This window comes from Phyllobates terribilis, unplaced genomic scaffold (assembly GCF_046119375.1).
Source record: "Phyllobates terribilis strain yellow unplaced genomic scaffold, ASM4611937v1 Scaffold_9__5_contigs__length_417890890, whole genome shotgun sequence".
Taxonomy (NCBI): Eukaryota; Metazoa; Chordata; class Amphibia; order Anura; family Dendrobatidae; genus Phyllobates; species Phyllobates terribilis.
Genome location: NW_027362769.1, coordinates 142,908,539 through 143,052,717, shown reverse-complemented (window position 1 = coordinate 143,052,717; position 144,179 = coordinate 142,908,539). Strand labels below are relative to the sequence as shown.

At 43.6% G+C, this 144,179-nt stretch overlaps 1 protein-coding gene across 4 annotated transcripts; it reads right to left on the bottom strand.

Annotated features, from left to right (window-relative positions):
• Window positions 1–41,427: 41,427 nt before the first annotated feature.
• ACVR1 (activin A receptor type 1) lies at window positions 41,428–136,592 on the bottom strand. Of its 4 annotated transcripts, XM_073647145.1 has the most exons (11): window positions 136,201–136,592; window positions 105,308–105,418; window positions 83,325–83,400; window positions 70,337–70,600; window positions 65,982–66,199; window positions 63,141–63,240; window positions 58,691–58,837; window positions 53,325–53,600; window positions 51,692–51,889; window positions 43,560–43,690; window positions 41,428–42,276 (listed from the first exon to the last, which is right to left on the bottom strand). In XM_073647145.1, the coding sequence occupies exons 3-11, from the start codon at window positions 83,392–83,394 to the stop codon at window positions 42,142–42,144; spliced, it is 1,539 nt and encodes a 512-aa protein (XP_073503246.1). In that variant the 5' UTR covers window positions 83,395–83,400; window positions 105,308–105,418; window positions 136,201–136,592; the 3' UTR covers window positions 41,428–42,141. The 4 variants fall into 4 exon arrangements, with proteins under 4 accessions (XP_073503246.1, XP_073503244.1, XP_073503248.1 ...); XM_073647143.1 differs by lacking the exon at window positions 105,308–105,418; XM_073647147.1 differs by lacking the exon at window positions 105,308–105,418 and having other exon boundaries at window positions 70,343–70,600.
• Window positions 136,593–144,179: the final 7,587 nt, after the last annotated feature.

Here is a 144,179-nt window from a genome sequence, read left to right as displayed (position 1 = left end):
GGTGCTACAATTGCATCTATGCTTGTTGCTATCAATGTTGTATCGTTTGTGTAAAGATTGTTGATGATTCATCTAGCAATTTTGATTCCTTTTTATTTTTCGGCAAGTCCAGACTTCCTGAAAATAGCTGCTGCATATAAATTGAAGAAAAATGGTGACAGTTGGATTGACCTTGAATTTTCAATCGATAACAACCCCCCCCCCACACACACACACACGAGATTTACTCTACATACATTTATTTAAAAAAACGTACCACTTTCCAACTCATCCAATCTTTCAGGCTGCTATATTTGCCTGGAAAAAACTATCAAAACAAAAACAAACACACAAAAAAGGTTTCAACAAATTTATCTACTTAAAGAATTTTTCGCTTTCTTTCATAGCCTCTCTCTACAAAACATGAATTCCTACCTTCTGGGAAAGTCAGGGGTTAAAGAAAATAAAAGACTTACACGATGGAACAAATTTTGTTCCATTTAAAACCGTCAAAAACAAATTTAATTTAACATCATCAGACTTTTTCCAATATTCAAGTGACGCGCCCCCTGGGCCGTGGGGTACTCGGTGCCGGGACGGTCGTAGGTAGGGGAGATGTCACAGTGGCGGTGACCCGGTCCGTGACCCAGGGCGGTCATTCAATAAGAGGAATATTTACTGGGGATTTATGTACAAAGTTCGTGATGCCACCTGTGGTATGCGGCTATGTGGAGCCGCCGCTGCTGTGCAGAACCTCTGGAGCTGCTATTAGTGCTGCAGGGTTGGTTCAGCTCTCCACAGGTAGAGCTTAGCTCCAGGGCAGTGTAGATGTTATAGGTTGTGCTGGGCGTTCTAGTGCAGGGGTGATGGCACAGATAATAATCACAGAGACGGTGGGTGCAGTCTTCCGAGTTTACTCACAGTTCTTAAGTTCCTCAGGTTACAGGTTCCGGACTACAACCTCCCACGTCATGCTGCGCTCACTCAGGGAGGGGTTCATTCCACCCCCAGATATCTCTGGAGTACTTATCAGGACCCCCTTCTATGTCCTCTCTCTGGCCGTATCCCTGCACCTCATACCAAGTGTCCCAATCCGGTACCTGCGGGCCTTGTCGGGCGACGTCTGTTCCGTCCCCTGTGTCCTCTATAGCTACCTTCTTGGTGAGACTGATATGGACTGTTGGCTGCAGGACTTGAAAAACTGCAGCCTCCGGTTTCTAGTTGAGACATACAGTCTTCCGCTAGTTGAGGGACCGGTCCCCTTTGTGTGGCCTGACCCCTCCATCTCCTGGTAGATTCGGGTGTACTGGTGGCCTCCAGCACTGCCCGTACCCCTGGGGTACCTTCCTTCGTTCCTGGAGCCCTTCCTGCTCCCTCTCCTCTTTCTTCAGTCCTGGGCCTCTCCTCAGGCCCTCTGCCTGAGCACAGCTCCTGCAGAGCCCTGCTCCACTCCTCTCACTGTAGACTGTTCTCACTCACTGCTCACTGTTCTGATCTCACTAAACAAGATGGCTTCTCTATTTATACCTTCCTCCCATGTGCTCCCCCAAGCTACTTCCTCCACCCACACCCACTACATAGCACCTCTCCTCAGCTAGGGACCCGGGACTGTGCTCTCCCTTAGGAGCAATCTCGCCCTACCCCCACTGCGGGTATGTGTTGGATGCAGGTGTTAGGGTCCCAAGCTGTACTCCTTCCTTAACTGAGAGTGAGATACCACACCCCTGGGTGAGATGCAGTACCTCTGTGGCGACCGAACCTTCAGGGGTGCCACATACCCCCCTGGTAAAACACAGCACATCCGCGGGCTGGAATAGAGTAAAACACAGGGTATTTCAGACATGCAAATTTTACATACATAACATATAAGATCATAAACATAACATCTTTTCTTCCCTTTATGGGAGGCACTTTTTCTTGAACGTTACTGGTTTCTTTATCAAAACATTATGAGACTTTTTAAAGAACATTTTTCTTTTCACTTATAAAACATTTCTTCACATAAAACATTTTTCATATAAAACATTTTTCAACAGGTCACACCACGATCTGCAACCGGGTGTCCATTCTTTTTAACAAGGTGCTACTTGGTGAACATGAGGGACCCACCCGAAAACCCTCAATGTAGGCCCTGGGCGTGGCTGCAGGGCATGGATGATCCAGGTGTTGGACCACGTCTTCGGCCACGTCAAAAGGGTTTTTGTTCTGAGGTCAGCTTTGTATATATAAAACCAATAAGGGGCACTTAAGAAGTGCAACTATTTACAATGGAGAGTTTTTGGCTGCTCACAGTCCTCAGCCTACAAGTTCTGGTACCCTTACCGGGTAATCAAATAAACACACACATAAATTAGTCAAACTTGCAGTGTCCCTGCCATACCTTTCCAGGTAACTATATACAAGCAGCTTTTAGAGCAAACAGTTTAGCAACGAGGTTCCCTCCGGGGAGGAAATTCCTGATTTTTGCAGGCTGACCCAGCCGGGTCTTCAGCCTGGGGCTGCAGGGGCATGTCTCTTTTGTTTGCCACTCGATATACTTGAAGGGCATACCATCCGCGCTCACCCTTGTGATGGGTAAATGTGACGTAGTCACCTGGATAGAGGTTTCGGCCGGGATGCCCCTGTTGGAGGTTGGATTCTACAACCCGCCGGTTCACGAACACATCTCTGTCGGTGTGCGGTTCCCTCACAAAGCCCCACCCCAAGTCTAGATCAAACTTGACTACGATCCCCTCCAGACAGGGACTAGAGGTGGTAGCTCTTGCTTGGTGGGCCCGGGTTTTGGCCGCCACGTTCCGGGCCTCCATCCATTCCCACCGCACCTGTCGGTCATGACGTTCCCGCTGCAGCTGCAGGAGCTCCCTCCTGCAGTGCTCTTCCCTCCGGAGGGCCTGGGCCTGTGTCTCCCACGGGAACCCCATGAGGCTCCCTTCCCGGTTATCCCACCGTAACTCTTCTCCTCCTGGGCAGGTAACCGGGGGTGCAGGCACAGGTGCTTGCGGGGGTCCTTGCTGGTCCTCATATCGGGCGGACCAGTCGTAGGTGGTATTTCCATAGACCCACTCGGGTGCGGGGGCAGGTGGCTCCGGTAGGGGGCCCAGGAGCAGGTCGGCGGAGCAAGCGCCCGGGTACGGGGTTTCCATCAGGGGGTCTGGGAGACAGTCAGTAACGCAGGTGCCTGGGATGGGAGATTCCGCCTGGAGACCGGGGAGCAGATGGGCAGAGCAGGCGCCGGGGGTTGGAGGTTCCGCCAGGGGGCCCAGGGGTAGGTCGGTGGAGCAGGCACCCGTGATTGGAGGTTCCGCCGGGGAGCCCAGGAGCAGGCTAGCACTCTCAGCGCCCGGGACAGGGAGTCTCTCCTTACCTGCTCCCGCGGCCGCGCTTGTGCTGTCCTCTGCTTCCTGGCTCCGTTCAGGTTCCTCCGGGGCTGGGGCGCTGCTTGTGGAGTGCAGCGCTGGCTGCTGCCGGATCATCAGCTTCTCCAGCAGCTCCTTTTTCCAGCCGGCGATGGCGTTCTGCTGGGCCCTCTCCATCCTCCGGCCCAGCTCCTGGATTTCCACCTGGAGGAATTCAGTATCCTCCAGGGATTGCTCTGCCATGGCCTCCTCCAAGGTAAGAGGCCTTGCCGCCTGTTGCAGACCACGGATGGGAGCTGGCTCCTGACTCTCCATCTTGCCCTCCGGGTGCGGTCTGTCTGGACTCCTGGAGACTCCGCCCTGTCTCCCAGGTTTCTTCTCTCCTCTCCCCTTTCGGGGGCGGTTCCATGGCAACTTGCTGTCGGCCACACCTTGGGGAGGTCCCCCCAGCTTGATAGACACATCCACATACATGGTCACTGTTGCTCGGGGCGGGCCTCGCTTTTGGCGCCACTCTGGAACCCGGCCCATGATGGGAGGCAGTTTCTGGTTGTCTTTTGGCTCGCACATAATGGCGCCCGTTCTTCTGGGGCGGGCGCCACATTCAGTATAAAACACAGTCTCTAGGCGCACAATACCCGGTGATAACGGGTGGGCTCATATCCTGTTCGTGACGCCAAAGATGACGCGCCCCCTGGGCCGTGGGGTACTCGGTGCCGGGCCGGTCGTCGGTAGGGGAGATGTCACAGTGGCGGTGACTTGGTCCGTGACCCAGGGCGGTCATTGAATAAGGGGAATATTTACTGGGGATTTATGTACAAAGTTCGTGACGCCACCTGTGGTATGCAGCTATGTGGAGCCGCCGCTGCTGTGCAGAACCTCTGGAGCTGCTATTAGTGCAACAGGGTTGGTTCAGCTCTTCACAGGTAGAGCTTAGCTCCAGGGCAGTGTAGATGTTAGTGGTTGTGCTGAGCGTTGTAGTGCAGGGGTGATGGCACAGATAATAATCACAGAGACGGTGGGGTGCAGTCTTCCAAGTTTACTCACAGTTCTTAAGTTCCTCAGGTTACAGGTTCCGGACTACAACCTCCCACGTCGTGCTGCACTCACTCAGGGAGGGGTTCAGTCCACCCCCAGATATCTCCGGAGTACTTAACGGGACCCCCTTCTGTGTCCTCTCTCTGGCCGTCTCCCTGCACCTCATACCAAGTGTCCCAATCCGGTACCTGTGGGCCTTGTCGGGCGACGTCTGTTCCATCCCCTGGGTCCTCTATAGATACCTTCTTGGTGAGACTGATATGGACTGTTGGCTGCAGGACTTGAAATACTGCAGCCTCCGGTTTCTAGTCAAGACATACAGTCTTCCGCTAGTTGAGGGACCGGTCCCCTTTGTGTGGCCTGACCCCTCCACCTGCTGGTAGATTCGGGCATACGGGTGGCCTCCAGCACTGCCTGTACCCCTGGAGTCCCTTCCTCCGTTCCTGGAGCCCTTCCTGCTCCCTCTCCTCTTTCATCAGTCCTGGGCCTCTCCTCAGGCCCTCTGCCTGAGCACAGCTCCTGCAGAGCCCTGCTCCCCTCCTCTCACTGTAGACTGTTCTCACTCACTGCTCACTGTTCTGATCTCACTAAACAAGATGGCTTCTCTATTTATACCTTCCTCCCATGTTCTCCCCCAAGCTACTTCCTCCACCCACACCCACTACATAGCACCTCCCCTCAGCTAGGGACCCTGGACTGTGCTCTCCCTTAGGAGCAATCTCGCCCTACCCCCACTGCGGGTATGTGTTGGATGCAGGTGTTAGGGTCCCAAGCTGTACTCCTTTCTTAACGGAGAGTGAGATACCACACACCTGGGTGAGATGCAGTACCTCTGTGGCGACCGACCCCTCAGGGGCGCCACACAAGCATGAAAGAATTTATCCACAAATTTCTCATAAATAAACCGTCAATTTCAGAATCAGCATCAAACCTTATCTGCAATTATAACCATACAATTTTCTGGAGTTTAAAAAATATATACAATGGGTTTAACAACGACTCACAATTTACAAAAAACTCATTATGATAAAGTGGGAAACTGACCTAAAGGACTCCTTTCATATTGAACAATGGGAGAATGCATTAGCATTTACATACACGTCTAATATTTCGATGCCTCTTCAGGAATCGTATTATAAACTGCTATCAAGGTGGTACTATACGTCAACTAGGCTTTTTCACATTAACCCCAATAACTCCCCCTTGTACTGCAGAAATTGTGGCCAAAGGGATAACATTTTACATTTATTTTGGAGCTGTCCCAAGATTCAAAAATTATTGGCAGAAACATTCAATCTAGTTAACAGCTTTATGAGCAAGTCTATAGTCATTTCTCCTCGAATGGCCCTCCTCTCAATTGGTATGGAAGCTTTTAGCTCATCAGAAAGACTCATCTTAATTCATATTTTTTTAGTCGTTAAAAACGCAATAGCATTTCACTGGAAAAATCCGGCTATACCTTTATCAACAGATATTTTAGAAAGAATAAATCTACATAGGTCATACGAAAAAAGATTCGCTACTATTAATAATTGCTTTGACAACATTTTCAAAAAAATGGGACAAATGTTAAATTTCCATATTAGAGGTGTGAGCTTAGAATAACCACATTCTGTACTCTATAAAAGCTAATACCTGCAACATGTCAATGAATGTTTTGTTTGTTATATTAAGTGTAACATTATATTGTTATATTTTTGCTTGTTTCAAGTTCTTCCCCCTGATTTCCTTCCCCCCCTATTGTCCCACCTCATACCACTTTGATTTCCCTATACCCTTACTCTCCTTCCTTCCCCCTTATTCTGATTAAAAATGTTTCAATAAAAATTATTGAAAAAGAAAAATGGTGACAGGATGCCGCCTTGTCTGATGCCTCGCTCTACTTTGTACCATGCCGTGTCACTGTCTTCCGTTTGGACTGTTGCTTCTTGGTAGATATAAAGGTTCGTAATGAGGCTGATCAGGTGGTTTGACAGTCATATCTTTAATTTTATTCCAAATTTTCTGGTGATCAACAAAGTCGAAGGCTTTGATGTAGTTTATGAAGCAAAAACAGATCTCTTTGTTGTATTTCTTGGCCTTTTTTCCGATTATCCATCTAATGTTAGCAATTACATCTCTTGTTCCTTTGCCTTTTCAGAATCCTGCTTGGTCCTCTAGCAGCGCTTTTTCAAAGCAAGCCGTCTTTGTAGCATCTTCAGTGGTATTTTGCTGGCATGAGGTATGAGCGCAATTGTGCGATAGTTTCCACAGTCGGTAGCATCTCCCTTCTTCGGAATAGGAATAAACACCGATCTTTTCCAGTCCTTAGGCCATTTACCAGTTGTCTTTATCTGTTGACATAGGGGTGTGATGACATCAACTGCTGCTTCAGAAGATTTTATTAGCTCTATTGGAATATTGTCACATCCAGAAGCTTTATCGCAGCAACGACTTTGTCTTTCAAGATGTTCGGTTTGCTATCATTTCCAGTCTCAGTTTCTTCCAGTATCAGGCTGCGTGCCCACGTTGCGGATTACAAGCGTTTTTGATGCGGATTTTCTGCAGCGTATACGCTTGTAAAACGCTTGTTAATCCGCACCCCATGGTCCCCAATGAGAATCCGCAAGTTCTATGCCCATGCTGCGGATTTTTCCGCAGCGTTAATGCTGCGTTCAAAAATCCGCAGCATGTTCATTAATTTTGCGTTTCCGCATGCGGAATTGCCTTATTCAATGCATGAAAAAACGCAAGCCAATTCCGCATGTCGAAAACGCGCGATAAACGCGTGCGGAATTCCGCATGCGTTTTTCCGGGAGAGGACATGCGGAAATGAAGCAGAAATTTTCTGCTTCATTTACGCAACGTGGGCACATAGCCTCACTGAGTCTTTCTTGTAAAGGTGATCCGTGTATTCTTTCCCTCTTTCCTTAATCTGTTCTGGCTCAGGTTAGTTTGTTCCCGTTGACGTTTTTCATCATTGCCACTCTTGGTTGAAACTTTTGTGGTATCTCTTTGATCTTTTGGTATGCCTTCCTGATCCTGCTCTTCAGATGTTCATTTTCTATCTCTATACATATATTTTGGTAATAAAGTTCTTTGTCTGCTCGATTAGCTCTCTTTAGTCTTTTACTGTTGTTTGCTTCCTGCTTGTTACCTTTTGCCATTCGTCTTTCTTCAATGATCTTTAGGATCTCTTCTGTTAACCATTGTTGCAGGGGGTCACTTTTGCCTCTTGTTTATTGTCTTTCTGGCTTCATTACTAATAATAGTCTTTATATGTGTCCATAATTCCTCAGACTTTCTTTCATCCATGTCCAGAAATATAAATCAGTTGTGCAGCCAGTTCCAAAAAATTTCAGGTATGTTGGTCAAATCGAAGTTGGAAATGGCCTGTTGTCTAGTCCGTTTGCGCACCTTGACTAATATTTGCTGTCAAAAGTTCATCAACAGTTCCACGGTCAGCTCCTTGCCTTGTTTTCGTGGTAATGGTCGACGACCTACATCTTTAGCAAACACATATGTAGTCAATCTGATTCTTATAGGACCCATTCGATGATGACCATGTGTACAGTCTCTATTTGTGATTTTGGAAGAAGCTGTTCTTGATGGACAGTTGAATTGTCGTTAGCTTGATGATAATTCAGAGTTGGGGCCAGTCAATAGCGCAAAGGAGAAAGAGAGAGGGGAATGCAGCACTGAGGAGAAGCAAGTGCTTCTGGGAAATGTAATTTTAACAGATAAGAATAGGACTGCCTATTCACATAAAAAAGACAAACATGTACAAGAAAGAAAGTGTGTTAGTCTGTATATTAAAAATAAGTATGCATTGACTGTGCCTTACACAAAAAAATAAAGATATTCTGGGATTAGCCATTTAACTCAAAAATAGCAGAATCAAATCACGCTGCTATCATTTTCAGGGAGAAATTACATAAAGTTATTTTTCTGGATCAGAGTGGGGTATTAGGGATATTTTTGTTTCTTTGTTTTTCAGTCTCTATTATGTATTTTACATCATGCTTTCATAGTTCTTGCCTCAGAAACTTGTTTTCTACTTTCAGTCTAATCAGACAAAATGAAAACTTTGAAAACCTTGTTAAAAAGTTCCCTGAGCATTAAAAACAGTCTTTTGTCAGAGGTTGGAGACCGGAAGAAGAGTATATTGGATGTGTATGAAATGGCGTATCTTTTTATCTTTGGTAGAAAAATATATTGATCTATCCTTGGTGCACCTTCCTACTCATATCTTTTGCTAATTTGGACCTGTATTTTACATGCTTTGTGCATTGCACTTTTAAGTCATTGGTTCTTTTAGAGGGAAAAACAGGCTTCTTAGTTTGTTTTTTTGCAATTTACACATATTAGGAGAAGGTTGTTTCCCTGGTAACTATTAGCTTCATGGAAAAGCTTTTACTTCATTTGTTAAGATAAATTACCTGTGTTATTCCAAAACACCAAAAGTTCCCGGAATATACTTTTAGATCAATATTGCAGTTAAAAAGATATTTGTTTTGCAAAGCTTAACGGCAGTAGATACGCATTCTAGATACTTTATATGGACAAAAGAATTGGGACACACACATTAATCACTGAATGCAGGTTTTTCATTCAGTCCCTTTTCCACAAGTGTATGAAATCCATGCCATGCCGTCCACCTTTATTAATATTTATGAAAGAAGTCTTTTTCCAAAAGAGCTCACCGATACAAGTGCAGTCCTGTACTAGCAGCCATCATTGCAACAAGTCAATTTGTGAACTTTATTCCCTTCTAAATATTCCCCCATGACCTGTTAGTAGTGATGGGCAAACCCCTGACTGTTTGGGTCCGGCAGGATCAGCCGAACAGTTACCGTATTTTTCGGACTATTAGACACACCTTTTTCCTCCAAAATTTTGGAGGAACGTAGGGGGTGCGTCTTATAGTCCGACCCAATATACACTGTGTGCAGAATTATTAGGCAAGTTGTATTTTAGAGGATTATTTTTATTATTGATCAACAACTATGTTCTCAATCAACCCAAAAGACTCAAAAATATCCAAGCTTAATATTTTTGGAAGTTGGAGTGGTTTTTTTTTTAGATTTGTCTATCTTAGGAGGATATCTGTTTGTGCAGGTAACTATTACTGTGCCGAATTATTAGGCAACTTAATAAAAACCAAATATAATCCCATCTCACTTGCTTATTTTCACCAGGTAAACCAATATCAGTGCACAAAATATAGAAATAAACATTTCTGACATGTAAAAAAAAAAAAAAAAATAGTGATCAGTATAGCCACCTTTCTTTATGATGAAACTCAACAGCCTTCCATCCATAGATTCTCTCAGTTGCTTGATCTGTTTTCGATCAACATTGCGTGCAGCAGCCACCACAGCCTCTCAGACACTGTTCCGAGAGGTGTACTGTTTTCCCTCCCTGTAGAACTCACATTTTATGATGGACCACAGGTTCTCTATGGGGTTCAGATCAGGTGAACAAGGGGGCCATGTCATTATTTTTTCTTCTTTTAGACCTTTACTGGCCAGCCACGCTGTGGAGTAGTTGGATGCATGTGATGGCGCATTGTCCTGCATGAAAATCATGTTTTTCTTGAACGATACCAACTTCTTCCTGTACCACTGCTTGACGAAGTTGTCTTCCAGAAACTGGCAGTAGGTCTGGGAGTTGAGCTTCACTCCATCCTCAACCTGAAAAGGTCCCACAAGTTCATCTTTGATGATACCAGCCCATACCAGTACCCCACCTCCACCTTTCTGGCGTCTGAGTCGGAGTGGAGCTCTCTGCCCTTTCCAGATCCAGCCTCTGGCCCATCCATCTGGCCCATCAAGAGTCACTCTCATTTTATCAGTCTATAAAACCTTTGAAAAATCAGTCTTAAGATATTTCTTGGCCCATTCTTGACGTTTTATCTTATGTTTCTTGTTCAAAGGTGGTCGTTTTTCAGCCTTCCTTACCTTGGCCATGTCCCTGAGTATCGCACACCTTGTGCTTTTTGATACTCCAGTAACGTTGCAGCTCTGAAATATGGCAAAACTGGTGGCGAATGGCATCTTGGCAGCTTCATGCTTGATTATCCTCAATTCATGGGCAGTTATTTTGCGCCTTTTTTGGCCAACACGCTTCTTGCGACCCTGTTGGCTATTTGCCATGAAACGCTTGATTGTTCGGTGATCACGCTTCAAAAGTTTGGAAATTTCCAGACTGCTGCATCCCTCTGCAAGACATCTCACAATTTTGGACTTTTCAGAGCCCGTCAAATCTCTCTTCTGACCCATTTTGCCAAAGGAAAGTAAGTTGCCTAATAATTAAGCACACCTTATATAGGGTGTTGATGTCATTAGTCAACACCCCTCCTCATTACAGAGATGCACATCACCAGATTTACTTAATTGGTAGTTGGCTCTCAAGCCTATGCAGCTTGGAGTAGGACAACATGTATAAAAAGTATCATGTGATCAAAATACTCATTTGCCTAATAATTCAGCACACAGTGTACATACTGTGGCTGTGGATGGTGGGAGGCGCTGGGAGGGGCAGCAGCGGGGGATGAGCGGGACACAGGAGGCGGCAGCCGCCTGCTGCAGCCTACGCTGTGTCCGCTGCTAAAGAAAATGAATATTCCCTGCTCCCCACGCCCATGGGCGTGGAGAGCAATGAATATTCATTTTCCTTAATAGCGCGCATGCTGTAAAGCATCACGGCTACTGCTGCGGTTGGTGGTCTGTGTGCCCGCTATTACAGCTCATGAATATTCACCACAACCCACTCCCATGGGGTTGTAGTAAATATTCATGATCTTTAATAGCGGGCACACTGACCTCCGAGCGCAGCAGGAGCCTCACTGCAGGTACAGTGTGCGCGCTATTGAAAAGAGTGAATGTGCATGGGGAGCAGTGACTGTTCCGGCACAGCACTTCACTGTGTGAGGGTGCATGGCAGGGATGCCATGCGGGGCTCACACAGTGAGTGTCGGCAGCAGAGTGGGACGCAGCGCTGGAGGAGAGAGGAGACGAGTATGATTGTTTATTTTTTTGTGGGCAGCGTGATGGGAATCAGGGGTGCCATACATACCAGGATGGAGGGGTGCCAAGCATACCAACTGTAACGGGTCTGGAAGGCGGAACCTCTGGGCTACAATACAAGGGGGCGGTCCTTGTAAAGGAGCGGGTGGCGACCAGGCAGGTAGTCACAGGAGGTGACCAGGACAGTCTCTGGGTGTACGGGCAGGAGGACACGGCAAGTGATCGGGGCAGTCTCTGGATAAAGGGTAGGTACGACCTGTGATGGCTGAACCTCCAGGTAGGCTAGCAAGGCAGATGAAGAATGTGTGCTCCCAGGTGAGCAAGCGAGAGTCTCTGGAATAGCAGGTGGTCACAGCACGAGACAGCGGAGCCTCCGGGCAGGCAAGCAGGCAGGTAGCGGAGAAGCGCTCCCAGGTGAGCGGGCAAGAGTCTGGAGTAGCTGGTGGTCACAGCACGTGACAGCGGAGCCTCCGGGCTGGCAAGCAGGCTGGTAACGGAGAAGCGCTCCCAGGTGAGCGGGCAAGCTGGTCCATAGACAGACTGACCGGAGTTGTAAGGCAGACCGTCGGACCTCAGGCAAGCAGGCAGGTAGCTGAGGTGCGCTCCCAGGTGAGCGGGCAGGCTGGTCCTTAGACAGACTGACAGGAGTAGTAAGGCAGACCGTCGGACCTCAGGCTAGCAGACAGGTAGCAAGTAATCAGGCAGGAATCTGACAGGTAACTGGCAGGTAACTGGCAACGGGACCTGAGGGCTGAAGCACAGGTGAGACACAGGTGCAAACAACATTGCTCGGGCACCTCCATTTTGGAGGAGGTGCCTTATATATGATGAAGTCCTCCGGCCATTGGCCGGGGACTCCTTAGGACGGCGCGCGCGGCCCCTTTAAGAGGAGGGGAGCGCGCGCGCGCCCTAAGCACCGGGGCCGGGAAGGAGCGCGCGCTGAGAGCAGAGCGGGAGGAGGACGCCGGGAAGGAGCGCGCGCTGACAGCAGAGCGGGAGAGGGACGCCGGGCACGGGGCAGAGCGGTGAGGGGAGCAGCGTCCCTGCCTAACAGAGGGCAGGGACGCCGGCACTACACCAGGAACAGGGGTGCCATGCATACCAGGATGGGGGAATCAAGGGGTGCCATGCATACCAGGATGGAGGATATTAGCAGAATTGGGGGACATTACCTCAATACCAGTGTCAGCAGCAGACCCCCCTCCCCCATAACAGTGCATCATGACCACATTTTTTGCTTACATTTTTTTTTTCTATTTTCCTCCTCTCAAACCTAGGTGCGTCTTATGGTTCGGTGTGTCTTAAAGTCCAAAAAATACAGTAATTAAAAGTTCATGTTCAGGTACCAGAACAGTACCCGAACCCAAACACGGACCCCCATTCACATAAATGGGGGGCCTGAACATCCAGTGTTTGCCACGCTGTCATGTGCATGACAGAGTGGCAAACACTGCCTCTAATCGGCGATAAGATCATTACCACTGATCAGAGAGCTGCGGTTCCCAAGCTGTCATCTGACAGCGTGGGAATGAGGGGCCCGAACATCGGGTGTTTGCTACGCTGTCATTTGCATGACAGTGCGGCAAACACTGCCTCTGACCGGTGATAAGATTAAAACCAACGGTCAGAGCGCTGCGATTCCCACACTGTCAGATGACGCAGTGAGCCCGCAGCTGTGACCGGAGGTAAAAATTTTACCTCCAGTCATAGGCGTCGGCAGATGGGACTACTACACTCATTGGCCTATGCCTGCTGTCGCAGATAACAGTGAGAGTTGGCCTGACTGATAGGAGTATTCATCTGTCGGCGCCTGTGCTATAAATATATATATTTTTTTTAAATGACGTGGCTTCCTCTGCACTTTTGATAACCAGCCAGGCAAAACTGATAGCTGCGGACTGCAACCTTCGGCTGTCAGCTTTAGCAAGACTGGTTATCAAGAAGTGAGAAATAAATAATTTAAAAAAACAGCGTGGCGTCCCCCCCCTTTTTTGACAACCAGCCAAGCTAAAGCAGACAGCTGGGGGCTGGTATTCTCAGGCAGGTAAGAAGCCATGGATATTGCCCCCAGCCTCAAAATAGCAGCCTGCAGCCGCCCCAGAAAAGACATTTATTAGATGGGCCAATTCTGGATCTTTACCCAGCTCTTCCCAGTGCCCTGTGGCGGTGGCGAATGGGGTTTGTGGGGATGATGCCACTTTTGTATTATCTGGTGACATCAAGCCCATGGGTTACTAATGGAGAGGTGTGTGAAGAAAATGCAAGGTAATCCCATGTCAATCCCTGTGCATTGCTGGCATGGGGGGTTTTACAGAGCACTACATATGTAAATCCGACACCACTGCAGCTCAAGCAGAGATCCTTCACAGCAGCTGTAAGTGGCACCGGACGGCTCATCCCCAGACCATGTGCTTTCTTTATTCAAGAATCATAATTCAACAGTAGTTATGGGAAAACGATATATCCGAGTGATACACAAGATACATTTTTGGAAACTGGAAGGAAGGGAGAATCCCACCAGCCCTTTGTCCACCGCCCAGCTAGCAAGGATAGGGAGATATGCAGCACAACCTTTCAGAAGCCCCTAGGGCTGCTGTGTTTGGGCTCCATGCATAACAGGGGCCCGGCTGGGTCCATTGACACCAGAACCGGTTCCCTGGGACCATCCAGTAAGAAGGTATAGCCCATTTTAGTTTTGGAGACTCTTAGCTAAGAGGGAACAGGGGTGGAGACTTGGACTTGAGTAGGGGGGAGTAACCCAGAGTGTTTAAAAACTCCTGCAGGTCTCCTCCCACCTGTCTTTGTCCTGGGGAGCCCGTGCCATCAAGACGTGTGGGACAAGTCCAGCAACCGAGTGAGGGCCTACATCCTCCCCATGTGGCCAGCCCTCCCCCACAAGCCAGGCTTTCCATCTAACTGGTAACTGACTTTAAGATCTGCTTAGCTTGATGTACCATGCTTTTGTATTTGTAACTCTGACCACTGTATATGTATAACCCTTATGTATATAGTAGATTGTTTAGTGACCCCTTATGGCGATTAAATATATAATTTAATCTTGGGTTGTTCTTTTATCTTGACCCCCGAACCTTACGTCTGTTTGGGCCAACAAACAAGCTACCAGGCTGGTTTCTAGCCTGTGTGGTGCAGCGGCATTGCTATAATGATCTAGTATGTCTAGTAGTAGTTTATGCTATTTTCTTCCCCCTCAGGTGACTGGTCCTGTGCGCACAGAATGGCTGTCTGATTACATGACTGTGACATCAGCACGGTCCTGTCTGTGTGTGTGTTTGCTACAGGATATATAAACCCTGGGTGATTTGAGACAGGTGTGTTCCTGTGTTGGGAGTTCCTGGGTGTTGGGAGTTCCTGTGTGAGGTGTTCCCGTGTGGACACCGGGTGAGAGGCATGAGGCTGTTCCCTGTGTGTGGAGGGAACACCGCTCGTGTGAGGCCTGGTGAGGCCTTGTGGACTCCTGGAGGGTGAAGCCTGGATCGCTGAGAGTGTGAACGTGATGCCAGTAAGCCTTGGAGTGCCAGAGGCTTGCTAAAGATAAGCGTCCTGGAGGGCAGAGCCTGGATCTAAGAAAGTGAGAGATGCCAGTGGCCTTGGACGGGATAAGGACTTGATACCACTTGTGGTAAAGCTTTAGAGCCACAGGGGCGGCGGACTGAAGCAGCTAAAACCGACAAAGGTAATACTCTTTGTGTTATGGACATTTACATGGACATTGTTTTATTATTACCTTGCGGAAGGCTGTAACTAGAGCCAGGTGGGCCGGTCTGCCACTTGATGTGGACATTGTATATATGTGTGTCGGCGTGCCACTGAGTTGGACCCGGTCATATGCGGTTTATGATGAGATAATAAACCCACAAATTGAGAAATACCAGAAGGACATTGCTGGTGTGCATTATTTGACGCAGCGAAGCGAGTATCCCCCAGGATGATGACTAGTGCAGCCTTACACCTGATATAAGTCTGTTATATCAAATAGGAACTGGTGGCTGCTCTATACAGGCCGACCAGGCCCTGCTTCACTGGAGTAGTGAAAGAGCCTGTCAGGGGTGTGAGTGTGTGTGTGGACCACCTTTTCTCACTCTCTGGTGCCTCTCTGTACCCATGTGAACAGGAGGTGACGGTGTAGAACTGTACCAATCTGACCTAACACGTCCTTAAGGGGGGTGCGGAACGTCACGCTGGTGCAAAGGGTAGAGCCCTATCACGTGCTCCGTCTGGCGTAGTGTGACGTCAGATGGTTGGCAGGGTGTGGATCCACCGCAAGAAGCAGCAATAGGGGGACTCTGCAGGGCCCCCCTGGTGCCATTCCTTCACAGTGGTGGCAAGCGGTGTGGGATCGAGATAATAATGTGTATGAGTTTGTTATGCATACTCACAGACACTAAGGACTGCCAGTAGTAGCTTTTGCTGCTGGGATCCTAAGATCAGCTCAGCACTAGACAGTCAGAGTGCAAATACTGTAAGGTGTTTGGGTGCATCAGGTTGCAGTTCGATGTCAGTGACCGTAGCATGCAAGGATGGCCATTGGCACCAGAAGCAGAACCAATGAGATGTCCAATGCTCCAGATGGTAGGGAGGAGGTGGAAGTCGATGTTGCTCCAGAAGGACGGGAGTTCCACCCAGGCACCCCAGGGAGAAAGTCGCTAGCGGTTGGTCCTGCAGTAGACCACCCACCACCTGCCCATCCCCCCGGCCAGGCAGGCTGTGACCCCCTCATGCAAGTTGCCCTTGCGAGTCTCCAGGCTGGGGACAGGGCCATCTTAGAGACCCTCATGGCGGAACATCGCGAGGCACGCAAGCACCAGGAACGTCGCGAGGCAACAGCTGCAGCAGAATGCCAGTGGGAGTGCGAGCACCAGGAAAATATGCTTCGGCTCTAGCTCCAGCGGCCGGTCCCAGGCAGTCTCCTGAGCTTCGTGTCCCAAAGATACGGATGGAGGACTTCCCCCTGCTGGACAAAGGAGGGGACTTGGACACTTTCTTGCTGGCATTTGAAAAAACCTGCTGTCAGTACCATCTGCCTGAGGACCAGTGTGTCCGGTTCTTAACCCCTCGCCTTAGGGGTAAGGCCCAGGAAATCTTTGGGTACCTGCCCAGTGAGATCACCCTGAGCTATGAGGACATCAAGCAGGCTTTGGTCCGGCAGTACAACCTGACCCCTGAGACGTACCGGAAGAAGCTCTGGAGTCTGCAGCGGGGTCCTGCAGACAGCTGGGACGATCACATGCAGGCCCTACTGAGAACCATTGACCAATGGACCGCAGGACTGGAGCTCACAACCATCCAGCAGCTGAAGGAGCTCATCGCGACTGAGCAGGGTCTGTGGAACTGCCCAGAGGACCGCCAACAGTACCTCCGTGACCGGAAGCCCCAGGGGGCCTGTGCAACAGCTACACTTGCCAACGAGTATTCCAACAACCGGGCTCCAGAGGCCAAGAAACTTGCTGGCTGGAGAGGCAGTAAGTCGAACGCGGTGCCTGCTGTCCCTGCCCCCAAGCCCAAGGGGGCATCTACCCATGCTTCCCTCTCCACGCCGGTAGGTGAACCCCGACTGTGTCACCTTTGCTGACAGCCGGGCCACTTCAAAGCCATGTGTCCCCAGGGCCAGAAGGGCCCGTCCCAGAGACCGGCCACTGTTTTGTGTGTGGGTGGGAGGTTCCTTGATAACCTGCAAACTGTCACCATAGGCCAGGCCAGGACCGTTGGACTATGAGACACCGGCACTGAGATGACTCGGGTGTGGCCTGAACTGGTGTCGTCCCAGGATTTGATACCTGGAAAAATTCTTGCCGTCTCCGGGATTGGAGGCATCGAGCCGGAGCTGCCCTTCTCCAATGTGTATTTGGACTGGGGCACCGGGAGGGGAGTGCAAGAGGTGGGGGTAACTCAGAACATTCCCGCAAGTGTTTTACGTGGGAGGGATTTGGGGCAGCTAGTGTCCCACTATGTGGCCAATGAACCCTCAAGGCCTGACTCCGGACATCATGTCTACTCCTATTGATTCCAATGTTATTAACATGCCTACTGATGGAGATGCGGGGGTGGGTGATGTACTGTGTCCCTCTCCCCTAGGAGGGGAGGGGATTTATCAAGTTGGCTGTGATAAAGCCTTAGAGTGCAGCCAGCTGGCAAGCTGGAACAGTTCATCCTGTGAGGGTGTCACAGAGGTGACCAACAGGGGGGCAAACATCTGTGGAGGAGGAGCAGGCCATGGAGGGCGGGGCAGTCCTAGGAGAGGTAGGGCTCCCAGGTAAAGCCGCATGGCCGGGTTCCCCCACAACCGGAATGTCAGAGGGCCAGAGTAGTCCGTTTAGACCGGAGGCTTGATCAGAAGCAGAGGAGAAGCTGGCGCTACCCGCGGGCACAGCGGCCGATGTGACGTGCAGTGGTGGCACCCGGGCCCCAGGGGCCCCTCGGGAGTCCGACGGCTTCTCCCCTTTCAACCAAGTGGCTGCCGGGTCAGCAGGAGGCCAGGAGACAGGTCCCGAGGAGCTGACAGAAGACTTGGCAGTTTCGTCTATTCTGGCCACGTCCAGTCAGGGGTTTCAGGCGACGTTAGAGACTGATGACAGCCTGAAAGCTCTTAAGGAGCAGGTGGCACAGCCTCCCTCGGACTCAGACCTCGAGCAGGTGGTCTGGGACCAAGGACGGCTGTACCAGGTAACGGTCCAGCGAGGTTCACCGGAGGTGTGGCCCAGGGACCGACAGTTAGTGGTACCCTATCCATTCAGGGCAGAGTTGTTGCAGATGGTGCATAAGATTCCAATGGCCGGACATTTAAGGATCAATAAGACCAAGGCCAGGTTAGCCCAACATTTCTACTGGCCAAGGATGAGGGCAGAGGTGGCTACCTACTGCCTGTCGTGTGACACCTGTCAGAGGGTGGAGAAGGGGGGGCGGCACCCCCAAAGCCCCACTGGTAACTCTGTCCATCATTAAAGAGCCTTTCAGGAAAGTAGCTGTGTATTTGATTGACCCAATGACCACTTCCAGCAGCTCCAGGAAACGCTTCATACTGACTGTAGTAGACTATGCCACCCGGTACCCGGAAGCGGTAGCCTTTTTGTCCATTCGGGCCGACAAGGTGGCCACCGCCTTACTGGAGATTTTCTCCAGAGTTGTTTTTCCCCAGGAAATGCTCACCGACCAGGGGACCCAGTTCATGTCACAGCTAATGGAGTACCTCTGTAAGCAAACACAGGTACAACATCTGTTGACGGTTCAATGGCACCCTGAAGCAGATGCTTAAAATGTTGGTCAACTCCCACACCTGCTATTTGCCTACCGGAAGGTTCCACAGGCCTCAATGGAGTTCTCCCCCTTTGAGCTCCTGTACGGCCGGTGTGAGCGGGGCCCTCTGGCTCTGGTGAAGGAGGTCTTGGTAGGGGACTTAGCCACCCCTGGAGTGTCAGTTATCGAATATGTTGTGCGCTTCCATGACAAAATGCAGGCCTTGGTGCAGCTGGTGCACGACAATACGACGCTGGCCCAGGCCGAGCAGAAGCAATGGTACGACCAGAATGCTTGTGAGAGGACTTACTAGGTGGGTCAAAAGGTGTGGGTACTGGTCCCCATACACCAGGACTAGCTTCAGCTGGCCTGGGAAGGCCCATACCTCGTGCACCAGCAGCTCAATACCGCGACGTACCTGGTCACCGTAGACCACGCCTGGGGAAGGCGGGAGGCCTTCCACGTGAACATGATAAAGGCACATCATGAACGGGAGGCCTGCGCCCTTCCCGTGTGCAATCTACTAGAGGAGGGAGAGGTGGAGACCCTCCCAGACATGCTCGCCCAGGCCAGTGTGGGTAGGACCATCGAGGACGTGGAGGTTTGCCATCAGCTGTTGTCGGACCAACGGTTCCAGCTGTGGGCAACCCTGCACCCCTTCCCGGGATTTGTTCAGCAACAAGCCCAGAAGAACAGAGTCGGCTGTCCATCACGTGGACACCGGGGATCACCCCCCAATCCAGCATTCAGCATATCGGGTCTCCCTGGAAGTGCGGCAGCACATGCGCCAGGAGATTGACGAGATGCTGAAGCTGGGGGTCATCCAAACCTCCAGCGGTGCTTGAGCCTCACCTGTGGTCCTCGTCCCGAGAAAGGACCGGACAACCCGGTTCTGTGTAGACTACAGGGGGCTCAATGCTGTCAAGATAACCGATGTGTACCCAATGCCGAGCATCGATGACGTGCTCAATCAGCTGGCCGGGGCTAAGTAGCCTGACTCCCGAGGCACGGGAACGCTCTGCCTTTATCACCCCATTCGGATTGTTCGAGTCCACGGTGATGCCCTTCGGCATGAAGAATGCCCCTGCCAGTTATCAGCGAATGGCCAACATGCTGCTCAAGGGACTCGAGGGGTACGCGGCCACGTACCTGTATGACATTGCCATCTTCAGTCCCACTTGGGAGGATCACCTAGAGCATCTGGCGCAGGTGCTCGGGCGTTTCCAACGGGCAGGCTTGACCATTAAGCCGGAAAAGTGCCAGCTGGGTATGAGTGAGGTCCACTACCTGGGACACCCGGTAGGTTGGGGAGCTCTGAAGCCAGAGCCCGGGAATGTGGATGCCATCGCATCCTAGCCCACCCTCAGGACCAAGAAACAGGTGATGTCCTTCCTGAGCACCGCTGGGTGTTATAAGAGGTTCGTCCCTCACTATAGTAGCCTGGTGAAGCCCCTGACGGACCTCACCAAAAAGAAGCTGCCCTCCTCAGTCGATTGGACAAACAACTGTGAGACGGCCTTCCGGGCGCTGAAGACCGCCCTGTCTAGCTCCCCTGTACTACGGGCAGCCGACTTCACACAGCCGTTTGTAGTGCAGACAGACGCCAGCGACTTTGACCACCCCGTTTTGTACCTGAGCCGGAAGCTCCTGCCGAGGGAGGTGGCCTATTCCACAGTGGAAAAGGAATGTCTGGCAACTGTATGGACCCTGTAGCCATACTTGTACGGACACCAATTAACCGTGAAAACAGACCACAACCCCCTCAGCTGGTTACACACCTTATCCGGGACGAATGGGAGGCTGCTATGCTGGAGCCTTGCACTCCAGCAGTACCACTTCGCCATTCACCACAAAAAGGGCCGCGAGCATGGCAATGCCGACGGCTTATCCCGACGAGGGGAGGTTGTGGATGGGCGCATGGGGGAGCACCGAGTGATGCTGAACCCTAGTGCCCTCTAAAAGGTGAGAGGTGTGAAGAAAATGCAAGGTAATCCCATGTCAATCCCTGTGCACTGCTGGCGGGGGATGGGGGGGGGGTTTTACAGAGCACTACATATTTAAATCAGACACCACTGCAGCTCAAGCAGAGAGGAGGGGGGGCTGAGAAGCAGGAGTTAGATCCCTCACAGCCAGCAGCTGAGAGTGGCACTGGACGGCCCATCTCCCGACCATGTGCTTTCTTTGTTCAAGAAACATAAATCAACTGGGGCCCGGTATAGCCCATTTTAGTTTTGGAGACTCTTAGCTAAGAGGGAACAGGGGTGGAGACTTGGACTTGAGTAGGGGGAGTAACCCAGAAAGTTTAAAAACTCCTGCAGGTCTCCTCCCACCTGTCTTTGTCCTGGGGAGCCCGTGCCATCAAGACGTGTGGGACAAGTCCAGCAACCGAGTGAGGGCCTACATCCTCCCCATGTGGCCAGCCCTCCCCCACAAGCCAGGCTTTCCATCTAACTGGTAACTGACTTTAAGATCTGCTTAGCTTGATGTACCATGCTTTTGTATTTATAACTCTGACCACTGTATATGTATAACCCTTATGTATATAGTAGATTGTTTAGTGAGCCCTTATGGCGATTAAATATAGAATTTAATCTTGGGTTATTCTTTTATCTCAACCCCCGAATCTTACGTATGTTGTTCGGTCCAATGAACATGCTACCAGGCTGGTTTCTAGCCCGATATAAGTCTGTTATATCAAATAGGAACCGGTGGCAGATCTATCCAGGCCAACAAGGCTCTGCTTCACTGGAGTAGTGAAAGAGCCTCTCAGCCTGTCAGGGGGCCACGTCAGTGTCTATGTGGACCACCTTTTCTCACTCCCTGGTGCCTCTCTGTACTCGTGTGAACAGGAGGTGACGGTGTAGTACTGTACCAATCTTACCTTACACATCCTTAAGGGGGGTACAGAACGTCACGTTGGTGCAAAGGGTAGAACCATATCACGTGCTCCGTCTGGCGCAGTGTGACGTCAGATGGGTGGCGGGGTGTGGATCCACCACAAGAAGCGGCAATAATGGGACTCTGCAGGACCCCCTGGTGCCATTCCTTTACAAGGTGTCTATAAGACGCCCCCATTACTAACCCCAAAGTGTAGACCCTTATTCTCATTTGCAGATGGAAACACAAGAAGCAATGGAATGAAATTGAAAGGGAGAAGATGCAGATTAGATATTAGAAAAATCTTTGACAGTGAGGGTGATCAATGAGTGGAACAGGCTGCCATGAGAAGTGGTGAGCTCTCCTTCAGTGGAAGTCTTCAACCAGACGCTGGACAGACATCTGACTGAAATGGTTTAGTGAATCCTGCATTGAGCAGGGGGTTGGACACGATGACCCTGGAGGTCCCTTTCAACTCTAATATTCTATGCTTATGAATTCAGAATTGAATGTCATAAAATAGGTGTACATATCCGCTTACTCTTGTAATGTATATATAGTGATCAGGAAAAAAATTAATTCATGGTATTGTTGTAGACAAGCAATTTTATATCAACACAGTAGAAAAATAAAACCATAATCGTCTGACCACTTACTAATCAGAGTAGTGCTTCCCCTGCGATCACATGCCACCTCAAACCACATACACATCATCATCCATACCATTCCTCATGGAGGTGATGACTCCTTCCGGCTTTGGAACATATGACTCTCCCCCTAGGCCGTGTGGGGAACCTGGAACCAGGCCTTTTGTGGGATGCTGGGGGTTGTAGTCACCGTGGCGATGACCCGGTCCCATGGCTCAGGGTGGTCAAACCAATGGCAGTCTATTGAGGTGGTTTTCATTATTTTCAAACGTCCGACCCGTGGATTGCGGTCAGAGTGGACCGCCGCTGCAGTACAGACCGCCGGGGCTGGTGTTGGTGAGCAGCACAGGAATGGTATAACCCCCACGGGAGGAGTGTAGCCCCAGGGCAGTGTAGGTGGATGATGGGGGTGATGGTGCGTGGGAATGATGACTCGGAGTCTTTGTAATGCAGTCCAGGATCTTTACTCACAGTTCGTTATTCCACATTACTCCGGCCGGCTGTAACTTCCCGCGTCGCACCATGTTCACCAGGTGAGGGGGCTCGGCCAACTCCCAGATGATTTTGGAGCGCTTTGCAGGACCCCCTTTGTGTATCCTTCCTCTGGCCTGTCATACCCCACCAGTGACCACGCTTCTGTCCGGCTGCCTCGGGCCTTCTCTGGGTAAACCTCGGCGCCAATTTCCCTGACCCTATATGGTGCCTTCCTAGCGGGTGTAGTGAGGGTCTGCGCCACATGAAATGTCACAGCCTCTGGTTTCTAGCTGAGGGTAGTTCCCCGCCTCCACTAGTTGCGGGGACCGGTCTCCCCCTTTGCCCCTTGGCCTGACCCCTCTACTCAGGTAGATGCGGGCGTATGGTGGCTACCAGTCGGTCCACACCCCTGGGGCCCCTTCTTTCCTCTATGTTCCTGGAGCCTGCTCCGCTCCTCTTCATTTCTCTTCTTCCCCAACTCTCTCCCTCTCTTCCTTCAGTGCTGACTGGGCCTCACAGGCTAGACCCGCGTCCGGAGCAGAGCTCCACAGAGTCCTGCTCTGTCACATCTTCTCTCAATGAACTCAACTCTGATCTAAGATGGTGCCCACCTTTTGTATCTCCCTCTCGGTGCACCCAGGAACTGCTTTCATAGTTTCATAGTTTATAAGGCCGAAAAAAGACAATCGTCCATCCAGTTCAGCCTATTTCTTGTGCACTGCAGCTATTCCGCAGCGTTGATCCAGGGGAAGGCAACAAAAAAACATGCGGTATAGGCCAATTTACATCATTGAGGAAAAATTCACTTCCCGACACCAATCTGGCAGTCAGATTAAATCCCTGGATTAATTAACTAAGCATAAGATGTAATTTTATTGTTCTCAAGAAAGGCGTCCAGGCCTCTCTTGAACTCGTTAAGTGAGTTGGACATCACCACTTCCTCTCCCAGAGAGTTCCAGAGTCTCACGGCTCTGACCGTAAAGAATCCCCTTCTATGCTGGTGCAGGAACCTCCTTTCCTCCAGACGCATAGTGTGCCCTCTCGTCTTTGTCACCATCCTTGGTATAAACAGGTCATGGGAGAGATCTCTGTACTGCCCCCTGATGTATTTATACATGTTTATGAGGTCTCCCCTAAGCCTTCTCTTTTCCAACGTAAATAGGCCTAATTTTGACAACCTCTCTGGGTATTCTAGTCCCTCCATTCCCTTTATTACCTTAGTCGCCCTCCTTTGTACCCTCTCTAGCTCCAATATGTCTTTCCTGAGCACCGGAGCCCAGAACTGTGCACAATATTCTAAGTGCGGCCTTACCAGCGCTTTATACAGAGGAAGAACAATGTTCTCATCACATGCTCCTATTCCTCTTCTGATGCATGCCATGACTCTATTTGCCTTCGCAGCTGCTGCCTGACACTGGGCACTCCAATTTAATTTGCTATTAACCAAGACGCCCAGATCCTTCTCCATGTCAGATTTCCCCAACGGTTTCCCATTTAATATGTATGGGTGACTGCTGTTTTTCTTTCCCATGTGCATGACCTTACATTTATCGGCATTGAACCCCATTTGCCATTTTTTGGCCCAACTCCCCAATTTATCTAAATCCTCCTGTAGCTGTGCCCTATCCTCATCTGTATTAACTACTTTACAAAGTTTAGTATCATCTGCAAATATTGCTATTTTACTATGCAACCCTTCCACTAGATCATTAATAAATATATTAAATAATATAGGGCCCAAGACAGACCCTTGAGGCACCCCGCTAGTAACCCTGACACCCCCTGAGCTTACTCCATTGATAACCACCCTCTGCTTTCTATCACTCAGCCAGCTATTTACCCACTTGCACACATTATCCCCCAGACCAAGCATTCTCATTTTATATACCAACCTTTTGTGTGGCACGATATCAAACGCTTTGGAGAAGTCAAGGTATACAACATCCACTGACTCTCCCCGGTCCAGCTGTGAGCTCACCTCCTCGTAGAAGGCGATCAGGTTTGTTTGGCAGGAGCGATCCCTCATGAATCCATGTTGATATGGAGTTAGACAGTTATTATCATTAAGATATTCTACAATAGCATCTCTAAGAAATCCTTCAAACAATTTACCCACAACAGACGTTAAGCTGACTGCTCTATAGTTCCCAGGGTCACTTTTAGACCCCTTTTTGAATATTGGTACCACATTTGCTTGGCGCCAGTCTAGTGGGACAGTCCCTGTCCATAAAGAGTGCTTGAATATAAGATACAGCGGTCTGTCTATCACATTACTTAATTCTTTTAGTACCCGGGGGTGTATGCCATCTGGGCCTGGTGACTTGTCTATTTTGATATTATTTAGGCGTTTCTGAACTTCCTCCTGGGTTAGGTGGGTGATATTTAGCGGAGGGTTTACTTTATCACTCTGCATTTCCTCCGATAAATTGTTTTCTTTTGTGAAAACAGTGGAGAAGAAGCTATTGAGTAGGTTTGCTTTACCCTCATCGCCCTCTATGATTTTACCCAGGTTATTTTTCAATAATGCTTCCTCCCTGCTCCTGCACTACAGGGTTCCCCTTTCCTAGGTGTTCCCTCCCCCCACTCCAGCCAGGGACAGGGACTGTCGTGCTCTACTTGGAGCATATCGGTCGCCCTGCCCCCCGGAAATGTGGTGTAATGCATGCAATGTCGGGGTCCTGATCCACACTCCATCCTTACCTGAGAGTGAGAAATCACACCTCTGGATGAGGTGCAATACCTCTGTAGCAACCGAGCCCCCAGGGTGCTACACATACTGTTCCTCAGAATAAGGGACATGTTGTGAGTATATCTCACTTTTTTTAAGGAAACTTTCTTAGCTCCAGATCTGTATGAGTGAAGTTGGAGTCAGCCCCTCTATTGCCTAACTTTAAAAACCCAGGCACTGTTAAGGTTCATGAAATGATCTCTCAGATGAGAAAGCCAATGCAACCTATTATAACTTAATAAGAGCCTCTCATATTTCATTCACTCAAATTATCTTTTTCCGACATTGTTGGGACCACCAAGTCTATGCCTCTTCTAAGTCCATTCAATAGCAGAGGAAAAAAAAACAACCCAAAGCAATCCATCCCTTGCACATCGTGAGCCCTCGCGGGCAGGGTCCTCTCTCCTCCTGTACCAGTCGGTGACTTCTATTGTCTAAGATTATTGTACTTGTTTTTTTATTATGTATACCCCTTTTCACATGTAAAGCGCATTGGAATAAATAGTGCTATAATAATAAATAATAATAGAGTACCAAAAGGCTTTTTACACAGCGCCAGGTGCCACGTAATAGACTTACCTATTCAAGATATGATTCGAACAGGCACATCTCTGTCTGAAGGCGAATAGCTATAAGCAACGTGTCTCAGCTGCAGCCGTCCCTCCTTTCGGATGGAAGCAAATTCCTCCCTCTGAGGCTATGTGCCCACGATGCAGAAATGCTCAGGATTTTTTCCTAAGCGTTTCTGCATCTCCCTGGCAGAAAAAAAACGCATGCGGATTGTACATGTGTTTTTCCTGCCAGGGACATGCGGATGTGAAGCGTTCTTCACTTGCATTTTCGCATGCGGGTTGACAAGCACTTTCCAAGCGATTTTAGCATCACTTGGAAAGTGCTTGACAACTAGGTCACACTATATAAATCCATGCAAACAGCATGGATTTATATAGTGTGACCGTAAAAGAATGTTTAAAAATAAAAAACTAAATATATACTTACCCTCCGATGGCCCTCGCTGTCTTGCTTCGCTCGGTCCCGGCTGCCGGCAGCGGTAGAGTGAAGGACCTGCCGACGTCAGCGTCGCGTGACCAGTCACATGACTGACGTCAGCGCAGGTCCTTCATTCCATCGCGAAGTGCCGGGAAGCAAGGAGGAGCGCACCGCGGGCCGCCAGAAGGTAAGTATACATTTATTTTATTTTTTTATTCTTTTTTTACAGCTTTTTTAATGGTACCTGGGTGTGGATGAGACTCTCCTCTCCTCCACACCCGGGTACCATCCGCACATTAGAACGCGACAATTACGCAAGTACAGATGCAGTCTTGCGGAATTGGGGCGTTCTAATGCAAGTCAATGGCGACGAAAACGCAGCACTTCCGCAAAATAATTGGTAGTGCTGCGTTTTTTTCCGCAATGATAATCCGCACCGGAAATTTCCGCAGCATGTGCACAGCACATGCGGATTATCATTGGGGGACATGGCAGACCTTCTACCATGCATTTTTTAAGCGTTTCTGCCGCTGCGGAAACGCTTAAAAAACGTATTGTGAGCACACAGCCTGAGAGTAATGGAACAGTGAAAAAAATGGAGGAGATGACAGCAGGTGCTGCTTTGTGTTTGGGTTCACTCATCTCTGCTCTCTATGGGTTAGAAATATCAACTCTGTGTATGAATAGTGGTGCGATGACACTACTCGCCATTGTACACATTTGGTCAAAATTGTTGGTACCCCTCGTTTAATGAAAGAAAAACCCACAATGGTCACAGAAATAACTTGAATCAGACAAAACTAATAATAGATTTTTAATTTATGAAAATGAACAAATGAAAGTCAGACATTGCTTTTCAACCCTGCTTCCACAGAATTAAAAAAAAAAAATAACTCCTGAAATAGGCCTGGACAGAAATGATGGTTCTCTTAACTTAAAAGGTTGTTCAACAAAATATTGAGGTAATCACTGCAATCAAATGATTCTTGTAACTGTCAATGAGACTTCTGCACCTCTCGACAGGTATTTTGGCCACTCCTCCTGAGCAAACTGCTCCAGTTGTCTCGTGTTTGAAGGTTGCCTTTTCCAGACGGCATGTTTCAGCTCTTTCCAAAGATGCTCAATAGGATTTAGGTCAGGGCTCATAGAAGGCCACTTCAGAATAGTCCAATGTTTTCCTCTTAGCCATTCTTGGGTGTTTTTAGCTGTGTGTTTTGGGTCATTATCCTGTTCCAAGACCCATGACCTGCGACTGAGATCAAGCTTTTTGACACTGGGCAGCACATTTCTCTTTAGAATCCCTTGATAGTCTTGAGATTTCATTGTACCCTGCACAGAATCAAGACACCCTGTGCCCAATGCAGCAAAGCAGCCCCAGAACATAACAGAGCCTCCTCCATGTTTCACAGTAGGGACAGTGTTCTTTTCTTGATATGCTTAATTTTTTAGTCTGTGAACATAGAGCTGATGTGCCTTGCCAAAAACTTCCATTTTTGTCTCATCTGTCCATAGGACATTCTCACAGAAGCTTTGTGGCTTGACAACATGTAGTTTGGCAAATTCCAGTCCCGCTTTTTTATGATTTTTTTTCAACAATGGTGTTCTCCTTGGTTTTCTCCCATGAAGTCCACTTTGGATCAAACAATGACGGATGGTGCGATCTGACACTGATGTTCCTTGAGCTTGAAGTTCACCTTTAATCTCTTTAGAAGTTATCCTGGGCTCTCTTGTTACCATTCGTATTATCCATCTCTTTGATTTGTATTTAATTTTCCTCCTGCGGCCACGTCCAGGGAGGTTGACTGCAGTCCATGGATCTTAAATTTCTTAATAATATGTGCAACCGTTGTCACAGGAACATCAAGCTGCTTGGAGATGGTCTTATAACCTTTACCTTTAACATGCTCGTCTATAATTTTGTAAGCAATGTCTGACTTTCATTTGTTCATTTTCATAGATTTTTAATTTATTATTAGTTTTGTCAGATTCAAGTTATTTCTGTGACCACTGTGGGTTTTTCTTTCATTAAACGAGGGGTACCAACAATTTTGACCATGTGTGTATATGCCCACTTATGGTTCTCTCCCCTAAGACAGGCCAGCACCATCTTTTTAATCCTCCATTCTGCTACCCTATAATCATTTTCCAATCCATTCTTAAAGCCCCTCCTTAAAGGGGTTGTCAACTACTATGATATTTGTGACCTGTCACTAAAATAGACCCCTACTAATCTGATATGGATGACCTCATACTTTGCAACTCGACTGATATGGGTACTGCAGATCTGCTCCTATTCACATGAACATGGTCTTGACCTGGCCGCTGGCAACAGCTGATCGATCGGGGTGTCAGGTCTTCACCAATCTGATATTAATGACCAATCCTATGTATCCGTCCTCAGTATGATAGTAGTGGGTATCCCTTTTAGGTTTCAAAGGCATTAGAGCCAACTCGTCACACTAAATCCTTTCCCAAACTGTGAACTATATCTTGAATAGGTACGAAAGTTTACTATCCTTGATCTGTTTCCTATCATTTCTCAAAATATCTATTTTCCTGGCAGTATGTGGTATTCTCCATGTCCTTATTATACCTTTTTTTTTTCAGACTCTACACTTTTTACTGTTGTTTTTGTCTCTTTATACCTTAATTGAACCTGCTGAAGAGCGTTTCTCAAAAATCTGTTTGCCATCTTGATGTTCTTTCTCTAAATTGGCATTTGTTATATTCCATTGTTAGAGTCAACCTGTAGCTAATGTGCATCGGATATAACTCAGGATGATAACTATGATATTATGAGTAATGCACATTCCAATTAAGAGCAATATAGACTTGTTACTTTATGTACTTGTTGACTTGAACAAGATGAGATAGCCGTACTGTCATTATGCTATTTTATATAGGGAACCTAACTAAAATGGAATTCTGATTTTTCTTGAGACATGAATACCCAAGCGTTTAAAGGGAATCTGTCACATTGTATAACAATATTAACCTGCAGATATAGGGTTAATCTGCAGGTTAATAGCGTTAGAAAGGTGCCCAGCTGCTGTACTGATAGTGCGGGGCCCCGGGATAAAATTAACTTTATTCCACCCGTGAGCTGCCGGCTTTCAGTTATAAAGGTGTGCCGACATGGCTATAGTCACGGTTGACTATACTATAAATGGCATGTGTAAGCATGCCCCAGCATTGTGACTGACAGCCGGCTCTGCACTGATGCACTGTAGAGTTAGCTGTCAATGCAAGTGCGGGAGCGTGGTTACAGCCAGTGCTCTCATTGCTGTGAAAGGTGACTGCAGCCATGCCAACACGCCTGTATGACTGAAAGCCGGCAGCTCCCGGGAGGAATATAGTTAATTTTCTCTTGGAAGCCGCACTTTCAGTACGGCAGCCGGGCACCCTCCTGATGCTATGGATCAGTTAAAAACACATGGAAAAATGTTGGTAAATCAGTTTTTCACAGATCTACTAAGAGTTAAATGGTCGAGTCTGATCTGCAAAGACAACCTACTGAACGGACACATAAATCATATTAAAATTTAAAAAAAATGATGTTTGAATGGCTCCATTAAACTTTGTATCAGTGTGCACATGAGAAAAATGGATGTGCGAATGTATCATTCTACCGTTGCCTTACTGCATACTTAAAGGGATTTTCCCCTTTCAGAAAAGTAGACAGACAGTAGTCAACCTCCCTCCAGCTTATGTGTTTGTGGCAGCAGCGGTGACGTCACATCAACAGCGCATATCACCGCTGTAGCCAATCATTGAACTCAGCAGTTCTGCTGATGTAGATGGCACAAGCTGAGGGGCTGAGTGATTGACTGCAGCAGTTATGAGCTGTTGATGTGATGTCACCACTGCAGACAGAACACAGAGGGCAGAAATCCAGAGGAATGGCGAGTACTGTCTGTGTTTGCTATTTTGCACTACATTACTCCCATAGAAGTGAAGGTAGGGAGTTGAGCACCAGCATGGGCACCTCTTATCCTGCCCGGATGCAGCACCAGGTGAGTTGTGGGCCCCCTTGTTCCCCACAGACCTCACAGACATTAAAAAAAAATGTTATAATGTTAAAATTGTTAAAAAGGATACTAATATTGTATTATATAATTTTCAACAAGGAAAACAAACTTGTCCTATTTATATTACTAGTAAAAAAAATTGAATATAAAAGAAAAATATATTTGGAATCTAAGCAGTCTGAACAGGAAGAAATGTTGCATTTCGTTATATTTCTCAAATTAACATTGCAAAATAAAAATTGTAAAATATTAAAAATACATTTTGAACAAAGTTGCTTGTAATTTTGTTATTAATCCTCAACTTAGAGGAAGTAAAAAAAAAAAGGATCAAAATTAATTAATTATTTTGCAGCTACATTTTGCAATGAAGGAAGACAAGCCAGCAATATTTACAAGCGGTCTAAATAAAAGTCTGAGTTTCTCAATGCACAAGGACATAACATTAGTTTATTTTGCAACAACCTAGAAAAGTATCTTTGTCTGCACTATTAATAATTTGCTGTCTGCCAAGATGCTGGGCTCTGTTCAATTCTATCTTGACCTGACCTTTATGAAGCAGCCAATAAAAAAGTATGGCAATGCAATGTAGCAGCTTTAAGGAAAACAGTGAAGGGTGAAAAGCAAATCGCCAAGTAAATAGCGCGCTAAATTTATTATCCAACATATTAAAAATATCAGGTTCAGGTCAAGATGGTAAACGGTCTGTTTTTTTTAATTCTGCAAAAGGAAAAAAACAAAAAAAAGACATATACACAGCCGCCAAACATGCACCTCTCGTGATTCAACTTGGGGTTTTAGGGTAAAGTTAGTTTGGTCCACGTGATCCACAGGCCATAATAAAAAATCTAAAACATATCTATTTCAATAGCAGTCGGAATATGGCGATGTTCACACTTGCGTTTTGACATTTTGTAGGTCAGTTCCATTTTAAGGAACAGAAAAGGAATTAATCTCCATAACGGATCAGTGGCACAATGTATGCAAACAGAAGCATAGACACTAAACAGGTGAACAGAATGCAACAGCGGAGACATAGGCAGAACAACCATTTCTCTCATTTAACAAGTTAATATTCATTATGGTGATTAGGAAGCATGGATAATACAGTAACAATATTCACAATGTTTATTCTATTGCCAAACAGGAATCAAAATAAAAGGAAAAACTATAAGAACATACTTTAATTCAGGGGTCGGCAGTCCAAGGTGATTTGCCCGAGGGCAGGTGCTAAATTGTCATTGACTATACCAGGCGAAGGGCAGTCCTTGAAAACCCGGACAGTACTCTGATTGTCACAAATCGCTGCCCGGTCCCCCACTGACATTTATCCACTCTCGCTGTGCCACTCTGGCCTCTGCAGGTCCATGTCCGACTATTGGCCTCCCCTCTTTTTGTGCCCGGTACAATATGTCCCTGCCTGAGGTAATGGCCTGTCTCACGCGTCCACTCTGGTCGCCGACCCGAACAAGAGTCCCCGATCTGGCGCCTCAAGCACTTCTGTGATGTCCTGCTGCTGACGTGCACGTCCAAGAACCTTGTCATTGTAGTCTTCTTCCATCCTGCTGACCGATGTCACTCAGGTAAGGAACCTTGACAATCGACTTCTGGGCTAGAAAGTTTGACTGGCATCGTACGAGTCTTTGGTGCTTGACCGTTGAGGTCTAGGCTGGGCAGAGGCACGGCATTTCTGCTCCTGAAAATTGCTCCAGACACTGCTGCGGCTTTAGTCTTCTTCTTGGCTCTTCTCTCGGAAGTTGCACATGCGCCTTTTGTCTCCTGAGCTGTTCTCTGACATCACTTGACTCAGAGTCCTGATTAATCCCATCCCCTCTGCAATGTTTCTTCTCTGTCTTGGTTCCGCGGTGTTTTGTCTCCTTACATTCCTCCCTTCTTTTATCTCGCCAGTCCCTGGGAGAGGGAAGTTTACAAGTGTGTGCGGTTTCTTTAAAGGTAGTCCAACTTCTGCCAAGAGTCACATACATTCTTGAGTTTTTTGTTGGTTTTGTGTCCAGATGAACTCATCTTGTGCGTACCGCCTAGGAGGAATGCCTGCATTGGCCCGTTCTGTCCTGCACGGTCCCTCTGATAGGGATTCTTCCGAGAGATCCCGGATTCCAGTTATTCCACTGGGCGTCAGTTCGGGTAGTTCCATAAGCACATTGATCCATCCCTCTTCATGATCGGCTGCCTGTTAAGTGACTGATTCTGATGAGGCCTTCAGGGGTGGCACCTTCTCATGCTTTTCCACCTCGGAAAGGCATGGTCAAAGCATATTCCTGTGTAACACTCGTGTTGGGGCATTCTCTTCACCTTCAGGTCGGACCTCATGAACCGGGCTATTTGGGTGAACTCTCTTCACTATTTGATAGATAACTGGTGGGAAGAGGTGCCCTAACTTATTCCTGGGTTGCTTTGCCCGTATCAACATTCGCTCTCCTGGCCGAAGGTGTTCGTCCTGCATTGATGAGCTTTGATGGGGTATTCTATCTCCTTAAATTTCTGTTCCAACAAGCGCCTCATCGTTTGAAGTCTATGATGATGGCCCCAAACCCAGGTAGTTGGGTGACTTCCCGGATATTCACCCTCTAGCTTTAGTCCTAATTCGGTAATTTCCCAACCACCTCGACTCAACAATAATGTGTAGGGTGTGTATCCAGTGGTCGCATAAACCCGATTGTTATACATCCACACCAGCTTGGAGACAATCTCAGGCCACCTCATCTTCTGATCTTCTTCCAGTGTCCGTAGCATTTGTAACAGTTATTTTGTAGCGTTCTAAAGTTCCATTCCATGGGTGGTATGGCATGGTCTGGGATTTGTCTATACTGTAGAGAGTGCACTTCCTCCATTACCCTCCCTTGGAAGCAGACCCCTTGATCTGAAAGAATTCTCTTCGGACACCAATACACTCTGATGAAATCCGGGCAAATTGCTTTGGCCGCCGTTTCTGCCATCTGATCTCGGGTCGGGGTGACCACAGCGAACTTTGTGAAGTGTTCGATTAATACCAAATAATGCTCATTACTGTTGTAGGATGTTTCGATTAAGTAATCTACCATCAATATTTCGAATGGGACATACGTCTTTATAGTTTGGACTAGTGACCTTTGTTCTGGAGATTTGGTTAACTCACACCGACGGCACCTTTGACAGGCTTCTTCCACCGTCTGGCAAAGCTGAGGCCAGCCCACTAATCATTGCAGCCACCAGAAAGTCTTTTTAGTGCCAAAATGGGCCACTCGATCATAAGCTTGCCTAACCAGACTCACCACCATTTGTTCAGAGAGCACCACTTGCCAGGTGACGTTCATTTCCCGAGGCAGCTGAATCCTTCGGCACATCAGACCATGCTTTATGACAAGTCTTTCCCATTGGCCCAAGATCTGCAATGTACTAGCTGACAGAGACGCTCTTAACTCCTGATCAGGTTACTGCCCCAAAGTGACCCACTTTCTCAGCTCCACAAGTTCAGGATTGGACTGCTGGAGATAAAGCCACTCATCCCTTGGGCATCCCAGAACCTTAGCAGGTTTACGTTTTCCCTCTCTTCCTTGGGCTGCCGCCACGGCGGCTGCGAAACAGGTGAAATCTGGGATCTCGTAGCCTTCTAGATCTTCATCGGTGTTTCCCTTCGGACTTATTAGAGTGACTCGAGACAATGCATCTGCATGGGTATTCTGAGCTTTTGACCGATACGCGATTCTGTACTGGTACTTGGCTATTCTTGCAACCCACCTTTGCTCCACCGCTCCCAACTTTGCATTTTCGAGATGAGCAAGGGGATTGTTATTGGTTCGCAACTGAACCTCCGACAGATACTCACAAAACTTCTCAGTCATGGCCCAGACTAGCGCCAGCATCTCTAACTTGAATGAACTATAGTTATCCGTGTTCCTTTCGGTTTCTCTCCATGGCCGACTAGCATATGCAATCATCCGTTCTGTGCCTTCGTGAATTTGCGCTAATACTGCTCCTAGGCCTTTGGGAGATGTGGGCATAGGCCAATATGGGGGCATTGGTTAATGCCATCTTCAGTGCACAAAAGGCTTCTTCCTGTCGGGGCCCCCACTGAATGGCCCGTTGTTTATGTCCCTCAGCTAATCCCCTCAAAAGCTCGTGGAGCGGAATCACTATTTTGGCAAAATCTTTGATGAATATTCAATGGTAACTTGCCAGGCCTAGAATGCTCTTCGTTCTCTTATATTAATTGGAATAGGCCACTTCTGTAAAGCCGACACTTTTTCGGAGGTGGGGTAGACCTCAGTCTCCCTCTGGAACAAGTGACATTTCCGAGGTTTAATCTTCAGCCCATGTGTTTGGAGCCTCTCTAGTATTTGCTCTAACCGACTGAAACGTTCCTCGAAAGTGGAAGAGAATACTACAATGTCATCTAGATAAATCAAGATCGCTTTGAAATTTAGATCCCCAAGGCATCTCTCCATCAACCGATGAAACATTCCAGGTGCGTTAGTTAGGCCAAAGGGCATCCGGATGAACTCGAATAAACCCATGGGGAGGATGAAGGCAGTCTTCGACCGATCCGATCCTGCTAGTAGCCACTGGCCAGATCGAGGGAGGAGAAATATTTAGCTTTTCCTAAAGCAGACAGGGACTCTTCAATCTGTGGCAGGGGATAGGAATCCTGCACTGTGCAAGCGTTCAACAACCGATAATCTACGCAGAACCTCAAGGTCCCATCCTTATTCTGAACTAGTACAATGGGTGCGGCCAAAGGTCTCTGACTTTCTCAAATTACTCCATTTCGTAACATATGGGACAAGAGCTCTTTCACTTCTTGATACATCTGTGGCGGAATCTGACGGTATGTCTCCCTAATGGGAGCGGTGTCCCCTGTAGGGATCTCATGCTGGATAACCTCAGTGCACCCAAAAACATCTTCATGACAAGCGAACACCCCATTTGTTCTCCTTGCTCTGGGGAAAATTCTGTAAGGTAAGCCTTCATCTATAACAGGAGAGAGCAACCAACCCGTGCTCCCCACTCTTTCACTCCCATATCGAGAGACACAGATAGAGTCCTTGGACCGCCTTCCAGGGGTGTTAACTCAATGGAGTTGGGTTTGGGAAGATTCTCTAGCATTACGTTCACCTGGGTGATTTGTTTCCGAGGGATCAACTATAAATTTATTTCACTCAAGATGATGCAGCATACCGGCACACATCCGTGCAGCAAGTTCGGGCAACCAGGAGCCCAGGGTTTGTTTTGTCTCCTTCTATGAGCTCAATTTGCACCTCCACCCCCTCAATTGGTACGTACTCCCTTACTTGGAGGGCGAGTATGATTTGTCCGGGGTTATAATCACTTTGCCAAGAAGCTGAGAGGTGTCCAGTAACTTCTGGACTTGACTCACCCAAATGAGTTGTTGAAAAATCCTACCCCCCCCTCCTCCCGAGCTAGCCCAGATTGCCTTGAATACAGTCTAGGCCTGGATGTGGGATGTAAGAAATTTCCTTGTGTTTGATACCCTGCTCTAGACAATCTTAGTAGCGTGTACTCTTCAAGGCTGGTGTATAAAATGCCAGTCTTGATGATTCTGGGTTTAAAGAGAATGTCCACGTTGAGTAAAGTGGTTCCCAAAATGTGTAAAGTACATAAAATAAAGTAATCAGGTACTCACCCTCGAGGGGTCCCGATGCCGGCTTCCTGCCGCTGCTGCATTCCCAGTGTGGTGACTTCACGTCAACAGCGAGCATCACTCTCAAGAAGAGGTTGATGACAATGCTGAGATCAGTGACTGCCTAGAGTGGTGACATGCACAGATGAAGTGACGTCACTGCTCAAGTAACACCAGGACTGCAGCAGCGGTGGGAAGCCAGTACTGGACCCAGGAAGGGTAAAGGACTACTTTTACAGAAAGTTGACATCCTCTAAGACTTTTTTCCCCTACTCTTTTTTTTATCGAAATAAGACCTGTTCTAATGACCGGTGGAGCTTTACACCTACAAAGTGAACGCAGATTCCAGCAAAAATACATGAAATCAATGACAACATATGAAATGTTGGCAACTGCATGCTTAGGTGTTAATTTAAAGTTTACCAGTTTCCAGAGGAGCTTGCTTCTTGGAAAATATTACTGCATACTGTGTAATAGGATAAAGTCATAATTATGTAGTATATTCATTTCTGACTGTTCTTAGGACTCTAATGTTGACTTTAAAGGAAGTCAAATTTAATTATCTTATTACTAAAAAAAAATATTCTGCACATTATTTTTTGCAACTGAAATATAAGTGAAGAACTTTTGCATTGCAGGGTTGATTGTCGCCACTTTGCTATGCTATGTTTTAACATGCCCGATCCTAATACTCCCCCACTGCCATTTTCTTCTCGTTTTTATCCTTGCTTCGGGACCAGGAGTTGAGAAGGTAGTGGTCAAAACATTATACATACAGTGGTGTGAAAAAGTGTTTGCCCCCTTCCTGATTTCTTATTCTTTTGCATGTTTGTCACACTTAAATGTTTCAGATCACAAAACAAATGTAAATATTAGACAAAGATAACACAAGTAAACACAAAATGCAGTTTTTAAGTGAAGGTCTTTATTATTAATGGGAAAAAAATCCATACCTACAGGGCCCTGTGTGAAAAAGTGATTTCCACCCCCCACCCTTAAAACATAGCTTTCCAAATATGTGATAAACCAGTTGAGTTCAATTTCCATAGCCACACACAGGACTGATTGCTGCCACACTTAAGCTCAATCAATAAATCACTTAAATAGGACCTGCCTGACAAAGTGAAGTACACAAAAACATCCTCAAAAGCTAGAAATCATGCTGAGATCCAAAGAAATTCAGGAACAAATGAGAAACAAAGTAATTGAAATTTATCAACCTGGAAAACGTTATAAAGCCATTTCTAAGCTTTGGGACTCCAGTGAACCACAGTGAGAGATATTATCCAAAAATGGTGAAAACATGGAACAGTGGTGAACCTTCCCAGTAGTGGCTGGCCAGCTGACCAAAAAAAACTCAACAGCGCAGAGACGACTCATCCAAGAGGTCACAAAAAAAACCCACAACAACATCCAAAGAACTGTAGGCCTCACTTTCCTCAGTTAAGGTCAGTGTTCATGACTCCACCATAAGAAAGAGACTGGGTAAAAATGTCATGCATGGCAGAGTTCCAAGACGAAAACCACTGCTGAGCAAAAAGAATATAAAAGGCTTGCCTCAGTTTTGCCAGACAACATCTTGAGGATCGCAAAGACTTTTGGGAGAATACACTGTGGACAGACGAGCCAAAAGTTGAACTTTTTGGAAGGTGTATGTCCCATTACATCTGGCGTAGAAGTAACATTTCAAAAAAGGAACATCATACCGACAATAAAATATGGTAGTGGTGGTGTGATGGTCTGGGGCTGTTTTGCTACTTCAGGACCTGGAAGACTTGTGGTGAGGAATAGACCCACGAATTCTGCTGTCTAAAAAAAAATCTTGAAAGAGAATGTCCGGCCATTTGTTTGGGACCTCAAGCTGAGTGCACTTGGGTTATGCAGCAGGACAATGATCCAAAACACACCAGAAAGTCCACCTCTGAATGGTTTAAAAAAAAACAAAATTAAGACTTTGGAGTGGCCTAGTCAAAGTCTTGACCTTAATCCGATTGAGATGCTGTGGCATGACCTTAAAAAGGCTGTTCATGCTCGGAAACCCTCCAATGTGGCTGAATTACAACAATTTTGCAAAGATGAGTGGCCAAAATTCCTCCAGAGCGTTGTAAAAGACTCATTGCCAGTTATTGCAAAAGCTTGACAGCTGCGGTTGCTGCTAAGGGCTGCCCAACCAGTTATTAGGTTTAGGGGGAAGTCACTTTTTCACACAGGGCCCTGTAGGTTTGGATTTATTTTTCCCCAATAACAAATACCTAAATTTAAAAACTGCATTTTATGTTTATTTGTGTTATCTTTGTCTAATATTTAAATTTGTTTTGTGATCTGAAACATTTAAGTGTGACAAACATGCAAAAGAATAAGAAATCAGGAAGGGGGAAAACACTTTCACACCACTATATATACAAAAGTTTGAAGTAAGAAAAATAAAAATAAATAAATAGCTATACACATATTTAATTCCACTTCTGAGTAAAGGAATGGTGTGTAAATGTGGATATCTTCATTCCCCACCATTTTTGTATTGATTCAGCCCCACTGCGGTCCTGTATACAATAATTGCCATACTGCTCTGTTTTGCATAGAGTAGATGTCCAAACATCAGGAAACAATGGCTGTTAGCTCGTAGCAGAGAGATGCAGAATGTCCGTACAGCCCTTGCAGAACCAGATTCTAAAGGTGCAAACACGAAGCGTAGCGTTTCACTGCGACATTATGAGAAGGGGCCAGAAGAGATCTTGAAAGGTCCGGTGCTGGAGAGATGTGTAGCACACTGTGTGATCATCACATGTAGTTCCAGAGATGAAAAGTCCTCCAGCCGTGTTCCAAGTAAGAAGAGAAACTTTATTCAAACATGTTAAAAAGGATGAAAGTATATTCCAGTGTAATAATTCTTCCCTTTCCTACGCATTTCAGAATGTGACTCATTCCTTATTCATGGATACACTGGAATATACTTAAAGATGTTACATCCTTTTAAACATGTTGGAATAAAGTTTCCCTTCTTACTTGGAACACGGCTGGAGGACTTTTCTTCCTTAGATCTGCACTGTGCCATACTGGGCAGGAATGGTTTCCTCCGTGCCAAGACTCTTACAATAACTGCAACTAGGGAGAGCTGGATTTCTCTGTACTACTGGCCACATGTAGTGCCTGAGAGCCTTGCTGTGAGTGCCATAGGGTGGCAGGCTCATGTGCCATTATGGTGAGATTACCCAGTAGGCCATAAGAAAATGGAAAGAAGGAACGCTGCTGCATTAATCGGGACTGAAACGGTTTGCCACCCTACGGTTTTGGCCTCTACATCTGTGTTGTACAGATTTATGTAAGGTGCATGTTCTGCGTCTGCAGTGGAAAGTAGAAAGGGTTTCATGACAGGAGACCCACGAAGCACATGGCAGCACGAAGTGGTTAGTTACATACAGATGGCCAAGCTGTAAATAACAGCTTAGAAACCCACAGTGGCAAAGTAGGACAACAGTCCCTCTGGTGCACCAGACTTGGAAGGATCTCTGGCAAAAGGAAAGATCCCCACCCTGCTTCTGTAAAGCTATGTTCAAACTACAAAAGTCTGCATCTTTTACAGACCATAAAACCTCTTTGGCTATGTTCACACTGAGGTTTTTTTTTTTTTTGAGGTTGACAAATCAGACGAGTTTTTCAAGTGGAAACCGATAGGAATCGCTCCATTTTTGTGAAGTTTTGCTCTTAAAAAGGTTGTCCACTACTTTAGCATTGATGGCCTATCCTTAACATAGGGCATCAATGTCTGATCGGTCAGGATCCGACACTAGGCACCCCCACCGATCAGCTGTTATCGGTGTCGGCAGCCACTGGAAATACTCACTTGCGGATCTGGCAGACTTCTGATAGCAGCCGCCGCAGGGTACTGCACATCCGCTTCCTATTGATTTGAATAGTAGGCGGATGTACAGTACCAAGCCAGGGCCACTATCAGAAGACAGAGCAGCTCCGTAAGCAAGTACTTCCGGCTGGCCGCCACCGATAGCAGCTTAGGGGCGGGGGTGTCGGGTGTAGGACCCTGACCGATCAGACATTGATGACCCATCAAAAGGATCATTAATGCTAAAGTAGTGGACAACCTCTTCAAAGAGGTTTAAAGGTTTTTATTCCTAAGTGGGTTTTAGCCTTTGGATTTGACGTGTCTAGCTGGGGACAGATTCCTTCAGGATCCACTTCAAAGTAACATGCATTTTTTTTTTTCACCACGCGTTTGGAAATCTGGAACAAAAATGCTCAAAAACTCGTTATATGAACAGCAAACTGGATTTTCCATAAAATGAATAGGAAGTTTTCAAATCATTTTTGAAGTGTATTTTGAGAAGGATTCACTCTAGAAAACTGTGTGAACAAAGCCTTTGGGTGTCATTTTGCATAGAAACAGATTTGGGGCTGTCTGACAATTGGGAGCAGGAACAGAGAACAAACATCTTACAGTCATAACAGCGGCAGGCTTTCAGTTTAGGGCTGGCAGCCATTGGACAATGGCTAGTGCAATGCATATTGGACAATAAGAGAAAGGAAGTTCCAGTTCCTATAGTGCTGGCAAAACACTTATTAGAAAAAAAATGAAAAAAAGGAGTTAATGGTAAGTTGCAATGTATGATAATTAAGGCAGTTGCTCGATCTTTTAGATTTGTATGTGCATCGAAAGCAGTTTTAAATTTATTATGAGGCAAGCCAAGACCAAGCTTATCTATAAGTTGTATGTGACATTTTAATGTACGTACAGTATGCAACAGTCCAGCTGGCCGTAATGCTGATCTGAACCTTGCCTTAGCTGGACAATCGAAGGGATTTCAGAAAATGATTTGGAAACCTACTAAACCTTTTCATTATGGTGGCACAAAAGCAACTTAATAAATGTATATAATATTCTTATTTAATACAGTAAAATAAAAAAGTAAATAAAACAGATTTAGTTTTCAAAACGTTCTATTTAATTTATACAAATAACTACTAAATACAAAAAGTAGATTAAAACAAAATAGTAATTTTCCGGCAGCGTTTACAATGCGACATATTATATCGCTTAAAACAAAAAGGCATCTCGCCCTCCTCCCCTCCTATTCCCGTCTCCAGAATTTCGCTACGGAAACTTAAAAAAAAAAACACAATGTTGTTTTATTTCCTATGTCAGTAAAATATGAGCGGGAACGAGGAGAGCGACAGCAGATTCCAAATAAGAGTTCGAAACTCAAGAGCACGCGCTTCTCGAGATGGAGAAGAAATAATAATAATAGTGTGAAATCGCAATGTGATCGTACAGGAAACAAAAGTCTATTCCTCATCATCAAAGTGACACAAAAGGGGTTGTGAAAAGCTGGAAGAAAACATAATAGAGCGCGAACCATTTGCACTGTTCAGTTTTTCTTTTGGAAACTTAAGTGCACCAATAATAAATAAAATTTTGAAATTCTTTTTTTTATAGATTACAAAAAAAAAAAAAAATTCTTATGTTCAGCATTATTGTAAACATCGGTACACGTGTAAAATCCAGCTAATGCTGACGACTTGTATTTCAGGCTTTTTTTTTTTAAAAAAAAAAAAGATCATTCCCCAGAAGTGAATTGGAGTAAGTCATAACACAGATCCGTACACGGCCAACCATATATTTGGCATCGGTCATTAAATTAAACCGTTACAGTGCAAGCAAGGAATGCAAAGAATTTCTAGTGCAATAGAACGGAGACGCACACGAAATATTGCTAAGTAAAATCCGCCAAGATCCATGTGAAATCCTTAGGAACGGAGAGGGTTGTCACGGTGAAAACAGTTTCTTCCACTTCCAAAAATTTAGCTTTTAATGCCCAGAGCGGTCCAAAAATACGTAGCCCCCTATTCCTCACACTCATTTATATGGGTCTAAATCTTTGCAAGGGTTTTTTTTTTTTTAAGGGAGTTGTTGTAATGAACTTGAAAGCCAAGATCCTGCCAGGTCACCGATGCAGGAACCTTAGGCCGTATCCCGAAGGGCAATAGCAGGATTGTCTTTAAAAGGTGGCAGAAGTTCGACTTTTGTAGTTACAATTAAAAAAAAAAAAAAAAAGTCTACACCTCGGCAAGCAAGCACTGTATCCGAATCTGTTTTTTTCCATTATATATACTGGTATTCAGCAGTCAGATTTCAATTTATCTAGGGAATTGTCAATTTTGGTTAAAGTCTTTTTGATGCGCAAGGCTGTGAGTCTCGCCGATGGGTTTTGATACCAGCACTCCTTCATCAATTTAGCCAGCGATGTTAGCGTCTGAGTGGGAAAAAATAATAATTTAGTAATATTATATTTTACACAGGCCTGAAACAATGTAATATTGCACTTTTTTTTTTTTTTTTTACCAAGTTACATTATAGAATTAAAAGCGTTTTCCCCATCTCTGACATCATTGGCATATCCACAGGATCGGCATCTACCTCGAAAACAGAGGGATTAGAGAGGTGAGGGGTCTAGTGGTGGGTTACACGTCCATCTCAACAACATCGCCCCATCTGGGGCTACCAGGAAAGGAGAGGAGGCAACTAGTGATGAGCACAAGTGCTCGTTACTCAAGTTTACCTATGCACAGAGTATCGCGGGTGCTCGAGTGACATGTTCGCGTCTCTGCGGACTCATGGTTCGCGGTTGTTAGACAGCCACAAAACATGCGGGGACTGCCTGACAAACAAGGGCAACTCTGCATTTTTTGTAGCTGTCTAACAGCTGCGACCCAAGAGTCCGCAGGGACTCGAACATCTACCTTGAGCACCCGCGATACTCTGCATACCCAAGCACCCTAGGCAAATTCTAGTAACGAGCACTTGTGCTCATCAATAGTGGCAACGCATGTATAGTTCTCTCCATTTAACTCTATCGGAGTACTGAAAATTTTTGTGCGAGCATGCTAAACAATTTTGGGAACTTCAACAGAAGCCATGTGCGGCCGTTGGCCACCTCTCCATTCCTGGTGACCTCATTGTCAAGAGAGCCAACAATCCAACCTCTGAGACCCTCACCTACAGATACTTATATCTTACGGATATGCCATAGATAGCCAAGATAAGAATACCTATTTATCCAAATGCACCTAAAAAGATTAAAAAAAAACCCACTCTGCAACAGACCTTACTTTGAACATTTCATTTATTTAATTCGCCTTTAAAAATTAAATAAGCTTTGCTTCAACTATGGAAAGGAATTTGTCATTTAGAACTTTGCACATTCCCCTCCAATTTGTTCTAAAGTAATGCAATAAATTTAACATGCATCTAGGGCAGGGGTGGGCAACGGCAGATGAAGGCCCGGTGCAGCCCATGGGCCACTGTTTCAGCCCTCCGGCTGTCTTGGTTCGCGGCCCAGTCTGGAACAGGCAGAAAACCAGATGTGGCCAACGGACCGCAGTTTGCCCAGGTCTGATCAAGGCTGAGCCATAAATTGCCCCGGTGTGTACCAAAAATACCTGTAAATTTGCTTATTTTATCAATTTTGGCATATGAAAAATGTCTAATTCCTCATACACTATGCAAAAAAAAAAAAAAAATGGGGCAAATACTTACTGGGTCAGAAAACCATCTATTGGGAATGTTTGGTCTTTGTTGATCCACACAGACAAGTTTCTTCATATCCTCGAAGCTAGGATCATTAGGAACAACGTCATAAAAAGGAGGTTTGTAATCTTCAACGATACCTGGAAATTAGGAGAGATGTCGGGTTAATAAAATAATCACAGACTGTATAACTGTGGTGGCCCTGCAGAGTTACTGAGCGCCATCTCTGCCAATTGTTGGAGATCTCAGGCGTTGAACAGTGTTTTGTAGGGGACCCCTCACCCCAAGAAAAGCAGACAACCGCTCTAAAGAGCTCGCCACACACATTGGTTAACGGTTGGCCAAAATTGGCAATTTCGATAGGACCAGTCAAATGTGAATCAGGTGTCGTGACATTCCAGATGCCTAAAGACTATGTTCACATGCAGCAGATTTTTTTTTTTTTCAACAGCCAAAACCTGCTCTCTTGGCAGTAAAAACTCTGGGTAAAAAAAAGTGTGTTTCTTGGTGTGGATTATATGTGTGATTTATCTATAGTCCATGTTCAATAAAATTTGTTTTATTCAACAAAAATACAGCAAAATTTTTCTCATTGCTTTCTATGGGTGAAAAAATACTGCAAAAATGCTGAAAAAAATTGACAAGCTGCAAACTAAAAAAAAAAAAACACTGCAGTTCTCAAATTCAGACAGGAAAATAAAAGCATGTGCATGAGATTTCTGAAAACATATAGCTTTTGCTGGTTCTGCATAACAAAAACGCTGCGTGTGAACATGGCCTTATTCTTACTGGAGATCAGCTACCACCAAAGATCGGGCAGTGACTAACCCCATTGACGCTTTCTTGTACAGGTATAGTCTATGATGTTCCCATCACCAGGACAATCAGACTACAGCGTCAGGTCCCACTTCTGGAAAAAGCCGGATTCAGATGAAGGACTATCCTAATAGTGCAACTAATGCAAGAGTGCGAGACTAGCGAGAACGGGAACAGCGTTATATTCATGTATATACAAGAGGGTCCTGAGCAGAGGACCTCCGTCTGTGATGTCCATATGCCAAATAAGACCACCCCTTTAAAGACCAGATAGTTTTACATTAGCCGCCACAGAGAATGACCCCTTTAATGTACAAAAACTGACTTCTCAAGGACGTACATAATGTGAGGCAGATAAGCAGAAGTCCTATCAGCGATATGGAGGATTCTCATTAATGACACAGCGCAGGGATTACACATTGTGGATTTACTGTTACTTATTAGCCAGAGTCCTTTAAAGTTGTAAGAACAAGAAAGTTTCTTATACTGTACATTACTAGATGAAATCCATGTAAAATGTGAAGTCCTTTCCAGCTGTATTACCGCTCCGTAATACAGTCACGTGCATACGAGGCTGAACTGGCAATTATAAGTTCAGTGAATATAGAATGTCAAATTACTTGATTTTTTAAGTTCCTAAAAAGTTTCATACACTGGGAACAACTATAGTAAGGCGTATGGGATCAACCATAGGAATCTCATATGGGATCACATATGCCAAATTCAGCCTGAAGGCCTCGTTATAAGCAGAAGGAAGGAAATCAGCACATGTTCTCACCAAAAAGGGAAACAAAAGTAAATCAATGAGTTGGTTATATCCAAACATTTTTATTTTTTCTTCTAGAAACTTTACCTATATGTCACATATTATACAAGGGGAAATTTATATACCAGGTTTCACAGTCTGTAACTACCAGCCGAGGGTCTCCTGACCCAAACTCAGCAGCCTCATAGAGGCCGGTCCATACTCAAAACACATGTGTGAATTCAAACTAACTAAATTAAAGTATATGGACAAATTCAGGGAATTTTTTTTTTAATTTTATTTATTTATTTTTTTTTACACTTAAACCTTTCATGACCTTGCAATTTTTATTTACCATGTTCACTATATGGTAAAACCGACCATGCAATATGATTCTTTAGGTCAGTATGAACATGCTGATACCAAAACATAAGGGTGAAAAAAAAAAAAATGGAATTTTAGTAAGAAAAAAAATAATTTAGCATGTGTCACCATTTTTCGACTTTTAACGACCTGTAACGTTTTAATTTTTTGGGATCTGGGGCTGGGTGGGGACATATTTTTTGCTGATACCATTTTGGTGTAGATACAATGCTTTGACCGTCTTATTGCAATGTTGTGCCGGCCAAAACAAAAACACAATTCTGGCGTTTTGATTTGTTTTTTTGTTACGTTGTTTACGGATTGGATTAATTGATTTTATACTTTGATAGACCGGACTTTTATGAATGAGGTGATCCCAAATAGGTCATTTGAACTTTAGGTTTTTTTTTCCATATTTTTTCCATATTTTTTAAAAAAAACACAGTAAAAAGTGAAAAAAAAAGTATTTAAATAGTCCCCTTAGGGGACTTGAAGCTTTGATCATCCGATCGCTTGTGCTAGACAGAAGCCATGTTACGGGCAGGCATTCACAAGAGGATTGTAATAACAGGCATGGGGATAATCAGCAGACCCCCGACTGTCATGCAGCCCATCAGCGGCCTGCAATCACATCACGGGCACACTGATTGTAGCGTGGAATGACGCGCCCCTCTGCTGGTGCGGGTTAAATGCCATCGTCAGAGATTGACAGTGGATTTTAACACCCGTGGGCGGAGATCCGATCCACCAGCAGCTGTTAGAAGCACATGATGGCTGATTAAATCACCCATCATGTTCAGGGAAAGATGTGGGCTCGGTGTGCTAACACGCATCAAAGACAACACGACTTTTGACATATAAGAACATGAAAGGTCATGAAGGGGTTAAATTATGAAAATAATTTTTGCGATAGGATTTAATTCAAAATTTTGCACAGTTCTGGCTTTTAAAGGCTTTTTTTTTTCCCTTGCACAAGGCTGACTGCAGAAGGAGTTGACTGAAAATCCGGCAGTGAGCTTTTTCTGACAGCAAGTTTGCACCTCTTGTCTGCCTTTTCAGAGCGCCTCTCAACTGATTTAAGACAACAAAGTTCAAATTAACTTTAATGTGGTCTGTGCTCATAAATTGGGGGAGAACAAAAACCAAAACAAAAAAAAAAAAAAACCACGACAGATAAAAGTTACAATCTCCCTGTCAGAAAGAGCTCACTGCCGGATTCTCAGTTCAAGGGGTTGTCTCAAGTTTATAAATAGGTAAAGTTGTAAAATGATTGTAAAATAAAAAGTATTAATTTCAAAAGTTAATATTTATTACAAATCATCTATGTTCTCCAGAATGGAGGTAGTCTTTACAGTAATTGTATAGTGCACTACTCACTGCCTAGACTCCAGCATGGCCGGTTACCTAGACAAGGAGCGGGAGCAGTTTGCAGGCACTTTGCGCTACAGCCGGCTCACACTGCTCTGAATCTGGCCGGATCCAGCAATTCAGTTTCCCTCCACTATTTCCATGTTGCAGAGGAATAACTACACTGCTAAAAAAAAATAAAGGGAACACTTAAACAACAGAATATAACTCCAAGTAAATCAAACTTCTGTGAAATCAAACTGTCCACTTAGGAAGCAACACTGATTGACAATCAATTTCACATGCTGTTGTGCAAATGGAATAGACAATAGATGGAAATTATTGGCAATTATCAAGACACCCTCAATAAAGGAGTGGTTCTGCAGGTGGGGACCACAGACCACATCTCAGTACCAATGCTTTCTGGCTGATGTTTTGGTTACTTTTGAATGTTGGTTGTGCTTTCACACTCGTGGTAGCATGAGACGGACTCTACAACCCACAGAAGTTGCTCAGGTAGTGCAGCTCATCCAGGATGGCACATCAATGAGAGCTGTGGCAAGAAGGTTTGCTGTGTCAGCGTAGTGTCCAGAGGGGCTGGAGTTACCAGGAGACAGGCCAGTACACCAGGAGACGTGGAGGGGGCCGTAGGAGGGCAACAACCCAGCAGCAGGACCGCTACCTCCGCCTTTGTGCAAGGAGGAACAGGAGGAGCACTGCCAGAGCCCTGCAAAATGACCTCCAGCAGGCCACAAATGTGCATGTGTCTGCACAAACGGTTAGAAACCGACTCCATGAGGGTGGTATGAGGGCCCGACGTCCACAGATGGGGGTTGTGCTCTCAGCCCAACACCGTGCAGGACGCTTGGCATTTGCCACAGAACACCAGGATTTTTCAAAGTCGCCACTGGCACCCTGTGCTCTTCACAGATGAAAGCAGGTTCACACTGAGCACATGTGACAGACGTGACAGAGTCTGGAGACGCCGTGGAGAGCGATCTGCTGCCTGCAACACATCCTTCAGCATGACCGGTTTGGCAGTGGGTCAGTAATGGTGTGGGGTGGCATTTCTTTGGAGGGCCGCACAGCCCTCTATGTGCTCGCCAGAGGTAGCCTGACTGCCATTAGGTTCCCGAGATGAGATCCTCAGACCCCTTGTGAGACCATATTCTGATGCGGTTGGCCCTGGGTTCCTCCTAATGCAGGACAATGCCAGACCTCATGTGGCTGGAGTGTGTCAGCAGTTCCTGCAAGATGAAGGCATTGAGGCTATGGACTGGCCCGCCCGTTCCCTAGACCTGAATCCGATTGAGCACATCTGGGACATCATGTCTCGCTCCATCCACCAACGTCATGTTGCACCACAGACTGTCCAGGAGTTGGCGGATGCTTTATTCCAGGTCTGGGAGGAGATCCCACAGGAAACCATCCACAACCCCATCAGGAGCATGCCCAAGCGTTGTAGGGAGGTCATACAGGCACGTGGAGGCCACACACAATACTGAGCCTCATTTTGACTTGTTTTAAGGACATTACATCAAAGTTGGATCAGCCTGTAGTGTGTTTTTCCACTTTAATTTTGGGGGTGACTCCAAATCCAGGCCTCCATTGGTTAATAAATTTGATTTCCATTGATGATTTTTGTGTGATTTTGTTGTCAGCACATTCAACTTTGTACAGAACAAAGTATTCAATGAGAATATTTCATTCATTCAGATCTAGGATGTGTTATTTGAGTGTTCCCTTTATTTTTTTTTGAGCAGTGTATTTCAGTTAGCATCCTAGGAGAAAGCACAGTTCAGACCAGTAGCGTAACGCGCCGCTGGTCTGAGCCGTCAGTTTTCAGGTGCACACCACCCCAGGCAAAGCAGGAAACCCATGCGTCGAGAGTGTTGCGCTCCTGAAGATTCATCTTGAGAACCTCATTGAACTCATTCTATGATAACAAATTTGAAACCCAATTGCAAAAATTATTTTTAGGCCAAAACACATGCATTTAAGAAAAAATTAAAATAAATTCCAACCCACCGGCCCCTCAAAGATGTCCATTTCCTTTAGTCCATTTACCTACCTGCACTCTCTGTAAACATTCACAAACCTACTTGATCACCTAAAAAGTCTATCCAGTGTGCTCCAATGAATAGTAGACACGGGTAGGAGGGATAGGAGGGGGATGCTGCAGCAGTATTTCTTCCATAAGTGTGAGATGCAATAAATGGGGAGGGGAGAAAAGGCTAGAGATCTGATTGGCTCAGAGCATACAGCACACCAGGAAGTACCCGCCTACTCTAGAAGTATGGAAGAAGAAAATGTAAATTACGGAAACCAGCAGAGGGGTTAAAAAAATTCCTAAAAAGGTCACACACATTGGCTTTAACGAGGCCAAGACTTAGAAAAGTAGTTGTTTTTTAGTTTTACAAAGCTATACAAGAGATCATTCCTATCCTATACCATCAGAGACAAAGTTCATCTCTACTATCAAGTCTGAAAAAACACCGTTCGATACAGATAACACTATTGATTTACAATAGACTCCGCACTTTCCTAATGACAGACTAATACTGAGCCAGAACATTGTCAACTTAAGTACTTCTGACTGTCCTATACTTACAAAGAGTATCACAACTGGGGAGACGGGGGGAATTTATGTTAACTGTATCTCTAAAAAATATTCGGAATTTTTTTTTTGTTTTATATCGCTATATATATATATATATATATATATATATATATATATATATATATATATATATATATATATATATATATATATATATATATATATATATATATATATATATATATATATATATATATAATAAAAAATTTGCAATTCTCAAGTTGGCCACTAGACCCAATATTAGACTCCTCCCTCCTGTTGAGGACACGAATATTAGCAGCAATAGACTTACTCAAACCATACTGGGAAGTAATTAATGCGCAGACTCATCAGGGCAAAGCTCATTGTGCAGCGAGGGGGAGGAGGTGAGCTGTGAGATTATTTGTTGTGAAGGGTAGATCCAGTGTTATCTACTTTATACAAAGGCGTGATCAAAAATTGCAGTGCTGTCTGTGATGGTAAAGAGATTGCTGAAAAGTCATTTGTACAGGACAGGAAGCACGGGTCTAATATGAGGCCAAGTTGACAGTATGAAATTTGTAAGATGCAAAATAAATGATCTACTGAAAAATCTGTAATGCAGTGAAATGGAAAAAAAACAAAAACTAATTCCACTGTTGCTTTTTTGGGTTTCATGTTGACGGTCTTCATTGTACAGTAAAAATGACCCAGTAATAGGAATCTTAAGGTCAATATGATTACGATGATACCAAACTTAGTTTTGCTATTTTTTTTTTACATTTTAGTAATTAAAAAATTTCTGAACTTAGTAAAAAAAAAAAACAACAAAAAACCCATTATATAAAATATATATATATGCATATATCTATCTCTATCTTGCCAATGATGGAGCTCTGTGAGGGCTTGTTTTTTTCGTGGAAATTTATGGCATATCCTGAGAATGTGGTGTAAAGCTTGAAATTACTTGTTTCCTTTCAATGCAGTTATCAGAAAATGACTTTTAGAAAATTAATAATAATAATATTATTAATAATTCACAAAAAAACAGGTTTTGGTGTTAAATGTATTTTGTCATATCACAATCTGTATTAAAGGGAACCTGTCATGTCGTATTTACTATCTAAACTGCCCCCATTACTTTCTTAGTGATGCAATGGGCATCACTAACCAGCTTTTTTTTTTATTAAAATTGGTGCAAATATAATGATTCTTTAACATTTTATTACATTATATTACTTCACTGCGCATGCGCTGTGACGAGTGGCTCCGGCTGGGAACTTCACTGCGCACGCGCAGGGAGCAGCGGGTCATAGTGCATGAGCAGTGAAGCTACGAACTACACAGCCTCACTGCGCACGTGCAGGGACCCGAGGCTGGCCTTGTAAAACTGCGCATGCGCCCCACTAATACCAGCGCCAGCCAGGAGCAAATTTCAAATAAGTGGGCGGCGCCAGCAGTGACTAAATGTGGCACCTGCCCCTGACTGAATATGAGGATCACTAAAAACGAGCAGGTAGGATACAAGTACATAAAATGTTATAGATTCATTATCACACCACCAATTTTTATGAAAAAAAAAGCTGGTTAGTGATGCACATTGCTTCCCTAACAACGCTATGGGGGCAGTGTAGATAGTAAATTCGACATGACCGGTTCCCTTTAAAATTAAAAATTTCAAACCTTGCAATTTTCACACTGGGGATTTTTTTAAATTCCGACTTCTTGTAATTTCAGGAAATCCACATGTACAATGAACAGACTCTGACTCCATCTTTTGCTTTGAAGCATCTAATGAGCGAGTGCAAATGGCATAGTGAAGGGAGGGAGAGCTGGGACATTGTGACCGGTGGATCCTGTATTTTCTCCGGTGTATGGAGGTGCCATCTGTCACTGTAAAGATTGATTTTTAATAAGGACAGACAGACTTTTAAGCCTAAACCTAAATAGGTCGTTTTCTGATGATCGCTGCCCTTTAAAGAAAATACATTTTCTAAGCTCACTTCATATAATGCATGCCAGCTACATCTAAAATAATAATTTCATTCCTACCTTCTACAAGTTGGCAGGATCAAGGCGCCAGACAGACACTACACAACAAAACACAAACAGTAACACAATCCCTAAAACTGGGTGACAGTTCGACCCCAAATAAAACACAAGGAACATTTTATAAGTTCAAAATAGCCGTCTGAGCCAGCGCTTCTGAGAATGTCTGAGCCAGCAGAGGGGAAAAAAATAAAAAAATAAGTGTCAACACGTGGTATGAGAACGGAAACACAAACAGCTTACCGTTGCTAACCATGCGTCTGGCAACTTCCCAGAGGACCAAGCCAAAAGCCCAAATATCAACTCTTTTGTAAGAGTCAAAACAATCTACTTGGATCGTCTCATCCAGGACTTCAGGAGCCATGTACCTCTTGGTTCCTACTCGGGGATTATTCCCAACGTCCAGCTGATTGGTTGATTGCGAGTGCATGACAGCCAATCCTGAAAGAGAAGAGCCCGGAGTCAGAGCCGCGCAATGAGACGGTAGGTGCGGATTAGCAAATAATTTGGATTACATGGAAAGTAGGAGGGAGAGAACAGAATGGTACAGATATTCGATAAATCAATTGTTTTCTGAAATTTCATATTACATTCATTATACTGCAAGTCTTTGCTGGAAACAAGTGCCAAACTTTCAAGCCTTCTAAACTTTACATTGAATTAAAGGAATTTTCACAGTATAATAAAACTCAGCCGCGCAAGTCTAGTAGGCACGTGACCATGTGTGCAAATCGCATACTTGCAGTTATGCACCCGCTGCTCCCAGCGTCGGAAAATCCTCACAGTGGGCAGTGTGCGCGATGTGAGGATTCACAAGACTGCAGTCACAGAGTGACTGCAGACTTGTACCCCAAGGCTGGACAGCCCCTTTAAAAGCAGGGTAAAACAAAAAAAAAAAAAAGTGTAAATTTTTGTATTTTTGTGCAAAACACATGCAGCACAGTTTGCTATGTGAACGACTTAATAAATGTCCCGCCCCCTGCCCCCTTTTTTTTGTGTCTTCGTCAGATGTGCTGTAATATAGATCACAATCTCTAGATCCTTCAAGACATCAGAAGTGGAGTGACTCTGGGGGGTAACCTTGCCGCCCCAGATTATTTTCGTGCCTTTTTTTTTTTTTTTTGGAGTAAAAGTTTTGATTTCAGGCACTTTTTTTTTTTTCCTTCAACAAATTATGTAGTATTGTTACATAATAATAATAATAATAAAAAATAATATTATTATTAATAATAATAATACCCATCAATTAGGTTTTAGCCAGATGTTTTTGACCAATTCATCATTTTCCACTTTTCCAAATATTGAAACATTTTTTGCACCATGGTACTCCCATATTCTAGTGAAGTAGAAAGTATTTTTTTTTTTTTTTTTTTATATATGCGCAGTGGAAGACTTGAAACATTTTACAGCACATTGAATGTATAGTGAACATTTGCAAAAAAAAAAAAAAAAAACTCTTTTTCCTTTACTCCAAATTCATAAATAAATGCGCTATTTTGATGATTATGGTGCAAAGTCCACTAGTGAAAGCAGAAAGAGGACTTAAAAATACCAGCAATTAATGAATCCGGGTTTATTTGAACCAACTGGGTTTTTATTTTTAGGTCTTCTATATCAAATCGCAAGGAACCATAACAGGAATAAATACTGCCATCTAGTGGCCATTCATATTAAAACTAGAGAATAGATATGAAAATAAAAGTTTTTCCCAGCTGCCTTGGTCACTTAATTGACAATATCATGGGAGATTGACCATCTTTCCTGAGCCAAACTATTCTAGGTACTATCCCAAGTAAATTATGGAGCTGGTATCCATACAGTAAAATGGATAAAGAACACTTTGAAAAACATTTGGCGACGCTCCTGGGAAGGTTACCTAGATCAGCTATGCAGCACTGTCCGTTCTTCTTAACTAGAATATTCTTGCTTTTTAAATCGCGGTGAGCGATGGCTGGCTTCCCCTGTGTACCGAATATCTCCACATGTAAATGTGCTAATCCGCTGGCTATGGAAAGGACGACTCGGAGACAGGTCACCGTGTCCAATGTGGTCACTTGCAAGTAATCGTAGAGGGATCCCATTTCATGGTAGTGCGTAATTAGCCACAACTGTGTGCTGGAGTTTCTGGAAGTCATGTCCGAGGCAATGAAACCTGGTAAGAGAAAAGCAGCGAAAATCAGACGATTCCATGGGATCCTATTTCACAACACGTATGACGAGTTCACTAGGTTTCGAGAAAAAAAATAGCCTCTGTTTTCTCCACATACAGGGACTCTTGTCCGTGGAATATGTTTGATAAATGCGGCATTAAATAAGCTGCAATACCTAAAGCAACCCATGGATAAAGGCTGGCGCTGTTTGCGACATTTCAAAAAGTTGTTAAAATTAAATGGACATCCACTGTAGAATTTAATAATTAACAAAAAAGACATCGTAGCGAGTCCAACTCATAGGGCTCTTTGTAGATGCTTCTTTATACATTTGTGGGGCTACCAGGAGACCCTCTTTATAATCAACAAATGCCCAAAAAATTTAAAAAAGAGTCCCATTGATACTTATAATATGATTGACTTATCTGGCATGCAATAAGCTTAAAAGGGCTAATCCATCACTGGTCAAGCTCGCCTCCCGGAATGGCACCAATCCTCTGTACTCAGTGCCGTTTTTTCCCCGCCAATCTCCTGACATCACCATCCAGCAGTGACATCACGTGAGCAATGCAGCCAATCAGCATCCGCTGATCAGCTGCAGGGTTCGCATTTCCCCCTAGACCATATCTTTCGCTTAGATGAAATGTGAACGTTGCAGCTGATCAGCGACCGCTCACGTGATGCCCCTGCTGGATGTTTATGGCAACGGACTGGCGGAGGACACAGCGATGGATACAGAAAAGTGACCTATCAAAAAGGCTGGGAGTGGGTGTACGAGGTGGTGGGCTCATAGTGAGGCTCCCCATACCAGGCAGATAATCGCTGTGACACATCCCGGATGTGCCTCTAACAGACGCGGGTGGAGCTCAATCTGTGACAGCCGCATTTACAGTGCCACTATGGAGGCGCACCATTCAACACGACCATTAGCTGTGGCGCAATTGCAATGCGCCAAGGGGCTCCTATGGCACCTCGTTAAAACAGAGTCTGTGGCGCTTCAAAGGAGACCATGATTTTTACTATATACAGCAATACTACTGTAGTTCAAGTACCCTAAGGGGCCTAAATACTGTAAAGTGAAAAATTTGAAAAAATGATGGATTTAAATAAATAAAAATTTAAAAAAAAATCACCACCCATTTTCCCCCATTAAAAGTAGTAAATTCCAAAACATAAGTCGTATCAATGCATCCCAAAAAGTTCGAGCAATCGCAATATAAAATTAATTATCCTGTTCAGTAAACAGGAAAAAAAAAATCAAAAAACACCCAAATTGCTTCTGGGTGGAGAAGAGAGGGTGCGGGCTGGTCGGCTGAATTTCACACAAAAAAAAAAAAAAATTGTAGACGCCATCACAGCGTCAAATCTATTCCAAAATTGTTTGTGAGTACTGAAAAAAAAAAGCTATACACAACTATTGACAAAAAATTATAATGTTGGCTGCTCGCTGTATTTCTGATACAACTGTGATTGTATCAGCAGGAGATCACTAGGACTAGTAACCCTACTGCCAGGTAGTCCTCCATATTCATGACCACTGTAGGACTCCACCACTGATTGGCAGCTTTCTGTGCATAGGAAGAAAATGGTCAAGCAGTGGTTTTGGGGATGGTAATCTAGAGCTCAGAATTCCAAGAACTGGTAGATCTGCAGCAAATAAAACAGGGATTTTATGAAAACTGCAGCAAGCAGCCCAGTAAGTGACACATCGCTGGAATCAAGGTCTCTGGCTCTACATCATCTTACTCTCAGATGGGGAAGCAAATTGAGTGTCAGAGGGCTATAAATAATGCAAATGCATAAACAGAGGATAAATAAGTACAGGACCATACATAAAAGTGCAAAAATACAAGAACAAAAAATATAAAAGAAAAAAATAAAGCAAACCCGGACAGAAGCAGCATTTTATTGCACAGACAGCTAATCCCCGAGCTAATCTCAGTAACCAAGTGTGGCATATTTAGGAGACTTGTGTGATGAATCTCAAGTACAGACTCATTCTGCACCTCGCCTCCCGTTTACTGGTACGCTTGGTGTTAAAACCTAATCCCACTATTAAAAAGTGAGAACTAGCAGCAACACACAAGCTTGCCCAGACAGTAAGATCCTGCTTGTAAAATAGGGCGAAAAAGTGGAGCTGAGATTATACCAAACGCTAGATCTGAGCCCAGGGCACTGCGGAGACACACGAGTCAACAGATTTTCTTTGGAGGATGGTGATGTTACGTTTCCGGAACTTAAGTAAAGGCAGCAATTTCTTGCTTTGCTGCTCTGCTGTCTGAACATGCAAGGATATTAATGGAAAAAAAGGCAAATCTAATGCGAAGGAAAAGAAAACAAGACGTCTGGAATGCTGGGACGGGTTAAACAAAAGGATGAAGGAGAAAGGAAATTTTTTAAGGAGTAAAGTCGGATCAGTAAACAGAGATGACATGACTACGGGTTAGAGGGAAAGTAGGACTTGGGTGAGGCAGGTCAGTTAAGGGGTATATAAAGTTAGGTTAGGGCAGGGGTTTTGTCATTCCCGCTCATAGGAACCAATTTTACAGTCGCGCTCGCCCTCCCCAATTTTTGGAATAAAGCAGGGGTGATTTTATTGGGTCATGGTGGCTTGAGGTTCTTGTGAGGTCCTTGAAGTTGGCTCTAAGTTGCTCCCGATCAATCATCAAGGGTATGGATCCCTCAAAATTTGTTGAAAATTTTTCCTGGTGGTTTTGGGACACTTGACAAGGGTCCCCCGAAGTCTGTTAACGGAGAAAGAATCAAGTTATGATGGAGTCACGGATGTTGGGTAATTCTGCTTTACATGGGTTGTTTTTGGTAATCACCAGATATTTGTAGCTTAGAGGAAGCTTCCAATTTAATTTTTTTATTATGCCGTTTATGTTTCAAACCATTGCATTTGTGAATAAAGACTGATGCAGTCAAAAGTATTCAACTTAATTATCAGAGTTTTATTTAGGTTGGATGGTGTTGAGGAGAAGTGTAAAAAGACAGCGGGGAATTGGTTGGGGTCTAGGTTAGACCACCAAATCTACAATACCAGGGTCATGAGCTCAAGAAAGCAGAAACCTAGTGTCAGACAGCAGCGAGGAGAAGACGTGAGACTGCGGAGCTGTCAACAGCAACTGATGCAAGGAGGGAATTACTTAGAAGAAAATTTTATATAACATTAGGATTTTTTTTTTACATGTAAATATTATATTTCCCTTTATTGAATACAGATATATTTTGCTTTAAAGTTTGCAGTGGGTGACCATGAAAAAAAAAACAGCTTTTCATAGGTAGAACTCGTCCCTATAATAATGAATGGGGTTGTTCACACACCCGCAATTTTTCGCAGACTCCGTGGTCCACACAATGACAGGGACATGTCCGATACTGATCTGAGTAATGGATCAAAATATTGGCAATGCAAGTCTATGGGTCCATAAAAGCCCTCCATGTGGTCCATTTTCACGCACTGCCAGTGGAGGGCGGCAGGATCAGACTACACATGGTTTGCTTGTAGTCGTACCATGGAGATGTGTATGAGCTGTATTCTCATAGGTTTATTCGATTTTAGTAATCTTTAGTCTTTGTCACAGCCAATGTATAAACAGAGAAGGGTATTGAAATAAGCAGTCAGTCCCTTCACACATCTAGTAATGTACTGACACAGGAATTGTTGGCGGTTTATGTCCAACACAATTTCGAACAGGACCTGCTAAGAAATAGGACACCCATCATCTAGCATGTCCCATAGAGGCGATAACATTTTATGTTGGGAATATCCCTTTAAGTAGATTCAAAGAAGACCCCCTACCATCAAAGTTTTTATCCTCTTAATATATTGCAGTCATCATACTATACAGCACTGTGCACTTACAATTGCTCATTTTGCCTTTCTACCCAGATAATTCTTCTCTTTTCTCTGCTCTGTGTAGAAACAGGAAGTCTATTTTCCCTGCAGAAATCATCCCCCTCTTAAACTCCTGACCGAGCTGCTTTCTCACCCTCCCAGGGACTTTCGCAGTGACTCATGATTCATACAGGGAAAAGTGACCTCCTGTTTCTACATAGAGGTTAGAAGGATTCAGCTAGTCAGTCTTTAGTCAGCGATATCATAGACCTAATGGAAATGAGACGAATTAGCTGGGTAGAAAGGCAAAATGAGCAATTGTAAGTACACAGTGCTGTATAATATGATGACTGCAATATATTAAGAGGATAAATATTTTGATGGTAGGAGGAGGAGTGCTTCTTTAAGAGGGTTTTTCTGTTTAAGACACAGTTTGCTCCTGCTGTTGCTCCCGGTTTCTGTCATTATGTTAGCAGCGCTGCAGTCAATCAGTGAGTTCAGAGGCTCATGTTATATACTCAGCGCCAGACATGGGGAGGGTGTGAAAAGAATAGTGCCATTTTTAAAACAAACTGCAGGGCTTTTTGAAACCTGAAAACCGTTTTTACTACAATTTTCATGTTCACCCTGGTCATGATGAGCAGCACAGTAGGGAGTTCTGCACCTTAGAATAACGCAGCAGAAGGGAGTTCAGCAAGTGGCAAACATAACTCGCACCCAATTCACCAATAAAACTTCAAAACAATTTAGAGATATAAAAAAAAAAAAAAAAAAAGATGAACAACACTAAACCAATTTTTACTTTCCACCGAAAATTATTTCTAGAAATAGGAGGCTTCCAGCTGGCAGTGCCCGAGCATATCAATTAAAAAGAAACGTAATGCACACCAGATTGACAGAGCCAAGGCCGGGAGAGCTGTAGATTGGTACTTTTCCATTAACAGTAGTTGCTATTAAACAGTTACTAAAACAAGTAGCTGCCTCGCATTCCCATCAGCTATAGCCATCTGGTGAGAATGCAGGACGGGCTTCTGCTAATTAAATCTTCACTCTCCCAAACTGAACGTTCCACCGTCTTCCCAAAAGGGCGGCCAAGAATCCCGAGACACTCGCAATAACCCATCTACAGTCGGCGGTCGGACGCGTCCAAAATTCCGGATGTCATGGACTTAATGCAGCAAAGCCTTTAGTCTGCAGTAGACAGGGAACTTGTGTACAAGCGTGTAGGTCGCCACGCCAGGAGACACTTACCGAGAATGTTTTCATGTCTTAACAGCACCGTGTTGTATAATTCAGTCTCCCTGAACCAGGACTTCTCATCTCGTGATGAGAAGATCTTTACAGCGACGCTTTCCCCTTGCCAATGGCCGCGCCATACTTCTCCATAACGACCCTTACCTAGAAAGAAATTAATAAAAACATTCATTTTTTTGCAACTCACTGAACCATCCTGCAGAGTACATAAAATGAAATCTAGCTCACACTTTGCATTTTTGTCTATTTTTTTACCTTTCAAATATGCAAATTGCCTCTTCAAGGACTTGAATTCTCGCCCCACCTATTGGAAGTAGCAATCCTAAAAGTCAATATCGACCCTTTAACGAGCCTTGTCACATGACTTCAGATTGCCACTTCCAATAGGTGGCACTAGAGTTCTAGTCCTCGGCTTCTCTGAAGAGGCAATTTGCATATTTAAATTTCCTTGAGAAGCATTGCAAGGCTTAAAAGTCTCCTCACATTGGCATGCTACTCTGCACAAGGAGAAAAGTTGCCCCTTGGATCCCAGCCAGACGCCTCTCACCTAGCCAAGCCAGATCTCACACTTTGCACTGATGAGGGGCAGCACAGCAAAACAGTGTCTGCAAATTGAGATTTTGGTTTGGCTTTTAACCCAAGTCATGTGGCAAGGCTTGTTAAAGGGTCGATATTGACGTTTAGGATAGCTACTTATAATAGGTGGTGCGAGAGTTCTAGTCCTCTTCCTATCTGAAGAGGCAGTTTGAATATTTAAATTTCCCAGGAGGAACATGCATGGCTTAAAAGTTTCCTCACATTGGCATGCCAGGCTTGGCATGTCACACTCCACAAGGAAAAACGTTACCCCTTGGATACCTTTCAAATAGAACAAATAAGGCAAATAAAGCAATTTAAAAGAAGAGTCAGACTTATTATTCACATGTGGGTTTGGCACCAGTTTTAATGGGACTTAAAAGGGGTTGTCATTTGGCTTTTTTTTTTCTTTTTACTTGAATGTGTGCATTTCAGGCCAAGAAATATTTTTGCAATTTGATTTTATAAAGAAAATTTGCACCGTTTGCCCTCTATCGCCAGATTTGTATTACTGCAGGCCGCTATGACGATCATGGCCACAAGTTTCATTTAAGTTGAATGTACTGGGAAAGAGATTCAAAACCAAATGATATATAATCTATAATGAAACCCAATTGCGACAATAATTTTCAGCTGAAAATACATGCATTTATTTATTAAAAAAAAAAATGTAAAAAAGTATCCCCAAAGGTGAACAACCCTTTTCGAAAAAATAAACTAAGAGCAAGAAATGACACAAGCCTGGGGCTACAGCATGACTTTAGCTATGACAGATGTAGGTTGAACAAAGATTGTGTAATGGAGATGATACATCACAACATAATAAAAGTGAATGTCACTGCATTGGATTCTCAAGTTGCCGCAACTGCGAGACGGAACAAAAAGTTCGGCAGTTTTTTTGTTTTTTCTTCTTATGACTTGTGCCATACTGTGATATCACTATTTTGCATAGTCCGTGTAGCCCCCAGTGTAAACCAAACAGTTAATTTCCCCGCCGATTCAGTGGTCCGGCAGCGAACAGCTCATGCCAGGGGAATAACTATACTGGGTGCAAGTCTTCCATTCGTACCCAGTTTCTGGAGCCTAGTGGGGCTCAAAAGTGCCTTTAGCCCATATGAGAAGACCAATACTATTAAAGGGCTGTGCGAGTTGGGGCCCTACAAACTTTAATTGCACCACCACTGGGTCATGTACATCATTCATATAACCGCTGCAGCCAATCAATAGCCTCAGCAGTGAAGCTTGCAGGTAAGTTTCAAGGCCATTGATTGGTGGTCACATGAATGATGCATGCAAGGTCACTGCTGAGGACCGGAGGAGTGGTGAAAGTTAACAGGTGAGAGATGGTTATTTTTTTTTTTTTTAGGATATACCATGGTCTGCTCTTTTTAAAATCTCAAATAACTCCTTTAAAAGTGGCCGTATACCTGCAATAACGAACAATGTTTCACTGAACACTATTCTTTCCGACTACGCCTATACACATGCCGACTACACACTGCTGAGCGTGCAGATGTTCTACTGCGGGAACTAAACTACTTGCAGTTGAAGAAGAGAGTCTGGACAACCCGATATGAGACATTTAAGGCAGATGAAGCCAAAATTGGCCGACATTCCCTGTAGAAGGGCCACAGACAGGCATGAACGCTGCATCAGTCATCTTGAAAGCTGAACCCTCACCCCCATCTGGTTGGGATGGTATAAAGAATGGGGAGAAAAGGTAGCTGTACATTGACAAGGCAGAACGATTGCGTTAGGGTCAGAGCCCCTTCGTCCCCACTAGAACAAAGTTTATATCTGCGATGATCTGCAGGACGACACATGAAATAAAAGCTCAGCCTCCTATGAACAGTGGCGAAACAATCCTCACTAATGGCGCGCCGGCATTGTAATCTGAATCTCTTGGCACTGCCCCATATTTCAAAAGGTACTGAATAGTAATACGTCTTACATTATCACTCCGTGTCAGCAAACCCCGAACCTTCCTGCCAAGAATTTTATAAACTGACACTCATTAAAATGTTGGAGCTTTGCACAATAGAAAAATCCTTGCAGGTATACAGTAGTGAGAGAAGCCTGGACCGTGCCAGCGCTTTGTTACAGGACTTGGCTGCTCAGCGCGTCCTTCATAAAGTGGTGGAATACAATGCAGCTTTTGTGTCAGCGCTTGTTCTGACTTTACCAGTCTAGCAGATAAATTTATCCCGTGGAAGGTGCTTTTTATCTACTTAAAACTAGGACCTGCATCATGAACCAGGACTTTCAGGTGTGACATGCAGCAATCCAAAACACGTAAAGTTTTCCTATTAAAAACTAACTTTGTTTTAAAAGTTTACTTTTCCTTTAGAAAAAGCCAAAATGTCGTTTAGATAATTACGTTCTGTGCAGTTTTTAAAGGCAAAAGCAGTGCAACCCTTCCATATATTTACCAGGGCTGTGGAGTCGGAGTCTGAGCCCATTTTGGTGGAGTCTGTATAAAATGGACCAACTCCGACTCCTAAAATATATAATAAATTGGGTACAGTAGTTCAATGCAGTTTGTGGGGAATATATTTTTTCATAAGAATTTGGGAAAGTTCTGAAATGTCCCATAAATGTCTGTCCTATTTCTGATCGAAGGGTCTAGACTTTTAGCGGAGATGAATCTGTGCTACAGTAAATTTATCACTTAAACATGAGCCGTGTATGAGGGAGTCGGAGTCGTGGAGTTGGAGTCGTGGAGTTAGAGTCGGAGGTTTGGCTTACCGACTTCACAGCCCTGATATCCACTGCCGGAGCCAGGACTTGCAAAAAGCCGAATTGGAAATTGTGCAAATCTACATGCAAGAAGTTGAAAATATTTTTAGTAGAAAGTAAATTTATTTTTTAATTTATTGCCATGGCTCAAAAACATTGTTTAAAAAATTAATATTTTCATTGACTAGGCGTTGTATGATGCTTGCATAGAATATATCACTTTCTTTAAAAGTGAGAATGGTTTTGTAAATATTAGCAATGACCAAAAAGATTTGCAGGACCCTGGTGTAGCAGCTACTTTGGTAGTCCACGACCGCAGGACCAGAGCCATCACGAACCTCCTCCTACATGCTGGCATCCCCGATTAGGCGGCCTGGAGCAATGTCATCGTTGTGATGTGACGCATGCATGACTTCACATCAAGCTTACTAATCAGAAGAGGAGTAGTGTATGTTGGCAGGTAGAAGGAGGTTCAAAGGACTCTGGTTCAGAGGTCACAGACTACCAAAGTGGCCGCGGGACCTGGAGCTCCCCATAATGTAATGTCCCCCATCTTGTAATAATGCCCCGACACATTTAAAAAGGAAAAAAAAAAAAAAGATTCTTCGTACCTTCCTCCATTCCCACGAAGAGCGACGTCCTCTTCTATACCTCAGCGTGCCCGCTATGGGTGACGCATGACGTCACTGGAATGTGCCACCTCTGATTGGCTGGCAGGGTGTATTGCGGTGCAGGGAGCTGGCGGGTCCCTGCGCTGCAAAACATTCCAGCAGATGCACATCCAGCTGTAAAGAAACTATTACACTCGTTGCTGGGTTTTCCTGTAAATCGAAGGGGTTTTTAAATTGTGAAAAACCCAAAATATACATCTTTAAAGTCTTACCATTTCCATACTAAAAAAGAAAATAAATAAAACAAAAATAAAGTGGACCTTCGTCATTCTCATCTGGAACATTAAAATATATATATATATATATATATATATATATATATATATATATATATATATATATATATATATATATATATATATATATATATATATATATATATATATATATATATATCTCTATCTATCTATCTATCTATCTATCCATATACACATATACATACATACACACACACAAATACTAACCAACACATTCTGCAAGGGTAATCTGGCGAGCCACTGTTCTCTGCACCAGAAACGGAAGCCCAGACCCGCTGCCAGACGTACACGAGTGATCCAGCAGATCCTGAAGAAATATTAAAGCCACAATCAAAATGGAAAAGTGATCACTTTTGCCACTAGGCGGCAGCACTGTACATTCTACTCTTAACAAAAACATAAATATTTCAATAAACGGTTAGAAACGCGTGGCTGTGTCGGCCAATAGAAACGATGAGGATGTCTTTTCCTTCATTTCACTAGCACACATTTCATCATGCGTGGCTTGTAGGAATTAACTTTTTTTCTTTTACTAGAAAGAATTAAAAAATCCAGTTTCTTGAGTTTATTTTACTGTTCTCTACATAAACATCATAAAGTTACAGAGAGGAAACATTATCCATCATACAAGTGCGTTATGTTTATATTGAGGATGGATCGCTTATTTAAACAAGCTAATCCAGTTATATATGAGCATTCTCCTACCCATTCAGGCATGTATTCTTTGTCCATAGGGCTTAGTATTACTGCAGTAAGTAGAAATACTTAAAGGATTTTACCATATTAAATATTTACTGTATATCCACAGAGGTCCCCACAAGTGGGGATCTCGACTTTCGGTAGAACAGGGGACACAGATTACCAGTAGGCACAATTTCCATACACTTCAAGGGACAGCTGAATGAGTGCATTTTAAGCTATGGGGGGTATGAAAAGAGTTGAGCAAGGAGCCGTACATTTCCAATATATGAATTATCCCTTTAAAAGGGGTTAGCCCAGAGGGCTTTTTTGGTCTAGAAGAATTGCCTCCTATCATTGAGTTACTTCTGGTACTACTAAAACCAAAAGGACATAGAAGAAAACGAGCAAAAAGACTTCGAAAAACGTCCTGAATCATAAAATTACAAAATTTTATTAGTGAAAATAAATCGGCAATGAAAATCACAAACTCAGACATTAAAAAATAAAACAATGGAGGAGCATCAGTGTGGAGCAAAAAACATTTGTCAATCAGAGGAAATATGCTGCCAAACCAAAGTATGATCAATATCAAAATAATAGAGTATTAGAGTGGAATGGAATTACTAAGAAGGTAATTCATGGAAAGATCAATCAGAGGTATGATCAATAAAGATTTCTGCCCTATAGGGATTCTAATATAGAAGCATGTGCCCAAAATATTGCAATGACACCTCAACTATAGATTGGAATGCTCACATACATGGGAAGAATTCCAAATGGCAGCGTACACAGTATGACATACATCATAAAAGTATACTTACAACCACAGTGGCTAAAGATATGCTCCTCACTCGTGCTCGCCCCGACGCACGTTTCGGCACGGCTGCCTTCGTCAGCCTGACAAAGGCAGCCGTGATTTTCACTAATAAAATTTTGTAACTTTATGATTCAGGACGTTTTTCGAAGTCTTTTTGCTCTCTTTTAATTCTATGTAATTTACCTTGCTTCGTTAGTCCTCACCACGTCTGTCTATATGTCCTTTACTGGGGTATTACCAATTAGGTTTAGATATATCATCTACCCCTCTCTTCCAATTTCTGTGTTATTTAAAACCAAAAAGGAGTCCATACATCCCTTGAGAGATAAGGTTATTCACAACACCAAAATTACCCCTGGGAGCAACTAGATCCCAGATCAAGGGATGTTAAAATCTAACTTTTTTTTTTATATATATAAAAATTCAAATAAAAGTCAAAAAATAATAAAAATATTAAAATTATTGCAGCATAGAACCTATCTATTTTACTTTAATTCAGACCTAAACAGGTGTCAGATTTATTAGCAATAAGTCTCCATATATGCGTACACCCAGTACCACAGCTGCCGCCTGTGTATACAATGTACTTATTAGGTGTCCCCATTGTTGCTAGCTACAGCTCCCTGAGGAAGCCTGTGAAGGCGAAACTTGTTGAGGTGGCTATACAGTTCTTTTAGAATGCAGTACAAATCCATCTAGCTAGCAACAATGGGGACACCTAATAAGTACATGGATACGCAGGCTGCAGCTGTGGTACGGAGTGTACGCATATATGGAGACTTGTTGCTAAGAAATCTAACACCTGTTTAGTTCTGAATGAAAGTAAAATAGATAGGGTCTATGCTGCAATAATTTTAATATTTATTATTTTTTGACCTTTTTTTTATATTAAAAAAAAAAAATCAAATAAAAGTTATATTTTAACATCCCTTAATCTGGGATCTAGTTGCTCCTAGGAGTAATTTGGTGTTGTGACTTATGGTACTACAGCACATCCTCCTTCACTAATAGGTTTGATTGTTAAAAGGCATCTTTCAGCACAAACACAAAATGACCGTTCAAACCAAGCACAGACGCTCAGGTGCACCCTTAGTGTGGCCAAATAGCTCATTGCAACTTCCCACCTACTTGCTTTCCATCCATCTACACCCTTCTCTTCCTAGAGCTGGCCTTATGAGAATCAAAGGAGGGAGATAGATGGAAAACGTGTACTGCAGGTAGGAATATGGAAATCAGTTTGGCTATGCCAAGGGTGAACAGAGCTCTTGTGCTTGGTTAGAACAGTCATTTTGCGCTGACACACTCAATTTATTTTTTAACACAGAAAAAGTGTAAGAGCGGAGTTGTTTCTGGCAAGAGCAGAGAATTTTTTTTTTTTTTTTAAAGCGAATAGGTAAAAAGGGAGTCGGAAGGTGGCAACCACATTTTGAAAGCCAAAACGAGTTTATAGCAGTTGTCATTTCCCTTCCCCCATTCATAGCAGCATCTACTGACCATTAATGAGCTCAAAAGTGAAAAAACTCAGAATTTAGAGATCCAGAAAAACTTACGGCAAGCGTGCTATCCCCCACATTGGATGCGATCAGCCCGTCTATAGTCCCGTACTCGGCGTCTCGAGTGCTCAATCGTTCCATGTGACGTTGCTGAATTTTTCGGAAGACCAGCAGGGCCACAACAGAAAGCACTACCAGAACAATGACAGGAGCCAGGACAAATATCGCTAGGGTCTCCACGCTGTAATTTAACGCCTCGCCATGCAGCGACTTCCCTGGATAAAATAGGATATAACATTCAATGACGGTGTATGATAAAGTCGTGCGGCACAGAGCACTATAACTTTGATTTTACACATTTCCATATAGCAGCGGAAAGTCCTTGAAAGATGGCGCTGTCACCTCTGTTCCATTACCGCAATTATCCATTAAATTGCTGTGACGCTGGCTTTTATGGCCAATTCAAATATTTAATAAGTCAGATCCGCAGGCTAAGCTAATCCTACAGAGAAAGAAGGGGCTGGATCCACAGTCCAGGGCTTCACCCTCATCTTTTTATACTCAAACTCTATCTCCCAAAAGCAAAAAAAAAAAAAAAAAAAAACCTTAATCTTAAATATTTTCTTAGAAAGACATTTTAATAGAGACAATACAGAGCAAGTTCACCTTCGGGGCCCCCTATAGATTAAATGGTCACCAACAAGTAGCTGCTGAACTTTTGACAGACGACATGGCCATATGTAATACTACATTTTCCCAGTAGAGGTCACTGGAGGGGATACGAGTAATCTACAGGATCATTACAGCGAGTCGATCAGCGCTGATTTACTTTGGCACCTTGGAAACTGTATCAGGGGTGAATGATCCTTACTATGCAATGCTCGTCCTGTACAGTTTGCTTTGTTTTTTCCATTATTTTTCTCAACATGTAGAACAATGACCCACAATACTTACAGTGAAGGCCAGCTTCACATATCCAGCATTCATGATCAGAGGACAGACCCTATTGAATGGACTGGATGCAGGTCTCCTGACCCAAACTCAGTCACTGGCATATATGGAGGGTGCAGAGTTCAAGTTAGATCATCCCCGGCCGGTTAGTACATGGCGGTCCATACTCCAACCACATATGTCGGATGTGTGAAGCTGGACTAAGACAAACCCCTTTAATAAGTTGTGAAAGATGCTAAATAATCAGTTCCGAGCTTATAACTAGACCCCAATAAAATTAATGGTTGACCATGTAATACATAGGGTCTGAAAGGGGGAATCTTTTTTCTTGTGGAGAGTGCCAAGCTGGCGTAATGGTGATCCTCGGACCTTCAGAAAGGGAACACATGGCATTACCTTATTCTTTTGTGTCCCTTCCCTGACAGGGTTAAATGGCGGGAAAGTATCTTTCCCACCGTTTTTGCCATGGCACCTACTACCAAGTGCCTGGAAGGTGGTTGGGCAATATATTTGGCCAGTCGGGTGGCCGTAGCAAGAAAAGGTTCGATCCCCATGGGAGCAGCCCCTGATTTGTGCAGGTATTCGTAAACAAGAGGTTGAGAAGAACATAAAAGAGGGCAGCGCCGAGGGTCCGTGTCCGACCTCCAGCGTTTTCCTACCAGAAGTGCTGCCCTGCCCTTTCTCCCTTAGCCATTTATGTCACGGCCTTGGGGTTAACAGGCTTGAGCCTTTGTGCCAAGCTGCGGTGATTGGTTAAAGTTTTTTTGGCTGTGAAAGTTTTCAAAGTTCTTTAATGCGTTTGTTATCCGATTAATAAATCAAAATAAAGGCTGTTGCCAATTTTATCCACTAAGTCAATGTGTCATGGTTCTCTTTATGCACTATATAGGTTTAGATTACGTTATACAGTATTGTGTGACGCCAGGAGACTTCTAGGACATGCAATGCTTCTCTGGGAAATTAAATATGCAAATATCAAGAGATACTTGCACATGTAATACACAATCAAGTGGAATGCAACAAAGCAGGAGCCGTGGTCTTCAGACGCTTTATGCTTGGATTCATAAAGGAAGTGACTGAGCCCTAATAAGGCATTTACTAAGGGGTTATCCAGCAGTTGTATGCTGAATTATCCTTTTTCCGACAGCCATCTAATGTGTATGGGGGCTTTAATGGCATATTGGTTGCCGTCAAATGTTCTCAACAGCAAATTTACTTAGATTTTGACTAATAATGGATTGGGAGATATAGCACTGCATAAGTAGCGCAGAAATGTAATTTGTCGTTAAAAGTCCAGAAAAGGTGGTTGATAATGACTGCCATATTGGTCATCATGCAACTTTGACCAGAACAGATATGCATGAGTGGAGGATAATATTCTCTCTGAAGCGGTCTGAAGATGACAATTTAAAACCTAAAAAACATCCAGTTTTGTCTTTGAAGGCCATATCTAGATGTTCATGAAACATGGTCCAAGTATGGTTTGTGATGCCTGGACTGGCCATGGGTCTCCTGAACCCGACTCGACAGCGTTGTATTTGCCCTTGAGGTTGTTGAGTTCGGGTTAGAAGACTCAAGGCCGATCCGATACCATGGTCCGTACCCTGGCACAATTTAGACATCTGAGAAACATGATGCAAGGGAAAGGCTCCTTTAAAATAATGAGAAAGGGGAAGAGGAGCCCTAGAAGATATTCCTTCTGGATGTGTCGATGCCTCCATTTATGAAGCATAATAATATTCAACAGCGATAAATGGAAGTTATCCGATTTTTTTTCTTCTTTACTTGGAGGATAATGTAGGTAACAAGAAGTGACAGTTTTATATTGAAGAGTAATTGAGGAAGGTTTTATTCCTCAGAGTAGATTATATATTGTGCTACCTCCCGGGCTGACAATGCAGACAGCAAATTATGGAAATAATTTAGCACTGAAGGATGTAAATAACTATAATCATCTTACTAAGAAAAATATACAAACTTCTGAAACCGCTGCATCGTCAGCGAGCAACGGCACGGCAAATACAAATATGATCCCATATACGGGTAGAAAATCGCCACATAAGGTGTGGGGGGAGGGGGTCAGGGATGTCAGAAAATGTAGTATTACAGTTTTTTCTTTTAATAGATGTAGACAACTGTGGAGCAATTATATCTGCATTTGTGCCAATTCTTTTTTTTTTTACAAAAATTGCAACACTGTTGTAAATTCCTACGTCACAATGCATCAATGTTTTGCTCCATTTATTATACCACTTCATAGTTCCTGCGCCAAAATTATTGAATAAACATATAAAAGTCAAAATTTCAATTATGATCAGCCACAACAAAAAAAAAAAAAAAAGATGTGGAACCAATACCAGTACATTAATGTTGCATCCACATGAATAGAAATTCTACGATTCTGTGCAACATTTGACACATTGGTCCCCTGTTTTTTCCTAACATTGGGAAGTGTACCAATTAAAATGTATTAAAAAGCTGTAAAATTTAAATGATATTAAACACAGGTCTGAAAACAAACATTGGAACATTTAGTAGCGTACTACCAGGATTACAAAGCTGTAATACCCAATACATAGTAGGTATAATAATAATAACATTAGCAAATATCTCTAAATTAGAAATGTAGTATAGTTTTACTGATTCACTGTCTCTTTCTTCATGTGTAAGCATTGAAGGACCTTAGGTATCCATGGTTACGACCACTAGCAACTAGCTAACTCACTATGTCAGTGGTCGCAACCATGGATACCTAAGGTCCTGCAATGCCTCCAGATGAGGAAAGAGACCGAGCGAATCAGAAAAACTACTACATTTCAAATTGGAGATAGTAGTTATTATTATTATTATTATATATTGGGATAGGATCTTGGAGATGGGAATACCCCTTTAAGGTGAGATTTTTCAAAAATATCGAGTGGTGGAATTTGAGAGAGTACAGTACAATAACTTTACACAAATTATGCCATTTTGTAAATATTAGGGCCAACTTTTTTAGCATTGGTTTTTGCCGCATTAGAAATGGCTTCTCCATGAGGCTCAATTCTCAGAGGAACACCGTCTGTTGCCCATAGCAACCAGAATTTGACTCTCATTCTTTCAAAAAAGCTGTGCTAAAGTGAACGCTGCGCTGTGATTGGTTGCTGTGGGCAATAAAGTCAACGTATAAACCACAGATCTAGCGCCATTATTTTCTTACTTTTCACATTTTCAGGCTATGACTCCATGGCAACATTTGGTCAAACACCTGTATTGGCGAATCTAGGCCTACTGTGTCCTTCTAAAACAAAAATCTTCCCCCTAAGTGACATAAGAGGCTGCCATTTTCCATTCCCATATTCATCTCTGATCATGCATATTTATGAGGGACTCTGTAGACATTTTTCAGGCAGCCATGTATATTTTATAACAAAGATTATTGCAGTACAACATCCATATAGTAAAAAGATAGGAAATATAACCTTTACTTGGCAAGTACGCTGTAATGTTCATGTTACAGAGGTCACTCTGACAGCACTCCACGGCCTGGTCAGGGGACGGAGGGGTCTTGCAGGTCATGCGGCCTTGCTCGTAGACTTGGAAGCAGCCTTTCTGAGAAACCAGTAGACCGTCGTTGATACTGAGGGAGGCGAAGCATTGCTGTCCGTAACAGTGGTCTCCAGTGCCGCAGGAGATCCCCTCGCACACACATCTATATTGGCCAGAATTCACCTTTACCTCTTCATCTGTAGATCGAAAACCAGAGTATTAGCATCATCATGAAGGATACCAATCATAGACACAACTATAGTGGGAGCAGTCAAACCCACTATTACCCAATAACCTAGGGTGGCCCAAAATGTCCTTTAGCCCATATAAGACTACTAATACTATTAAGGACCGACCTGTGATAGTTGGGGGTGCTGATGGTCATTTTGCATTGTGCCCACAAGCTTCAAATTACACCATTATTTTGACGGACAGGATGCTGCAAACTTATAAAAACAGAATCTAATCAATTTAGAAATATTTATAGAGGTTATTCGGGTGATTAATACTCATGATTTATCCTTCAGAAACGAAATCAATAAATCAATGTCAGATCAGGGATGAAGAGGTGGGAGAAGCAACTCCTGGCCGACCACCGATCAGATGATTGAAGGAGCTGGGGGTGCTCCATAAGTGTCACAGATCTATACATCATGTAAATAGTACGGTGAGTCCTCTCCCATTAAGTCAATGCGAGGGCGCTTTCAGCATCATCTACAGCCAGCGCACAATGTATGGTGCTCGTTCAATAAGCCGATAGTTGGGAGTGCCGGGATTTGGTCCCCGTTTTAGATAGGCCATCAATATTTAAGAAATGGTCCACTATCTGGATAAGCCCTTTTTATATGAAATAGTCCGCACTGTAAAATGAAAACAACAGACTCCACTCCCCCCATTACAGCGATGACTCTGCCAGATCTCCCAGGGCTACCATGACATTGCAATGCTACAGTGGTGGCCAAAAGTATTGGCACCCCTGCAATTCTGTCAGATAATACTCAGTTTCTTCCTGAAAATGATTGCAATCACAAATTCTTTGGTATTATTATCTTCATTTAATTTGTCTTCAATGAAAAAACACAAAAATAATTGTCCTAAAGCCAAATTGGATATAATTCCACACCAAACCTAAAAAAGGGGGTGGACAAAAGTATTGGCACTGTTTGAAAAATCATGTGATGCTTCTCTAATTCGTGTAATTAACAGCACCTGTAACTTACCTGTGGCACCTAACAGGTGTTGGCAATAACTAAATCACACTTGCAGCCAGTTAACATGGATTAAAGTTGACTCAACCTCTATCCTGTGTCCTTGTCTGTACCACATTGAGCATGGAGAAAAGAAAGAAGACCAAAGAACTGTCTGAGGACTTGAGAAACCAAATTGTGAGGAAGCATGAGCAATCTCAAGGCTACAAGTCCATCTCCAAAGACCTGAATGTTCCTGTGTCTCCCGTGCGCAGTGTCATCAAGAAGTTTAAAGCCCATGGCACGGTGGCTAACCTCCCTAGATGTGGACGGAAAAGAAAAATTGACGAGAGATTTCAACGCAAGATTGTGCGGATGGTGGATAAAGAACCTCAACTAACATCCAAACAAGTTCAAGCTGCCCTGCAGTCCGAGGGTACAACAGTGTCAACCCGTACTATCCATCGGTGTCTGAATGAAAAGGGATTGTATGGTAGGATACCCAGGAAGACCCCACTTCTTACCCCGAGACATAAAAAAGCCAGGCTAGAGTTTGCCAAAACTTACCTGAGAAAGCCTAAAACGTTTTAGAAGAATGTTCTCTGGTCAGATGAGACAAAAGTAGAGCTTTTTGGGAAAAAGCATCAACAGAGTGTACAGGAAAAAAAAAAAGAGGCATTCAAAGAAAAGAACACGGTCCCTACAGTCAAACATGGCGGAGGTTCCCTGATGTTTTGGGCTTGCTTTGCTGCCTCTGGCACTGGACTGCTTGACCGTGTGCATGGCATTATGAAGTCTGAAGACTACCAACAAATTTTGCAGCATAATGTAGGGCCCAGTGTGAGAAAGCTGGGTCTCCCTCAGAGGTCATGGGTCTTCCAGCAGGACAATGACCCAAAACACACTTCCAAAAGCACTATAAAATGGTTTGAGAGAAAGCACTGGAGACTTCTAAGGAGGCCAGCAATGAGTCCAGACCAGAATCCCATAGAACACCTGTGGAGAGATCTCAAAATGGCGGTTTGGAGAAGGCACCCTTCAAATATCAGGGACCTGGAGCAGTTTGCCAAAGAAGAACGGTCTACAATTCCAGCAGCGGTTGTTCGCAGTTATTTTGGCTAAAGGTTGTGCAACCAAGTATTAGGCTGAGGGTGCCAATACTTTTGTCTGGCCCATTTTTGGAGTTGTGTGTGAAATGATCAATGATTTGATTTTTGCTTCATTCTCTTTTGTGTTTTTTCCTTGCAAGCAAATTAAATGAAGATAATAATACCAAAGAATTTGTGATTGCAATCATTTTCAAGAAGAAACTGAGTATTATCTGACAGAATTGCAGGGGTGCCAATACTTTTGGCCACCACTGTACGTGAGCCCTGCAACTAAACAGTGACCACTATTGGGCTGCTCCGCTCTCACTTGTTCTGTTTTACTTCCTTCGGACGAACCGCAGACAAAGTGCAGCAGACCAATAGCTGGCACTGATTGTTCTGCAGGGCTCAAATGGCAGAACAATGTGACGCAAGCTGCGGCGCTGACAATTGAACGGTGCAGTTGCGGGAGGGGAGCATCTGTTATTTTTATTTTACAAAGAGGGAAGACTACATTCAAAAAGGGATAGGCCAGTTAGTGAACAACCCTTTAAAGTTTGGGAACACTCTGTTTTAGCTAATAGGTCATTAGAAAATGAGAAACTGTATAAACATTTGCAGATTTAAGTTTTTTTTTTCTGTTTATATTGTAAATTGAAGAAACGTATCAATTTTCACACTGACCACTAAGCTAAATATTAAATTCATACTTCTTGTTCCATAGAGATCACTTTTCAGCAATATATTTAACATTTCAGGCAGGATTACAAACACCTATAATAACACAGGATCAATCATTCACAATAGGCGATATCACAGTTCACCTCCTCCGCCTCCCCATATAACGACCTTTGCCTAGATCAGAGCATGCCCAGAAAAAAAGCCCACCTTTTGCTGATCATGTGGTTGCTGTACAGAACAGAGAGTTGGAGTCTAAATATTAATTATAGTGGTTTCTGTTGATTTATTTACTTTAACATAAATCAATTTTAAAAAAAAGAAAGAAAATAAGCTACATTTAAATAAACTCTAAAAAGGAATTGTCTTAAGTAAAAAAAATAAAGTTTACCAAGTGCATGTATATGGGAATAAAATAATTTTTTTGCAATTGGGTTTCATTCTAAATTTTGCACCATTTGTTGCACTACCTATTGCTGGCTGCAGAATGAGTTAACTGAGAATCAGTCAGTCGGCTCTGACTGTGACAGGGAGTTTGTAACACTTGTCTTTCTTAGCTCTTTTCAGTTTGATTTAGGACCACAGACCACATTAAAGTTAAATATGCAGGAAAACAGAGCTTGTAAGGCTGTAATTTAATGCACGCAAAATACACAAATTCCTGCAAAATGTATGGGATTTATATAAATCTCCATGCCCATTGTGCTTTTTCCACAGCAGAAACCCAATAAAAAAGGCATGTAATCTGCAAATAGCTTTAATAATACCTTATTAAGCAAGTGAAATAACAGGAAGTTTCCAAAACAAGGCAACTTTATTTACAACATTCCATAAAAAATGCAGAAGAATAACACGTTAAAAGAGCATGTAAAGCAGGGATGTCAAACTTGGACAAAGTTGCGGTCAACCAGCATGCAGAATAAAGGGCCCCACACAGCCCTCCATGCAGCATAAAGGGCCCCACACAGCCCTCCATGCAGCATAAAGGGCCCCACACAGCCCTCCATGCAGCATAAAGGGCCCCACACAGCCCTCCATGCAGCATAAAGGGCCCCACACAGCCCTCCATGCAGCATAAAGGGCCCCACACAGCCCTCCATGCAGCATAAAGGGCCCCACACAGCCCTCCATGCAGCATAAAGGGCCCCACACAGCCCTCCATGCAGCATAAAGGGCCCCACACAGCCCTCCATGCAGCATAAAGGGCCCCACACAGCCCTCCATGCAGCATAAAGGGCCCCACACAGCCCTCCATGCAGCATAAAGGGCCCCACACAGCCCTCCATGCAGCATAAAGGGCCCCACACAGCCCTCCATGCAGCATAAAGGGCCCCACACAGCCCTCCATGCAGCATAAAGGGCCCCACACAGCCCTCCATGCAGCATAAAGGGCCCCACACAGCCCTCCATGCAGCATAAAGGGCCCCACACAGCCCTCCATGCAGCATAAAGGGCCCCACACAGCCCTCCATGCAGCATAAAGGGCCCCACACAGCCCTCCATGCAGCATAAAGGGCCCCACACAGCCCTCCATGCAGCATAAAGGGCCCCACACAGCCCTCCATGCAGCATAAAGGGCCCCACACAGCCCTCCATGCAGCATAAAGGGCCCCACACAGCCCTCCATGCAGCATAAAGGGCCCCACACAGCCCTCCATGCAGCATAAAGGGCCCCACACAGCCCTCCATGCAGCATAAAGGGCCCCACACAGCCCTCCATGCAGCATAAAGGGCCCCACACAGCCCTCCATGCAGCATAAAGGGCCCCACACAGCCCTCCATGCAGCATAAAGGGCCCCACACAGCCCTCCATGCAGCATAAAGGGCCCCACACAGCCCTCCATGCAGCATAAAGGGCCCCACACAGCCCTCCATGCAGCATAAAGGGCCCCACACAGCCCTCCATGCAGCATAAAGGGCCCCACACAGCCCTCCATGCAGCATAAAGGGCCCCACACAGCCCTCCATGCAGCATAAAGGGCCCCACACAGCCCTCCATGCAGCATAAAGGGCCCCACACAGCCCTCCATGCAGCATAAAGGGCCCCACACAGCCCTCCATGCAGCATAAAGGGCCCCACACAGCCCTCCATGCAGCATAAAGGGCCCCACACAGCCCTCCATGCAGCATAAAGGGCCCCACACAGCCCTCCATGCAGCATAAAGGGCCCCACACAGCCCTCCATGCAGCATAAAGGGCCCCACACAGCCCTCCATGCAGCATAAAGGGCCCCACACAGCCCTCCATGCAGCATAAAGGGCCCCACACAGCCCTCCATGCAGCATAAAGGGCCCCACACAGCCCTCCATGCAGCATAAAGGGCCCCACACAGCCCTCCATGCAGCATAAAGGGCCCCACACAGCCCTCCATGCAGCATAAAGGGCCCCACACAGCCCTCCATGCAGCATAAAGGGCCCCACACAGCCCTCCATGCAGCATAAAGGGCCCCACACAGCCCTCCATGCAGCATAAAGGGCCCCACACAGCCCTCCATGCAGCATAAAGGGCCCCACACAGCCCTCCATGCAGCATAAAGGGCCCCACACAGCCCTCCATGCAGCATAAAGGGCCCCACACAGCCCTCCATGCAGCATAAAGGGCCCCACACAGCCCTCCATGCAGCATAAAGGGCCCCACACAGCCCTCCATGCAGCATAAAGGGCCCCACACAGCCCTCCATGCAGCATAAAGGGCCCCACACAGCCCTCCATGCAGCATAAAGGGCCCCACACAGCCCTCCATGCAGCATAAAGGGCCCCACACAGCCCTCCATGCAGCATAAAGGGCCCCACACAGCCCTCCATGCAGCATAAAGGGCCCCACACAGCCCTCCATGCAGCATAAAGGGCCCCACACAGCCCTCCATGCAGCATAAAGGGCCCCACACAGCCCTCCATGCAGCATAAAGGGCCCCACACAGCCCTCCATGCAGCATAAAGGGCCCCACACAGCCCTCCATGCAGCATAAAGGGCCCCACACAGCCCTCCATGCAGCATAAAGGGCCCCACACAGCCCTCCATGCAGCATAAAGGGCCCCACACAGCCCTCCATGCAGCATAAAGGGCCCCACACAGCCCTCCATGCAGCATAAAGGGCCCCACACAGCCCTCCATGCAGCATAAAGGGCCCCACACAGCCCTCCATGCAGCATAAAGGGCCCCACACAGCCCTCCATGCAGCATAAAGGGCCCCACACAGCCCTCCATGCAGCATAAAGGGCCCCACACAGCCCTCCATGCAGCATAAAGGGCCCCACACAGCCCTCCATGCAGCATAAAGGGCCCCACACAGCCCTCCATGCAGCATAAAGGGCCCCACACAGCCCTCCATGCAGCATAAAGGGCCCCACACAGCCCTCCATGCAGCATAAAGGGCCCCACACAGCCCTCCATGCAGCATAAAGGGCCCCACACAGCCCTCCATGCAGCATAAAGGGCCCCACACAGCCCTCCATGCAGCATAAAGGGCCCCACACAGCCCTCCATGCAGCATAAAGGGCCCCACACAGCCCTCCATGCAGCATAAAGGGCCCCACACAGCCCTCCATGCAGCATAAAGGGCCCCACACAGCCCTCCATGCAGCATAAAGGGCCCCACACAGCCCTCCATGCAGCATAAAGGGCCCCACACAGCCCTCCATGCAGCATAAAGGGCCCCACACAGCCCTCCATGCAGCATAAAGGGCCCCACACAGCCCTCCATGCAGCATAAAGGGCCCCACACAGCCCTCCATACAGTATAATGTCCCTGGTGTCGCGGGCCAAATAACAAATCTGGCCCCAGGGTGGTTTTATGTATGATGTAAGGAAAGGCAAACAAAAAAACCAAAATTTTGCTAATTGGTGCAGAAATGCTGCAAAAAAATCTGCATTAAAAAAACGTATCAAATAGTCATCGTGGGAATTTATCCTTAAAGCCAAAAATTGTGCAAAACTTTTAATACCATTAAAAGTGCAAAAGTTTTTTTTGTAGCCCCCTAATACTTGCATTTTTTTTTTTTTTTTTTTTTATGAAAATAATTCTCAAACCTAATTACGGTAGATAATAAAGTCATATTTCCTTAAAATAAATGTATCCTGATGTCCTCCGAATTGGAGAAATGGGCAAGATAAAGTCATCATCCCATGAAGGACATTGCAGTCAACCTCCCCCAGCCTGACATAGCTGATAAGGCAGTGTTTGGAGAGACAATAGACTTTTGTAATGTACCTTTAAAGTGTTAAAGACAATATACATTTATACCCTGCTGTGCTGTAGCAGACATCCTGAAGGTCCAGAGCGTGGACTGGGCAGATGATAACAGTAATAAAATCAGAGTCTGAATTTCCCATTTCTAAGCCGTCAGCAATATTTTATTTTCAATTTTATTTTCCAAGCCGCATTCTGAAGCGCCTAACAGCAGGAGACTACATCCGTCTGGAGAATATGTACAAGGGTTTATGAATTCTGATTCATCCACACATTCCCCGAGTTTGCAGCTTGTTTGCACTGATAATATTAGCAGTCTATAATTTTATGTCTTCTCTGCATTTGTAGTGGGATATAGGTTTTGCACCTGGGCGATGGATCTATTAAGCAGTTATTATATGTATTTTGCACCATTTTTTTTTTCTTCCAACTGTAACAATGGGCAGATTGATTTCAAGAAAGTATTATGCTGGAGATGGAAATGTCTATCCAAGCCCCATAAAGGGAGTTTAAAAGGACTAAAGTGAGCAGCACTGCTGCTTGACAAATAGGAAGGAGACAAAGTTTAACTTAATGGAGCTGCTCAGGACTAGTAAAAAAAAAAAATAATAATTTGCAGTCTTTCCAAGAATTATTCACCATCTGTTCATGGGGTGTGTATGACATTAAGTTTCAACTCCTACTTAAAATGAGAATGAGCTGCAGTACCAGGCCCAACCTATGGACAGATGTGGTGCTGTTTCTAGTCTTGGAATTTTTTTTAAATGTATTTATTTTTTTAAATCTAAACCCAAAAGGGGATCAGCAGGAAGAAAAATGTTAAGTCGGGCTTCATATTTCATGTTCTAACTACAATTTCCAGACACTAACTCAACAGCCTTGTATATGCCTATTTGCATACACATGGGCTACAACTGTCAGAGTTTAAAAGAGACTGTCAGAATGACCGTTCAAACCAAGCACAGGTGCTCAGTGCATCATGGCGTGGTCAAACATTTAGGTGCACCTTCTCTCCTGCATGGTTTCCATCCATCTTTGCCATAGTTGTCAATCAAAGAAGAGGGGGGTGGAAATCGAGGGAACATAACTAAAGGGTTTTCTTTTGCGGACACTTGGTTGGACATCTGAACAGTCCCATAGACTATCTGGCTAAGTGTTCTAAAATTCATATGAAACACGTACGTGAAAAAAAGGACACCTGACTGAGGCCCTATTCAACAGAACATGAAGGTGACAGGTGATCCTTCTCTGCAGCGTCTAGGAACAAGTAGAGCTCTATTTCTGCTGAGTTGTTGGGGAGAGAAAAGAATTTATTCCGAGTGCCATTTCAGGGGGTTATTTTTCTTACATGCAATTTTTCAAATGGGTTATAATGGGTAAACAGAGTTTCAAATTATGCAAATGCTATTTTTTTCTGATTTTCCTAAATGGCCAATGCAAATGAGTCAGTATAATGTTCAAATCATCGACCATTAGAGTCGAGTTTCCAAACATTTTATAGATTGTAAAGTACTGAAAATGGTCATTTGTTGAACTTGTAGCATTAAGAGGTCACATTTACTGAAATCGACAGCTTTTTCAATCAAAAACATCTTAACAGGACATGTTCCATGTTCCCTTCTTTGACATCATCTTCACAATTATTGCATCCATTGAACTTGTGAGTATTTGGATAGTTTGCTTGAATATTTTGGCAGGATGTCAGAATAGTCTCCCAGAGCTGCTGTTTTGATGTGATTGGCCTCCCACCCTCGTAGATATTTTGCTTGAGGATACTCCAAAGATTCTCAGTAGGGTTGAGGTCATAGGAGCATGGTGGCCACCACCACGAGCTTCTCTTTTATGCCCATAGCAGCCAATGACTCTGATGTATTACTTGCAGTATGAGATGGTGTATTGTCGTTCATGAAGAGGATTTTGCTAAGGATAGCACCGTTCTTTTTGTACCATGGGAGAAAGTGGTCAGTCACAAACTCTGTATGCTTTGCCAAGGTCATTTTCACACCTTCAGAGACCCTACCAGCTCTCTCCTTATGATTCCGGGCAAAAAAAAGGATTCCTCCAAACTCCTTGCTGACATCACAGCCCTGTTGTGACATGGTGGCCATCCACTACTGCATCCATCTGGATCATCCAGGGCTGCACAATACTCATCAGTAAACAATAATTTGTTTTAAAAAAATAGTCTTCATGAATGTCTGAGCCAATATAACCATTTCTGCTTGTGAGCACTGATTAGGGGTGGCCGAATAGTCGGTTTATGCACAACCGGAAGCCATTGGAGGATCCTACACCTTGAGGTTCGCAGGACTCCAGAAGCACCAGCAGCTTCAAATACCTGCTTGCTCTTTTGTAATGGTATTTTAGCAGCTGCTCTCTTAATACAATGATTTTGTCTGGGAGAAACCTTCCTCATTATGCCTTTATCTGCAGGAATCCATCCACGCTCTGCATGACCCACAAATCTCTTCACAGTACGGTGATCACGCTTACATTTTCATGAAATACCTAATGTTTTCATACCTTGTCAAAGACATCGCACTATTTGACACTTTTTGTCAGCAGAGATCCTTTTTCTTTCCCATATTACTGCTTAATAATGTGGAACATCCTTCTTAAGCAGTTTAACTTTAATTGGGCACATTTGGCAAACTAACTATCACAGGTGTTTGAGATTGATTTCAGTGATCCAAAGACCCGAGACACAAAACTATCCAGGAGTTTATATGAAAAACTAAAAATTCAACTTTTTATAAAACTTAAATCCAATTTGCATAACAATTTAGAACGCAGCGTAGTTTTTAAACAGATGCCCAAATCTAAAGGGAAGTTTTAAGATGGTGCATTATCTATATTTATAATTGTCTTATCCTGTCTGTCTGTCTGTCTGTCTGTCTGTCTGTCTGTCTGTCTGTCTGTCTGTCTGTCTGTCTGTCTGTCTGTCTAGGAAATCCCGCGTCGCTCATTGGTCCGGCAGCGGCCAATCAGCGCCGCAGGATTTCTGAAAAAAGATGGCGGCCGTTAGCGGCTCATCTGCCGGACGGAGGGCAGCGGCGATGCAGCGGGGAGATGAGCGGCACTAGCAGCACAACTACCCCGACCGGCGCCACTAACCTCCATGCGGCTAATGTCGGAAGATCAGCGGCTTGGCCCGCTGATCTCCCGACAGCAAGTGTGAAGGGAGGACCGGGGAGCGGCGCCGCCGGTCGGGATGCTTCTGCTGCGAGCAGCCGCTCATCTCCCCGGTCCTCGCTAATAAGGAGCCGCAAAGGCAGCGCCGCTCCCGGGCCCACACTAATACGACGCTGATTGGTCGCGGCCGGCCACCGCGACCAATCAGCGAGATGGGCGGCAAATTTAAACGCCGCTCTGCTGATTGGTCGCTGACGCCAGACGCGACCAATCAGCGAGATTGGCGCCACATTTAAACACCGCTCTGCTCATTGGTCGCGGTTACCGGTCACGAATAACCAGCATTATTGGCGACAAATTTAAACACCGCTCTGCTTAGTCACGGCCGTGACCAATCACCATTATTGGCGCCAAATTTAAATAAAGCTCTGCTGATTGGTCGCGACCGCCGGCCGCAACCAATCAGCATTATTGCCGCCAAATTTAAACCCCGCTCTGTTGATTAGTCGCGACCGCCGGCCGTGACCAATCTGCGATATAGGCGCCACATTTTAACACCGCTTTGCTAATTGGTCGCGGTTGCCGGCCTCGACCAATCAGCGATTTTGGCGCCAAATTTAAATACCGCTCTGCTGATTGCGCCCGGTCGGCCGCATACCTATTCTAGAATACCCGATGCGTTAGAATCGGGCCACCATCTAGTATAAGTATATTTGTCATTAATCCTATTCTAGAAAGAACCTTTTTTTTTGCATTTATAGATTAGCTTTCATTTACTTTAAAGTTTGTTCTCACCAAACATTATTTTGCTTTACGTGAGAAAACGCTTTCAAACATGACAAAGTATTTTCAGCAATTTAAATGGCCCTTATTTTCTCCAGGCAAGCTAGGCCAGACACAACAGTGGCAGCAGAGCGAGCGGTGCGTAACATGCCTGGGGGGGAGGCAGGCGGAGATCTCTCACTGCAGACTCCTCACCTTATTATCAATCCTTATTTATAAAAACATCAGCGCTTTTCCACCGTCTCATGCCGGCATTAAAAACCTTTATAACGTGGAATTTAAAACATGCAAAGCACCAAGAAGAGGCCCAGAGTTTACAAGATTGCCATCGACTGTCTGTAAAGGAGTTTGTAAAAGACAAACTCTTTCAGATGTAATTTTGTATGAGCTGCAGACCAGTATCAGGAGGTTGGCAAAAAACAAGGGTGTGTGAGGTTTTCAGATGTTCAGACTAGTTTCTGAAAAGACAAGTGAATTATGGATCATTCTGCATTATTTCAAAAGCAGGACTGCCAAAAACATCAGCGAGCGGAGTGTCAGACATGGTGCCACACCGGTTGGGCATGTTGCTTTACCGAGAGGAGGCTTCATTTCAGGTTATCACCTTCTTTCTAGATTTTTTTTTTTCCTAGCCACCCTTACCAAGTACAGGCAACACCAAGGTGCCTCCGTGTCTATAGTATCCACAAACAGCTCCTGCGCTAGTAGGAAATCCCAACGAACAATAGTTTTTGCAACATTGGCCAAATGTGTGTCTCTAAGAATGCTTGTGCCCAATCATTGGCCCCTGTACACATGCCACCAGTCGTAAAACTGACAAAGAAAAGAAAACTCATTTGTCCACCAATTGGATTTTTTTCGTCAATCTTAAAATCATGGCCAATGTGCTACCAATAAGCATACTGTATGGTGATGGGACGATTGTTCTGTCCCCACACAGTTTGCATTGGCCAGTGTAAAAGGACTTTACAACTAGTCGATCGGCTTTCGTTATGGGCAGAAATTTGTACTTAACCCGACATATACCAAGAATAAAGCTAAACAAATCACAGGTTTAACCAAGTGTTATTTGTAGGTCCAAACACTAAAAGGTGGACATTTTGTTCAAGGGTTTATCCAGAGCAGTTTACTTCCACATCAGAAGTAAGCAGTGCAGATGACGTTGCGACTAGGGACGAGCGGACCCATGGAAGTTTGGGTTCATGATAATCGACAGAACTTTAGTCCAAAGTTTGGTTCGGGTACCAGAACTGCACCCAAACTTGAACCCTATAGAAATCAATGGTGACTCAAACTTTGGAGCAGAAAAATATCTCTCTCAAATAGTGTACGATCAGCATATATTGTTCATGTGCCCTAATGCCAATCATGCCGTCGTCTTGGCAGGTATGCAGGTCATAACATCACCTGAACTGGTCACTTCTGATGCACAAGTGACTGGCTCTGGATGGGGACGGATAACCTTTTTAATGTAACTTGTTTTATTTATTGTTAAAGAGGTCCTGCAGTCAGATGTCCCCGTGTCAGGATTTCATAACATCGGCAGGAATTAGAGACTGGAAGCGGACTGGGTAGCTTTGAAACACACGCAGTGAAGATCTGGCCTCCAAGGAGGCTGCGCACAGCTGATCGGTGGAGGCGCCAGATGTCGGACCCCCATCAAACTAATATCCTAAGAATAGGACAATAATATATAAATCCTGGACAGTTCCTTTAAGGCTGCTGCATGGAAATAAGATGAAATACTTTGAGTATTGCTGAATACAATTTCCTGACGCCAAAGCTCTATGGAATATAATGTTCAATTGTGATATAGCACCGAAAATTATCAGGCAACATTAACAATACAGTTTTTATACTCACCTTCCATGCTAGGAGATGAAAAGGCGACCATTATGAGTATGGGAATAATTATACCACCATCCACCATCATACAGCCCTGGAGAAAACAATATTAATATATGTAAGAATACGGCGTGAACACAATGCAGCTGCGAAACAAAAAAAAATACATTCAAGTTTATTCAGTTCTGCAGACATAATGAAGCATAACTGCTACTCTTACAAAAGCAGTTTATCTCAAACAATCACGAATTACAAAAAAAATTCTATACAAAACAGGTCTTTGTTGTTTTGTTTTTTTACCGTGGAAACAAAGGATTTAAAAATTTTAGAAATATAGCAACGCTGCCATGACATGTTGCATTTTACTGATTCTGTGCCAGATTGTTACAATATTTCGATAAACAATGTAATGTAGAGAGGGATAAAGATGTGTAAGATGGATATAATTACAATTCACCCTTCCCACTCTCCGGGGATATTATATCCCACGTGATGTATGTTATTGTAACCACTGCATCAGGAAACTGGAGGGAAGGCGCAGTCCTTCATTATGACAACATGATAGCCAAAATTCTCGAACGTTTAGGAATTTTGAATGATGGTAGAAAAAGCAGAATAGATCTTACATCTAAAATAGTAAAGTTTCCAATAATTCAAAATATTTGTCAAGTTGCTTTGGCAAAGTTGGTCAAAGTTTTTTTTGGGATGAGCTTTTTTTCTAAAATGCTCCCAAGTCAAAAAAAAAAGCATCAGGAAAACACCGGCAGTCGATTTCCTCAAGTGTCTTCACTGACAGTTTTGCCATAGTTTTTGAAGCAGCTCCACCGCCCGTGCCTTTGTTCTATATTTTCAAGCATATAGAAGAATGTTCATCCTACTACTTTTAACTGCTTCAAGGTTTCTGAACCCTGAAACTGTTAAAAGAAGCGACAGAAGCGGTTTCGTTTTTGAGGTCGGTTAGCAGCACTTTTTCAGGCAATTCCAGGCGGCATCTGCCTGAAAGAGACCCAAAAAGTATTTTAAAAACACTTGGAAATTTCCTCCTATTTATTTCTGTGGGAAATCTACTTGCTGTTAACATTGTTTTTTGTTTTTGTTTTTAATTTTTCCTTTGTTGGGGTTTTGCAAAAAAAAAAAAAAAAAAAAAAGAAGGCATGACTCCATGTGAATATAGCCTTAGATGAACAGTTTGCTTTATGTGTAAAAGGGCAAGTACTTTAATTGCTAAAACTATGGACAATTCCTTTCTATTAGGGTTTTCTCACACCAGTGTATTAAAAAAAAATATATATATATATATATATATAATAATAATAATAATAATAATAATAATAATAATATGTCCTATTCTTATCCAGAAGAGTGGGACTATTTTTTCTCACTTGTCACCCCTGTGATGTCTGTATACAATCCATTTTTTTACTCAGCAGCTATTAATCTTTTACAAGACCATTTACTTTCCCATCTTTCAGAATTGCAATGCTTCCGTAAAATTCGGATGCCATAGAGCAGGGGTCCTCAAACTCCACATGCGGCCCACGGAGGATTTTTATCCGGCCTGCCGGGCTGTGGGCGGAGGAGAGCGGTGTCAGCGCCCGCTCCCTCCCGCTTGCTCAGGGCCCCGGCAGCCGGATACTTAACTCTCCCCGTACCTCCGCAGATCCGCTGTCTTCCTGCTCTGCGCTCCCTGTAACGTCTCAGGTCAGAGGGTGTGGTGACGTCTTTCCACCGCGCCCTCCCCTGAGCCGTCACAGGCAGCGCAGAGCGGGAAGACTCCGGCGACGCTGGAGTCCGGACCCAAGCAGCGACAGCAGGTGTGAAGTGAGGTGAGTATTTTTTTTTTTTATGTATGGAGGCATGGGACTTTATATGGGGGAGTGACATGCTGCATGGGGCATTATAAAGAGAGAGGGTGATATCACACCCCTGTCGTTATAATGCACCATGCAGGATATCTGCATGGGGCATTTATATGGGGGGGGGGGGGTGACATCCTGAATGGGGCGTGATATCCTGCATGGGGCATTATATGGGGAGTGACATCCTGCATGGGGCATTATAAAGGGGGGAGGGGGGACAGCCTGCATAGGGCATTATAAGGGGGACGACGACAGCCTGCATAGGGAATTATAAGGGGGGGGGGGGGGGGGGGGAACAGCCTGCATAGGGAATTATAGGGGGGGGGGGGGGGGGGGGAACAGCCTGCCTATTGAGGACCTATGCTGCCTATTGGGAACATTTACATGCCTATTGGGGACATATGCTGCCTATTGAAATACCGGTTGATTTAACTTTAGTTGTTCTTCATTTTAAATATTGTATTTGTTCCTGTATTTTTTTTTACTTCAAAATAAGATATGTGCAGTGTGCATAGGAATTTGTTCATAGTTTTTTTTAAAAAATTATATTCCGGCCCTCCAATGGTCTGAGGGACAGTGAACTGGCCCCCTGTTTAAAAAGTTTGAGGACCCCTGCCATAGAGTGATAGTCCATATGACATCAGATTTTTTTCTCGCACCCATCAGATTTTGGAGTGAAATCGCAGCATGCCAAATACAGCTGAGCAAAAATAAGCAGATCTGCACGGCGTCATGACATTGGTACAAAGTGTAATATCTTTTTTTTGTCGCATTGAACTTGTAAGCTTTATACGCTAGTGTGAGCGAGCCCTTAGGGCAAGTGCTGACGATCGCTTTCCTCTCCATCCGAGAAAAAATAAAAAAAAAAAGTTTCTCCACCTTCTCCATTTTGTCTAGGAAAAGTCGGACAGCACTAGGACGTCAGAATTTTTTCATGGACCCATAGACCGGAATGGGAAGTGCCATCCGATTTGAGGAGGCAAATAATGCATGCTGCAAATTTTTTTTTTCCCCTTTTCTTAGGACTACTCGATTCAAGGAAAACATCAGACGTGTGCACAGCCCCAGAAAATAACAATGGTAAGAATGGCATCTGTGAAACCCATGGAAGAACAGAAGAACAGTGTTCAATTCTCCTTCTCTCCGCTTTGGATAATTCATGGAATCCCAAGCTGATAAAAATATTAACTCAGAAAACCCATTTAAAAGAGGACCATATCTATTCCCAATGAAACAACCATGTTTAGACATGCATTTGCATTGTCCCATTCCTGGAAGTGTCTGAATACAGTTACAAGTGGGAAAATCCCATTAGCCACGTCAATCTAACACAGATAGGATCGGACTGAACAGTGCCGCAGCGTGACGGAAGGCACCCAATTGAACTAAATTGACAGTTAGGCAATATAAAGTCTTCTAGTCAAGCATTTTCAGGAGGAATGAAGAGGAATGAAGGTTCTAAAAGATTCTATAGCAAAAAAAAAAAAAAAAAAGTTTTGACCAATATTATGAAAAGTTTACAAAAACAGGAGGGGAACCTAGATAGTGAACAGAGAGAGGGGAACAGCTTACAGGCCCAGCAACAAAAAAAAAATATAGAATCAGAAAATGAACTATTGTTTGCAATCAGGTTTTTGTGTTAAAATGTATTTATATAATTCCGCCCCCCCCCCACCGCCTCAACTTTCCCCTTCTCTAAACTTGAAAATTGTCCTAGACAGGCAGCAATAAGCATTTTACATAAATGCCGAGTCTTTAATTGCAAGCTCTGCTGCCCACAGATAAATGGAGTTATCTATAAAAATGTTCCCGTCAGCCTGTACAAATTTCCAGACTTCTCCCTCGCCTGCTCATGACACATTTTTCCCCAATAACTCCCTCGTCTCCCTCACAATGATCACTTATCTCACACAATCCCCAACATCCTTCCCCTGTAGATACTCCAATAAAGATGGCATTGCTAAGTAACCCTCCTACACAAACTGAGTCAGGAAAATTCATCTTAGTAAGAGCGCCATAAAATACACTAGGAGCTCAACAACAAAACCAAAAAAAAAAAAAAAAATCAAAATTACACAAAAGCAATGCAAGAAGACAGCAACAAAAATGTGTGCAAAAAAAAAAAAAAAAATTACAGAAAAAATAGGAACTTGTCCATCCTATATTAGACACGATATTGGAGGGAGAGAGGAGTATGGTATAACTATAAAGATAAAAATATAGATTGTGCCCAAGGAAAACAGGACTGTTTTTGTACAATTTCCTCTTTAGAATGCTCCTTATTGTACAAATTGTCCACTTTCATCAATTTTAGTCTAATGTGTAAGGGTACCTTAAAAAGCATAGAACTATTTGGCTGCTCTGACCCAAGTCAGTTTTCATATATAAATCCCAAATGTATCTTATTGATGTGACCCCCAATATGAAAGGTAAGCAATTCTTGGACCAGTTGTGGGTCTCCAGACCCAACCTCAACAGGAAACACGCGGCACAGTCCATACACAGATCACGAACCTTAGATATGTGAAGCTGACACCCCCCCCCCAAAAAAAAAAAATAAATAGCAGCTCCTACTCCAAAAAAGCATTAAAATTAATTGAATGAACTGCTTCCATTAGGCGCCTCCACTACAGAGGTTATAATTTGTGCCAAAACAAAATGATACAGTAAGTTGCACTATTTCTCGTACATCATGATGAAAACCCAAAAAAGGACCCATGATTGTCAATAGGGTCCATAAAGTGATGCAAATGTCCAACATAGAGGCTCGATGCTGCTGTTATTTTCTTATTCCAGTTCCCAAAAAGTAACAAATACTGAAATATTAGTGCAGAAGTGAACAAAGTCCAAGAAAATTCCAGGTGCCACAGTCGCTTTTTGATTTGACGTGAAGAATACTTCCGGATTATAGCCCCAGCAGTGCTTACTGGAACCATCAGTATTTTAGAAATAATAATGTCATTAGTTACAGAAGTATATTTTGCATCAATAAGGTTGTGAAGGTCTTGAGACAGCTCACTGGTTTTATCCATCAAGATAGGTTTCTTGTGTGGGACCTTGGTAATGAGACACCTTTTTATAGGCCATCAGTTGAACCAGCACTAGTGCTGGTCTTAGTGTAGAAAACATGAACCCCATTGTCGATAGGGGTGTGTTAGGCACCGATGGTATCCAAAATGAAGTTATGGTCTCTGTTCTAAAGGGAAAAAGAAAAAAAGCCACGGTTGGCAGAGCCCAAACTGCAGGTTTATAGTAAGTAGTTAGAGCTTCTCTGGCTTCAGGAGGTAAAAATCGGCCATGGCAAAGACTGTAAATAGGTGTCAAGCAAAACACAAAAATATTATTTCCCCAATGTTCACTTCGTGCTCATATCCTGCCCTTCTCATTCACGAATCCGCCAACCTGGTCAGAGACACTGAATAAATGAACCGTTTGTTTGTGGTTTCCCTTTGAAGGAAGCTTGGCACACGTTACAAAGAGGCCCTTTTTTTGTGCAGCAGACGCAAACACTCACAGACAGACCACACTTCCAGAGAAGATGACAAAGGCTCAGGCTGTACTTAATCTCATGGCACTAAAGTATGCTCCATAGACAAAACATAACATCCCTCGTCTGCATAATATAAAGGATCTCTCTCTTGCACTGTCCTGCAGGCTTCTCCAGTTACGAGAGCGGCCAACATGTCTTGGCTTTCATAAATGTTGAGAAATACCATCCTCGGAGCACTTGTGCTTTAGGACTGGCATCTTTGCTTTCAGTGTAAAGGAAATAATAATAAATTTATTTCCTATAGTGAAGGACAGATATCAAATACTAACATTTTTCCTATTTTATCCCTTTGTTTTCCAGTTATGGTCTGACACAATATTTGCACGGAAATGATTCAATGGGAACCGACAAATATTGGGTCTGTACCTTCCCTACAACTCCTTTCTCAAAACCTTCCGACTTCGGGTATACCAGATCATACATTTTCTTCTAACAGCTTCTGCAAGGGACATGTCGCGTTACGTGGTGGACATTCAATTCATGGCTGATTATTTAGTAGATGGATTTACCGGAATTAATGTTGCTTTTTATTAGGCTACAGTCACACATCCGTGTTTTACCATCTTCGTGAAACAGACCAGTTTGTTCCCAGATGTCATCCTAGTTGCAGCCGTAATTTTTTTTTTTCCCACTGAACGTAGACTGTCTAACTTTTTTATCCATTGATCCAATGGATCAGTTAAAAACAGATGAAGCTCAAACTCTGAAGTACAAAGTCAGTCATCCATTTCTATATGGATCCCTATGGGCTTTAATTGCAGAGTTTGATCTGCAAAACCAATGAGAATAAAACCTGCTCAGAGTCTCCCGGACCGGACAGATGGTTCCATTTTTAAAACCAACTTTGTATGGATTAATGAAACTCAATTGGTCCATGCGCTGTCTGAGAAAAAAAAACGGCAGCACTAAGATGTGGCCTCTAACATTCATAAACCCTAATCAACCATACAAAATGGGGGTTTTGAAACTGAACCAATTCCACCATGAAGCTAACTGCCTAGCTTGGTGCGTTTTTTGTTGTTTTGTTTTTTTGTTCTGGAAAGCAGGAAATATGTATTTGTCCAACCCACTGCTAGCAAAGGACTGTGCATGCTGACAATGAACATACCCAATCCCTTCTTTAGCTCTACATCTGCCATTTTCAGGCAATCATTATATCGAATCTGTCCGGTCAGCTATGCAAAAAGTCTACAATAATACAATATTAGCCTGGCAGCAGGTCTCTTATGTGGTTCCTGCAAACAACTCTCCTTATGTTAGCTTTCTGAGCCCAGTAAAGCCGGTATCACATTTCTGACATTCACTGTCCAAAGATGGACCACGATGCCAAGACCGGTTTGTGTCTCCTGACCTAAACGCAACAGCCCATAGGTATATATGAAATAGTAGAGTTTGGGTTAGAAGACCCATGGCCAGTCAGAACATCATGCTCCATACTCAAACCATAAAAGTCAGAAATGTGAAACCGGCCTGAGAGTGATTCTATAGATATGCTCCTTACTGCAATCATACATGAATTTTTAGGTTTTGGGTGGAGTTTGGCTTTGGCTACCATAAAGCATCCACGTGCTCCATTCTGGAACTACACGGATTAGAAACATAATCAGGTCTCTCAGTGTATCAGCCACCTATAAGTCCCAAAATCATTGACTCAAAGTGTACCGAGATGGTGTACTTTTTTTTTTTTCTGTACAGCATGGCGCTGTGGACATTTCCTATAACATGAAGTTTGCTATCTGTAACACCTTTTGTATTCAGTTACAAACAAACAAAAAACTGAAATTTTCATAAGTGATCATAAATCTTAAATAATTTAGTTATAAAAGTGTGGGCCAATCAAGCACCCACATGTTTGCTGTAATGGTCACTGGTTTATAACGATGAGCCATGGTGAACCATCATGGTACGAGGTGGGATGGGAGGAGAAGGTTTAGTAAGGTTAAACTGACACAATTACACCAAAGTGAAGGCACCTTGACGTTCTTGGATCTAGAGAACCTCAAGAAAGTCAATAATTGATGCTGTAATTTTTTAAACTCTTGAAATTTGGAAATATACAGGGTAAAAAAAAACAAAGAGAAGTGCCCCTTTTAACTATAGATGTACACAACAAGTGGCAACATTAAAGGAGCATGCAGAACCCCTGAGAACATGAAAAAATAATTGTATAGATACAGAAGGAGCGAAGAAGCGATGCTATACCCACCTTGGAAACCATTTTAGGCTGCAATTTTTTTTTCTTAAAATTCTTTCAGTATTCCAAATTAGACACACTACAGTCAACAGCTCCCAAGAGGGAAATGGCTGAACAATTAATTTATATCTATTTGATGGCTAATGAGTATAAAAGATCACTCATGACCGATGGTCTTGCTTCGCGTACAGTCAGCAAACTAGGACCACCAATGTCCATAGACGTCATTGCTGGGCACCAGGATCAAACGCCACATCTCAGAATTAGTTATGAATCATCAGGATACTGTGGCGCACAAGACCACATCTGTTCATCTGATAAGAACATAATGACTAACAAGCTCTGAACGGGTTTCGATTTTTTACAGCTTTATCCATTACCTAACTACAAAAGACCCTTGAGAGACGTGCAACCGAACCAGTGCTCCATCCCAAGCCCCATTATCCATTGAGGATATTAGTCATAAATGCCATCCGAACCATTTCATAACGTTCACACCAACGACATTTCTGTAAATACAGGGAACGGAGAGATGTGTTGGGGCTTGTAGGCTTCTTTGGATATAATGTGTTAATAATTATATGGTTTCAAAGCTAAAAGATAGTCGAACATAAATCAAAATAAATATACATTAATGGAACAAAAAAAAAAAAACGCACTTGGAAATGTGTCCGCATGTTATTAGGCCGGCTTTTGCTTTTCTGTAATTCAAATTGGAATTTGAAGAAACAACATTTTGGCTGGTGCCACGTGACAACATTGGTCATATGTCCTGATCCGTGATGATTGAGACTAGTATTGGGTCACATCAGTTGCCAAAAAGCCAAACCTTATATTACTTTGCCCCCATAAAATCTGCATATGTCGTGATTTGCATTCTAAGTGCCAAAGTCAACCCAGGTTTGGATTTTTGGCAATATAGTGTCACAATCGCACAATTTTGCAGTAATTAAGGATTTCCGGAAACCCAGAGAGCTAACCAAACATCCTTTTATAAAAAGTAAAAGGCCTTATTACATGTGTTTGTATAGAGCCATAGTAGGGAACCCCTAGAAGGTGTCCTTTCTGTATCACTGTATACTTCAGATTTCATAAGGAGGTCAATCTTATATCATGGAACCTTGCTCACTAGCAACATTTCTTCTAGGGGAGAATATATCTGACATATTGATCCCAACATAGCTTGGTGCAGAGGCCCATGGAGTCGGCAGGTCTGACATGTGCATGACTCATTATGCTGGCCATGCAGATTAGATTAAACCAGAAAAAAACAAGATTGGACCAGGAACTTTTATGTTGGGCACAAAGAAAGATGGGGCAGGTACACATTCAACATGCCCAGTCAATTTTCCCCATAGAGATAAAAATGGTCACAAGTGTTGCAGCCTCCCTACTGATATGTCAGGAGACTCAATATGCCTTCCCAAACCACTTCACTTTGGGAAATCGGAGATTAGGAAAAATAAAAAAAGGTTTGATTTTCAGCCGTTCATCGACTTGATGTGACCCCATATAATGTTTCTCATTTCTTGCATAAAGGCGGACTCCATAACTCTCCCCTATTGCTTTATCGCAGTAATGAAACCTGTTGAATAAGAAAGAAAAAAAAAAAAAAAAAGATAACAAAGACTAATGTGGCTTTAGCCAGTGAAATGGTTGCCTGCCCTTTATGCAAGAAACAAATACTGTCTGGATTGTTCGTTATCGTCTCCAAGACGGCTTGGCCGAATAAGTAGTCTGAGAAGAATCCAGACACAGGTACTGTGACTTATGTAATAAATTATGTATAGCGACAATCAATCAAAATGAATCAAAAAAGAAAAAATAAATTAATATATATATATATATATATATATATATATATATATATATATATATATATATATATATATATATATATATATATATATATATATATATATATATATATATATATATATATATATATATATATATATATATATATATATATATATATACATACACACACACACACACACATACAGCCGGTGAAATAAGTATTGAACGTCACCATTTGTCTAAGTATGTATATTTCTTAAGGAGCTATTAACATCAAATTCTCACCAGATGTCAGTAACAACCCATCCAATCCACACAGGAAAAGAAGTCACCATAGATGTCCATAAATTAAGTTATGTATAATAATGAAAAATGACACGGGGAAAAAAGTATTGGACACATGAAGAAAGAGGTGCAAAAATACATGGAAAGTCATGACACCAGCTGAAATCTATCCGTAATTAGAAAGCAATCCTGCCACTTAGTGAAAAATATCTGCTGGTTCAACTGATGGCCTATAAAATGGTGTCTCATTGCCAAGGTGCCACACAAGACCGCTCATGATGGGCAAAACCAGTGAGCTGACTCAAGACCTTCGTAACCTTATTGTTACAAAACATACTGATGGCATTGGTTACAGAAGTATTTCTAAACTACTAAAGGTTTTAGTGAGCCCTGTTGGGGCCATAATCTGAAAGTGGAAAGAACATCAGAAGAGTTGTCCAAGTGCCAACGATCACCTGTGGAGAGCTACAGAAAGACCTGGAATCAGCAGGTACAATTGTTTTAAAGAAAACTAAATAATGCACTCAACTTCCATGGCCTGTATGCACGCTCACCATGCAAGACTCCATTGCTGAACAAAAAGCATATTGAAGTGCATTTAAAGTTTGCTCATCACCACAAGACAAGCCTGTGAAATATTGGGAGAATATATTCTGATCAGAGGAGACCAAAAGTGAACTAATTTAATGGTAGAATACACACCATGTTTAGAGACCAAAAGGCACAGCATATCACCCCAAAAACACCATACCAACAGGGAAGTTTGAAGGAGGGAAAATCATGGTGTGGGGCCGTTTTTCAGCATACAGCACTGGCGAACTTCAGATGATCGAAGGAAGGTTGAATGGACAAATGTACCGAGACATTCTTGACAAAAATCTGCGGCATTTCGCCCAGGACAATGATCTCAAACACAAAGCTAAGGAAACTCTCAATTAGAGAGGAAGAAAATAAAGCTTCTAGAAGGGCCCAGCCAATCACTTTACCTGAATCCAATAAAAAAAATTATGGAAGGAACTAAAGCTCAGTTCATAGAAGAAGCCCATGGGACCTTCAGGGTGTGAAGAGTGTTTGTGTGGAAGAATGAACCAAATCACACCTGAGCAATGCCTGTGACTAGTTTCTCCATACAGGAGGCGTCTTGAAGTTGTCATCACCAACAAAGGCTTTTTTTATATGAAGTATGAAATAAATTTCAGTAAGCGTGTTAAATACCTTTTCTCTGTCATTTCTCATTATTACACAACTTAATTTATGGACATCTATGATTGGATTTCTTTGCCTGTTTGGATTGGATGGATTGTTACAGACATCTTGTGAGAGCGTCATGTGAATAGCAATGTGTGTCAATGTCATGTGAATAGAAATATATTTAGTTAGAAAACTGGTGGCGGGTTCAATACTTATTTCATCCACTGTACATTTATAACGCATAGTAGCTATATAGGATACAATTACAGAATAATTAGAATCAGTCACATGGTGAAAACATGAACAATGAGACTTTGAAAATGAAGACCGGCATTAATCATGTCACCAAAAAATCCCTCAAAAAAAAAAAAAGTTGTTCCATTTCATTTGGGAAATGAAAAAAAAAGAAACTCAGCATTTCTACTTTCATTCTCTATAGCAATAAAGAACGAAACAAGAAAATACAAATCAATTTCTCCCTCCAGCTCTGCTATTCTAGGCGTGTACCAAATGGCTCATATCTCTGAATCCCTGCCAAGAAAGCTCTAAGTGATGTCTGCCGCTGCAGACGGACGCCATTTTCCTCGAGCCCTGCTGTAATTCACAGAGGTAAAAATAAACCTTAATCATTCTAATGTGCAAATAACGATAGTCCACAAAACGCTGCTGTCTACTGCAATAACCGCCATCCCACTTAACAGCTCCTTGCCGAACTGACAGCTCATAGAAGCAATTCTGAGTTTACATATTTATTTTTGGGGGCTTTTTAAAAAATAAAAAAAATAAAAGTTTTTATAAAAGTTCTCTTTGCAAAGTTTATGTTGCAGTATAATTGTGCTACTAGACTAAAAGCTACTGTACAATGCCCCAGAGCTTCCACCAAAAAGAATTACGGAGCAGAAGGCACTGTATGGTGTCAGACGCTGCTTCGTGATGCATAATATTCTCACCTACGCCCATGTCTCCAGAGGAGAATACTTGGGTCATACAACAAAAGACATTTTTGTGGATTTTTGCTCACAACTGCAAGATTGCAAAAACTGTATAGCAGCCGTCATCTTGCAAAATTGTTAACAATTAAAAAAATTCTTGAATCAACGTAAAAAAATTAAAAAAATCCCTGTGGCATGCAATAATTCCTTGAACAGCTGCAAGACACGTGCAGGCAGGTCTATGAGGGACAGGTGCTAGACCATCATAACAAGAGATAAGTCATAATAGCTTTAATTGTCTAAATCTATTAATATGAAGGTTGAACACTGACGGTTTAACCTGGAACTATAGTTGTTTTATTTTCCCTATTTGGCTTAACCGTTCATTTTTTCAGGAATTAAAAAACAATTTCACCTCAATAGTTGACACTTAAAAGAGTTCCCCACCACCACAAGCTTTCTGAAATCTTTCCATTAGGCCTCTTTCACATATACGTGTTTCCAGTATGTGTGGCAGAGACGTAACGATCGCAGTCGCAGAGGTCGCAACCATGACCGGGCCCATGTGGGCGAGGGTCCCGCCGACACCAGTGCAAACTTCAACTGGATGTGCGTTCTTGTATACAAGTATAGTGCGGTGCAGAGACCGTATGTGCACTACAATACACGTTGCCGACCACCAAGAGGCCAGCAGCCGACGTCGGTGTGTATGTGACATAATGCGCTCCCGTCGCTTGCACACTGAAGTCTGCTGCCGGCTTTAGAAAAAGACGCCGCGCGTTGGCGGTGTGGAGGTAAGGCGAGTAGAATCTTTTTTTTTTTTTTCCTATGAATTTAAGAACAGCGGCAGAATGGTGGATGTATATACCAGGATAAAGGGACATGTATACCAAGGATGTGGCCCAGGATAAGGGAAATGTAAATCAGAAAGGAGCCCAAAATGGGGGACATTACTACATAACGGGGGAGGAGGTGCAACTTGTATGTCCTTATAGGATTTAGAACGCTACAAGGGCCCATACATCTGACAAAGAGGTGGGAGGGAAGGTGGGGCCCGGAAAAACAATGATGGAAAACGCTGATACCTGTACAAAGTTTTATACGGACGAGAGAAGGAGGCTTAAAAGGCATGTATTAGGTGGACGTGTGCTGTCGTAAATTGGTCAGTGTACTGATTGATTTTTACTCATTAGGGGTCCTCATTTTTTTTTCTCGCGGACTGAAAAAAAAAAATAAATAAACTGGGAGAGGAATGCTCTAGTCGCTTTCAAGTATCTGATGAGAATCGCCTATACAAGTTTATGGGTGCACAAAAAATAAATTGGGATTCCAAGAGGATCATCTGTGTAGAAACTGATTTTTTATGAATTCATTGCCATTATTAACCTAGGAAACTGTATTTGATCATGCATGTTATAAAAAGCTGATTTATAAAAACGGATGTCATACGGATGAAACTTGATTTTTCATATGCTCGTCTGACCCCGGCAAAAAGGCCACCATACACAGACTAAGGTCAGGTCTAATGTGTATGGGAGCGCTGGCCAACTGATGGTCAGGGGAGAGGTCGATTGGGCATGTCTAATTTCGGGTTGGCCATCATATTGTTCTCCCAGAGATAAGCTGCTGGCCGCTCCACTTGCTTGGCTAAGCGCTCCTGTGTATGGGAGTTGGCCGACCGATCAACCAAACTTACATTTTTACCATGAATTACGGTAACACTGTTTTACAATAAGGTTTATGACAATGTCTTTTATAAGTGAAATAAGTTAAAAACATTTCATCCAATAGTGATTTACTTCACCCACTCTGGATGTATCTTTTGATGGGAAATAGGCTTGTGCCAGATTCTTCTGAGAGCAGCTCATCTCCCAAGTGAACAAGGCATCAGGAATTGTGAAAGTCAACATATCCACTCCCGTTTTTCATCATCAACATCCGCTGTCGGAGAAAGAGTCGGACGTTTTCGAGGTGTAACTGGACCCAATGCAAAATCTATAATCCCATCATGGGCATTAACCATAGTTGTGCATACTTGCCAACTTAAAGGATCCCATATCCATTGAATAAAGTGGAGTTGAAAATCAACAATTTTGCAGGGACCATCTAATGTAAATGGGGAGGCTCAAGGCTCACCGACAAATGATGTTGGGGTAGAGGAGGGCCGGTCAGTGGAATTTAAATGGTGAAAATCTTTATTCAGTAGATGATTCGGACATTGAGTCTCTGAAACAGAATACAGACCCACTTTTCCTGTGAATCAGGAGAAATAGCTGTTGGAAGTACAATCATTCATTCAGATGACAGCTATCCAAGTTGTATGGCCAGCTTGACGGAATATTCGGAAGACTCCCATAAAACGGAGAGAACTCCAGGACTCCTGCAAGGAGTCAATAAAACTCCTAAACACTGTCAAAACGTTTTAAAAAGAAGCACTACACGAAGGTTTCTTTGAATGCAATGCCAAAATGTTTTTTTTTTTTTTTTTTTACACAGAGCCCATGAGGAATTGAACATTTGGGCGGTGAGGAAAGAAAAGCATTTGGATCCCGGACAAAAGCAAAATCCAGCATTGCAGCCAGTTTGCGACTGCCATCTTTGCACCCACTAGATCTATATTCCCTTGGGGAAGTTCCTATACTATTAGTTAAGTCACTAATTCATACAAATCCTTCCATTACATACATCTTCTCTGCACTTTACCCTAGTTGCTCGTAAAAGTATTCCACGGAAATAAATGAGCGCCTCCACCATGGCAGAATAGAAAATGCCTGGAGTGGAGATCTGCCTGTAAATATTTCAGAAGGCCATAGCTTCTTTTCATCTGCTAACAACTTGTAGTTTAAAGTGCAATTTCCTGTGTCTTCAAATATCGAGACAACCCTTTGGTTACATACATGACTGAGGAATTTGTGAACATGCTTGGAACATTCCTAAGATGTCTTTTCCAGGAATACAAACACAGAGATAACCATTGTGAAAGACACAAGCTGCGATGGGCAGATGTGGACAACATTGGCCTTAAAAAACTAAACATTCCGGAACCACAAGTCCCATCGTATCCTCCCAGACTGGCCGACTCCGCGACAGCTTGTTGTAAAGATTGGTTCACTAGTTAAGAGCAACAAAAAGGGCACGGTTCCAAAAATGAGGCCCAAGAAAAGTTAGCCCCTTGTGATTTTCCATTGAAATTATCTCCAACGTCAGGCCTATCGACTGATAAGCACCTCTCACAGGACGCTTTATTCTTCACTAACTTAAAGTTTCCAAGTGACGTCTTTCTCCTGAAGATTACACGTTGCATACTGCTAGATAGCTGGCACAAAAGACCCACTTGTTTCAAAGTTAGGAAGTCTTTGGCACCGCAAGAGGGAAAGCACACGGGGAGGAGGGGGTGAAGCAGAAGCACTTTAGTTTTCTCACCTGGAAGGATTAGACATTTTTGTGGTTTAACTCCACATCTGCGGTTCTAGCTAACAAAAACTACACCCTCCAACAGAATGAATCACAGCTCACTCCCACGGCTGTACATCTGCAGAGGGATTACATGTCAGCCCATTGTCTCTTTTTTTTTTTTTTTTTTTTAGATGTATGTACAGTAAATACAAACAGAGGACCATTTCCAACACGTCAGGGATGTGGAGTCAATGCAGCCCATGTGTCACATGGCGAAACACTTAAGAGCACCGCCTCAAATACGAAGAGGTGCGGAACCAGCTAAAAATATTTCTACACGAGTAGGTGGCTCCGCTCTGAAAATATGAAATAGCACAAGACTTTGTGTGCACGATGCAGTCTTGAAAAAATAATAAAAAGACTGTCAAATGGAATTAATGAGTTTATTTAAAGGATCCAGAAAAAAAAATGTTTTATGCATGCATTATGGGCTAAACATTTTGCAATTGGGTTTCATTTGAAAAAAATTACACCGGCTGTTCCCTGCACATTGCTGGCTGCAGAACGAGTTAACTGAGAATCTGTCAATCAACTCGTTTTAATGGGGAGTTTGTAACCCTTACCGAGCATCTGTCAGCTAATTTATGACGGTCCTGATTGGGTACACCTTGTGGCGGTGGGATGGCTTTTACACTTTTTGATCAAAACAGTGTTGACCAAGTACCCCATGTTATTACCATTTACTATTCACTTACTACAAGGTATATGCACATTGTTTTTTTTTCATGAGTTTTGTCTGTGAAATAGCATTGCACCTATATCAACTTATGCTCCAGCTCATTTCTTTGGTTTAATTTAGGACATAAAAAGGTTAGCTCAACTTTGAGATGGTATAATCAGCTGTGGGAGTCTCTGGGGGAAAAAAAGATAAAGTTATAAAATACCTGTCAGAACGAGTTTTATGATGGATTCTCAGTTACCTCATTCTGTAGCCAACTATAGACAGTGCAACACAGAAGCTATAGAAGGTAAACTCTGCAGAAAAAAAAAATACATAAATGCTCCTGAAGGAGTCCTTGTACTTTAAAGAGACAAAACAATGCTTTCTTTGAATCCCTCTTTAGATATATGCAAATCAGTTCTTTAGAAGAAAGTGGTCTTTCCTATCACCTATCGGAGAAAGCTACTCAAGAAGTTAATGGTCCCCCCCCTTTAACATGCATTGCAACATGACTAATGGCCCTTATAGATGGGCCAATCCAAACTGTTAAACGACCGCCTATTGCTTAATGGCTTGTTTTGACTGGCCAATAAATAGTCTATGGTTTGCAGAATGATCGTGAATAGGATGCTATATATTTTCGGGTGCTATACCCGAAACGTTAGGTATTTGTATAATAGACTGAAGTGTGATCAATTGATATAAAATATTTGCAATAAATTCTTATTCGGCATCTCCACATGCCTTTTGGTGTGCACTTCCCTCCTTCCGTCTACCACAGTTTGACAGGAGCTCAGGAGTTGACTCTTAAGGAACTAGCACACTCCACAAATTTAACCAACCATTTTCAAAGGGTGTGTCGCCTACATGTTTAATGACGTGAATATGATCATCCTGTTCCAACAGAATATCATGTTCTCGGCAGTCTATGTCCTCTTTACATGGTGTGATGTGCTGCTGATCACGATTTTTGAGCCTTCTTAATAATCATTACACCAGATGAATGAAGGTATTGCTCGTTTGCCGGGAGGTTACCGGCCCGTCTGGATAGGCCAATATTCAGAGAAATGCTCATTTCTGTCTGTTCCCTGATTACTGGATTATCTAAATGAGCTATAAGGATATTCGTCAAGCATTATTCAGTTTTGCACTGAGAAGGGGAAAGATACTAGAAACAGCAATTTACAGTGTTCAGCCAACACTATAATGTGCTTGGAAAAATATTAATCCTGCGTATAACGCTTTCGGACTACCAACCGTATTGTCTCCCGGAGATGAGCCAATGCCAGACATGCCTGGCAGTGGCCATCTCAGAACTCAGGAGCACTCGGCTGAACAAGAGCTCCTGTGTATGTGTCATGGGTGTGTCGTCAAGAAGATCGTCGCGACTACACAGCCTGACTTCTCGCAGCTGAGTTTTTGGTGCTTTGTGTTTTTTGGTTGTGAGGGAGTTAATTCTCTCTCTCTGTGCTTGACGAGGCTCAGCCTTGCCCAGCTGCAGTTAATGCTGCAGGATTGGGAGTCCTTCAAATACCTGCTGGTCTGATAGGGAAGTTGTCGGTGAAAGCATTTCTTGCAGACCTTCAGAGTGGATCGTTGTTTGGTGGAGTTCGGAGCGAGGAGTATGCGGTGTGGTTTGTTCCCTTCCTCCCTTTATCTTTTATCTCCTAACCTGTTGTTGTTCCCTCTGTAATTGTGGTGTTAGTTTTTGCATGCAAGGTGGTTTTTGGTTTTCCCCTTGTACAGTCTCGTTTGTCTAGTACTGTGTTTTGGGCATTTTCTATTCTGTTCCCCATTGTTGTGATCAGGGTCCTTCTCAGGACTAGATTACTTAGGTTCAGGGATATTCAGGAGTTTAGGGTTACGCTGGCGGCCTGGACCTCTGTGCCATTAACAGTACCTCCAGGTTGAGGGATTAGTCAGGGCCCCCATCTAGGGTCAGCTCAGGCCCCTGACCCCCCTGTACGCTGAGACAGCGTGACATTTTCACCGACCGACAAAAAAAAAAAAAAAAAAAATTTTTTTTTTCCAACCACCATGGATCCAGTAGCCAGTCTAACTCGGCAGTTGCAGAGTTTGTCCATGGAGTTGGCGGACGTTAAGTCCAAGGTTTTGTGTCCTCTGGAGCAAGCCGGACCAGAACCTAAAGTAGCTCTCCCTGACAGGTTCACTGGGGGGGCGGGACAAGTTTTTTGTTTTCCGGGAGGCATGCAAGTTGTACTTTCAGCTGCGGCCTCGGTCATCGGGGAGTGAGGAGCAAAGGGTGGGAATTGTCATCTCGCTCCTACAAGGGGATCCACAATCTTGGGCGTTCTCTCTTCCCCCGGGCTCCCCGGCTCTCCAGTCAGTGGATAGGTTTTTCGCTGCTCTGGGACTCGTATATGATGACCCAGATCGGATCTCCCTTGCTGAATCTAAGTTACGTAGGATCCACCAGGGAGATCGTCCGGCGGAGGAATTCTGTTCGGAGTTCCGTAGGTGGGCCACGGACACCCAGTGGAATGACCCGGCTCTTAGGAGCCAGTTTTGTCAAGGGTTATCGGATTTCCGTGAACTTAATCGGATTACGGTCCGAGATCCGTATCCACTCCCACTTATCCCCGATCTCTTTAATCAGATCGTGGGCGCCAAGTGGTTCTCTAAGTTGGATCTCAGGGGGGCGTACAATCTGATTAGGATGAAGGAGGGGGATGAGTGGAAGACGGCGTTTAACACTCCGGAGGGGCATTATGAGAACCTTGTCATGCCATTCGGTCTGACTAATGCCCCGGCGGTGTTCCAACACTTTGTTAATGACATTTTTCGCTGCCTGGTGGGTCAGTTTGTTGTTATTTATCTGGATGACATTTTAATTTACTCGCCTGATCTTGTGTCTCATCAGGAGCATGTTAGGCAGGTGTTACAGATCTTGCGGGATAATAAACTGTACGCCAAATGGGAGAAGTGTGTGTTCGCCGTACAGGAACTCCAGTTTTTAGGTTTCCTGGTGTCAGCGTCCGGTTTTCGTATGGACCCAGGGAAAGTGCAGGCAGTTCTTGAGTGGGATCTGCCAGAGAATCTTAAGGCACTACAACGTTTCCTGGGGTTTGCTAATTATTACCGGAAATTCATTCGTAATTTCTCATCCATGGTTAAACCTCTCACAGACATGACAAAAAAGGGGACGGATTTTTCTAGGTGGTCTGACAAGGCTTGTCAAGCATTCTCCTCCTTGAAAAAATGTTTTGCCTCAGCACCCATACTCATTCAACCTGATGCGTCACAGCCGTTCATTGTAGAGGTAGATGCTTCTGAGGTAGGGGTGGGAGCAGTTTTGTCACAAGGTTCGTCCCCTGGTAAGTGGCGTCCGTGCGCTTTTTTTCTCCAAAAAATTGTCGTCCGCTGAGAGGAATTAAGATATCGGCAATAGGGAACTCTTGGCTATTAAGTTAGCTTTTGAGGAGTGGCGCCATTTTTTGGAGGGGGCAGTCCATCCGGTCACAGTCATCACTGATCACAAGAACCTGCTTTATCTGGAGTCCGCAAAACGTCTGAATCCTAGACAAGCCAGGTGGTCGTTGTTTTTTACCAGGTTTAATTTTGTCGTTACATATCGTCCTGGGTCAAAAAATGTGAAGGCGAATGCCTTATCTCGTAGTTTCCCTGGGGCCGGGAATACGGATGATCCGGTTCCTATCCTTCAAGAGGGGGTGGTGGTGTCGGCAGTATGCTCTGAGCTTGAGGAGGAGGTATTGGAGGCTCAGGGGGACGCCCCTGTTGGACCTCCAGGGAGACTGTTTGTTCCAGATCAGCTACGACAAAAGGTGATCGAGGCACACCATAACTCAGCTTTGGCAGGACACCCAGGGAGTAAAGCAACTGTGGATCTCCTCTCGCGTCGGTTTTGGTGGCCTAACTTACATAAGGAGGTGGTAACTTTTGTTGCGTCCTGTGGGGTTTGTGCGCGCTCTAAGACCCCACATACCCATCCGTCTGGGGCCCTCTTACCTTTGAAGATCCCGGAGCGTCCTTGGACTCATCTGTCTATGGACTTTATTACGGACCTCCCGCCGTCCTCGGGTAAAACGGTCATACTCATTGTAGTAGACAGGTTCAGCAAGATGGCACATTTTATCGCTCTTCCTGCTCTTCCTAATGCTAAAACTCTTGCGCAGGTGTTCATTGGAGAGATTGTGAGGCTTCACGGGGTACCCTCCGATGTGGTGTCGGATTGGGGGTCTCAGTTTGTGTCCAAATTCTGGAAGGCTTTTTGTACTCGGCGGGGGATGCATTTATCGTCCTCATCGGCTTTTCATCCTCAGACCAATGGTCAGACGGAACGTCTGAACCAGAGTTTGGAGACATATCTCCGGTGTTTTGTGTCAGAGAACCAGGAGGACTGGGCTTCTTTCTTACCTCTGGCGGAGTTTGCTCTTAATAATAGGCGGAGCGAATCCACTGGTAAGTCCCCGTTTTTTGGGGCATATGGTTTTCACCCCCAGTTTTGTACTTTCAGTAGAGGGGGCTCTTCGGGGGTTCCTGAGGAGGAACGATTTTAGTCATCACTCGCTTCAGTATGGAGAGGGGTACTGAATAATCTGAGTGCTATGGGGAACCGATACAAACGTATGGCTGATTGGTCCGGACCAGACACTCTCCTCCTAAGTGTGAACGATCGGGTATGGTTGTCTACCAAGAATATTAAACTCAAGGTTCCCTCCTGGAAACTGGGACCCAGGTTCATCGGGCCGCACAGGATCAGTTCTATAATTAATCCGGTGGCATTCCGTCTTGACCTCCCCCCTACGTTTAAAATTCATAACGTGTTCCACAGATCTTTGCTTAAGAGGTATGTGGCGCCAATGATACCGTCACCTTTACCTCCTCCTCCAGTGGTGGTCAATGGAAATTTGGAGTTTCAGGTATCGAAAGTCATCGATTCACGTTTTAGTCGCCGGTCCCTTCAGTACCTGGTTCATTGGAAAGGGTATGGTCCTGAGGAGAGAATGTGGGTTCCTGCGTCAGATATTAACGCAGACCGGTTAATTCGGGCCTTCCACACGACTCACCCGGATAAACCTGGCCCTGAAGCCCCTTGTAGAAGGGGGGGGTACTGTCATGGGTGTGTCGCCACGAAGATCGTCGCGACTACACAGCCTGACTTCTCGCAGCTGAGTTTTTGGTGCTTTGTGTTTTTTGGTTGTGAGGGAGTTAATTCTCTCTCTCTGTGCTTGACGAGGCTCAGCCTCGCCCAGCTGCAGTTAATGCTGCAGTATTGGGATTCCTATAAATACCTGCTGGTCTGATAGGGAAGTTGTCGGTGAAAGCATTTCTTGCAGACCTTCAGAGTGGATCGTTGTTTGGTGGAGTTCGGAGCGAGGAGTATGCGGTGTGGTTTGTTCCCTTCCTCCCTTTATCTTTTATCTCCTAACCTGTTGTTGTTCCCTCTGTAATTGTGGTGTTAGTTTTTGTATGCAAGGTGGTTTTTGGTTTTCCCCTTGTACTGTCTCGTTTGTCTAGTACTGTGTTTTGGGCATTTTCTATCCTGTTCCCCATTGTTGTGATCGGGGTCCTTCTCAGGACTAGATTACTTAGGTTCAGGGATATTCAGGAGTTTAGGGTTACGCTGGCGGCCTGGACCTCTGTACCATTAACAGTACCTCCAGGTTGAGGGATTAGTCAGGGCCCCCGTCTAGGGTCAGCTCAGGCCCCTGACCCCCCTGTACGCTGAAACAGCGTGACAGTATGAGAGAGACTGCCAAAATAGCTGCCGAACTAAAAATCGGGCAAACCATCATTTGTCCAACAGCCATCTCATGCATGGCTGATGCAAGGCTCATTAAAAGTTCATACATTGATTGGTGGCACTACAGTACAAACTTTCTCCGGGTTGGGAGCCAATGTGCATACCCCCCCCCCCCCCCCATTATTAGACCTAGAAGCCTCCCCTACGAAAGGAGAAAGATTACCACTGAAATTTTTAATAGGGGTGAAAATCTTCTAGAAAGGGAATTGGGCAGCTTAACCGTAAAAATGTGTTCCTGTTTATTAAAACATCTTCTCTTTAAGGATGTAATCATTACTTAAAACTTACCGGAACTGTAGTTTATTAATGAGGTCCAAGACCTTTATTTTCTTTGAAGTCATGGAATGAGTTATCTGGGGGTGTACATCTGCCTAGATCAGTGGGAGTTGGATGTCTTTACTAAAAAAAAAAATAATAAAAGTTCCCCATCTTAGTCATCCAAAGTGTGTAGGTGAAACAAGATAATTACACAAAGCACCAGTAAGATTTCCATTCCATTATTTTCTTAGCTGCAGGACTGGGAATAGTTTGTCTCGACAGATATTTTTGCAATTCTATCCAACACAATGATATTTCTGAGAGTGTTTAAATCAGAAAAATGTTAGATCTTTTTCTGTTAAACCATTTTGACAAAATTCTATAAATATTTTTGTCCATACTCATTTTCGATATTCTTAACTGACTACTTAACCACCATCATTTGGCTTCTGGATCAATATTTCATCTTCCGCCGAACCTAAATATGTAATCTTTAAAAGAACCAAACGGAAGAGAAATGAAGATAAATTTGTATCATTCTTGTTATATTCTGACAGAGGTTTTAGTCTAAAAATATCAATAGGTTATTTATATACATCATACTCGACCTTAGTTGTCCTACAATCCTCAATAAAAGGTGGCCATCATCAAGCAAATGATTGTGCTAGGAATTCTGCATATTAAAATGGTAAAATGATTTATCCATCCAAATATTTTGTCTGCTGCTTGTGCATTGTGATAAACATTTTATACAGTAATAAACATGGCTGCCTTTTCCCTGAAACAGCGCCACATCTCTGTATAGGTTGTATCTGGAACTGCAGATTAGCTCTATTAAAAAGTAAATGAGGCCAATCTGTTACACCTCACGCAACCTGTTTACATGTGTGATGCCATTTTTTGCAAGAAAAGTAGCCATGTTTTTCTATTCCTGTAAAATCCTATTAGCTTCAAGGCCAATTTTATGGGTCGGATACCATAGGCCCATGGGACCCCTCTTTTCCCAAATATTAGCAAATTTAAACAAGCCAGCAATCACCCGACCGACAAATAAAATAAACACAGACGCTCATTTGTAGCTATAATTACAAATTGATAGGGAATCTAGATTGTGAGCCCCAATGGGGACAGTGCCGATAATGTCTGTAAAGCGCTGTGGGATTAATGGCGCTGTATAAGTGAGTAAAATAAATAAAAAATAAGAAAAATTTCTTAGGGCTCTGCATAGGACCGGAATAATCAGACAAGTGCTAGCCATCATTTAGCGTGGTAAAGATATCCAGAATATTTAGTAATTTTAGGCTAATTATCCACATAAATAACTTAAAAAAAAAAACATAAATCACAATGATATGTATAGTGAGGGGATACATTAAAAAGCAAAAACAAAAAAAAAAAACAAAAACAAAAACAGATAACCACTCATTAATATTAAATATAATTTGATGAAAATATATAAAAATACAAATCATACAATCAAAAATCAATGTGGGCAGCATGGTGGCTTAGTGGTTTGCACTGCAGCCTTGCAGCGCTGGGGTCCTCGGTTCAAATCCCACCAAGGATGACATCTGCAAGGAGTTTGTATGGGTTTCCTCCGAGTTCTCTGGTTTCCTCCCACACTCCGAAGACATTCTGATAAGGAATCTAGATTGTGAGCCCCGATGGGGACAGCGACAATAATGTATGTAAAGCGCTGTGGAATTAATGGCACTATATAAGTGAGTAAAATAAATAAATGGGGAGCAACACAAAAAAAAGACAAGAAAATTAATATCAGATGTGAGGCTACACCATGGGGCTAGTACATGGCATATGATATTATGGTAAACACACACATACATTATATATATATATATATTATATATATATATATATATATATATATATATATCTTGCCAATGATGGAGCTCTGTGAGAGCCTGTTTTTTTCATGGAAATTTATAGCATATCCTGAGAATGTGGTGTAAAGCTTGAAATAACTGCATTGAAAGGAAACAAGTCATCAGAAAATGACTTTTAGAAAATCATAATAATAATATTAATAATTCACAAAAAAAACAGGTTTTGGTGTTAAATGTATTTTGTCATATCACAATCTGTATTAAATTGAATCTGTCATGTCGTATTTACTATCTAAACTGCCCCCATTACTTTGTTAGTGATGCATCACTAACAAGCTTTCTTTGATTAAAATTGGTGCAAATATAATGATTCTTTAACATTTTATTACATTATATTACTTCACTGCGCATGCGCTGTGACGAGTAGCTCCGGCTGGGAACTTCACTGCGCACGCGCGGGGAGCAGCGGGTCATAGTGCATGAGAAGTGAAGCCGCGAACTACACAGCCTCAAACATTATAAAATAATACAAGAGCCCAGTGATATCACAAATATAAACAATAGTATTAAAAGGAATTTGTCAGCAGGTTGTGGCTGTGTAATTTGAGAATAGCATGATGTAGGGGCAGAGACCGATTCCAGCAACGCATCAAGTACTGGACCGAGAATCCCTGTTTTCTCTACTGTAGACGTAGCAGTTCCTAAATGCTCAGCATAACCCCACCCACATCACTGATTGGCAGCTTACTGACAGCGTACACAGTAATCAGCCAATCAATAGTGGGGGCGGGGTTACACATTAGCCAGACTGCTGTGCATGTGAGACTTAGTCAAACGCTGACTGCATTGAAACTACAGCACACAGCCTAATAAGTGACACATCCTCAGAATCAAGCCATCTTGCGCTATACTATTCTGCTCTCAGATTAAATAGCAAATACCTGCTAACAGATATTTAAAATTTATTTTACTCGCTTATATAGCGCCATTAATTCCACAGCACTTTACAGACATCATCACTGTCCCCATTGGGGTTCACAATCTAAATTCCCTATAAGATTGTCTTTTGTGTGTGGGAAGAAACCCACACAAACACGGGGGAGAACATACAAACTCCTTGCAGATGTTATCTCCCTTTAATATAGATATACCGCAAACCTAACTGAACCTACCAAGAGGTGGAGCCTTCACTTCGAATTAGGTTTTGCGTAATGCTTTCTCAAGGAGTCATTACAGAGCTCAGTTCTGGAGTTGGGCCAACGCTTTTATATAGAAAAAGGTATCCAGAATATTTTTTAGGGAAGAGTCAGACGGAAGTATAACTCGGAAGGGGATCGCAACGCAATGCTCGGACTGGCCGGCAGCCCTCCCGACCAGAGGGGGACGGCATGTGTTTTTATGCAGATGTCTCACTCGAGCCGAGAGAGCCGTTAACCAGTCCGAGCATCGCGTTTGATCCCAGTCCGTCAGACTCTTCCCTTAAAACAGGTTATTCACATTAAATAACTGATAAACCAATGTCTAAAATGTTATTTTAGAAGCCAAACCGGAAAATCCACAATGTACCACATGAGACATACAATTCCTTTACAAACATGTCTCTTCTCATGGTGGCAGATCCTATCAATACATTATACGACCAAGATATTCAGTAGATACATAGTAGTTTACAAGTAGCGGCCATTTACCTTTAAACCCAAAGGCTATTACCCCCATAATTCATGTCATATCAAGCATGACTGTACCTTGGGGCTTTCGCCTATTCCTCGTTGTCTTTGATACGAGTTGGGATCAATGTGTCTAGTCATGCATAGCACCTGAGCTGTCATGAAACTATTTCCTAGCGACTAGATATGTGTTGTCCTGTTTCACAATCTGCAGACACACCAGCGAGAACACAAGAGTTATGGTCAGGTCTAAATTAGAAGATGTCGCTGTCTATTTATAGCAGAGAAGATTTTCAGTTCGCACGTTGCAGTCATAGACTGGAAGGTGACAGCAAAGTGCATGAATGTCTCTTCAGCAGCGGCGGGACCCTCACAATCTGGACATTTTCAGTTATACGGTGACAATTAATGGGTGTTCTAACTCGAAAAAGGAAAGACAATAAATTTCTGAAATTAAGAAACTGCATTCTTATCTTTATTTTGTAAAAATATTTCAAGTGTTTTATAGGAACTTAGGTTGGCATGTCTCAGTGAAAAAAAAAATTCGGGGGGGGGGGGGGGGGGGTTGTTTTTTTGCTTTAGGTGCCTTAAAGGGAATCTGTTAGCAGGTTTTTGCTATGTAATCTGAAGACAGCAGGAGATAGAGGCTGAAACACAGAATTCAGGGATGTGTCACTTGTCAAAGTGCGAGCTGTTGTTTACTAACTGTGAAGGTTTTATCATTAAGAAATTAACATTGCAGCTCACTGTCTATGGACTTTGCACACACACAGCCTGGTGGGGGCGGGGTTAACTTTCTCAGCTCTGCTTCATTCTAAATCTAAAAGCTTTTTGATTATGTCAGAATGGCTACACCCAGTAATCTAAGTGATACATCGTTGGATTCAGCTTCTCTTTACCTACATCAGGCTGCTCTCAGATTAAGTAGCAAAAAACTGCTGGCAGATTCCCTTTAAGGGTTTAATGTCGACACTGCGAATAGGACTTTCCAGCGACATGAAGTGGTGTATGATCTTTGTGTCACAGCTTCAATGTTCTTCAAAAATTAAAAACTGCCTTGCAACTTCTCAAAAAGTTCTGACCGTATGAAAAGATTCTCTTGTTAAGGGCACGTAGGATCATGATTTACTTTAGACTTTGAGGCTATGACATTTATCAGCTATCCACAGGACACGTGATGAACGCATGATCGCTGGAACTCCCACTGATCATAAGAACGGTGGTCCAAAGTCTCCAGCGTGAAGAGAGAGCTGGTCAACCATCACATGGGGGGGGTAGAGGAGCCAGAGACCACTGCGGGAGACCGTATGTGGGAATATGGCCTAAAACGGCTAATACCGAAAGGTCTGGTTTTGATATGGACATGTTTCGAAAGCTAAAACTTCAGCAGTTTAATGATCGTCATTTGTGGTGAATAAAAGGCTTGAAATCCAGTGATGGCTTCAATTTACTGTAATGGGCAGGTCTGAAAAGCTAAACTCCAGCTGCATAAAGACAAGCTGGTAGTTGAGGTTCCCAAAACCTGATTGACAAGTTACCTTTAGGCTAAGGTCACACAACAGTCTTTTACACCAAGAAAATCGGTCTGATTATGATAATCACACTAATATTATAATATTATAATATTATAATATATATATATATATATATATATATATATATATATATATATATATATATATATTTTTTTTTTTTTTTTTTTTTTTTTTTTTTTAATAAACAAATAGTTTCTCCACCTTCTCTATAAAATCAGTCTGTGAGAATCCAACAGCACTGGATCATCAGAGTGCGGTCCGATTTTCTTTATCGAGTGCCATCAGATTCTGGGAGACAAGTCAAGCCTGCTGTGGTTGGACCGACTGTGCACAGCCCCATAGAATAACATGGGGATGAGTGCAACCCATCAAAACCACGGATAGCACTCGGCCGATTTATGCAATCGTCAGCACGAGCCTTAGGCAATTATATAAATTATGAAGGATTAGACAAACATGGCCGCATTGTTACAAAACCTGGATGTGTATGGTATTGCGGCTCTGTTCCATTTATTAGGTTAGGATTGGGTAAAAGGTTGCATGGGGTGGGGTATCTTAGGGTACCTTATAAGAAGAGGAGGACCAGTGGACCAACTGCTTCTATCCAGGATACAGAACCAGTGAACATCCCGCCCACCCGCCCTTATTTTATGTTGGTTAACAATGACCAAATTTCGGTGGTGGTGTGTGGGATTCCTTTGTCTTGTCATGGCTGCTGGAGTCGAGGAGGTCAGGGATGGCCTTCGTTAATTAGGGTTTGGGCACATGAGAGGTATGGCGGCCCTTCATTACTAATGGTAGTTAGTTCCCAGTGGGACAGTTTCCAGGGAACAAAAATTGCTGTGTGGGCAGTACTATGACTGTTTGTCACTCCCAAGATGGAGCGGTGCGCCTTGGATTCGTTGTAGCTGGTACTGCCCGGTGTTTGTTAGGCCATCCAGGTTCTCCTCAGGAAAGAAATGGTGATTTAAGGTTTGCTTATATTAATATTGCAATCAATAAAGGCTGCTGTGGCCATTTATCTCCACCGTCACATTTTATTAATGCCGTAGACACTTCTCAGTACTCTACTCATGGAAAGGACTGTAGCTTAAGAATTCTTAGAAATGCTCCAATGGCTGGACCCGGCATTTACATGATCCCCTCGCACAGTACAGTGTACAAATCTATTCTCCGGATCTACGAGTGCCTCTCACCCCAAGATATCTGGAATGCATTCAATAGAGATAAAAAATAACTATTACTCAGCGTAAAACATGGTTTTTCTTGAGAGTTTTGTTGAAGCAGAATCAAAAAATAATCACGCCTTGGCGAGGGAACAAATGCACAGCTGCTCATTTAAATAAAATGGGCCAAAAAACATGGATACAAGAGGCTGGAGGCTCCCGGCACCAGAAGACGCTACAATTCTGCCAGTTTAAAAATGGGGATATTTGTAGCAACACACAAACGGTGGAGACATAGATAGCTCGGTAGCCTCTGTGGTTTATATACTCCGAATATTAACTTTCCAATTCCAGGAGACAGCTGTGCTAGACATCAAAATAGGAACTTGTTCGGATACTGCATTCAACGATTCAAGGCAGGAAAAGAAACCTTCACATGCCACCAAATATTATTCCAAGCTGTAGTAAAACTAAGGTTCCTGTGTAGATCGAAGCATGGAGGTTCCCAATTCTTCACACCGAGAGCCACTGCTTACAGCTTCAGTGGCACTCCCTACATAGCCATCATATAGCCTCCATTCACACAGCTTTTAAGGGCCACGTGGCAGATGTATCACAGGTTCAGACCAGAGTCTGCACTGGATGTCTGGATGTGGGTTGCACCATAATGTGCACCCGCCGTCTTTTACGTTTGATTCCGCTTCTAAACCCCCCTGAAGAAGCTCTATCTAATGCTAAAAAGAATGAACATATGCATTAGTATGTAAAGATCAATAGAAGTTCATTTGTTTATAGATGCTCCAAAATGAAAAGAAAAGAAAAAAAACACCACCACACATTTCCTGAAGAGTCTCCCTCTTGAACCCACCAAGTTTTTCATCTGCCTGAAGAAGACTTTGGTCCCAATTTATCAAGACCGGAAATCTTCACAAGGGGGCGTCATGTTGGAGTCAGACACTGGTGATTAAGAGTAGTGTAGCCCTTAATAAACCAGGAGCGTTTGACAAGCGGTGTGCGCCTTTGGGCGCTATGCCACAAATCTTACTTACTTTTCTGGCATAAGGAACACCAAAGCTCATCATATGAACAGTTGCGTCACGCCCCTGCCGTGTTCCCATCACTTTCCAGCTCCACCCATTTTGGCGAAACTGAGCAAAATTAAGAAAATTGCAAAATCCTGCAACTTTTCAAACTTTTTACACCTGAAATCAACCATAAGAGCTTTGATGAATCAGGGCCAGTGTGTGCACATAACCCTAAAAAAAAAAAAAAAGTTATAAAACACGGAGGTTGGGATCAAGATGGCCGATTTATATGCAAGAAACATCAATTTCATCAAGAGACGCACATCGCTGCCTGTGTACAGAAAATGTCCTCCAATCATAGGGTGGAGAACAATTGCTGCTATAATGATTGCAACTTTCTGGTGTAAATTCTAGTTAACTGTTGGGCTACGCAAGGCGATGCCCCAACATAGATAAGGGTGCTGGCATGAAAACACCAAACGTTGCATCATTTGTAACTTTGCTATGCCAGTCTTAAAGGGAACCTGTCTGTGTATATTTTATTCTAAAAGGAAGCATCATTTCAGATCAAGCAGACTTTGAAAAGCCAGCAGATGACTAGTCCAAGAGGCAAGTCCCCAGTGGCTTCACCCCGCCATGATCATCTTCACCAGCAGGTCTTTCCCTATATGCACACATAGGAAGAGACCAATCACTAAAAGGGAATAAGGGTGGGGAAAACCCCACTGGGACCAGCCTCTTGGACTAGTTCATACTAGTGTCATCCGAGTGCAGTCAGATTTCTTCCACGGACTCATTGACTTACATAATCAAGTGCGATCCAAAACATGTGCACAGCCCCACAGAATAACATTGGCCCGAGAGTGTTCCAATGATTTATCGGATCACACACGGACCAAAAATATGGTCATGTGCAAAAGCCCTTAACATGAATGATTTCCCTTTTCTGTAGGCTTCTTGCCGTCTCCTGCCCCCCACAAGTGGTACAAACTATGGGATATCTAATCTAATATATATAATTTTCTTAGTCTGTCTGTCCTGGAAATCCCGTGTCGCTGATTGGTCCGGCTGCGGCCAATCAGCGACGCGGCATTTCAAAAAAAGATGGCAGCCGTTAGTGGCTCATTTGCCGCACGGAGGTCAGCGGCGATGCAGCAGCATAAGTCCCCAAACCGGAGGCGCCGCTGACCTCCATGCGGCTACCGTCGGGAGATCAGCACCCGGGGCAATACTTACCTCTCCCCGTGCCTCCGCAGCAGTTCCGGTGTCTTCCGTGTCCTCTGACTGCGACGTCTCAGGTCAGAGGGCGCGGTGACATCTTTCCACCGCGCTCTCTCCTGAGCGGTCATAGAGCAGAGCGGGAAGATGCCGGCGCGCGTGAGGAGTCCAGAGCAGCGGCAGCACCAGCAGGTGAGAAGTGAGGTGAGTATTGGATTTTTTATTTTGTATTTTTTTTTTTTATTGTATAGGGGCATTAAATGGTGGGGTGGGGGTGTGTGACATTGTGGAGGGGGCATTATAAACGAGGGGGGGGATGTGACATCCTACATGGGGCATTATAACGGAGGGGGGGGTTGTGACATCCTGCATGGGGCATTATATGGTGGGGGGGGGATGTGACATCCTTCATGGGGCATAATATTGGGGAGGGGGGGGGAGTGACATCCTGCAAGGGGCATTATAAGGCAGGTGGATATGCTCCCCGGTCCTCACTAACACGGTTCGCTGATTAGTCGCGGCTGTGACCAGTCAGCGATATCGGCGCCAAATTTAAACACCGCTCTGCTGATTGCTTGCGGCCGGCCGCAACCAATCTGCGATTGTGGTGCCAAATTTAAACACGGTCTCCGGCCAATTGGCGGCAGATTTAAAATAAGTACACCACCGTCGGGGACCTCCATGCGGCTACCGTCGGGAGATCAGCACCCGGCGCAATACTTACCTCTCCCCGTGCCTCCGCAGCAGCTCCGGTGTCTTCCGCGTCCTCTGACTGTGGAGTCTCAGGTCAGAGGGCGCGGTGACGTCTTTCCACCGCGCTCTCTCCTGTGCGGTCACAGCGCAGAGCGGGAAAATGCCGGCAAACATGAGGAGTCCAGAGCAGCGGCAGCACCAGCAGGTGAGAAGTGAGGTGAGTATTGGATTTTTTTTTTTTTTTTAATTGTATGGGGGCATAGGGCATTAAATGGTGGGGTGGGGGTGTGTGACATCGTGGAGGGGGCATTATAAACGAGGGGGGTGTGACATCCTGCATGGGGCACTATGGGGGGGGATGTGACTTCCTGCATGGGGCATTATATGGTTTGGGGGGGGGGGGGGGTGACATCCTGCATGGGGCATTATAAAGAAGGGGGGGAATGTGACATCCTACATGGGGCATCGTAAGGGAGGAGGGGGGGGGGGGATGTGACATCCTGCATGGGGCATTATAAAGGAGGGGGGGGGGGGGGATGTGACATCCTGCATGGGGCATTATAACGGAGGGAGGGATGTGACATCCTGTATGGGGCATTATATGGGGGGGGGGCATCCTGCATGGGGCATTATAAGGCAGGTGGATGCTCCCCGATCCTCACTAACACGGTTCGCTGATTGGTCGCGGCCGGCGGCTGCGACCAATCTGCGATTGTGGCGCCAAATTTAAACACGGTCTCCGGCCAATTGGCGGCAGATTTAAAATAAGTACGCCACCGTCGGGAGACATATTCTAGAATACCCGATGCGTTAGTATCGGGCCACCATCTAGTGTATACTATATTGTTCTAAAGGCTAGCGAGTGTCACTAGAAGTCTTTATCGGCATTTCCTCCCCAAGAGGAGCGGTCCTGCTGACTCTACCCTTATCTACACAGAGGCTACAATTTCCATAAATAATGTGACTTCATCCTGAATAAAAAAAAGAAAAATCAGCCAGTCAAGTAAAGTCAAGAAAGAACAAATAGATATAAATGTATCATCCAGCAGTCTAGAACTATAGTACTGTATGTTCAGCAAAATAGGAGAAAAATAAATCTATCAACTGAACTCCCAGCACATGTATTAACATTTCTGAAAAACTCCCTTCACCAAGTGGAGGCCAAGAGACTGTCTTTTTGGCTTCACTCGGGATGTTATGCATGTGCATAAAAGTTTAGAAAAGCAATAACAAATGCGCGTTTCATAAACAGACGGCCATTGCAAAAAAAAAAATTGTATAGTTTGCAATATACTTTTTCTTTATATAATGCCACCCCTTGGTGATAGATTCAACAGGACCAAACCTCCAACGCCAACATTTCCATGACACAGACTCCAACCACGACTCCGACTCCCTCATACACGGCTCATGTTTAAGTGATAAATTTACTGTAGCACAGATTCATCTCAGCTAAAAGTCTAGACCCTTAGATCAGGAATAGGACAGACATTTATAGGACATTTCAGAACTTTCCCAAATTCTTATGAAAAAATATTCCCCACAAACGGCATTGAACTACTGTACCCAATTCATTATATATTTCAGGAGTCGGAGTTGGTCCATTTTATACCGACTCAAACTCCACCAAAATGGACACCGACTCCAACTCCGGAGCCCTGTTCAATAAGGAACGTCAGTCGAAAGCCTTAAACGGATGTGTATACAGTATACAGAGCCTTAAGGTCCTCATACACATTAGATCAAAGTCGGTTAAATCCAATTTCAGCATCTGATGTGTATCGGGAGCTCCCAATTCTCCTAACAGAAGGGTCGAGCAGTTGGAACTTCTACTGCTGATCCTTTTGTTTTTTACTTTTGCATCAGCTTTCTAGAGGGTGGAGTGGGGACAGGGATCGATATGTTGGATGACCGTTCGTTCAGTAGACAGCCATTACAGCTTTTAGACCAATTTATTATTAGGGTACATCCACACAAACTCAAGAGCCACATGTGGATTTTTCAGCATATTTCCAGAAGTATTCACAGCAGGTATCAGCTCTCTATGGTCAGAGAGGTAAAATCTAAAACAGAAATGAATATGCTGGGGATTTGCTTTCCGTAGCACGTGGATGAGATTTGTTCAAATTTAATCCACGGGTTCAGTACAATATATTGCTGCAAAGTCTGCGTGTGCAAATCTGTACACATTTCCATCCCAAGTAAACATAGACCAAACATGAAAATGCAGATCTGCCTATATCCTACCCAATTAATCCATTTAGCCCTGCTACCTAACCTCGAGAATTGTGGCATAGGCAACTTTAAAACTGCAAGAATTCCCTGCAGCAGGGATAGTAATGCAGCAGGAAAACTGCTGGATTTTGGTGCAGAAATGGTACACATTTCACTCGCTGCAATGTAAAGGATAAAATCCGTAGTCACATCCGCAGCATAAATTGACAGACAGTGCCAGTATTGATATTCTGGGTCAGAAAATCTGCAGTGCATGTAGCCCCCATGGGATCGTACCCACAAGGCATAATTGAAGTAGCACACAGATTTTTTGAGCAGTAAATTTTGTAATAAAAAAATAATTTATCTTGAATTACATCCCTGCTCATAGAAAAGTGTAGAATGCGTCTTAAAATTTGCAGGAATATTATAAAACTTAAAAAGGAAAGCCAACTGGAGCTTTTGCTGCAAGATAATATTTATAGAAATTAGTTGCTCTTTCTGCTTTAAACAAATATTATTGAGCTCTTGTATCAGATTAGTATTGAGAAAGAAGAGGAAGGAGGGAGGGATGAGGATCCTGGCGCCATTAACCAGGCACAGATATGTTCTGGTGAGATAGACAGCTGTCTCTGGTGTCATTTAAGTAAGCTTTTTATCATACACCACAGATCAGGAGAATCAATAGAAGGAAAAGCTCACCCAGACAGAGTCAGATAAAAGCAAGCTGAAACCATGGCTTTCTGATAGTCCACCTCCCATATAAGCAAATAATTACACTGTAAAATTCACCTGAGCAAACACGGCGTGCGCTTAATCACTGACGGCTACTTCTGTCTAGACAACTCCATCCGTGGCCATCAGCCCGAATGCCATGCAAATTAATAAACAATTTCATATTGGCCGTCCATGCGTACAAACACAGACTGGAATACATTTTAACTCAAATCACTTTAAAAAGGAAATATGTATATAAAAAAAAAAAAAAAAAAAAAAAAAAAAAAAAAAAAAAAAGGTACATAAGCTGCTAAAGAAGAGACTAAAACTTCAATCACACATTACGGCTACATTTTATTTTTCTGCCGAAAGTTTACTAAACTTATTTTTCGGAAAATGTCAGAAAACTTGAGCACCAGCTAGCGGCTACTTACCTACTGTCTTTAGTTTGACTTTCTGATGTCACCAGTAAGGAAATGTGTTTTGTCAATGGTCATACACATATGAGCACATGACCAACCACTTGTATTTTGGGTCACTCACTGGCTATGTGCACAGAGAGTCATTTTGCGCCACGTTTTTGAGGAGTTTGCATTTTTTGGGAGAAGGATTTAAAGAGTTTTTGCTCCAAAAAAACAATCAGAGAAGCCCTCCTCCTCCTCCCACCAAAGTTTTTATCGTCTTAATATATTGCAGTCATCATATTATACAGCACTGTGAACTTACCATTGCTTATTTTGCCTTTCTACACAGTTAATAATTCTCTTTTTCCATTAAGTCTATGACATCATGTGATTAAAAACTGACTAGCTGAATCTTTCTAAGCTCTATGTAGAAACAGGAGGCCAATTTTCTCTGCAGGAGTCATTCCCCACTTCAACTTCGGACTCCGCTCCTCCCACTGTCAAGGATTTTGCAGTGATGTAGAATTGTAGTTCTAAGGATGACTCATGCAGGGAAAATTGACCTCCTGTTTCTACATAGAGCTTAGAAAGATTCAGCTAGTCAAATTTTTAAATCGTGTGATGTCAGAGACCTAATGAAAAAGAGAAGAATTAGCTGGGTAGAAAAGCAAAATAAGCAATTGTAAGTACATAGTGCTGCATAATATGATGATTGCAAGATATTAAGAGGATAATTTTGATGGGAGGAGTGCTTCCTTAAGTGTGCATATAGCCATACACAGGATACCTTGCAAAAAAGCCAGATGGTATTAAAAAAATTTACAGTTGTAGAAAGAGTCATGCATAGATTCTATATGTTAAACTGATCATACAGGAAAGGTCCGAGATGACTACTATCGCATGTAAATTGTAAAATTCTTAGCTCAGAAACCAAGCCGACAAATAATAGTTACTGGCATTCATTAAGCAACTCTTCCTGTATCTCTAGATTTCCACAAGATTAATTGAATAAACCATCATATATTGTATAAAAAAAAAAAAAAAAAAAAAAAAAGTATGCACATTGCTCAAAGTAAAAAATTATATATTTTATTTATTGGAAAAAAATGACATTCCTAACACTCCTGCTCCCCTTTATAAAAAAAAAAAAAAACAGCATGCAAGACCGCATTTCTTTTAATCAGCCTAACCTGCCATTTGATTTGGAAACCATTTTCATATCCTGAGACAAGCCAGACATTCTAAGAAACCACTGCAGATATTATAGCATCTAATTCCACTTTCCAGTCGGAGACTTCTTGCATTCTAGCATCATATGACAGCAATTACCTCCATCCCCCAAGCAGAGCTTAGGAAGAAAAAACAAATACATAAAATAAATATTTGCACAAAGCAATTTTGATACAAATCAACACTTGACCTCAATGTAGCACAAAGTCAGGACTGTCATATCTGGAGACTGGGTAGTTCTGATTCCTGGATCCCAGGAAATGGCGTTTAGTACTTTGTTATCAACCATACGCGTATTACGCATAATTTTTTTAATTATTCTTTCTACTTCACCATCACAATAAATGTATGAAAGCAGTCGCCCACAAAATGTAAGGCTGCTAATTCCCATATATGATCATGCTAAACCTTTATATGTTTTATCTATCAATCCACAGGACAACAAATAGGGTCTATATGTTCCCAATTCCCTCCATTTCAGCTGTCTCCTGATAAAGGGTCTTCCCTCAAATGGTTATGGGTAAGCTCAATTGGTTTCTGATTGCAGAGGGGGCAGGTTCCTGCTGCAGCAAGCAGCTTCTCAGTTAGGCTAAGTGCCCACGATGCTGCGGAGCGTTTCTGCATCTACCTGGCAGAAAAAACGCATGCGGATTGTACATGCGTTTTTCCTGCCAGGTAGAAGCGTTTTTGAAGCGTTTTGAACATGCGATTTTGCATGCGGGTTATCAAGCGCTTTTCCAAGCGATTTTAGTATCACTTGGAAAAGTGCTTGACAACTTGGTCACACTATATAAATCCATACAACCGGCATGGATTTATGTTGTGTGACCAAGTTACGATGCTGCATCAATAGTTAAAAAAAAAAAAAAAAAAGAATAAAAATGTTGAAAAATACCGACATCGGCGGTCGCGTGACCTGTCACATGACTAAATGACGTCATGGAAGGTCCTTTGACACCACCGCGAGCAGCCGAAGAGCCAGCAGCGCCGCCAGGAGCAGACCAGGGGCCATCAGAAGGTAAGTATACCTTCTCCAGACCCGGTTACCATCCGCGCATTGAATCACATAACATCCACATGCATACTTATATACATGCAGATGTTATGCGGTTCAATGCAAGTCAATGGCGGCAATTTCGCAAAATGAATGGTAGTGCTGCGGATTTTTCCGCAATGATAATCCGCATGTGCTGTGCACATGCTGCGGAAATTGCCTCTACGGATTATCATTGGGAAACATGGCATACAACTTAACATGCGTTTTCGCACATAATGTGTTTAAAGAGTAACCGTTGTTTTAATTCTATCATAAATTTAAGGGGTGAAACTAGGTGACAAAATGCAGATTCGCTTGGGTCAGTTTTCATTCTGAAAACCGTACAGAATTCCATGTAGTTTTGTTTAGACTATACTCTTAACATCATCATCATCAAGATAATGGTAACAGTTTTCACATTTCTCCAAAAGAAACAAAACATCTCACTCAGCCTGATAATTTGAGTGGGTCAAGATGTGAGCTGCCACAACCCAACACTTTAAGCTATGTGCGCACGTTCAGGATGTGAAGCAGAAATTTCCTGAGCGTTTCTCCATCTCCTTGGCAGGAAAAAAGCAAGCGGTTTTGCCACGTTTTTTAAAGCGTTTTTTTGTGCATCAATGAATGCTTTTTGGAGCTAAATAAAGTTATTTGGTGGGACATTGCTTTAACCCTTGGATTACTGTCAGAACTGGGGTGAGTATATTGGTTAATTTAAATGATTAAAGAATGTGCCTGTTGTATTTCAAATAAAGCGTTTCCTCTGTGTGTGTTTATTTAACTCTATACTTTACTTTTGTTTAGTGATGACCAGGTGTCAATCAGACCCTTTCATCATCAAACCTAAGAGCTAGGTGTCATCTAATCCCATTCACCCAATCTTCATTAGCATTTCTATTCATGTAATTTCTGGGGCAGCTCTGAGCTGCTATTTTTAGCCTACGAAGGTGCCATTAGGCAACAATGGTCCCTGGCTATTATAACAGCTCACAGCTGTTTCGTTAGCCGCTACGTTCCCATGAACAGCAACAAGCAGCGCTTTGGACGCAGCATATTTTTGTTGCGTTCAAAACGCCGTGTTCTAATGCCAAACTTTTGTTGTCGGTACATGTGAATCCAGCGCATATAATGACACTTCAATCGGTCAAAACCTGCAGCGGAGACAAGCGTGTCCGCTACATAAATTGACATGCTGCGGGTGAGTTTGGGTACGTGGTCACGATCTGGAGCCGCTGCATGTTTATACAGCGTCAAACCCGCAACGTCCAGATGTTACAGCATAGTGGATGGTATCTCTAGAAATCCCATGTCCGCTATGCGTGCATCTGAGGCTGCGAATCACCCGTGGACATTGACATGCAGCGCGTCTTTCAGGACCGCAGCATGTCAAATTCTCTTGCAGAGTAGCTAGTCTCCGCAACATAAATTTGACCACTAGAAAGTATAGAATGCGGTAAATATGCATGGTTCAGTGAACACATGTGGATTTACCTGCGTTCAATAGAATTAAACGTTTTGGAAGCAGCAAAAAATGGGCACAGAGCCTAGAATTAAAAAAAAAAAAAAAAAAAAAAAAAAAAAGGCGTGGGTGGGGGAGGGGGTGTCCCGCATCATTTTTATTGCCAGCAGAGGGAAAGCAGACCGCTGGGGGCTGATATTAGTAGCCAGGGAATAGGCCATTAGCCAACAATGTTCCCTGGATATTAACATAAGCCTATAGCTGTTTGCTTAGCCTTTACTGGCTAGATTACAGGAGGACCCCCCCCCCCCCCCCAAAAAAAAAAATTGACGTAGGGTCCCCCTATAAAATCTAACCAGGAAAGGCTAAACCGACAGCTGAGGGCTGATATTAATAGCCAGGGAAGGGGCCATAAATACTAGCCCCCTCCGCAGATAATAATATCACCCCTCAGCAGTCCCAGAAAAGGCGCATCTATAAGATGCGCCAAATCTGGCGCTTAGCCTCCGCTCCTCCAACTGCCTTGTAGCGATGGCGAGTGGGATTGGGGTTCACGTCAGCCTTGTGTTGGTGGCTGACGTGAAGCTCAGTTAAGTAATGGAGAGCGTCTATAAGACGCCCCCATTACTAACTACGTAGTAAAATGGTCGCCGCTTTTTCAATAAGTACACAGCCAGAATAAAGTATTTTAATGAAATAAAAAACACATGGTTTTAAAAAAAATATATATATATTATTCTCTCAGTCCCCGAATCCCTCGATCTTCAGAAGAAAAAAAAAAAAAAAGTAAAAAAAATGAACAACCATATCCCTCACAACGTAGACCACGATTCCGTTACGATCGTCCCTCGGCGATCCGGGTCAGTTTTACAGCAGTGACATCAGCAATCACTGATGTCACTGCTGTAGAAGACAGTAATATATATTGACTGGAGTGTGAAATCACTCCCATCAGTGTACATGCTGCTGGAGTGAGGTCATGGGGGGGGTTCATCAGCTGATCAGCCCTGGTTAGCTCACCACCAATACCAGTGGGAATATTCTTGAGAATGTTCCCACAGTGAGGTCACGTGACCAATCAGCTGATCGCTCACGTGACCGCAGGTCCTGACAGCGCAGTACACTGCTGGGAGTGAGCGCACTCCCAGCAGTGTACCGCCGGGCTGAAGACATCGCTGGGGACCAGGAGGATGAGAGGAGTAGTACTCCTCCTCTGCCGACCTGGGTACCAACCGCACCGCTTTTTCGCCGCAAATTCACGCCCATTGGCTTTAATTGAAGCGCAGCAAATCCGCAGGTATAGATATTATACCCGCGGATTTGCTGCTGTTCAATAGACCTCAATGGGCGAGAATTCGCGGCGGAAAAGCGCGCATAATGGACATGCTGCGTTTTTTTTCCGCAATGGTAATCCTGAGCGGAAATTTCAGCATCATGTGCACAGCACATCAGGATTACCATTGCAATACCTGGCAGACGGATTACATAGAGTTTCCGCGAAAAAGCATCAAAAATGCTACGTGTGCACATAGCCTTACTATAATTTAAGTGAAGTGTTACATCCCTGCAACAGGAACCCACAGGATAGGAGATGGCTTGGTGATCGATAGATACCCCACCGATTAGAAGAACAGGGCTCTGAAGTTCCTTGTTTGAATTGAGCGATGATCCAGCTTGGCCATTTCCAACAGTCCCACTCCGAGGGCAGGTGCAGACAGCCATAGGTTCTCATATCCAAGAGAATTGGGTTGATTATGCGAATATCACTCTGATCAGATTTTCTTGGATGAGGAGAAGATGGAGAAAAAGATTTATCCATCTTCCCCATTCTGTCAATCCATGGAATTTGGACTGCATTGAGATGTCATCCGAGTGCAGTCCGACGGTTTCCATGGATTCACTTACTTGCAAGGCCGAGTGCAATCTGAATATCAGATCAAACTCGGGCATGCGTAGACTTTTCCCTCAGACCGGCTCGGTCAGAGTAAGAAATCCGACATGTGCACGGCCCCAAAGAATAACATTGGTCTAAGTCCAATCTGATGTTTTGTTGGATCGCACTTGAACCGAAAATACGCTCATATGCACCTGCCCTAAAGCTGGGAGGATCCCTCTAATCCACTGAGGTTATAGAAGCAAACCTATTGTATCCAGTAAGCAAAAAAAAAAAAAACAGATCCATTACTGGATCCAGTAAGCAGAAAAACACAGATCCGCTACAACTGAAAGAAAACGGATGACTAATTATTCATTTTCCTTAGAGTTCAATGTTAAAAAACACAGATTCAGCAAAGATCAGTTATTTAAAAAACAGACTAAAATTGTGTCTGCACGATTTTTTTGCCAATGGATTGCTGCTGGATCAGTTCAAACTGATCATTACTGGACAATGTGAATTAAACCTAAGTAAGGAACAGAAGATTTTTTTTGTGTGTGCAATTAAACTGTTTAGCATTTATCTAGGAGTTCAAGATACCCAGGTAAAGGATATACTGGGAGAACTGGACCTTGACCTCACGGCCTACTAGAAATCATTCATCCATTTCTTTTACAGTCATGTAACAAGTTAACTTTAATATCTTGGCAGACAAAAGGATTGAAAAATCATCTTGGTCTCCTCCTTATACATTAGACCGCCTAAGCCAAGACATTAGTGCAGGAATGTTGCACTTCAAACACCTCCAGCTCCTCTCCTACCTTATAAATGGAGGAGAAGGGGGACACAAAACTCCATTTGTAATACTTTCCAGGCACTTTTCCAGAATGCTGACATGTTCTGATGTAGAAATCCTGGAGCTTTCTATGCACTTTTATGAGCTGAGTGTGTTCACACATCTTTTCCTGTTGTGGAATGAATCCATTTTTTACTGCCTTTTTTTTTCAGAGTGGCAAAAGGTATTTCTGGGATGAAGTGCCACAAAGGACGGTTAATGGAGAAACCATAACATCACCTCAACAAGGACCTGTGAATGAAGGTTTCATATAAGGGAAGCCAGAAACATGCCACAATCACAGGACAGACGATCAGGCCATGGAATAAAATGCCAAACAAATTAAGTGCCGGGCAGCAGTTTGTCATTGCATGAAGACAAGAAAGTCCCCAAACTGGGTGGGAGGTAGGTACGTATACCCTCAGCTGGGATTAAACTGGTATGGAGCATTCACTCATCCATTTTACTCTATATGGTGTGTGCACACACTTTAATATATGGCCATCCGGCATATTTAAGGCAGTCAGTTCAGGTCAGGAGACCCACAATCGCGCTGAATATTGCAATCCGAGCACAGACACGTGTATCCACTCTTAAGGATTGCTCACACCACCGTAATTTCCGTCCAAGTGCGACGCGACAGAACATTGTATCACACTTGGACCAATATTATTTTTTGGGACCGTGAACGTGTCCAATTGTTTCCTCAGACCAAATCAGTCCGAGGGGAGAGGGGGAAATCGCTGCATGCTTAAGTTGGATCCGATATTCCCTTGGTACGTGATCCAGCTTTCCCATGCTGACCTCTCCCTTCCTCTGCTTCTATATACACTTGGTACATTCTTCAACTAACTACTACCCCCCACTCTTTTTATGACCTTGTTTACTTGGCCCTTGAATATGCTACATCTGGCTTAGCCTTAATCAGCTGATCAAGATGAGCACAGACCACTCCCCTCTGGTTCACACCTGAATGCATTCTGTAGCCCATATATTGTGAGCAAGGAGTCTGCTAAAGATGTAGTCTGCAGTCCATCACCTTAAGTGTGTCCATTGCTTAAGTGTGAGATCTGAATTATACCAGAATTGAACCTGAAGGGAACTGGATACTAAGTCACAGTAAACAATGTTTGTGTTTGTTTTCACTCTCACCCCCTTAATCCTTCACTTCTTACAACCACCCCTAATCCCTACACCCAGAAACAAACTCTTCATCTCTCCCTCCATCCTCCCCATTCATCTCACCTCTTCCTCTGAACTATTCCTCAACATTCAATCCTGTGTCTCTAAGCACAGACAGCCACCTCATGCCCTCTCCTGCTCCCACCTACTAACACTTTCTCTTCTCCTCCTCAGTGCTGGACCATCTCCCCAAATCCTAGCCCTCCTCTCTACATTCCCACAGTCACTTCCACCTCCTATCCACAATCTGTCACAAACTCTTACAACTCTTTTAACCTTATACACATCCGCCCAGCCCCCGCTTCCCCAATCGCACCAACAGGAGCTCTATGGAACGCTCGCTCCATCTGTAACAAACTTTCCTACATCCATGATCTTTTCACCACTAGCAAACTTTCCTTCCTCGGCATCACTGAAACCTGACTCACCCCCTCTGACACTGTCTCTACAGCTGCACTTTCATACGGTGGATTCCACCTCCCCCACCCCCCCCGCTCCAATGACAAGCATGGTGGAGGAGTAGGTTTTCTCCTATCAGACAACTGCTCCTTTACCCAAATCCAAATCCCACTGCCACCCTCCGTTACGCTCCCCTCTTTTGGAGGTGCAGTGTGCGCATCTACTCCCCCTCCAACTGGCCGTAATCTACCATCCCCCAGAAACAGCCACCACCTTCTTAGACCATTTCACCACCTGGCTACTTCATTTCCTTTCCGCTGACATCCCCACCATCATCACTGGTGACTTCAACATCCCTATTGACACTTCCCTCTTAGCTGCCTCTAAGCTTCTATCCCTCACTTCATCCTTACTCAATGGTCTTCTGCCCCCACTCACAAAGATGGCCACACACTGGACCTAATCTTCACCCACCTGTGTTCCCTTTCTAACCTCTCCAACTCATCTCTCCCGCTTTCTGACCACAACCTACTTGCATTCTCTACCCTCTCTTCTCTGGGGCAACAATACCCACTCCACAAACTTGCACACCTTCATAGAAGTCTTAAACACTTTGATCTACACTCACTCTCTGAATCCCTCCTCCCTCTTACAGACATCAGTTCCTTACATGACGCAGATATTGCTGCCGCTTTATATAACACCACAACAGCTGCAGCCCTCAATTTGGTCGCCCCGCCCCCCCCCCCCCCTCACACATACCAAAGCTCGCACAAACAGGCAACCCTGGCACACCAGCCTAACCAAAGAGCTGCGACGCACCTCCAGGGTTGCTGAGCAAATAGAAAAGGTCCCACTCCAATGAGCACTTCATCGCATTCAAACAGTCCCTCACTACTTTCAAGTCCACACTCACTGCTGCAAAACAAAACATATGTCTCATCTCTCATCCCAAACAACTATTCCACACCTTCAATTCTCTCCTCCGTCCCCCGTGCCTCCTCGCTCTCCTCTCAGCCGAAGACTTTGCCTCATTCTTCAAGCAGAAAGTAGACACCATCAGGCAAAGCTTTTGCCTAAAGTCCCCCCAGCCCGTCTTCACACCTACTCAATCCTCCTCTTCCAAAACCAGCTTCTCCACCATTACGGAACATCAAGTTTCCTCTTTACTCTCCAAATCACACCTCACCACCTGCGAATTTAACCCAATCTCGTCCCACCTCATCCCTAACCTCACCACAGTCTTCATCCCAACCTGTCACTAACAACAGGGGTCTTCCCCTCATGCTTTAAACATGCCTCGATCACATCCGTCCTCAAAAAGCCGGCCCTTGACCCATCCCCTCTGTTTAGCTATCGCCCCATATCACTATTCCCCTACGCCTCAAAACTTCTGGAACAACATGTCCACTTTGAACTGTCCTCCCGCCTCTCTTCCTGCTCTCTCTTTGATCGCCTCCAATCTGGCTTCCGAACGCACCATTCTACTGAAACTGCCCTGACTAAAGTCACCTACGACCTACTAACCGACAAATCCAAGCGACACTACTCTGTCCTCCTCCTAGACCTGTCATCTGCCTTCGACACAGTGAACCATTCCCTCTTACTACAGATTCTCTCATCTCTTGGCATCAAAGACTTGGCCCTATCTTGGATCTCCTCATATTTAAAAGACAGGACATTGTGTCACCCACTCACACATCACCTCGCCCCCTATTTGTCGGTGTCCCCCAACGTTCAGTCCTAGGACCCCTGCTCTTCTCCATCTACACCTTTGGCCTGAGACAACTCAGTCTCATGGCTTTCAGTACCACCTCTATGCTGACGACACACAGATCTACCTCTCTGGACCAGGTATCTCCTCCCTACTAACCAAAATCCCACAATGTCTGTCCGCTATCTCAACCTTCTTTCACAGATTTCTAAAACTTAACATGGATAAAACAGAACTCATCGTCTTTCCACCATCTCATTCACCCCCCCCCCACCTGACGTATCTTTCAACGTCAATGGCTGTTCACTCTACCCAGTCTCACAAGCTCGCTGCCTCAGGGTAACCCTGGACTCGGACCTCTCCTTCAAACCACATATCCAAGCCTTTTCTTCTTCCTGCCGACTCCAACTCAAAAATATCTCCCGGATACGCACATTCCTCAACCATGAATCTGCAAACACTCTCGCATCCCTCCAATCTATCCTAAACTCTGCTGCCCGACTAATCCACCTGTCCCCCCGCTATTCCCCGGCCTCTCCTCTCTGTCAATCCCTTCACTGTCTCCCCATTGCTCAGAGACTCCAGTTCAAAACCCTAACCATGGCATACAAAGCCATCCACAACCTGTCTCCTCCATACATCTGTGACCTGGTTTTGGCTTCCACTCCTGAGAAAAAATACTGACCAAATACTGATAGTGGGGCCGTGACCTTAGATATTATCCAAGATGAGTTCCAATCAATCATATGACAAGACAACTGGTGCTCAGTTAAGGAACCTTTACACGGCCCGAACAAAACTGAATTGGGTTAAAAAGTTTGGTTATATGATCATTAACCCTTTAGGCTGCATTCACACATCTATGTAAGCTTTACCACCTGATAGAAATGGAACGATTTTTTTTGTGAGATGTGCTGCCAAAAACAATGAATACATTCAACCAATTATTGAATCGCGTGATGGGGCCTTATTAAGGTGTCCAATTTAGATTTTGCCATACGTACATGGTTGAAGTCTGCAGTGGAAATCCTCCACCATGTCTAGATGAACCAGACATATCTGGTAACTGAACCATATACAGAGGTATGGCACTAGACCTGAGAAAAGGTGTGCACTTGACTTAATGTTGACAGTTCTCTGATCTTTATATTGTATTGCAAAATTTGTTAGTTAGGTTTAGGCCCCATACACATTATATAGCTGTCTGTCCGCGGAGAGCCATCTTGCTTGAGTTCCATATACAGGAATGCTCAGCCGCCAGTGATGTCTGAGAACATCCCTCTCAGAAAACAAAAAAGATCGGCCATTGGAAATCAACATGCAGGATCCTTCTCTCCCCCGTCGTCATGTCGGTGGGTGGGGGAAATCGGGTATCCCTAAACATAGAACTGTCGGCCACTACCCGAATTTAGACTACTGTGCATTGGGCCTTTAGAGATTCAAAAATTGTAGAAAATGCTAGGATATCATGGGGGAATGGATTTGCCCATCAGGTAATTAAAAATATATGGCTCATCTGTAGACCGTATCAACATGGTGGCCGCAAAATCATGTGTACATGAACTAATTCAAGTCACAATTTACTAGACAATTTATCCTTATGGCTTACGCATGGAGTATGGATATAGATATATAAAAATTGGTTAACATGTCAGACGTATACTCTTGGGATATAAAATTTGGTCCATCAATATGCCATACACCCCAGTTTGAAAATCTATTTAGCACATGTAGATGGGACCAATTTAAAAACAAACGTTTTAGCACTTTGCTGACCCATTACCAACATGTATGCATTTGTTGGGGCATGTCCACACTTACTAGGAATGGTGGACCCTTACAGATCCCAGAACGACGATTAACTTTCCAAAACTTGAGAGTGGGACATCGGCCAAGCCAGAGAGAGAGATTATATATATATATATATATATATATATATATATATACATACATATACACACACACACACATACATATACACACACTGGTGGGAACAATACTAGGAGAGACCTAAAGATACACAACTACGGAGGAAGCCAGTGCAAGGGTCAAGCCAACACTTAGCTTATGTACTTTTTAGCAGCAGCACAAAGTGCCTGCCCTCCTCCCACCACCAATGCTGGGGCCCAAAGGGTCTTATCAACCCATTTAGGTCACTAACTTCTGTACAACTAATTTCACAGCAGCTTTCTAGATGACGTAACATTTATAGACACCCTTCCACCCAGTTTCGGAAAGGAGTGCCAAGGGCCCATCAGTAACCAACTCCAGAGCCCCAGTTTTCAGCTTTATACAAATGTGACATTATCCTCAATCACAAATGATAGAACAATGGACTGGGTAGATTGTTAAATGAATAAGATGCTGCCTTTGTCTGTACATAGTGATTCAAGTATATTATGCGAAGTACTGCTCATATAACAGGGTGGTGGCCCACCGGAGGATTCTCCTGCTCTCCCGTGGGCCAGTCCAAGCCTGCTTCCACCAACCGTTCCTTACTGAAAACTGTCTCTTTGGATAAAAACAGATAGGAAAGACTACAATCCCTTCCCGCAAGGAACGTGATCACATGAAAAAAATCGTCCATTTTTCATCCACATTCCTATTATTTTTTGACAACCATATCACGTCTTTATTTTTTTTTTTTTTAACGTAGAAAAACATTTGTGTGAACGAACACATTGATTAACATCGTTCCGCGGTCTGTCCTTTTAGCACACAAACAGCACATAGACTGAAAAAAAAAGTAAAAAAAAAAAAAAATGTAAATTTCAAGGCACTGGCCACATACAGAAGAACGTTGAGTTTCACATCCTATTAGTACTTTTCATAAGTCTTAAAATGGTGCAGTGAGAAAAAATACAAATAAATAATATGCACAGGGTCTTACCATGAATCATATAGGTTTTGTGATACAGCTTTTGCACCTTTTAAGTTTTTCCTATGAAAGCGGCAGCACACAATCGTGGCTACTTGTACATGCAATTTTCACAGAACAGTAAAAAAAAAAGAAAGTCTCATGTGAATATACTCTTTTTTTTCTTCTTCAGGATTTCATATAAAAATCAGCAGGACACATAAAGGTAAAGCAGTGTGTCTCCAGCAAGGTATAGGCACTACATTATGGATGCAATAAAGCTGTGTGTCTCCAGCAAGGTATAGGCACTACATTATGAATCCAAAATACAATTGTCTCTATCCATTCACATTAGATTGTTAGCAACCATTTTTCATTTTGCATCTGTGCAAAATTAATATTTTTTTCTAAATAATTTTTCATCATTTAGTTATGTAAGGGAAGTAGACCTTTAAATCTATGACCATGGTGAATAAAAATATATATTTTTTTATTTTTAGGAATTTCTGTAGGAGACAGCAGAGCAAAATGAATACATGCCTGCAAAAAAATATTTTATATATATATATATATATATATATATATATAAATAAATAAATAAATGTCTGTGCTGTGACCTTCCAATAGCTGCATTCTCAGCTTCACAATGCACAGCATGAGCCAAAACTTTATCTGAAATCAATTAATGCCCTGGTTTCAGACCAGTTAGGGGTGGGTTACTTCAAAGGAGAAGTGAAGAGACCCAGACACACTGTCTATTGTGCTGCGCTTATCTCCAGCATGTCTGAGCTCAAATCAACAGGAAAGTGCAAATCACGTTCACAGCCCATTCTGCATGACAAAGAAATGTTTTGCACACTGATCACCTCTGAGCTGAGCACCTATCATGGGAAAGCAATCTGCTTCCAAAAAGGACAGGCTCATCCACAGAAAATGGCTGCAAGATTAATTAAAATGTAAATGTCTAAAGCTCATCAGAGGATATAGGGTGGGGGGAAGCACTGTCAAACAGCAAGCTGCAAAGTGGTCTTCAAAACCTTATTAGTATATACATTAATTGATTTAACCCCTCCATGCCCCCCTGGATAACAAATCAAGACATCTGAAAGGTAATCAAGTCTTCAGCAGCCAGCTGTAAACTGCTGGCCTTACATAATCATTAGCCAATCATACATGTGTATGGGGAGATTGGAAGGCATAGTCATCAGCCAAATTAGTATTTGGCCAAAAGCCATCCAGACAATAGATGGCTGTTGGTCGAACGATGCTTTGGTCGACAGCCGGCTCTCCCATACACAAACGCTGCTAGTGATTTTCCTAAAGCGTCATCTGTACTTTATATATAAATTAGTGAGCAACTTCCAAATCGAAGTCACCTTAGGAACGGTCAGGTCACTTAACAACTTTCAAAGAAGCACAAAATGACCGAACATACGCACAGCACTTCGTTTTGACATTACAATGCATGTTAAATTTTATTTTTTTTTTTTCAAGCAGATTTCAAACAAATCCACCTGTAAAAGACATTGTGTGCACGTACCCTTATGCCAATATTTACACATCCGTGTTTCACAATCCGAGCGCTGACCGTAATTTACAGATGGGTCGCAGGTCTCCCGACCCAAACTTGACAGTCTCATAGGTAATATGAGGCTGTCAATTTTGAGTAAAGAGAAAAAAAAAGAAGTTGAAGCTGGTAATACAAAGCGCTAGGACGTCAAAATGAGGGGCAAACAGTCCATGAGCTAAAATTAAAAAGTAAGCCAAAGCAGCTCACCAGTAACCCCAAAGGGGTGAAATGTGGAAAATACAAAAAGGTAAAAGCTGGTGATAAGAAGTGCTAAGGCATATAAAATTCAGCAATTACTACCTTTAATAAAGTCCTTGTAAAAACACAACGCGTTTCGACGGCATGCAAGCCGTTACCTGATGAAGACGGCTTGCATGCCATCGAAACGCGCTGTGTTTTTACAAGGACTTTATATGCCTTAGTGCTTCTTATCACCAGCTTTTACCTTTTTGTATTTTCCCAATTTTGAATAAAGAGACCCACAGACCAGGACAATCCACGAATCATGGTCTGTGGTCAGACCTTAAGGAACAGATGTATGAACACATAAGTGCACCTCACAAAATTAGAATATCATCAAAAAGTTAATTTCAGTTCAATATAAAAAGTGAAGCTCATATATTATATAGAGTCATTACAAACAGAGTGATCTATTTCAAGTGTTTATTTCTGTTCATGTTGATGATTATGGCTTACAGCCAATGAAAACACAAAAGTCATTATCTCAGTAAATTAGAATAATTTATAACAGCTTGAAAAATGTTTTTAAAATCCGAAATGTCCTACTGAAATGTATGTTCAGTAAATGCCCTCAATACTTGGTCAGGGCTCCTTTTGCATCAATTACTACATTAATGCGGCAATGTGGCATGGAGGCGATCAGCCTGTGGCACTGCTGAGGTGTTATGGAAGCCCAGGTTGCTTTGATAGCAGCCTTCAGCTCGTCTGCATTGTTGGGTCTGGTGTCTCTCATCTTCCTCTTGACAATACCCCATAGATTCTCTATAATAGATTCTCTATGGGGTTAAGGTCAGGCGAGTTTGCTGCCAATCAAGCACAGTGATATTGTTGTGTGTAAACCAGGTATTGGTACTTTTGGCAGTGTGGACAGGGGCCAAGTCCTGCTGGAGAATGACATTTCCATCTCCAAAAAGCTTGTCGGCAGAGGGAAGCATGAAGTGCTCTAAAATGTCCTGGTAGACGGCTGCACTGACTTTGGTCTTGATAAAACACAGTAGACCTACACCAGCAGATGACATGGCTCCCCAAACCATCAAAGATTGTGGAAACTTCACACTAGACCTCCAGCAGCTTGGATTGTGGCCTCTCCACTCTTCCTCCAGACTCTGGGACCTTGTGGAGTATGTCAAGGACTGCCTTCTGGACATCTGTCAAGTCAGCAGTCTTCCCCATGATTGTGGAGCCTACTGAAACAGACTAAGGGACCTTTTTAAATGCTTCGGAAGCCTTTGCAGGTGTTTTTTGTTAATTATTCTAATTTACTGAGATAATGACTTTTGTGTTTTCATTGGCTGTAAGCCATAATCATCAACATTAACAGAAATAAATCCCTCTGTAATGACTCTATATAATATACGAGTTTCACTTTTTGTATTGAAGAACTGAAATAAATTAACTTTTTGATGATATTCTAATTTAGTGAGATGCACCTGTATATGGTCACCTTAAAGCTAGGGCTACACGGCAACTTTGGCTTGTGTTGCAGCCAAAGATCACTGTGTGACACATTGTAGCATTGAGCAAGTGAATTGGTCGCTATGTTGCACCAATGGTATTTCCGCCGGAGTCACAAGATAAGCTTACATTCATGCAATCCATTTTCTTACAGCAGTTTTCCAAATCTAAAGTAAAAATGCTGCACTTTTTACAATTTCAAAAAACCACAGAAAAATGCACCACAGCCACAAGTGAACACATTCGGTCAGCCAAACCTCAAACTTACATAAACTATACAATTATGTAAACTACAGATTAAAACTATACATAGATATTTATATCTTTTTTTTTTTAAGTCTGAACATTTCTCCTGATATCACCGCCCTGTAAGTAGCAAGACAAGATCAAACAGTGCTACTGGACAAAACTCTGCCAACCCCCCCCCACAGCTGAGAAGGGTTTCAGGTGTGCACTCAGTCGCACCATCCAATTTCAGCCATAATGCTTCCTAGAAAATTCATCACAACCTATGGGACATATGTGATGTTTCAGTTTGGAGCATTTTAAGACTTCATATCACCCACAGATTAGTATAGGGGGGCACACGGAGTCCTTAAAGGGAATCTGTCACAAGATTTTTGCTACCCGATCAGACACATGCATGATGTAGGGGCAGAGACCCTGATTCCAGCGATGTATCACTTAGGGGGCTGCTTGCTGCAGTTTTAATAAAATTATCATTTTTTTCTGCTGCAGATCTGCCAGTAAAGCAGCCAAACAGTGGTGGGGGAGAGTTTACACAGAGTTGATGAATATGGAGGACTCTCCCTTTATAAATGAATATTGTTTAAGGCCCATTTATACACGCTGATAATCGGCACGTGAACATTCATAAGAAAAAACTCAATCCCGATAACCGGCTAATGTAAACATGCCACCGACAGGAAAAACTAGTTCATTATCTGACTGATAAATTTTATGCCAGCGTAAGTCATCCATTGTCAGCAGCAAATTGCACAGTTTTTACAGAGAAAGCGTTGCCGAAAGCACGCGCTGTATGGGCATAGAGCAATTGCCAAAACGATCGTTCTGCCCCCATACAGTTTTGTTAGCCCAAGTCAATGAGGCCATAAAATGGGTGCCAATCTACTGGTATATGGTCAATTGGCACACAATTATGGGCAGAAATCAGACCTTACCAGGGAAGGTATATATTGCAATGTAGGCCCATAGACTGCAGTCTATTATGGATAATGCTAGATGTGAATTTGTGGCTCCGCTGCAGCAATAAAGAATGAAAAAAAAAAAAAATAAAAAATCTAACAAAAACACAATCCCAGCAATCAAACTTGTACTTGCACAAATGGGACCCTGCAAGTTGCCAGTGTCTGATAGGGATAGGCCTACTGCCTTGTAAAGATGAAAGTCACATTCCTGTCTTATTGGAGTAGACTGACATTAGAAGACTATAATATATGAGGTCTGGGAGGAATCAAATTTCATAGATGTTTGTCTCCGGTGTTCCCACCCTCCCCTTCCCAGCTCTTTAAATAAAAAGACAGCAACAGAAATATATTTGCCTAGTAGTTCATAGACCTCCATCCACCCACACAGATAAACATAGCAAGCAGCAGACGAAGAAATTCCCGGGAGGAACGCTGGCTCTCTTCCCACAATATGTTTGTATAGTATTCCAGCTAGCTGGGGCTTTTGCTGTGCTGCAGGATACCATGTGCAGTGTCTCACTCCTGTCCCAAGCACTGGGGGAAGCTCATATATTAAAGACCCTCAAATCATATCAGAAAATAACTTTGTTCAAGGCCCATAATAAACACACAGTGGTCCAAACAACCCCCCAGCAACTAGCTTATCGCAAAAGCCTATGTGCAATGTCTGTTTCTACCCCAGGCCATACAGACTCCATGACACCGCCACCTGAGGGCCCTACAGATGTCTGTCACAGGATCTGCCCAGGAAACCAAAGTATAGTAAACAGTAAAAGCCTGGGCGCAAGCATTCTAGGCCTCAAAGACCCCCACCGCTTAGAAAGCCCCCCCTATTAAAGCTACAAGAGTCTGCTAAAAGGCTATACTTGTGAATAGAGTGCACAAGCTCTTATATAGTCATTGTTTACATAGTTATATATTCAATATTTACATATTTATTTCCTCCCTAGTAGTGGAGATCATACACCAGTGAAAGTAGGAGACCATTACTATGGAGGTAAGAGACCACTTTCAGCCCAAAAACAAAACAAAAAAAAAAAAAAAACAGACACCACTTGTAATGACCTCCTAACCATGTCACAAGAGGACACTTGGGTTTGCAATGCACTAAGTGACCCAATCGCTTAGGAAGCCCCCTCTAAAAAAAAAAAAAGCAAGACCATCCTACTCACACTCCACCGTGCTCAGTATATACAGTGCAATGCATCCCACAGCTGCTGCAGAACCTCAGTGCTCACATCTCTGCAGATGATCCCTCCAGGAGGGCAGGACTCCCAGCTCTGTCTGACCCCTCCTATTGTGTATACACTACCAGATACATTGTTGCAGCCGGTGCTGGAGGTCGGTTTCCTCCACTTTACCGCAGACTAATCTCTTACCTCTGATTGCAACAATGTTGCCTTTTTGGTGTTGTCGCCGGTTCTGCAGCTGATCAGGCGCACTGTCCTCCTAGCAATTCCATAGACTGGCCATGGATAGAGCTGAGCAATCACAGCAGGAACAGCGGATGGGAAGAAGGCTTTCCCCTGCAGCAATCCTCATCTTCCAGGCAGGACACCTCCCCCTGCACCCAGGACGAGGAGAAGACCTCCCGCCTCCCCCAACCCCTCCACTCTCTAGGGAGCAGACACAACCACACTGGGAATCCAAGGGAAAGGACTGTGCAAAAGTTCTGTGCAAACAGCCAGAGCCTGGGACTCTGTGTCTGAGAGAGGAGGAAGTGGCTGGCTGCTCCAATGGGTGTCTGGAGCTGTAATTAACCAGGCATTACACATCATTTCCTCCACAGAGGAGAGGGGAGGGATCAGGCAGAGGGGAAGGGAATAGGCTCCATGAGTGAGGCAGGCAGGGCTGGAGGAGGGCAGGTGAGTGGAGGGAGGGGAGGACATGGGGACAGGTTCAGCCACATTCACAAGACCCTCATGACAATACTAATATGGGTGTTGATTGAGTGTAATGGGATAAAAGGGTCATGTTAATGGGGAGCACTTCTTATCAAATTAGAAAAGTCAATACAAGTCTAAGAGTTGTGCTGAGTAAAGGCTGATACCCATAGGTATCTGCACCAAAAAATCGGACGAGTGTCATGCAATTTTCGTTCAAGAACAATGCGATTTTATCACACCTAGCATCCGTATTTTTTCTCTGCAACTATTATTCTACAATCATTTACAGGAGCATTTACAGTGTTCAATGCTACAAAATGGTAATGTATCCATAGAAATTGGATGGCATATGGATGGTCCGTGTGCCGTCCGTTTTTTTCTCTCGCACCCATTGACTTGCATTTGCAAGGCTCATCCGATATACGCGGCAATACACTGCAGGATGCGATTTTTTTTCTTAGTCCGATTTCTGCTGAGAAAAAAATTGCACATGAGATGTAACTCATAAATTATCATTGGTCAGAATGCAATCCGATTTTTTTATCAGATTGCACTCGTCCGTTTTTTTCGCAAATGAGTATGAGCCCTAAGGCTACGCTCCCACCATGAGCTTTTGGTGCATTTTTGACGCTGCACATTTTTGCTGCATGAAAAACACAGCGTCTTACAGTTCCAGCAAAGAGTTTGGGATTTATAGAAATCTCTTGCCCACCGTGCTTTTTTTTAAACTGACCTGCGATGCATGTTTCAAATCCGCAGCATATCTGAGTTTTCTGTGCAGGTTTTCCCCACAGATTCGCATTAGATGCAGAAAATCTGCAGGTAAAAAACGCACATACATTTTTAGTCTATTTCCACTGCGGAAACGCATCAAAGACGCATGTAACCCACACCTAAGTATATCAATGAAGGTTTCTCAAAGACAAATAAGAAGTATCAAACACAAAGCAGCTTTATTTAAAGCATGACCCACCAAAAAGAGACAAAAAGGACAGAGTAAAAACACGATAAAAGCGCATGTTAAAAAAAAACCCAACCCAAAACGCAAGTAACCAAATTTAAATAATAAGTGCAGAAATTCTGCAGCATCAAAAGCTCATCGTGGGAACGTAGCCTTACTGGAGTTGGGAAAGCTGGATGACAACTAGAAGAGATGTAACTAGAAGATGTAACTAGACAACTAGAAGAGATGTAACTCCAGGACTTTCTTCCTAACCTGCGATTTTTAATAATAGTGTTTTATGTGCCAGGGACTAGGTGCAACTGCAATCTGCACCCCCTATAGCTCCAGCTCTGGCAACCAATATGGCTGCCATTCTACAGTCACCCAGCTTTCCAAGGATCATAGTTCCATAACAATGGAATTTCAAGAATGCTGCATTGTAAATACTTTTATGCCGAAAAAGACAAAAGTATTCTAGGCGTGATACCTTTATTGGTTAGCCACTAAAAGTATCAGTACCTAATAATACTTTTGTCTTTTTTGGAATAAAAGTATTTACATAGAGTTTTCTGGCTAACACGGTACCACAATATAATTATTTTTTTTTTATTGTACATCATAAAGCCGTATTTTTGGTCCATGTGCGATCCGACAAAACACCAGATCTCCAATGTTAGTCTATGGGGTTGTGCATATGTCCGATTTATTTCCTCGGACAAAGTCAGTCCAAGGAAAAAATCCGATATTTTGATCGCACTCGGCCATGCAAGTCAATGAGTCCGTGGAAACCATCGGACTGCATTTGGATGAGATCTGAGTGCAGTTCGAAATCCACATAATGACACAATGGAAAAGATGGAGAAATTTCTTTCTCCATCTTCTGCTCATCCGAGAGAATCAAATTACACTATGATCACACTCTGATCAGAGTTTGATGGCGGTGTCATTTGCATAATCATCCTGATTTCCTCGGATGAGAAAACATACAGTCGTCTGCACCTGCCGTAAGAAAGCTGCATAAAAAAAGATAAATGTGCTTCTCAGGACACTAGGAAAGCTGAGTGAGTAGGAAAATGCGCTATCCATAATGACATCTATATCAGAAGCCGTTTTCAATAGATCGCAATGAATTCTGAAGTTTCCCATTGATTTAAAATTGTGTTTTTACGCTTCCTTTGGGGTTCTGATATTATTTTATGGCAATAATAGTACTGCAGAGCAAGATATTTGTTGCTGTAAAAAAAAAATTCCCAAAGGAAAAGCTTGTCTAGTGATACATTCCTATCAGTTCAGTTCAATGAAGCTATGAGGTTACCAGCATGGGTAGCAGTTTTGAAGCTGATTTTCTACAATGTATCCACAGCGTTTATTGAATATATTTCACATGTACTGCCTGCGGATTTTGTCACTAATTTCACCCTATGCAGTTAAAAAGATGTAATAAAAATCCACAGAGTTAATTGACATTCTGCCAATTTACAGAGAAATCATTTCTGCAACAAGTAATTGAGATTCTTATTGTCATCTACGTCGCTGGTACTGTATTACGATGCAGATTTTCCGCACAAAAATCCGAAGGGAAAATCCACACCAAATATACACCATGCATGTTTACCCTAAAAGTTTTACAGAAGCTTTCAAAAAAACAAAAACTTTTTTTTGCATTAGTGGAATTGTATGGTAGATTTTTTTGTTGCAGAATGAATTTTATTTCTGGATATAAGGCCATACAAGTGAGGTGCTCAATCATCTTCGTATTGCAGTACCAGCATTGTGGATGAGGTTTTATGTAAATTGAGCAGCACTGCGGAATTTACACTGCAGCCTTGCAGCACTGGGGTCCTGGGTTCAAATCCCACCAAGGACAACATCTGCAAGGAGTTTGTATCTTCTCCCCGTGTTTGCGTGGGTTTCCTCTGGGTTCTCCAGTTTCCTCCCACACTCCAAAGACATTTCTGATAGGGAATCTAGATTGTGAGCCCCAATGGGGACAGTGATGACGCCTGTAAAGCGCTGTGGAATTAATGGCACTATATAAGTGAGTAAAATAAATAAATACTAAATCTACTGCATGTCAATTTATACTGTGGATTTTCACAGAAGGTTTCACCCGTCTGAAGCAAAATCTGTCCCATTGGGATATATCCTTAGTATTAACATTTTATTATACACTATAAATGACATGTTACCTGTATTCTATAATTACACTAATGACAAATTTGCATTTTTTATATTTTACTACTTATTTAATTTGATGGCCTTTTATAGCTCTTTTGTAAGGTGAGATGATCAGAAAACTGCATTTCTATCATTGTTTTGTTTTGTTTTTTACACTACTTACTGGGCAGGATAAAAAAAATGTAATTTTATATCTTAGGTTGTTTTTTTTTATTTGTCCAATAATAAGGCATTTTAAAAAAGGAGAAGGTTTTTTTTTGTGTTTTTTTAATTTATCAAAAAATATTTTTGTACCTCTTTGTAACGGAAATGTCATTCCCTTCATTGCATTGTCTATGTCTAAAGAAGAGCCATTATTTGACTCACGGATCAATGCTGCTCCACATTGCTCATCCCTTCACCCTCCACCAATTTCCTGGGATCAGCATCTGGTTGAAGTATCATCACATGAGCATTGCATCCAATCAGTGATTACAACCTCCATATTCCATTTGAGCAGGGGTTTTTTTTAGATCTTTTTTTAACCTCCTTGGACCCATTAATAAGGGGTTCTCCGGGAGTGGACAACATGTTCATGTGTAAAGCCCCCCATACACCTTAGATGGCTGAAGGACGAACGATGATTTGGCTGATCATTCAGCCGGCAGCTATCTCGCTTGACTCTCCCATACACAGGATCGATCTCTCGTGCTGAGTGCTTTTGTGTTTTCTATCAGAGGGACACTTCCAGACATCTTTGGTGGCAGATTATCTCTAGAGAAAAAAAAGGAATGAAAGTGTCATGGGGATACCTGACAGAGAGTGGCCAAAAGATTGTGGCATCTGGTTACATGAACTCCTGCACTGAATAGAATTGCTTCACCATCCTATTAAACAGTGCAGGTTTTCCCTGCTCCCTTGCTCTGTCATTGTTAATCAGATCTGTTTATCTCCTGGAGCTCTCCATCCTGAATTGTCTCAGCTGTTCTGTGTTGGCCACTCCCCTCTGGTATATATGTTCGCCACTGGCACTTGGGAGTTGCCAGTGATAGTTGTTCTTCTTCCTGGTTTAGAGTTGAAGGATAAGTTCAGTGTTTGGAGTAGACGGTTGGAGAGTTTTTCAGGGGATTGCTGTGTGGAGTTGGTTTGGGTGTTTATCCTTATCCTCTCCCATTTGGTTTGTGCCTCCTATTCAGTAGCGTTGCTACCGGGGGCAGTGGTCCTGGGCCCCGCGCTCCGAGGGGGCCCACCCAGAGCTACGCTATTGTAACTGTGCCAGCATCGAGGCCCCCTGCCTGTTACCGCAAGCTCAGTGATGCTCCCGCTCCCATCAGTCCTCCCTCTGCGTCAGACGTGACTGACGTCATCACTTGGCGCCCAGCCCGTTGTTCTGAAGATGTCTGCGGGCTGGACAACGAGGAGGAGTGAGAGGGGAGTATTGTGTTTGTGTTTATTTTTTATTTTTCCTATAGGGGGGGGAGTATGCTACAGACTCTGCCTATGGGGGGGATTGTACCACAAACTCTGCCTATGGGAGGGATTATACTACAGACTCTGCCTATGGGGGGATTATGCTACAGACTCTGCCTCTGCCTATCGGGGGGATTATACTACAGACTCTGCCTATGGGAGGGATTATACTAAAGACTCTACCTGTGGGGGGATTATACTACAGATTCTGCCTATGGGGGGATTATACTACAGACTCAGCCTATGGGGGGATTATACTACAGACTCTGCCTATGGGGAGTGCATTATACTATATTGAGGCTATTTATACAGTGTGGGGATTACAGTTAGGGTCATACAGTGTGTGAGATAATGTGGGGTCTTTGTATAGTGTGGTCGCCGTCATACAGTGTGGGAGATAATGTGGGGTCTTTGCACAGTGTGGGGGCCATCATACAGTGTGGGAGATAATGTGGGGTATTTACACAGTGTGGGGGCCATCATACAGTGTGGGAGATAATGTGGGGTCTTTACACAGTGTGGGGGCCATCATACAGTGTGGGAGATAATGTGGGGTCTTTGCACAGTATGGGGGCCATCATTCAGTGTGGGAGATAATGTGGGGTCTTTGCACAGTGTGGGGGCCATCATACAGTGTGGGGGCCACCATACAGTGTGGGAGCCATCCTTTTGGAGGCTACTAAGGGGTCAGTATACTGTGTGTTGGGTACTATACAGTGAGGGGGCATTATGCTGTGTATAGGAGAGCATCATCCTGTGTAGAGGGAAGCTGTACATGGGGGGTAACTCAGGACATTATTAAATGTTAAGTGGACACTTATCATTATAGGGGAACTCAGGTTATTGTGACTGTCAAAGGGGCACACAGAGGGCATTATTACTTTCTAGGGGGCACAATGTGGGCACTGTTTTCTAGGACACTTTGCACACGGCATTACTATATTCTAGAGGTTTTTTTTTACCATCTAGAGGGCACAAAAGCAGGTGCAGTAATAGGGACACATACGGCAGCAACAGCTCAGTATTGGGGTATCAACAGGATGAGGCGTTTGTGCAGGTTGGGAATAGATGGGGACGAGGCCTGAAATGTAAGGAGTCAAATGTGTCTTTGTTGTGATCTCTGCAGACCTGAGACTCTGAGTCATGGATGGAGACGTTGTCGTGTCGGTCTGGGCCGGATGGAAAAGATGGGAAAAGTGAACAATTGAATCAGAAAGAACGTCAGCTCTAAATTACTATATATAACTGTGCTGTGATCTCTTATATGTTCTATAGGACTGGCATCTATCAGTATATGTCACCATATGGGGTAGTATCAGTGCTGGTCTTTGTATATACTGTAGATTATTTTTAGTAACAGCGCGGTCATCTGCTGAGGGTCTCCTACATCCTCTATCTGGGTGCGTCACCATAGTTGTAATCAGGGTTACCTGGTAAGGGGCCCACTCAGAAGTTTCTCTTCCCCCTCCAAACCAAAACCCTACCTACGCCTCTGCTCCTATTCCTCCTCTGTTTCCCACACTGTTGATTGGTGAGTGTATTTGTATGATTGCAGTTTTCTTTTATCCCTGTCTGTTAACCTCTGTCTGTCTGGTTAGTGTTTTACAATATGCTTTGGCCTCACACCTCCCTGAGTGAGGAAGGGAACAGATTAGGGTTAAGATAGGAGGACAGCAAGGTACGAGACACCGCTGTTTCCACCATCTGGGGTAATCCAGGGGACAAGGATAGCCTAGGGTGCCCCTAGTTTGAGGGATCGGGTAAGTGTCCACAGTCCCTAGTCACTACGTGACAGTCAGCCTGAAATCAGACATGCCAAATCCTTATCCCTCCCAACATCATATATCAGGGGCCCCCATATATATTACACTGTTGACCAACCCGCAGATATCGGTGGATTTGGACAATGTTAGTCTAATGTGTATGGGGGCTTATCAGTTTTATAAATGGCAAACCTGGAGGCTATTGTTAGGTTCTGGCTGTCAATACCTCCTATCTGCATTCTTTTGAAAAAAACATTTTGGTGCCATGGTGAGTAGATGGCTGACGTCCGAAAGATTGTTCGACTGACAGCCATCTCAGCCAACTCTCCCATACACAGGAGAGCTCCTGTGTTCTCTAAGAGAAAACTACTGACGACTTATCTAGGGAAGAAAAATGCGATCGGCAGTCCAAAATCGGTGTTGACGATTGACTTCTCTCTCAACCATCAGTCAGCCGACACCCCTGTAACATTAGACCATCGGGTGGACCCGTCAATGTTGGTCAAGTACAGTTTCTGTGCCCGCACCATTACCGAGCCTTAGAATTACGGGAGTTTATTGGAAAGACCCTCTCACTGCCACATACTATTACAGATCAGGGCAGGATGGGTAATTCAAATGTAGTTTTATCAAATTATATGTAAAAGAATATGTGAAAGTATACCCTGCACATACATATAAATGATAACCTACATTTTGCAGACAGATAACTTCTCTATTATCAGATAGTAAATGTACTGACCTTTATCTAATGTCTTTGACTAGCAAGTTCCTTTTCAGACATTTCTTCTTAGATTTCTTATATGTTACTGGAACAGTTTTGAGACGTGTAATATGGCCGTTCTGACAGATACAGAGGGGGTGTTATCCAGCTTTCCTAGAGCCCAGAATGGAAAATTAGTCAAGTTATACTGTAATTTCTCAGATGATTCGCTATATTCCTAGATTTGCTGTAAATGATTTGCTATTCAGCAATATAATGAATTGATTGGACTCTTTACATCGTCCACTCCAAACTTTATGGGGACCAAATGATCATTAATACTATCAGTCCCCATACAATTTGCATATTATTCACCGCACATCCCATTTACATGGGGAGTTGTGTTGGCGACCATGATAATTTTTTGGGCTCATGG

What these genes read in the sequence shown, in the direction of transcription:
- ACVR1 (XM_073647145.1), bottom strand. Translation starts at nt 83,394, where the DNA reads ATGATGGTGGATGGTGGTATAATTATTCCCATACTCATAATGGTCGCC. An exon ending in TGGGGGATAGCACGCTTGCC is followed by an intron (nt 63,241 to 65,981) that starts GTAAGTTTTTCT and finishes ATATTTCTTCAG; the next exon opens with GATCTGCTGGATCACTCGTG. An exon ending in GTGCTGCATAGCTGATCTAG is followed by an intron (nt 51,890 to 53,324) that starts GTAACCTTCCCA and finishes CTTCTCTTTCAG; the next exon opens with GATTGGCTGTCATGCACTCG.